Source organism: Carassius auratus, unplaced genomic scaffold (assembly GCF_003368295.1).
Source record: "Carassius auratus strain Wakin unplaced genomic scaffold, ASM336829v1 scaf_tig00036645, whole genome shotgun sequence".
Taxonomy (NCBI): domain Eukaryota; kingdom Metazoa; phylum Chordata; class Actinopteri; order Cypriniformes; family Cyprinidae; genus Carassius; species Carassius auratus.
The window spans coordinates 35,223-179,401 of NW_020526324.1; the positions used below are offsets into that span (position 1 = coordinate 35,223).

Here is a 144,179-nt window from a genome sequence, read left to right on the forward strand (position 1 = left end):
TCCAGCTGTACAGAGATCTGTTTAGTCCCATAGTCTGGAGCTTCGCAACAAGTGTGGCAGGCACTATGGTGTTAAATACTGAGCTGTAGTCCACAAACAGCATTCTCACATAGGTGTTCTCATTATCCAGGTGGGAGAGAGCAGTGTGTAGGGTGAAAGCAATAGCATCATCTGTAGAACGGTTGCTGTGATATGTAAATTGTAGCAGGTCCAATGAGGCAGGCAGCACAGAGCAGATGTAGTCTCTGACAAGTTTCTCAAAACACCTACTGAAGATGGGTGTGAGAGCAATGGGCCACCAGTCATTTAAGCATGTGTTTTTGTTCTTCTTTGGCATGGGCACAATGGTAGATTTTTTGAAGCATGAGGGAACCACAGACAGGCATACTCGGAATTGGTGCTTTGCATTTAACCCATCCAGGGAGCAACTGGGGGTTCAGTGCCTTGCTCAAGGGCACTTCAGCCATGAAGAGAGTGCTGTTCTCCCTCCCACCTACAACTCCTGCAAGCACCAAGGCTCGAACCGGCAACCTTCTGGTAACTAGTCTGGCTCTCTAACCATTAGGCCACAGCTGCCCCTAATGCATTAGAGAATGCGCATGTTCGGAGCACACGGCCTGGGATACCATCAGGACACACAGCCTTAGGGATATTTGCCCATCGGAAGGATTGGGTTACATCCCGACAGAGACGGCGAGTGCACTCACATCTTCTGCAGCAGCCACAGGAACGCTCTCTGTGTGCCGTGTTGTGAGCCTCGAAATGAGCATAATAGTTATTTAGCTCATCTGGTAGAGAGGCGGCTATGTTCACAGAAGCTGGTTTATTCCCTTTAAAGTCTGTGATGTTGTTGATGCCCAGCGACATGCTTCTTGCATCGTTGGTGTTGAATTGTTCTTCAACTTTGTTTTTGTATTGTCTTTTTGTGGCTTTGATGGATTTTCTGGGAACGTAACTGGCTTGTTTGTGATCATCAGCGTTCCTGAAATTAAAAGCAGACGTCCGTACTGACAAGGCTGCTCGGACTTCGCTATTAACCCACGGCTTTTGGTTGGGGTAGATGCGGATTGTTTTTGTCGGCACTACATCTTCTACACACTTCCTGATGAAACACGTTACAGTTTCTGTATACTCCTCTATGTCGTAATTAGACGCTGCCCGGAATATGTCCCAGTCCACCTGATCAAAACAGTCCTGTAGTATAGCGTCTGATTGGTCCGACTAGCATTGAATTGTCCTGAGGGCGAGTGCTTCTCGTTTCAGTTTCTGCCTATAAGCAGGCAGCAGCAGAATGGAAGAGTGATATGATTTGCCGAAAGGTGGGCGGGGGAGGGATTTGTAGGCGTAATTTCATAATTTTGTAATTTCATAATTGATTGTCGTTTAAATTAACGATTTACATTCACATTCACTCTTTTACTTTTAATACATACTCTTTGTACTTAAGTACAAAAAATATTGCATACTTTAAGACTTTTACTCATCAAATATACTAAACGGTGACTTTAGCTTACACCAAAGTCATTTTCTGGTGAGATATCTGTACTTTTACTTGAGTATGACTTTCAGGTACTTTATACACCACTGAGAGAGATCGATACCAACGCTTTGGGTGCAAACGTCCAGACTCCAGACAAGGTAAGCATTGTGCGTCATATTTTGTTTTCCATAAGAGCTTCTTGGCTCTCTGTAAGGTTACTGTTGTTACAGCTACCATTGTCTCTGCCTGTTTTCACTAATGCTGCCTTCACGTGCTACCAGAATGATCAACACAGAATGAATACAGTCTGGAGCCCTGCAGTGTCACTCTTGTCTTCTCAAAAATCTTTGTTTGTTAATTATACTCTGCTAATTTTACTCACAATCCAGCAGCAGATGCATCTGCCTTTTCATCTAAAGCTGACAATGCAACACTGACTATTATGAAATGACCTGATCATTTTGTCAGTTTGGGAGCTTCAAGAGGAAATGAAACCTCTAAATGTAATCACAGAATGGTAATTATTTCCCTGTAGGTCAGTGATACTCATCTGCATTGACACGTCACTAAATGCCTCACTTCAGCTTCTCAGGAAGTGCTGTGCTGGTGATGAAACACTTCTGCTCTTGTCCCAGTGTGGGGAGTTTTATCTCTCCTCTGTTTCGCTGTCACAGACGCCTCAGTCTGTCATCTAAAATGAAGTTGTTAAAATAGCCCATGTGACATCAGTGGTTCAAACCTAATTAAATATATAAGCTATGATTAAACTTTCTGTGTGTGCAAAGAAAACAAAAATAATGGCATTACCCAACAATTCTTCTCTTCCGTGTCAGTTCTTGACTTGCAACTTGAAATCTTGTAACTTTATAAAATGGCGATAAAGTCACTTTTAATGATGTCCTCACTACATTTCTGAGCCTTGAACATTTCAGATAGCTTGATGTCTTTGGAGGGTCAGAAAGCTCTCGGTTTTCATCAAAAATATCTTAATTTTTGTGTTCTGAAGATGAACGAAGGTCTTATGGGTTTAGGTATGATGAGGATGTAATTAATGACAGAGTTTTCAAATGTGGGAGAAATTTCAGTTTCAGTGAGGTCTTTAAGAAACTTAATAAAAGTGTAAAGTTAGTGTGGTGTTGAGCTGATAGTTGTTGGTTTTACTTCTGCTTTTTTCTCTGCTGTTCTTTTCCACTCGTCTTGAATGTAGCTGTCTGTCGTCAGTGTTGAAGACAAGACTTTTGGACGATATACTGAGTCCAGAGAGCTCCTCACAACAGAATGAACTGCACTTCAGCTGCCAAGTACAGCTGAAAACAGAACTCAAATGCCATTGAAAGGCCTACAATCTTAATGTGTGAATCAACAAAATATGTGGTTAAAAAAAATTACATCGCTGTATGTTGACATTGCTCACAAGATTATCAGTGTCGTCTGCAAACTGTATTCTTTATTGTTCAGATTCAGTGTGATGATATGTTAAAGTGAGTGTTAAAGTGTTTGGAGAGATAAGTCACACATAAAGGGATAAGTCAGCCAAATATGAAAATTCTGTCATTAATTTCTCAACCTCATGTCGTTCCAAACCCAAAAGACCTTAGAAAAAGAAGAGAACAGACTAATATTAAGATATTTTGTATTAAATTTGAGAATTTTCAGATCCTCAATAGACAGCAAGGGAACTGAAACATTCGATGCCTAGAAATGTAGTAAGTAATTAAAAGTGTCAACTGTTATTTCATGAAGCTATGAGGATAATTTTTTGTGCAGAGAAAATTAAATTAACTTTATTTAATAATTTCTTTTCTTCTGTGTGGGTCATATTCACTTTAATTCATATTCATGAGAGTAGCACGACGGCTTTCTGATGGAGAACCTGCATGAGCTCCATAAATACTGCATAAATCAGTATTCATAAACATGTCTGAAGATGTCGACAGACAGGATAACTTACCTGGATATATATATATTTTTCCACAGCCTTATTTATTTCAACCATAATAAAGAGACGATGAAATAAGGGTGCTTTCACGCTAGCACTTTTGGTGCGCACCCGGGTTCGATTGACGTCAGTTCGGTTTGTTTGGATGATGTGAACGCTGTCCTCTGAACTGGGCACCCACGACCCTTACCCGAGTCCACTTAAAAATGGTGGTCTGGTGTACGGTTCATGTGAACTCCTGTACGGTTCGCTGCTTATGTGAATGCAATCGTACTTAATCTCGGAAGTGAACCAATGTTAATTATATATTATTTGATAATTACGAGCACGACTGATGCACTGCTAATTTCTAATTTCAGATTACCTTCTGTGTTCTTCAGATCATTTGCAGTACATTCGTAATACAGACGTACAGTAGGTGGCCATCCAAAACGGTAGTTCTACACCGCCGCCGCGTCTGCAAAGTGCATTTGCAGCTTTTGACTGATGAGTGGCTGCTTTAACCACAAGTTTACAAACAAGTGCATCAAAGCACATTTTCGCAAATAGACATCAGCTTTGCCTCACTGATGTGTTATATTTGACTGCAGTCGGGGGAAATGAAAGAAAAACACTGTAGGCTAGTTAAAATATTTAATATTCACAGATTAAAGTTTAGTCCTTATACAGTATGTGCTTTTCTTAGAACGAATTCAAGCAGGATAAATGTCAAGCCTATGAGCCTGTGCTTATATTTTCTCTACACCATATTTTAGATTTGGCATATTTAAATAGTGTGCAGTATTATTTATATACTATGAATTATGTGTTATATTATTAATGTCAGGGTTTTCCCCTTTACCACCCATGTAAAAATCCTTTGCTGAATTACCAAATCTTTTTGACAAACACCAGGGTCGTGTTGTGGTTTAAATGCTGTCTGAATCCACATCTCTGAGGTTACCAGATGAAAAAAGACTTAAAATTAAGTGTTTAAATCCTTTCTGAATACTGAAAGTCACTAAATCATTAAAAATGGGTCTTTATAAAGGCAGTACCAGGTATGTAATAGTTTTAAAATGTGTATTATATACAGTTATATACATTGCGTATTATACATTTAAAAATCAAATAATAAGATTATATACTGTATATATATATAAATAGTCTAAAATATGCTTTTGGTAAATGCATTAATTTTATTTACAGAAGACAATCATGTGACTATCATTACGAGCAGCATGTTCCACTTCTCATCTGTGAATAAATCACCATCTGAATTCATGAGTTTTACCACAAGGTGTTGTGTAAATTAATTTTTATAGACGTCATCATGAGAAACGTTTATTGTCCTAATCTGTCTATAGTTACTGGGATGAAAATTGCATGATTCTACATTTGATATATTTCAACAGCATCTTTCATGTTTTACAAAAAGTGAGCATATAAACAGGTAAATCAAACAGAGGAAACAATACAAAATTAATTTGGACATGTATAGTTAATCTAAAAAATATTAAAATAAGACAACAGCAAAAACAATTATAAAAACACAACACACAATGAAAAGCTAAACAGACAGCGTTACAGAAACAGACGTCACACTGGTGGATGAGAATATACTCATGTGTTGTATGTTGTGAATCTCAGAGGTTGAAAGTGCTTCTCTGGGCAGCAGTGAATCATCAGTGAATCGACTCTCGTATCGGTTCATGAGTCCTGTGACGTCATTGTGTGTGTTGATGTTAAATGATGGAGAATCTCCAGCATCAGTTCTCATGATGAGCTTCAAAACACAGAAAAACACTTTCAGTTCAAACTCTAGACATGTTTCAGTGATCTGCATTGTGTTGAATGAATGGAAATGCTTCATATCTGTGTTTCTTCTGTTTATAGTGCTGATGTCCTTCATCCACGCTGGACTCACTCAAGGTTCTAGAGTTGTCCATGACTAGTCTGTGATTGCTGTTAATGCTGTTATCACATGTTCTAGTCTCTGTTCTGTTCAAATGCAGAAGTGCAGAAGATGTTTATAGCATGTAAAGCCTTATCAGTGATTTTGATAGTCACACTTACATGGAGTTCAGTTGTTCATGAGAATAAAAACTGTATTCTATAACTAAAGTCTCTTAAAACTCTAGGACTCAGATCCACATTTTTAAATTCACAAGGAACCAGAAATAGCTCCAGATCATATCTTCTGTATTCTTAATGATTATGAAAATAAAAGGAAGGGTGGGAGTAATATGTTATAATAACTGATGGCTGTGTAAATCAGGTTCTTCTGCTGTACGCTCTAAAACGAAACAGAATTATCTGTGTTATTACAGCATATCAATGCAAATATAACAGTGGGATTTGGTTCTGTCCATCACTTGTCAGTGTTTGAGTGTATTCTGAGATGTGATCACTGAACTCAACAACACAGACAGATATGAATGTGAGCTTGCAGTCGATTGTAAGAAAGACACAGTTTAAGTCAGGGACACAAATTAAACAAGAGTAAAGAACTTGATTAGTGTCACTCCTGCCTGTGAGGGTCTGTCTGCAGACTTCAAGACAAGGGCATAACTTGAAGTTGTCCAAATCACACAGAACCACACGAGATGTCAAAAGAGATTTTGTTGAGCTGCGTTCGAAACCGCAAACCCTTTAAATAGACACTTAATTTCAATACGTTCTAACTTAACGAGCGCTTAAAGAGAACAAACCCCAAAGCCTGAATGTGTATGTATGTATGAAGCATGAATGCAATTTGGATATCATCATCCGCTATGTTTATCATGTGACCTACGAAGTTAAAACAAGCACAAAAACGTAAAGATATGAGTGAAAGGTTTAATTAATGTATTTGTAAGTATCTTGATAATGATAAAACTTGCCCATGTGTGTTCTTGTTGAAGAAATGGCTACCTTTTTATTTTGTGATTGTAGTATAGCCAATACTGTTGATTTAGGTTTATATATTTTTTAACTTTACTAATGTGATCAAAGTTTTATCCTTCAGTCATCTTAATTATTATTATTTTTAATTAAGAAAACCCAAAATCGTTATCTCTTGAATATTTTTTTCAATAACTTTGTGCAAAAATACTATTTGTATTGTATATCATACTATGATAAACACATGCCATTTTTATTTAACATTGGTGAGACATGAGAGCACGGAGCGGATCACATGAGCGAGTCACCGCATAACACAAAACGTATAGAACCCACTGATCTATATAAGACTGGATCAATCATCGCGTTCTAAACTGCCAACAATCAGTGAAGCCACCGGAAGTGTTCACTGTACAACACACAGAGACTGACATGCGAGGATCCTTCTGACTTTTTATTAGCATTATTAGTAGTACTTTACTTTTACTGTATACACTCTGTATGTTATATACTTCTATTTTTATGTATACTGATGTTAAATGTTCATTTAAATGTTTATATGCCTTTGCAATATATATATATATATATATATATATATATATATATATATATATATATATATATATATATTTATTTCTTTATTTATTTATTTATTTATATCAGTGGCGGCTACTGGTCTGTCAGAGAGGGGAAGCTCATTTTCGGCCTACATCATAAAATTGTCTATTTATTTAAAAGTAAATTCTGCCCTGGTTCCTTTTCAAGAAAATGGTCTGTGACCCTGTCGTACCAAATAGGAGTCTTTTCAAGTGACTTGACCAGTGTCCTCTCAATGGCCAGCAGAGCTAGGCTGCTTAAACGGCCTTGGCCCATTGTGTTTCGGGTGTAGGACTTGAGTCGCTTTAAACAGGAGAAGCTCCTTTCTACACCTGCAGATGTAGCTCCAATTGTTGCCACTAATGAGAACAGTTTGTAAAGCTGAGGCATTGCACTGTCCAACTCCATGTCTTTAAGGAACACCAAGTAATCACACAGCTTTCCCCTGTTACCCTGCAAGTCCTGATCTGAATACAGGACTTGAAGTTCTGACCTCAGTCTTCCTGAATCAAAGTGATGGCCATAACTTTTCAGGACACTTTGGAAGGCCTCCTCTGGAAATACCTGTCTCATGTCATCAAATTTCCCTGGATTGACTAATTCTAAGAAGAGCATGCTTTCCAAATTTGAAAAACGTCGAGGAATCTGCTCCAAGATATTATCAAGGATGGCCATGTACAGATTTCTGTATCGCACTTGGGGATCCTGCAATTGGGTCAGACGGCGCTTTCTCATGGGCTCATCTCGTGGGTCTGATGTGAGATTTGCTGTTTTGGCATAAATGGCTTGGAAAGCCCCCTCTGATCTCTTCTCTTTGTCAAATGCAAGAAGGGATTCAATTCTGTTCTTGCAGTAAAGAACATCCATCGCCCTCTGCTGGACAATATCAAAGACCACATCAGTCTCAGAGAAGATTTGTTAATATGTGTACAACATGAACACAAACTCAAAATCCTCCAGTTTCCTCACAAAGCCTTTGGCACAATCCAGTGTATCATCATCCATTGTTGTATCTGCAATGATGTTCTCAAATGTCTGCAGGAGGCCATCATAATTGTTTGCCACAGTGCTCACTATCCGTGATGTGAAATTCCATTGAGTAGGAGCGTTTCTGGGCAACCTTGAACAGCCTGCAGACTCCAGAAAAGATGACTTTGGCCTGCAGACCATTGAGATCTGAAGCCATGACAGCAGCCCCATCATAGGTCTGTGCCACAAGCTTGTCCTTAAAATTGTAGCCCTGCATGTTCTCATTTAATATTTCAAAAACGGACTGGGCATCTCGTCCCCCGAAACATAAAAAAATCCAATAAAGCACTCCTGAATTTTACCTGCACTATCCACATAGCGAACAATGACAGAGAGTTGGGCATGGCAGGATATATCAGTTGTTTCATCCACCTGCCATCCAAAAAAGGGAGCATCCTGAATTTCATCTCTGATCTGATCAGAGACGGTGGCTGCAAGAGCAGAGATCAAATCATTTTGAATAGTATGGGACATACCAGAAAACACAGTTGAGGACTCGAATTGTGTGGACAGGACAGAGTCATATTTAGCTAATGTTTCTGTGAACTCCCTGTAATTCCCCTTGTTGGATGATTCACTACTCTCATCATGTCCCCTAAATGACAGCTCCAGCCGGCCAAGCAAGGATGTCACATCAATAAGGCGGTTTAGGAAGGCCCTGTTTTGTTTGACTATATCATTATGTTTAGCCACTTGAATGCGAGCACCTTCATTTATTGCATGCTCAACCCTGATCCTGCCCATGCAACTTAATCTTGCACATGAACTCACATGTTCATTGCTCTTTTCATGTCTTTTATATGCCCTGTCAAAGTTAGACAGATCTCCAAACCCCACCTTTGACCAAACAACACATCCGTGAGATGGTTTCATCAAGAGGCATGGCCAGCAGTACATTTTATTTGTCACAGCACTTCCAGTCAGCCAGCTAACTTTGTCATACCAGGAGATCTGAAAAGACCTGTTATTTTTCCCTATCTTTTGCACTAAATCAATCTTAGGTGTTGATCTGCCCTGCTGTTTAATTCTAAGTTTTTCCTCGTAAGGAACACTTTCAAATGGCTTCGCCAAAATCAGGTCGACAATATTAGCACCGTCTGCCATCGTGCGCAGTTTCACCCACGACGCTAGACTAGCCTACTAACGTTATATGAATGAATGAATGAATGAACGATCTAAAAAAAAATATATTAAACTCTGTAAAACTGAAACAAGGAATGTGGTGTATAATTGTGTGAAATGCATGATGAAAATCAAGCAATTTCACCAAGCAAATATCAAAGAAATAGGTTGCAGCAGATTTTATTTCGACTGAACTTGAGAAATCCACGATGGGACTGAGCGCAAATAGCTTCAGTGATTCCTTATAGTACAGAATCGCTGTCAGAATCCCATCCTCGTCGTTCATCTGCACTTTCCTTAGGGAAGTCGTGGCCTAATGGTTAGAGGGTTGGATTCCCAATCGAAGGGTTGTGAGTTCTAGTCTCGGGCCGGACGGAATTGTGGGTGGGGGTAGTGCATGAACCGCTCTCTCTCCACCTTCAATACCATGACTTAGGTGCCCTTGATCGAACCCCCATCAAGAGCGCGCGCGCATATTTCGGGTTAAATGCAGAGCACAAATTCTGAGTATGGGTCACCTTACTTGGCTGAATGTCACTTCACTTTCAAAAGGAGATGCAGTCTTTCGACAGACCCTCCAATCATCACGCAGAACCTCGGAGTCCGGGCCAGCCCACTCCCCATTCACCCCCAGAGACGCTGAGCGTCCGTGGGTGGGACATAATCGCAGCGTTTATCCAATGACCGTCTAGTTTCGAAGCGCTGAAAAAAACCGTTCAAAGCAGCCCCATTGAAGTCAAAGGACGCTGGGCTTCAATAGGGAAATGCACTGTGACGCTATATGTAACTGATTCTGAACGAACTCGTCTTTGAGATGAACGTTTTCTAACGCATGTTTAGTCAATAAAATGTTAATACAATAGTACATATTTGACCATTAATTTTGTGACATTATAAGGGAAGCCTTGCAGTCTTAAAGAAATCGCCATTGATATATATATATATTCAATTCAATTCAGTTTATTTGCCAGACTCATGTCCAAAAGCCACACAAGACAGGACAGGTAAAAACAAACAAAACAGACAAACAACAATCAGTAAAAAAAAAAAAAAAAAAAAAAAAAGCTAATACAATAATTAAAATACATACAGACATTTCAGCCAATGCACTCTCAGTCTGGATGTGTACCTGTAGCAACTCACTAAGGGATTTGAGAGTGCCACCATGATACTGTTAGTAGACTCATCCAGACGTTGCATAAATTTAAACATCAAATGTCTTAAAAGTGCTTTCAGTGTGGTTACTCCTACAGATACAAACATCTGACTAGCACTCCCTCCTCTGGGAACCTTGAGTAAAATTCTCATTGCATCATTGTAGGCAACTTGTAACTTCTGCATGGTAGATTTTTTGTAGGAAGACCACAGATGGGCTGTATAGAGAGGTGTACAGTAAGCTTTGAACAGAGCCACTTTAACTCGAGTAGAACAGTAACTAAACTTACGTGCTATGGTGTTTGCCTGTGCATATAACTTATAACACTGTCTGTATATGTCATCATCATCATTCATATCATCTGCAATACAATGACCAAGGTATTTAATCTTTTTGCAGACCTCAAGACAATTATTGGCTAGCATGAACACAGGAAAATTAAGCAATTTATCCTGTTTCGTTCTGCATATTAAAACAGCACTTTTGCTGGAATTGTATTTTATATCAAACTCCACCCCATAATCAGAGCATATATTAAGAAGCTCCTGCTGCCCAGCACTACTCGGACTAAAAGTAACAAGGTCATCTGCATACATAAGATGATTCACCAGCATGCTGCCAATCATACAGCCAGTGTTGCAACTATTAAGTCTCCTTGACAGTTCATCCATATATAAATTAAATAAGACAGGGGACAAGATTCCTCCCTGCCTAACACCATTGGACACTCTAAAGGGGGTGGATATGTTACCCCCCCATTTGATATCCATCTGCTTGATATGCATATATATATATATATATATATATATATATATATATATATATATATATATATATATATATATATTTTTTTTTTTTTACCATGTCAGAAAATCTTCTTGAATATTGGCTCCATCACTCGTGTGTTTATTCACTGCTCGATGATAATTTTGAAAAAGAAAACTGTGGTCTGTGATTGGTGTCTCCATTGACCAACCCACAGAATGATTTCATTGGCCACATTAAAGCCAATCAGAGGCTTTAAAAATTTAATCCCACATGACCATCTCATGTGTTACAATAATCCTCCATTCGCTACGTGTTTTTATTTAAATTATTATTTAAAAAAAAATGTATATTAACATTATTATTCGTAAACTTGTTCTTGGTTTGTAAGTGTGTATCTTAAAAAGAGTCATCGGGGCTGCTTTGTTCAGGAGTCTCTTACAGAGCGCGTCCCTGTTGTTTCACACAGCCACAGGGACGCGCTCAGTAAGAAACACTACCCCGTCACCGCCATGATGTTGTGTATACTCTTTAACAACCATAAATACCTAGGTTAATATCTAGATGTATACCTATGTATCAGAGCACACACAATATCGCGGTGACGGGGTTTCTTTTAACGAACTCAGTGTAGCTCATAGTATCACGAATAACGTTCTCCAGAAACACCTTCAACACACCGCGTCTCCTCGTAAATCAGCCCAGAAAGTCGCTTGACGCGCCACAGCGAATAAGACGACGAATAACGGGTTGTGATTCCCCGGATATTATCAACAAAAACCTTTCGGTGACGCTTAACGCCTTTTCCTATTCCAGAAATGTCCACACTCTCCATTCAGCTCACACACACGAAAATAATGTAAGAAAATTCAAAGGAGAGGCGGATCTTATTCCTCGCTAAAGGACCTAGGTGAAACCACGATCATGGGGCGGGACTACTAAACGTCACTAGTAACGAATCAAGTTCAGTCTTGCAATGCTCATAAACGGGTTTTAAATAACTACATGTATTATTATAAATAATATTATTAAATATTTCATATTATTAGAATACAGATATTTCTGACTACAGTCATTATTTCCGTTAACAACAACGTAAATGATTTAAACAGAACGCCGCCTATCTATCACGTTATTTTAGCATGCTTTAGTTATATTTTGATAATATATCCTAACTGATAATAAACTACAGTTCAGATCTGTTACAGTAGTGTGAAGCAGCTGTGGATTGAAGCGCGCTCTCAGTAGACGCTGAAGGACAGTTAAATCAGCAGTTCACTGCACTTCTGATAACGACGAATCTCTCTCAAAGCCACGGTACCGAGCCTGAGGCTTACACCTCCGGTCTGTTTGGCATACTTGTAATTATTAAAAAAAACAAACAAAACCCTTTCGATATATATATATATATATATATATATATATATATATATATATATATATATATATATATATATATATATATATATATTAAAAAAAAAAAAAAAAAAAAAACACACACTGGCGTTTCAAAAACGATCTCCGTTTACACAACCTAAAACGCATGTCACGTGACCATTTTACAGTTTTCGGATACAGCCGTAGCCAGCCACGCCATCATTTTCAAAAGTATGTTTTTGGTCAGGTTAGAATGAAACGCAATGGAAGTTTTTAAAAAAAAAACATTAATACAAATTCTCAGTTATGGCAATATGCCTCAGGTGTTGCACCGGCTTCTTTCAGCTCATCAATGAAGACACATTGTTATTTGTGCTTTGCTAACTTTAGGAGCTGCGTGTAGACAGAAAATGACAGAAGTGTTAAGAGGCCTAATAAAGGTTGAGCTGATGGTTGTGCTTAGACGTCTGCTCTATTTCTACTCTGTAGTTTTAACCAGAGCGGGGAAGATAGTTATTCTTATTCTGCATCTATAGTTTCATAAACCTCAAAATACTATCACAAGCGCAAAAGATTCCCAGCAACGTGTGCATGTCATTGTCATTTACTTACCCTTCTTAGAAACCCTGTCTAATATCAGATTTAACCCTTTAGGCGCCAGAGGTTTTTTCCCAAAACGTTCGATTTTGACATCTTAATTTCAAAAGGCTATATCTTAAAAGTGTTAAAATATAGAGACTTTCTGTAAATTATATAAATATTAAGGATGACCCAAAGTTAATGTAGGGATTACATTTTCCCATATATTCTTGGATTATAGTCTTTTCATGAAAAGTCACTTGTTTAAATGATAAAATGCGGCACTTATTTCCCCCCAAAATGTCCCTCACTTTCTGTATGCTATATTGCACAATGCTGAATGCTCAGGTAAATAGTAAGTAGTAAACAAACTGAAATCATTACTAATAGATAGAAGAAACAAACCGAATGCATGTAGCAGTTGGCCTTTTGCTGTAGAGATTTTCCATTTACTACATACAGTAGGCACTCTGATTCCATGTATGGGGGCACATATATATTATTCATATGACACACAAACACGAGTAGACAAGACCTGTTTAGTTCAAAAGCTCACTTGCCACGGCAAGGCACAGATCATGAGTGAGATGACGAGACAAGACGAGAGACAGATGTCTTTTTTTGGTTGTTATTTTTTTTTGTAGCTGACAGACACACACATCACAAGGACACGAACACACAAAAAATAACACATTGTACACTACTAAATGGTCAGGGAAATATAAAAAAGAAAGAAATAAAGAATTTATGTAGCAGGCCTTTTGCTGTAGGCCTTTTGCTGTAGAGATAATGACTCCCAATCCATCCAGGTGACATTTCTTCTTTCATTGCAAGGCACAACACAAAGAGCAACCCCCCACTGTCTGCACGTGTATTTTGTCTGACTGCGGCCTTTAGGGCGGGTCTTATCAGAACAAACTACACAATTTGTGTAAGCATCAGTCTGGCAGATAAAATGGCGCTCAGTGAGTCTTTGTGGCACGTCTCCCAGTGAGGACGACTTTCGGCCTTTGTTGCTCTTTTCCTTGAGAAGCCTTCCAGTAAAGCAGTGATGACATCCTGCACGAAGACTTTCAGGGGCTTGTGAGGAGCAGCAGTGCAGTGGCAGTAAATGATGTGGGCATTCACCATGCTTACACTGAGAATGGCATTAAAAATCCCGTTGTACCATTTCCTTGACCTATGGGGAAAGAGTTAGGTCTTCATTCTCTGGTCTGCTGTGTCGACACCCCCCATGGACGAATTGTTAACACTTATCAGTGTGTTTGGTCCTGATGCACTTTCTGAAACGTGTTGGAATGCAGTGTAGAGAGCATTGTGAGGCGCTTTGTATCATGCCACGCACAAGCTAGAATTTTTCCCTTCCTCATGAAGACTGGGTCATCTCCTTTGCTCAACGGTAACTGTTCATTGCTGAGGCCCTTTGGCATCCCCTTCCTCTTACTGTTGAAAGTCCCACACAAACCTGAATCCTTGCTTGCCAGCTTATCTGCTATGGCTGGCAAGGTGTAATAGTTGTCCATATACACCTCATGCCCTTTCCCTATGTATGGGACATCAGCTCACGGACAATAAGGTGTGTTGCACTGAAATCACTGAATTAGGCCTAGTTTGTCCAGTGTACATGGACCACTGTAGCACATAGGCTGACTTGGCTTCACTCAGAACAAATACTTTATAGCCATATTTGTCTGGGTTGTAAATTTTTTTAGGGTTGATTTCCATTTGAACGCAATGGTAATTTCATCCATTGACAGCTGCTTAGATTGACCATACATTGCTGAAAACTGGGGATGACCAAATTGATGATTAGGCAGATTTTTAATAGCCTGTCATACCCTGGCTGGCCCCTGTCAACAAACTCCTCATTATTGGTGAAGGAAAGGCAAAATCATCTCAAATCTATTCCTGGACATCACCTTGCCAAATGCAGGTGTTTCTGTTTGCCAATATTTGGCCCAATAATCCTCCAACTCTGACTCGCGATGAATACTCCGACCCGGCAAACATTATTCCCACCACTAAAATTGGCCAAAGGAGCATCTAAATTGGGCAAAGGATTCACCGTTTGTGCTTTGTGTAGGGCTAGACTTTCATTTTCAGAATCACCTTCATTTTCAGTTCAGGATCAGGGTTCGTGAATAGAAGTCCCAACACTTCATTGTGGGTTAGCTTTATTGATGACATTAGATAATAATAATAATAATAATCTAATGCAAATACTCGCTGACGTTGACAATATTGCTAAAATTGCTCACTCTCACACTAGCTCCGCTTTTGTTCGCACTGATTCAATGCGCTCTAGCTCGAAGATTTTCTATAAAAACAGGATTTTGTTTTTGAGTCTGAGATGAAGTTTGACATCTGCCATCTGGTGGAGGGGAGGTCGATAGAAATTTGACACCCTATTTGACTAAATTTTGATATCGGTAAAACTTCAGTTTTGCAAAGCTACGAATATACTCTTTGAGTGCAAAGAAAACAAATTATTTACTCAACAAGTCTTCTGCCATTTTATAGAGTACCCAAGAGTGTAATCTGTGTTGTTTATGCTTCGGGGAAAGTGTGTGTATACATTGTGCTTCTCTCTAAAATGGTGAAAATAATTTACATTTTGGGGTGAACTAAACCTTTAAGCACAAATCTCCAGTCACCACATTCGTGCGTTTGTTTGAGAGCACACCAGTTCACGTCGGTGCGCCCAGGAAAAACACACAAAACACAAAACTTCTTCTCTGAGATTAATATATACGTTCTGAGACAGTCAGGATTATACAGCCTAGAAAATGTGCAAATAGCACTCCATCTATAATTACTTTCGGTTGGAACTTAAAAAAGTAGCTTAATATGGCTTTAGAACAGCATCAAGTTTAGTAATTATTTACTAATAAGTTTTGAATGGGTCAATAAACTCTAAACTATGAGAGAGAGAGAGAGAGAGAGAGAGAGAGAGAGAGCAAGCAAAATAAGTCTTAAAAGAGCACAAAGTAATTGTGCTCGGGCCCCATTACTGAACTTACTGTAGCTTAGGGCCCACAGATCAGTAAGTCTGCTGCTGGCTGTAGTTGTTGATGAGAGAATAACTCAGATAAGAGTGGGCCTTTCATGAGCAGGCCTACATTAGAAGTCTGCTCTGCACTTGGTATTCTCTGATCTGTCCAGAATCTGTGAGGCTTCGGCAGTGAACGAACAAAACAATGCAGTGTGAGAACAATTACTGAAGACGTTCTCTGTGAAACAGACTTTTCAAGTAGAAAAACAACTTTAACAACTTGTGTGCTGTAAAAGAGTAAATATATTAGAATGGATGCTGTTTTCTTACTATTTCTTCATCTGTTTCTTCCTAGAGTTGTGTCTCCTCCCTCATCTCTTCTTGAACTATGTAATGCAGGAAGTGTCTGATTTAGAGACGCATCTCTGTTAAAACAGTCTGTTAATATGTCAATATGGGCTCCAGTGCACTGCCTCTCATGCTCTGTGAGTATTTCACTATATTCTACTCTATCTTCAGTTTAGTTTTTCTGTTATTAATACAGTGTTCAGCGGAAGATAAAAGAATGGTTGTGCTGTGTGTAGGTGGATCTATGAATATTGCTGTTTATCATATTCTTTATTGTTCAGATTAATGTGATGATGTGTTACGTGTGGATCAGACACAGAGCTTCAGAGAACTTTTATCTGTGCTGCTTGTGAAAGATGGAGAACATGTGGATTTGCTTGGTTTTATTTAAATACTTGTTGTTCTTGTAGTTCAGTTAAATCAAATGCATTTGTGTTAATATGAGTTTGGTGTTTGGTATTATATATTTTAATAGACTCTGAAAATGATTTGTCCATATTAACTAACTTCTGTTTTCTGAGATACTTTTTTCTCTTATTTTTAACCAGTTTGTCTCTGTTTAATTTTTAGTGTGTTTGGTTTTCATTTTGAACAACATAGTTATTGTTTCTTAATATACATACTCGCTGCTGGTTCATTTTCTAGTTCATTATGCTGTAACTGAACTGGGTCTGGTTCATTTAAAATACTTCATTTGAAAACACTCTAAGTGTTCAAATTTTGTTCATGGCCACCACTAATGGAGCCAGAAAAGGGACACAGGGTGTGCATTAGAAAAATTGGGTGTGTCACATTTATTGTCAAATTAATGTGCCCAAAACCCTGACTCTGCGTATCACTAACATTACATTAGGTTCAGGCTCGCCACATAACCTTAAAACTATATACAATATAACTACATTACACTCAGGATCGCCAAGAACATAGTCACCTTTAATATGACCTGTAACAGCCTATTAATATTTTGTGCTTCAATGAATGCTAGAAGTTACAATAATAAAAAAAAATCTCTATTTAACATCAACTTACAATAGTGAAAGACTTCTTCCCTCGGGTAGATTGAATATGTTCTTGCCTAGGATGTTGTGCTTGTGCTCTTGATCAATAATCATGTGGTTTGCTGTCGCTCAAACTGATTTGCCGAAATCAAAATGTGGATGGTGAAGGGAACTGCTATTGTTAAACCCTGTCTGAGCAAAATCAGTAAGATTTAGTTCAATTGCATAACATTCAATTTTTTGGGGAAAAGAAAATGATATCCGGTTCAAAATGACCTGAACACAACATGAGGGTTAAGTCAATGAATGAATGAATGGATGAATAAATGAGGCATTTATATACGGCGTTTATTGTGTATTGCTGTACACAATCATGTGGGGGTCTCTCCTGAACCACCACCAGTGTGCAGCATCCACCAGGATCACACGACGGCAGCCACAGCGCTCACCACACACCAGCTACAGGTGGAGAGGAGAGAGGGAGAGTTAGAGTCAATTCAGTGAATAGGGATAATACGGAAGCCATGATTGACAAGGACCAGTTGAGGGAATTCTGGCCAAGACACTGGGGTTACACCCCTGCTCTTTACAAGAAGTGCCATGGGATTTTTAATGTCCAAAGATAGTTGGGACCTTGGTTTAACGTCTCATCTGAAGAATGGTGCTTTATACAGTATAGTGTCCCCATCACTACACTGGGACGCTAGGAGCCACACAGACCACAGAGGGAATACCCCTGCTGGCCTCACTAGCACCTCTTCCAGCACCAACCTAGGGTTTTATTTATTTATTTATTTATTTATTTATTTAAGTTATCACCGGTCACATCACCCTGCAACGCAAGACTGGGTTGTGTATCTTTTTTACTCCTCTGGAAAGGTATGTTTTTGTTATTAAAAATGAATAAATAAATAAATTTGCTGTGGCTCTTATACTGATCAACCGGTTCTTGACTCGAGAAAGATTCAATCTTTCGTTCGTTATCTGGCTCGACTTGGTGTTCATCTTCAGTTCTCTCTTCACAGCAGTTCAGTCAGTGTACTGTTTGAGTACATACATTACTCCGGGATATTGGTTTGTTTGAACTCAGAGGGAGTGTCAACCACATTAAAAAAGTTAACAGCTTAAGTCATTTGTGGATTAATGCTTATTGGAGATGTGAACCGTTTAAAATGATTCAGTTCGATTTGGTGAACTGGTTCAAAAAGATCTGGTTACATCGAGTGATTCGTTCGGGAACCAGCGTATCACTACACTGCAGTGAACTCTCTCTCACACAGACACGGAAGAGTAGACAATGCTGAATAAAGTCGTCGTTTTTGCTATTTTTGGACCAAAATGTATTTTCAATGCTTCAATAAATTCTAACTGACCCTCTGATGTCACATGGACTACACTGATGATGTTTTTCTTACCTTTCTGGACATGGACAGTACACCGTACACACAGTTTCAATGAAGGGACTGAGAGCTCTCGGACTAAATCTAAAATATCTTAAACTGTGTTCCGAAGATAAACGGAGGTCTCACGGGTTTGGAACAACATGAGAGAAAGTTATTAATTACATAATTTTCATTTTTGGGTGAACTAATCCTTTAATCACTGCTCTTGTCACGATCATCAGCTGGAGTGCCCATGAACTCCTATAACACTACACTCATTACTCTGGCTTTTTTGCAGGAAGGGCTGAAACAGAGAACATGGACAGAACGTGAGTTCGTGGATGACCATAAAAGATGCCAGAGTCCTGAGAGGAGTGCCCTCTATAGGAATTCATGGGCACTCCTGCTGATGATTGTGACAACTCTTCACTTAATATTGTTCATCACCTAATATTGTTCATGACTTTATGAATTAATTTATATTAAATTTATATGGTGAACTCTATGCAGTGACCTATTTGTACATTGTATTAATTTAATAAATTTCTGTATAATATGCTATTATAAATTAATGGTTTATTTTATTTTATTATTATTATTATTTTTCTGTTGTATTTGCCATATTGTTTGTAATTTTCTTCCTTTTTATATTACTGATGTTGTTTTGACTCACTGTTGTTTTGTCAGTGAATCTGCTCTGAAAGAATATGTTAAGGAGTTGAGGAGCTCGGGCCCAGAAGTCTAGGATCGGCTCTAACACAGCACTGATATTTTACCAGAATAAGTATTTAACTGAATATCATTGATTATCTTCATGTCTCTGTGCTGTGATGCGGTCAGAAACCAGACTGAAAATTGCTCAGGTTTCATTTATAAACTCAAAACAAGCAGAAACACTTAAAGAGAGAGAGCTTGACTGTCTGACGTCACACTGGTTGATGAGAATACGCTCATGTGTTGTGTGTTGTGAATCTCAGAGGTTGAAAGTGCTTCTCTGGGCAGCAGTGAATCATCAGTGAATCGACTCTCGTATCGGTTCATGAGTCCTGTGACATCATTGTGTGTGTTGATGTTAAATGATGGAGAATCTCCAGCATCAGTTCTCATGATGAGCTTCAAAACACAGAAAAACACTTTCAGTTCAAACTCTAGACATGTTTCAGTGATCTGCATTGTGTTGAATGAATGGAAATGCTTCATATCTGTGTTTCTTCTGTTTTCAGTGCTGATGTCCTTCATCCACGCTGGACTCACTCAAGGTACTGTGCTGTACTGCACTACATCTGATTTATTAAATGAATGTGAATTGTGTTGTTGTACTCTTTTTGTCTACGTGGATCATATGATGGCCCACATTTGTCTCTTTGCTGATGATTTATGTCTATATTTTGCCATCATTTACTTTCATCCAGAATCATTTGTCTGTGCAGCTCCTCATCCTGATAGAACACTTATAAAAAATAGGTTAAAATTTTAGTTTGTTGTAAAAAAAAAAAAAAAAAAAAAAAAAAAATATATATATATATATATATATATATATATATATATATATATATATATACTGTAATTAATGACTGTGTGTAATGAAGGCTAATGTGCAGTTCAGGGTCATTTAAGATGCCAAATGATGGGTGGGTGGATAAATAAATAAATAAATAAATAAATTAATAAATAAATAAATAAATTAATAAATAAATAAATAAATAAAGCTCTCCTCAGTCTCAGGGTTCCAACACAAGGTTTTTCATTTATGTTTTAATTATTTTAAGGAACTTAAGTTTACACAGATACCACAGTAAAAGGTGAACAGATGTGATTATCAAATTAATTGTCATTGTAACTTCGTAAAGAGAGCAGGAGACCAGAACAAAGACAACCGGAAATGAAACAAAACCAGCCAAAAGTCTATAAAGAAAACTCCACTAAATGACTTGAGATTCATGACTTTGCCGAACTCGCTAGCTCTATGTTTAAAAACCCCAGAAACATCCACAATGTAGAGCAAAAGTGATCTGAAAAAAAAAGGAGTGACATCATAACACATCCACAATAGAGTAATATTGTAACCTAATTGTAAAAATGGTACTTTAGTTCATTAAAAAAAAAAAAAAAAAAAAAAAAACTTTGACGAAGATGCTTTTTTTTTAATCATATTTTTTTCAGTCTCAACATAAAGCTAAATGAGTCATTGAGTGATCATTGCAGTCATCTTGTGGCTATAGTTGAAATTTCATGTTATTTTATTTAATGGCAGCAATCTACCCCTAAAATCTACCCCTAAAACATTGAGTCATTCATCTCCATAAATAAAATAATGTACGTCAAAAGAAAAAAAGGAAAAATAAATACATAAATGAATAAATATTCAAAACATATATCTATTTATCTATCTATATATCTATTTATGCAAAATAAAATACCAAAAAGCATTAAAAAACAGCAAAGCTGTAATGTGTGTGTATGTGTGTATTATGGTGATGTTTGATGTTTTTATCTATATTTACTCATATGTGTATTAATACAGCGAGCCCAAAAGCTGTATTGAAGGTGACTCCAGATGAGCGTGTGTTCAGCGGAGAGACAGTCACTCTCACATGTGACATACAGGGAGCAGGACGCATTCAGTGGACATACAGCTGGTTTAAAAATGGACACCCTTTCTATGCACATACAACAGAAACAGCAGAGATCAGTTTCACAGCTTATGTTTCTCACAGTGGTGTATACAACTGTAGAGGAGACACAGACTCACAGAGATCACACATCAGTGCTGCTGTTACACTGACTGTATCAGGTGAGTGTTCAGATTCTAAATCATCATTTAACATCAATATTTGTGGCTCAACACTTTTCATATACTCTTCTGTAGCAGCAGAATCTGTTCTTATAACAGGACTGAAGCGATTCATAAATCATTATTCTGTCATTATTCTCTTTAGATACAGTCCTACAGTTCCCTTTCAGTCGTTCACGTTCGACGTTACGAATGGGATCTCGCCCGAGAGCCCAATCACCTTCGAGTGGTACAAAACGAGCCAATTGTACACAAAGTACCTTGGTCTGTGGAATTTGCATCGCGAGCTCCACCCCGCAGAGCGGGTATATAAGGAGCAACGCGAGCAACTTGCATTCAAGCTTTCGCTTCGGAGCCGAGCACATCGCTTGCTGCAATCACCGGAGTGTTTACAAGCAAGAGCTGGTGTTGGTGTGACGGCGCGATTCAGCGAGTTTGCTGGACCCTCTCAGGCTCCTGACATCTCATTCGGGGCTCGCGAAGAGGACCGTATGCCGATCGCCGCATCACAAGGCGGGCTTGAGTCCTCGGGAGATGAGGGTTCGGCTGCGTTGCCTCCCTCGGGAGTGCCAGCGTTGTCCGAGTCCGATCCCGAGCTGACGGCCGTGCTTTCCCGGGCAGCGGAGAGCATCGGGCTTGAGTGGAATCCTCCACCCTGTCCCGAGCGCTCGAGGCTGGATGATTGGCTTCTGGGGGCTGCTCATGCGGATCGCCAGCACCCCCCTCTGGTTCCTTTCTTCCCGGAAGTGCACCAGGAAGTAACTAGTTCATGGAAGGCACCTTTAACTGCCCGAAACCGTTCTGGTTCTTCCTCCGCCTTCACTGCCCTCGATGGCGGGGCGGCCAAGGGGTATGCTGGGATTCCCCCGGTGGAGCGTTCTGTTGCGATGCAACTGTGTCCACAGATCGCCTCCGCTTGGCGTGGTGGTCCCAAGCTGCCCTCCAAGGCCTGTAAGTTCTCATCCATGCTTGTGGCCAAGGCTTACAGAGCTGCGGGCCAGGCCGCTTCTGCCCTGCATGCCATGGCCTCACTTCAGGTCTATCAGGCCAAGCTGCTCCAGCAGCTGCACGAGGGCGGTGCTGACCCAGGGGTTTTTCAGGAGGCGCGCACTGCTACCGACCTCGCTCTCCGGGCGACGAAGGTCACTGCGCGCTCCTTGGGTCAGGTGATGATGACACGGTAGAGAGCTTTGCCCAGCAGTTCTCTGCCGCCCAGAAGCAGTCTGAGGCTATCAGACACATCTTGCCCCGGCGGCCCACTGCTGCTTCCACCCCGCCGCAACCTCAGCCTGCTCGTCGCCGAGGGCGCCCCCCTGCGGCCTCCTCCACTCCTGCTCGGCCACAGCAGCAGGCCCGGCCGCGGCGAGGGGATGGCCCTAAACCTGCCAAACGCCAGGCCAAGCGGCGTTCCTGAGACGGGCGACCCGGAGTTGGAGACGTCAGCTCATCAGGAGATGGTAGCAGGACCACTCCTTCCCCCGGAGGAGGGCCGGGGGAGAATCCTTTGTTCTCGTTTTCTTTTTGTTCCGCCACTGGCCCCGCGGCCGGTGGTACCCAAACCTTCACTAAAAGAGCTGTTTCCTCTACCTCCGGGTCCCAAGAGGCCACGAACGACAGCTGGCGACGTGCTTCCTCGCCGCTCTCGTTCTCCTCTCCCCTTGCCTGTTTCCATGCAAAGACGGCTCAAGAACGCTTCGCCTTTTCATGCCCTCTTTGCCACTTGGAGTCAGACGAGTGCCCACACTCCGCCCCCGCTAAGGGACGCTATGCCTCCCATGCCGGGGCTGTCTGCTCCATTACGCTGCCCCACTGTGGGTACGCCTGTAGTCCCCTTGACCCCGTTGGTTTGGTTCTTGGGAGCCTGGCTAGAGCTCCCCAGGCCTTCCCGCTGGCTCATCCGGATGCTCAGGCTCGGCTACGCGATTCAGTTCGCCCAGCGTCCCCCCAGGATTCGGGGTGTCTACGCAACGATGTTGGGCAAAGATGCCCCTGTCATGCGCGCGGAGGTCGCGACCCTGCTGGCAAAGGGCGCGATAGAGCCGGTCCCTCCAGCCGACATGAAGTCCGGCTTTTACAGCCCTTACTTCATAGTACCCAAGAAGACAGGTGGGTTACGGCCAATCCTGGACCTGCGTGCCTTGAACCGAGCTCTGCACAGACACCAGTTCAGGATGCTAACGCCCAAGCGCATTTTCGAATGCATTCGTCCGATGGATTGGTTTGCAGCGATCGACCTGAAGGACGCGTACTTTCATGTCTCCATTCTTCCTCGACACAGACCGTTTCTTCGGTTTGTTTTCGAGGGGCAGGCATATCAGTACAAGGTTCTCCCATTCGGGTTGGCCCTGTCTCCCCGCGTCTTTACGAAGGTCGCGGAGGGAGCCCTGGCTCCCCTCAGGGAACAAGGTGTCCGTATCCTCAACTACCTCAACGACTGGCTGATCCTAGCTCACCCGAGAGCGGTTGTGCGAGCACAGGGATCTGGTGCTCAGACACCTCGCCCGACTGGGTCTTCAGGTCAACTGGGAAAAGAGCAAACTCTCCCCTGTGCAGAGGATCTCTTTTCTCGGTATGGAAATAGACTCGGTCGCCATGTTCGCGCAGCTTACGAACGAGCGCGCGCAGTCACTGCTGAATTGCCAGAGACAATTCGAGGGCAAGAAAGCGGTTCCACTGAAACTGTTTCAGAGGCTCCTGGGGCATATGGCGTCCGCAGCGGCTTCTCCATATGAGACCGCTTCAGCACTGGCTTCACGACCGAGTCCAGAGATGGGCATGGCAACAGGGCACGCTCCGAGTGACCATCACTCCGGCCTGCCGCCGATACTTCACCCCGTGGTTGGACCCCTCATTTGTACGGGCCGGCGTGCCCCTAGAACCGGTGTCCAGACATGTTGTTGTGTCAACAGATGCCTCTGCCACGGGCTGGGGTGCCATGTGCAACGGGCATGCTGCGTCAGGCTCCTGGACAGGACCCCGACTTCAGTGGCATGTCAATTGCCTCGAGTTGCTAGCAGTACGTCTTGCTCTGCACCGCTTCAGGGCCCTGCTGAAGGACAAGCACGTTCTGGTCCGTACGGACAACACTGCGACCTTAGTGTACATCAACCGTCAAGGTGGTCTACGCTCCCGCCGCATGTCGCAACTCGCTCGCCATCTCCTCCTGTGGAGTCACAAGCATCTGAGGTCGTTTCGTGCCATTCACATTTCGGGCAGGCTCAATCGTGCAGCCGACGAGCTCTCACGACAGCAGTCTCGCCCCGGGGAATGGAGACTCCACCCCCAGTCGGTTCAGCTGATTTGGGAACACTTCGGAGACGCTCAGGTAGACCTGTTTGCCTCTCCAGAAAATTCCCACTGCCAGTTGTTTTACTCCCTGACCGAGGGCACCCTCGGCATGGATGCTCTGGCACACAGCTCGCCGCTGGGCCTGTGCAAGTATGCGTTTCCCCCAGTGAACCTTTTTGCACAGACGTTGTGCAAGATCAGGGAGGACGAGGAGCAGGTCCTCATGGTTGCGCCTTTTTGGCACGGCCGGACCTGGTTCCCCGAACTTGTACTCCTCGCGACAGCCCCTCCCTGGCCAATTCCTCTGAGGAAGGACCTTCTTTCTCAGAGACGGGGCACCCTCTGGCACCCACGTCCCGATCTGTGGAACCTACATGTGTGGGTTCTGGACGGGTCACGGAAGGTTTAGGTACCTTGCCACCACAGGTGGTAGCTACCATCACTTCAGCTAGAGCCATGTCCACCAGACATGCCTATGCTTTGAAGTGGAACCTCTTCGTCACTTGGTGTTCTTCACGGTGTGAGGACCCCTGGAAATGCCCAGTTGGGTCAGTGCTTTCCTTTCTTCAGGAGGGGTTGGAACGAAGGCTGTCTCCTTCCACCCTCAAGGTCTATGTGGCTGCCATTTCGGCTCACCATGACCCCGTTGAAGGTAAGTCTCTTGGAAGGCACGATCTGATCATCAGGTTCCTGAGAGGAGCAAGGAGGCTCAATCCGCCTCGCCCCCAGCAAGTCCCCTCTTGGGACCTCGCAGTGGTTCCATTAGCACTGCAGAGAGCTCCCTTCGAACCCTTGCTCTCAGTAGAGCTAAAGTTTTTATCTTTGAAACCTGACGGCTTTGGCTTAGGTGAAGAGGGTCGGGGACCTGCAGGCATTTTCAGTTGACGAAGCGTGCCTGGAATTCGGGCCGGCTAACTCTCACGTTATCTTGAGACCCCGGCCTGGGTACGTGCCCAAAGTTCCCACCACTCCTTTTAGGGATCAGGTGGTGAACTTGCAAGCGCTGCCCCTGGAGGAGGCAGACCCAGCCCTGGCACTGCTCTGTCCAGTACGTGCGCTCCGCACCTACGTGGACAGAACTCGGTGCCTTAGGACCTCAGACCAGCTCTTTGTCTGTTACGGAGGCCAGCAGAATGGAAAGGCTGTCTCCAAGCAGAGGTTATCCCACTGAATAGTGGATGCTATTGTCCTGGCTTATCAGGCTCGAGACTTGCCATGCCCCCTAGGGGTGAGAGCTCACTCAACTAGGAGCGTAGCTTCCTCCTGGGCGCTGGCGCATGGCGCCTCGCTAGCAGACATCTGTAGAGCTGCGGGCTGGGCGACACCTAACACATTCGCAAGTAGAGCCGTGTCCTCCCGGGTACTTGCCCCTTCGGGCCAGTAAAGACCTGCTCGGTTTCAATCCGCTTGCTGCGCCATTCCACTCCGCGGACTGGATGCGTGCGCTATTTCCCTCAGGTGAGTTCCTCAGTCAGAACCCTGGGTTCCTCCAGCACTGTTGATGTCCAACACTTGCGTACATGCCCTTTGGTCAGCCATGTGTGGGACTAGGTGCCTCCATGTGTCGTGATTCCCCTTCTGGGTAATCTCACGTGTGTATGTCCACAGTAAGTCTCTCCGCAGCATATGTCTTTCCCTTGGCAAGCCCTTGCCAGCTCTGTCGTTGAAACTTCCACCCTGCGGGCTGGGTACCTCAGAGTTCTTACGTATCACCACCTTGGTAGATACCTGCTTTCTGTAAGTCCTCCCACGGGCAGGCAGCCTGCTAGCATATGTCCAGCTGGAATATGCTACCCAGTGTATTCTGTGTGAGCTATAGGCCCTCACTCGTGCTGGCCTCACGACAGGGTGCTATCACTCACACGGGTCGCTGGAGGACAGCCATGTGGCGTTTTGTAAGGGACCCCATTCGTAACGTCGAACGTGACCGACTGAAAGGGATCGTCTTGGTTATGTATGTAACCCTCGTTCCCTGAAGGAGGGAACGGAGACGTTACGTCCCCTTGCTACATCGCTGTTCCGCTGAACGGCCGGGTCACTGGCTCGGCTCCTCAGCGAAGACTTGAATGCAAGTTGCTCGCGTTGCTCCTTATATACCCGCTCTGCGGGGCGGAGCTCGCGATGCAAATTCCGCAGACCAAGGAAATTTGTGTACCATTGGCTCGTTTTGTACCACTCGAAGGTGATTGGGCTCTCGGGCGAGATCCCATTCGTAACGTCTCCGTTCCCTCCTTCAGGGAACGAGGGTTACATACGTAACCAAGACGATCTTGAGAGTGTTTTTCTGGAGGTTTTGGTTTATTATAATGTCATGTTAATTGTGACATGGCTTTCCATTGACATCTTTGATAATTACTTCAGCCACTGCCAAGTTTCCATCCAGTTTGGTGGATGGAAAGAGAACATTTGAAAAAAAAAAAAAAAAAAAAAAAAAAACCTGTGTCCAGTCAGTTTCCATCCAACTGCCCTCTTACCGATAAAAGGGTATGCGCAATAACGTCATCCCTAAAAAACGAATTGTCGCATAAGTTTTGATGTAGCCCCCCCCCCAAAAAAAATGTCCATGAGCTGTTTCCATACATAATTTCACCTTTTGCGCAAATTATATAAGCTAGCAGCCTATTCTTCATCCATTTGAAACAGTCTAGCCTGAATGCACTGTAAGTCACTTTGTATAAAAAGCGTCTGCTATACGCATTAATTAATTAAATCTGAATGTTAACATCTATATTATAGTTTTTATTATATATATATATATATATATATATATATATATATATATATATATATATATATATATATATATATTTTTTTTTTTTTTTTTTACTTTGTTCTAGTCTATTAGATACTTGACCTTCAAGCAATATTAATAAGCAGGTGCAGTTGTATTATTATTATTGTTCTGATTAAATTTTATTAGACTGTATTGGAAATTTATTTTGGTTATTTAATTTGTCCTATAACCGACACCGGATGGTCGTTAAGCCATTATTAAGCGTTAACCGACAATATTATGTTAAATTACAAATAAATTAACTCTGAGTGATACATGGCTGTGGTCCATTCAAAATACCTGAATTAATTTTAAATTAATTGTACACATGGCAAAAACAGGATGAACAACAGAATGTGATTTTGGCCTCTATGCTTATTTGCGAAATACCTATAAATTTTTTAAAATAATTAATAAATAAAATAAATAAGAACTGCATCAAGTAGCAGAATTTCGGTTCATTTTTGTTACGCGCTCTTGAAAAAGCAACATCCTTCTTGTTTCCTTTATTTAAGCACAATGTTTGTTTTTATTGTTGATGAACACAAGTAAAAAAAAAAATATTTAGAATGGTTTGAAATTATGTCTTATTCTTATAAGACCACGAATGAATGACTATTGTAAGTTGTTTGCATTTTTATAAGGAAAAAAATAATATAAATCAAGTGATCTTGCAGGGACCTCACGCGTTTAAGCATTAACTGAACAACGTTCATCTTTAGAACAAAATTAATAAATTTTAGATATAATAATAGCCTATGCGTTATTTAATGCGCTTTTGAAATACAGAGAAAGAGTGTTTTAAGGGTACAGGTTATAGGACCTGCCTCTAGAGGGCGCACTACTAAAACAATAACAATCGTCTGGTTTGATGACGCTAAGAAGGAGTGTGGAATGATGGGATTTGTTGTATTCTAGCCAATGGCTGAAAGCCATCAATCAGACGTAATTATATTTCATGGATTTAATTGATTACTGTTTACTCAGATGATATGAAAACGATTACCACTTGTTCAACAGATATATACACTCATGTACATTCAAACACAATAACTGGGCATACATAGCAAATGTGAGTTCAACTATTTGCGCGAGTAGATTACTTACACAGTCAATGCAAAGGCGCGATCAGACTATGGATCAGACGCGTCCTCGCTTGGGTCTAGAGACGCGATGCCCCGCGTTTCTAGGCGTGTATGCCCCATAATACTAATCTTTTTGATCATAATAATAGTGTACGTTTTCTGTAAAGATACGAATCAAAAGTCAAACCAAATCACCTTTATTTATATAGCGCTTTGAACAAAATACATTGCGTCAAAGCAACTAAACAACATTCATTTGGAAAACAGTGTGTCAATAATGCAAAATGATAGTTAAAGGCAGTTCATTAGTGAATTCAGTGATGTCATCTCTGTTCAGTTAAATAGTGTCTGTGCAATCATTTGTAAACAAGTCAACGATATCGCTGTAGATGAAGTGACCCCAACTAAGCAAGCCAGAGGAAATAGCGGCAAGGAACCAAAACTCCATCGGTGACAGAATGGAGAAAAAACCTTGGGAGAAACCAGGCTCAGTTGGCGGGCCAGTTCTCCTCTGACCAGACGAAACCAGTAGTTCAATTCCAGGCTGCAGCAAAGTCAGATTGTGCAGAAGAATCATCTGTTTCCTGTGGTCTTGTCCTGGTGGTCCTCTGAGACAAGGTCTTTACAGGGGATCTGTATCTGGAGCTCTAGTTGTCCTGGTTTCCGCTGTCTTTCAGGGATGTAGAAGTCCTTTCTAGGTGCTGATCCACCATCTGGTCTGGATACGTACTGGATCCGGGCGACTGCAGTGACCCTCTGATCTGGATACAGACTTGATCTGGTGGCTACGGTGACCTCGGAACAAGAGAGAAACAAACTAATATTAGCGTAGATGCCATTCTTCAGATGTAGCCAGTACATAGGGTGTTATGGGAAGGGTTTCCGGTTCCGGTTTACCTAAAAATCCTTTAACGGATTTGGAAATTAAAAGCATATTAGTATGTTATGTGTAAGCCAGGTTAAAGAGATGGGTCTTTAATCTAGATTTAAACTGCAAGAGTGTGTCTGCCTCCCGAACAATGTTAGGTAGGTTATTCCAGAGTTTAGGCGCCAAATAGGAAAAGGATCTGCCGCCCGCAGTTGATTTTGATATTTTAGGTATTATCAAATTGCCTTTTTTTGAGAATGTAGCAAATTGAGTTTTGAGAATGTAGCGGATGTAGAGGATTATAATGTTAATGGAGCTCATTCAAATACTGAGGTGCTAAACCATTCAGGGCTTTATAAGTAATAAACAATATTTTAAAATCTATACGATGTTTGATAGGGAGCCAGTGCAGTGTTGACAGGACCGGGCTAATATGGTCATACTTCCTGGTTCTAGTAAGAGCTCTTGCTGCTGCATTTTGGACTAGCTGTAGTTTGTTTACTAAGCGTGCAGAACAAGCACCCAATAAAACATTACAGTTAGTCAAGCATACACTCTAAGACTATTTGCCATATTTCTAGAGAGAAGAGTGGTGCCACCCCAGGAGGGATGAAGACCATCTCTTTTCAACAGGTCAGGTCTGCCCCAAAAGCTCTTCCAATTGTATATGAAACCTATATTATTCTGCGGCACCTATATTAACCTATATTATTCTGACATCCAGCCACTGAGTGATGACAATCTGCTATGCATCTCATCAACCACAGTAAGCAGGGAGGGGACCAGAGTATTTTACAGTGTCTGACATCGTGCTTGCAAGTTCACACACCTCTTTAATGTTATTTTTAGTGATCTCCGACTGGTGAAGTCGAACATCATTAGCGCCGGTATGAATAACAATCTTACTGTATTTACGTTTAGCATTAGCCAGCACTTTTCATTTTGCCAAGATGTCAGGCGCTCTGGCTCCCGGTAAACATTTGACTATGGTGGCTGGTGTCTCTATATTCACGTTCAGTACAATAGAATCACCAATAATTAGAGCATTTTCATCAGGTTTCTCAGTGGGTGCATCTCTGAGTGGGGAGAACCTGTTACTGGAACCGAACAATGTACAGGAATCCCTGAGCTAGACGCATCCAAAGCCGTGTCTAGGGCCCTAACATTCTTACTGTCCTCAAATAAAGTTTGGATGCGTGTCTCTAATTCTGAAATCTTCTCTGACAGCCTAACTATTTCCCTCATCAGCGACAGAGATAGATAAACTGTACATGTGGCAAGAGGTGCATATAACAATAGCAGGAGAAGCCATTACTCACCGTGCTTAATGAAATATTCTTACCACAGTTGTTTGATGAACTTGTGAAAAACTGTTAATCATAGGCTGATAGTGCTGTCCTCCAAACGCACTTTATTCCGAGCAAGAATCGCATCTCTTTCTAGTTGAAGTTTGTCGCGAAGCTCTCTTTCCATCTAGAAAATAACACTGATATTGATCCTTGCTCTTTCTCTCCTCTTGTCTCAAACTCTTCTTGGATCGTTTGGTTGGCCCGTATGCTTACGTTTACGGGAGCTGTCCTTGTCGACAGAACCAGCGGCAGATGGTAAACAGTAATTATGTTCCATAAATAAGTAACACAATCCACCATAAAACGTGCAAAAAGAAGTAAATAAGGAACTGCTTGAAGCAAGCTAGTGGTTTGCTGGACACTAGACACTACTTCAGCATTTGTCCACGACACTGTTGTCATGTGGCTTCTACGTCAGTAAAGGCGGTCACAAAGGGTAACTAACATCATTGACAGGTGACTGCACTGCCCCATGTCACTGTTTAGAATTTTCTAATGATTTACAAGTAGTTGAAAACATTAGAGATACTGTTAATCAGCTGGACAAAATATATAACACTAGCCTAGTGGTTTTTCGATATTTTACTGCAAATATCTTACAAATTGTACCTTTAACGTGAGCAACAACATGAACAAGGATGCTGCCTATAGGCTAATTTTGTCATGTGACAACACAATATTTGCCTTAAAGCCCCTTTTCTCTACAAAAAAGTGTTTTTGCGATATTTGAAGTATCGATATGGAATTTATGCGTTAAAATTAAATGGAAAAAGATATTGTGGACACATGATAATTTTTTCTTGATTAATGGCATTTCCATCAGCTATATATAGCTAGCTATCGGTAAAAATTTTGAAATGCTAAATATATAAAGTTTCACACAAAAATCCTTGGATGGAAACCTGACTGTGTTTTACAGATGATATTCACTATAATCAGAATAAGAAAAGACTTGATCAACACACTTTCAATACACTTGAGAAAATGTAAAAGTTTGACTCATATTTTTGTCTTTCTTCACAGATTTCCCCAGATCTTCACTGACTGTGACTCCAGAAAGTCCTGTATTCACTGGAGAGACAGTCACTCTGAAGTGTGTGACTGAGTCTTACAGTTACTGGACAAAGAGAAATGCCCTGACATATGACTGGACATATGACTGGACATATGACTGGATATATAAGTGGTATAAAGACAGTGTAATTTTACAGACGTCCGTAGTAAACGGAGACACTCTCACTATCAGAGGAGTAACTACATCTGATCAGGGTCAGTACTGGTGTAGAGGACAGAGAGATCAGAGACCAAACTCATCACATTCAAACACTGTTTCTCTCTCTGTTATGGGTGAGTTGAATATCACTGTCCTCATAAACTCACTCTATTATCACATATCTAGTTGAGAGACTAGTTTTGTTCTTTTTTATTTTACATAACTTAGTACATACTTTTTTCTGCCTAATACCTTTTAATAGTATATGTAACAAGTCAGTTATTTAATAATTATTAAACAATAAATATTCCAAACTTTAGTACTAGTCACATGAGCTCATTGCATTACAAATTAAATTCAGCACTCTTTTTTCATATAAGGAAAAGTGCTCATAATATTCTTATGTTTCATCAATATCAATACTAATATGTTTATTAATACAGAGAGACCAAAAGCTGTAGTGAAGGTGAGTCCAGATGAGCGTGTGTTCAGAGGAGAGACAGTCACTCTGACATGTGACATACAGGGAGCAGGACACTTTCAGTGGACATACAGATGGTTTAAAGATGGTTCAGTCTTCAGAGACGTCACTGAGAGACTCTACAGCATCACATCTGTGTCTGATAGAGCTGAATACAGCTGTAGAGGAGAGAGATCAGACTCACAGATATCATCAGACATCAGTGCTGCTGTTACACTGACAGTATCAGGTGAGTGTTCAGATTCACATCTGTTTAATCATCATTTAACATCAATATTTGTGGTTCAACACCTTTCACATTCTCTTCTGCATCAGCCACATCTGCTCACTTTAGTCATTATTCAGTTTGGATGCAGAACTGCATAAGAGACTCAGTAGCAAGTTCACTGGTTCAGTATTTCAAGTATATTTTGCACAACCTGCATTCAAACAATTTGACCAAACAGTTTATAATGTGATATAGTGCTTTGTCATGTGCATCTTCCTTTTCTGGACAAACACTCCTCATTTTTTTTTACACACATGAGTGTAAATTCAACCACTTGCCCCAATGAAGGTATAGAGTGGTGGCTGAAGGTCTACTGTGTATTCGGTCTTTTCAGTGTGCAAAGAAATGTTTAATATTTACGATCAGAAATCCTGATGAGTGGGGGGAACCCCAAGGACAAACACGCACATGTTCTGGAGATTATCACGTGAAACAAAACAATTTCCAATCAGAAAGCGAGATGATCTTTCTTAAAGAGTGATGGAAGCTTATTTAGGCAATTACTTATTATGTAGAATAAGATCTCTGTACCAAGAGAAAACTGAGAATAACAATTATTTATACAGTACAGACCAAAAGTTTGGACACACCTTCTCATTCAAAGAGTTTTCTTTATTTTCATGAATATGGAAATTGTAGATTCACACTGAAGGCATCACAACTATGAATTAACACATGTGGAATTATATATGGAATTATATTCATAACAAAAATGTGTGAAACAACTGAAAATATGTCGTATTCTAGGTTCTTCAAAGTAGCCACCTTTTGCTTTAATGACTGCTTTGCACAATCTTGGCTTTCTCTTGATGAGCTTCAAGAGGTAGTCACCTGAAATGGTCTTCCAACAATCAACAATCAATCAATCAACATTTATTTGTATAGCGCTTTACAACAACTGTCAGGTATCCAAAGTGCTTCACATCATAGAATACAATAAACATCATATCATACAATAAATACATATAACAAAAAAGAAAACAGCAAGAGGGAAATTGTGTCACCACTACTATGTATTAAAAGCCATCCTAAACAGGTGGGTTTTAAGTTTAGACCTAAAAAGAGTTTCATCTGCAGTTGTACGGATATCAGGGGGTAACTTGTTCCAAAGTCTTGGGGCAGCAACTGCAAACGCCTGATCACCCCAACGCTTGTACTTTGACCTTGGGACTTCTAAAACCAGTTGATTTGAAGACCGTAACGACCGGCTGTGCTCACGCAGGGTTAAAATCTCACTTATGTACTCCGGTGCTCGGCCATTTAGGGCCTTAAAAACGAACAACAAAATCTTAAAATCTATTCTAAACTGTACTGGAAGCCAGTGTAAGGAATAGAGGACAGGAGTAATGTGTACACGCTTAGGTGTATTTGTTAAAAACCGAGCGGCAGCATTTTGCACAAGTTGAAGTCGTGCAATAGAGCCTTGACTTAAACCTACATAGAGAGCATTACAATAATCCAACCTCGAACTGATAAAAGCATGAATCACCTTTTCTAAATCATGCCTATTAAGAAAAGGCTTAACTTTAGCTAGAAGACGAAGCTGAAAAAAACTCATTTTGACAATATTGCTGATTTGCTTGTCAAATTTCATGTCGCAATCAAAAGTAACCCCTAAATTTCTGACAGCAGGCTTAAGGTATGGAGCCAAAGCCCCCAAAGTCACCGCTGAACCGTTTGGGTTGCCGAAGATGATACACTCCGTTTTTTCATTATTTAAACTAAGAAAATTTTGTGACAACCACATCCTAATATCATCGATACAACTAAGTAGGGAGTCTAGTGAGACATTATCATTCGGTTTTAAAGGCAAATAAATCTGCAAGTCATCAGCATAACAGTGAAAGGATAGATTGTGCTTTCCTATAATACTCCCTAACGGCAATATATATAAAGAAAACAAGATTGGGCCAAGAATTGAACCCTGGGGTACCCCACAAGAAAGAGGAGCAGCCGACGAGGAGCATTCACCAATCATAACAGAGAAGCTCCTATCTGCTAAATAGGAGCTAAACCATTGAAGTGCCAAACCTCGAATGCCCACACAATGCTCAAGACGAGAGAGGAGGACTGCATGGTCCACCGTATCGAACGCTGCTGTGAGGTCCAAAAGCACTAACACAGCAGGACTCCCGGCATCCACAGACAAGGCAATATCATTATGTACTCTTAGCAGTGCAGACTCGGTACTGTGACGTGATCTAAAACCAGACTGAAATTTTTCGAGGACAGAATTTTTCTGCATAAAGGCTTGTAACTGTATAAAAACAACTTTTTCCAAAACCTTTGACAGAAAAGGCAGATGAGAAACTGGTCTAAAGTTAGATAACACTGAAGGGTCAAGATTTGGTTTCTTAAGTAGGGGCCTGACCACAGCATGTTTAAATGCAGCTGGGACACAACCTAGACTAAGACACAAATCAATTAAAGTGAGTAAACTTGACCCAATGGCGGTATTAAAAACTTCTTTCACTATCCTGGCTGGGACAATGTCTAACGGACAGTTGGTGGGTTTCATGTGCTGCACTACCTCAGAAAGCAGTGTAAGTGAAACTGGCTTAAAATCCTCAAAAACAGCAGAAAGCACCGGAGCAGCAGGTACAAACACGTTAAAATTAGCACTGCAGTTTTGCCTGACAGCTGCTACTTTGTCCGTAAAATAACCAAGAAATTTCTCACATGTACTAACTGAAACCTCTGTCGGATCAGAGGTGCATGGATTCAACACAGAGTTAATGGTATTAAATAAAACTCTAGGTTCATGACAACTGCTATTTATGACTGAAGAAAGATAGTGCATCTTCGCCGCCTTCACAGCCTTCTGGTATGTGGCTAGGCTGTCTCTTAATAAACCTAGTGAAGAAAATAATTTGTCCTTTTTCCACTTTCGTTCGGCTTGCCTACAGTGTTGCCTAAGGGCCCTTGTGGTGTCATTTAGCCAAGGATCCACCTTAGGTTTAATAGATTTAGTCCGAAAAGGGGCAATAGAGTCTAGAATTTCAGTGCTTGTGGAGAGAAACACAGAAAGAATATTATCTGGGGATGAAGGAGAGACCAGACCATTCATAGCATAAAACTGTGAGCCCATAAACACAGAAGCAAACTCTACACCTACAGAGGGTGTGATGCAGCGGCGCCTAGAGGCTGAGGAGACAGGTTTACTAGTGGGTGGTGGAATACTGATCTCAAATCTAATGGGGAAGTGATCTGAGATACCAGATTCTGTTATTTCTTCAAGTGAAACTGAGAGCCCGTGTGAAATAATGAGATCCAACGTGTGGCCAAGTTGATGTGTCGGACCTTCCACACATTGATTTAAGCCAAAAGAACTTAAAAGAGTTTTAAAATCATGAGCAAGTGGGTTTGAGGGACAACACACATGGATATTGAAATCCCCACAAACCAAAAGCTTATCATATTTAGGAACAACATCAGCTAAAAACTCAGAGAACTCGTGCATAAAATCTTTGTTTGGCTTTGGTGGGCGATAAATAACTGCAAACAATACAGGATAATCTAGATCAGCCACAAACAGCTGAAGTTCAAAACTATTATAGACAAGTGCAGGTAGTAACCGGCATCTGTACTCATTTTTGAAGAGCGTGGCCAGCCCACCGCCTCGACCTGACACTCGTGGGGAATTGTAGAAAGAGCAGCCAGGGGGGAGGAGCTCCGAGAAGGCGCTGTCATCACCTGGTTTCAACCATGTTTCCGTCAACAACAAAAAGTCCAGAGCGTTTGTCATAAAATAGTCATTCAATATAAAAGTCTTATTTGTAAGTGACCTAGTGTTGATCAGCGCCATGTGAATTGAGCGCCTTTCAGTCCGTTGGGAAGCACGACTGAGCGGGCGGAGATTCCCAAGCACGCAGCCTCGCTTGGAGGAGCGCTTCCTGTTCCAGTAGCGGGGAGATGGGCACTCGGAGCCCGGTACAATCGACCGGAGCCACCGGTAATTGCATGCCAAAGAACGCACATTGCAGCCGATGAACCCAGCTGACGACCCAAAACACGGATGACCCCGATCGCAGGTGGAGGATGATGTCAGGTACGCTCTGAGCCTGACACGTATTCCGCCTCTCTTCCCGCGTTTCCTGCGGCGATTTCTGCGGAGTGGCAGGCAGGGTTCACGCCATAGATAGGCAGGTATGGACGCGATGAAAGGCGGCAGCGTGGCTGACTGACCAACAGAGCCATAGATCGGCACTTTCTCCACAGAGTTACATATAATTAACAAAGTCAGGCGGTCATACACCAGCAACGGTGACACATTTCGAGTGACAAGCAGTAGAAACAGGCAAATTAGCAATAATCCCAGCAAAGGTAAACGGCGAGCCACACACTGCGGCGCCATTTTTCCTTCAAATTTGAAGGAGTTCCCCGAGAGATGCTTAGCACTTGTTGGCCCTTTTGCCTTCTGTCTGCGGTCCAGCTCACCCCTAAACCATCTGGATTGGGTTCAGGTCCGGTGACTGTGGAGGCCAGGTCATCTGGCGCAGCACCCCATCACTCTCCTTCTTGCTCAAATAGCCCTTGATGCCTTCAGTGTGACTCTACAATTTTCATAGTCATGAAAATAAAGAAAACTCTTTGAATGAGAAGGTGTGTCCAAACTTTTGGTCTGCACTGTGTACACACACACACACACACACACACACACACACACACACACACACACACACACACACACACATATATATATATATATATATATATATATATATATATATATATAAACAAAATTTGACCATGTAGCATATCAGAACCTAACCAGACAAATTAAAAAGTCGATCAGGACTGTGGTTGAAAAACAAGCTGAATTCCTCAGGAAGGCAACAGGATGTTGTAATTCATTCCGAGTGCCACAAGTCAGAAACAAGTTAACCAAACAACCAACTATTTCACACAACAGCTTTGAGCATTAACAACATTAGAACAATTATTGACAATTTAAATTCGGAGAAGAGATCGTCAAATATTGTGCAAGTAATTTAGATGCAACGCCGGACATCACATGTAAACCCATGAGAGTAATACACAAGATCCTTGGATTGATGTCCCCCACCTGGCAGAACCAGACTGAAATTCCTAAGGGGGCATTTTAACCTCTGGTCTCCACAGAAATCTTTATGTCAGAGAATGGCCTAAGAACTGTCTTTTAATGAACTCAAAAGGACTTATAAATGAATATCAGTCCATTGCTTAACACCATATTCATTTATATGTAACCCACACATTTGATTATCATTTTTTAATCACTTATTGTGTATGTCTTTTAACAATCCTGACCATCAGTTATTTGTCAAATGTATTATAATCTTGTTATAGAAATACGATTTATGATACCCCGAGCAAAGACAATATCTAATTGGTCAAGACAACAATTGAGGTGTGGCCAACAGGCCAGTTTAAATACTTAGGACACCATCAAATCTTGCTTTTAGTTTGCCTTTAGTCATCACTGTTAGTGTTCTTTGAGTGTGGTTCCAGCGTGTATCGGCTATTCAGCGACTACTGAACTTCCAGCCAATCAGCAACATCCGGAAACCCCCTTTCAACGACAACAAAGGGAACCCCCTTTACACAGGAGACGCAAGTACTTTCGTGTTCTGAGTTTTGTAACGCCGTGTCTCCGAGTCTGACCTCAAGTGCCCATTCAACTTCAACCAGCCCACACAACTCCGCATCGTCAGCCAACGCCCAACCATGGGCTTCCCAAGACGTCACTTCAGTGACCACTGTACTTCCAGCAAGTCAGCGACATTGGGAAACCCCCATTCAACGACAACAAAGGGAACCCCCTTTACACAGGAGACGCAAGTAACTCCTCCAGACAACTATACTGGTGTATCTAATATAATTTTAACCTCATTGAGGAACTCAATGCGAAGGTTAATTAAGTGATTGATGACTGTTCATGTCTATGCAATTTCACGTATTGCTGTAAACTTGGGATTCCACATTTCCATTCTCTTAAACTCATCTTTCCCTAAATTTCTATCTTCCTGCAACTTCTGAATTTCTGAATGCGTGTGCTTATGTGTTAGATTAGTTTATATGTATTAGATTTATCTAATAAAGCCTTATTCATATTGTAAGAGACCGTGTGCTTCTGTGGCTGATTATAGATTTGCTCATCTTCCTCGGTCAGAAGGAATAAGTGTGTTTGTGTGTGTGTGTGTGTGTGAGTGATTATCTGAAACAAAAAGAACAATAAAATTTATATTAGTTAACATGTAGGCTATGGTTACATACAGATGCATAAGAAATAACCAGCAGTACAACCAAAAGCTCTAACGCTATAAATGAACATGCATAAACACCATAAATCTCCAAATGGTGAATAATGCTCTCATGGCACTGGACCACACGAAAAGAGAAGCATCTTGTGTTTGTGCTTACAAGTTAATGTCTTAAACTGCCAATCTTGTTACTGTGCTAATTAATAGTGTTTTCACTATACTTTGGATATTAAAATCCGGTGCAGATTTGATGTTAAACGGCTCGTTCAGTGAATCGCAGGGCGTCTCAGTGATCAGCCGTGAAACAGTGATTCTGTTCAAATTCCCTTTAAAATCTTGAATGTGTCACGCTATCAGTCTCTGTTTCCTGGGTGTCCCCTAGTGAGCGCACTTCTCCTTAGGCACTTCACCACAGGCACTTTAATTCCGCTTGTCTGGTCATGTCGTCACAGTAATTGCACTCCAATTAAATCGCACAGGTGTTGACTATCCTTAGTCATTAGTCTCCCTATATAGAGCTGTCTTTCTCTGTCGTCTTTATGGAGTCCTTACCCTATGTGTCTCATGCTCTCGTTCCCCCAGACTTCCTCTACCTTCTCGTTCTTCCGAGTTCCCCGTTTCATCCGGTTCCCTTTTTGTTTGGTTTGTCTCTCAAGACAGTTTTATTTTGTATTTAACCTGTTTGTGCAATAAACCTTACCTGCTATTGGATCTTACCCTTTCCTTGTGTTTTTCCCTTAACCCAACCGTGACAGAAGGACTCCATCATGCCTAGATCCAGCGGTGTGAGATTTCGAATCTGTTCCCCAGCCACCATGGAGGAACGGAGGAGGAGATTCCGGAACTTAACCACCCTTCATCAAAAGGGAAGCGAGGTGGGTGGCCTGGCGCAATTGTTTTGGACTTTGGCAGTCGGGTTAGGTTACAATGATGCAGCACTTAAAGATTTGTTTAATAATTGCCTGGATGATCCTTTACCTCAATGGGAGATGAAGGGGTTAGAGATCCTGGACTTTTGGGGGTTTACCAAATACCTGCACCATCGGGCTCAGTGGGATGCAACAACCACACCAGAAGTTCCAGACAAGACTGCCACCTGCCCAGCGCCACCGCACAAGATGGCCGCCAGCCCAGCGCCACAGCACAAGATGGCCGCCAGCCCAGCGCCACAGCACAAGATGGCCGCCAGCCCAGCGCCACAGCACAAGATGGCCGCCAGCCTAACACCACAGCACAGGATTGTCGCCAGCCCAGAGCCACAGCTTAAGATGGACGACTCAACGCCTGAGTCTCCAGACAAGGTGCCGCCGACTCGCCATCGTGGAGGACGGAGGAGGAGGAGACAGGCGTCGACCGTCCCTCAAGGCCTGGAGAAAGTCCCAGAGGCCGAGGCTGTTCCCGAGGCGGAGCCCGATGCAGTTCCCGAGGCGGAGCCCGATGCAGTTCCCGAGGCGGAGCCCGATGCAGTTCCCGAGGCGGAGCCCGATGCAGTTCCCGAGGCGGAGCCCGATGCAGTTCCCGAGGCGGTGCCCGAGGCGGTGCCCAATGCCGAGGTGGTGCCCAATGCCGAGGCGGTGCCCGATGCTGTTCCAGAGGCCGATACCGATGCTGTTCCCGAGGCGGTGCCCGAGGTGGTGCCCAATGCCGAGGCGGTGCCCGATGCAGTTCCCGAGGAGGTGCCCGATGCCGAGGCGGTGCCCGAGGCTGTTCCAGAGGGCGATGCGGTGCCCGATGCCGAGGCGGAGCCCGATGCTGTTCCCGAGGCCGATGCTGTGCCCGAGGCTGTTCCCGATGCCGATGCAGTTCCCGAGGCGGTGCCCGATGCCGAGGCGGTGCCCGATGCCGAGGCGGAACCCGATGCTGTTCCCGATGCCGATGCAGTTCCCGAGGCGGTGCCCGATGCCGAGGCGGTGCCCGATGCCGAGGCGGTGCCCGATGCCGAGGCGGAGCCCGATGCTGTTCCCGATGCTGTTCCTGATGCAGTTCCCGAGGCGGTGCCCGATGCCGAGGCGGTGCCCGATGCCGAGGCGGTGCCCGATGCCGAGGCGGAGCCCGATGCTGTTCCCGATGCCGATGCAGTTCCCGAGGCGGTGCCCGATGCCGAGGCGGTGCCCGATGCCGAGGCGGAGCCCGATGCTGTTCCCGATGCCGATGCAGTTCCCGAGGCGGTGCCCGATGCCGAGGCGGTGCCCGATGCCGAGGCGGTGCCCGATGCCGAGGCCGATGCTGTTCCCGAGGCCGATGCTGTTCCCGAGGCCGATGCTGTTCCCGAGGCGGTGCCCGATGCTGTTCCAGAGGCCGATGCTGTTCCAGAGGCCGATGCGGTGCCCGATGCCGAGGCGGAGCCCGATGCTGTTCCAGAGGCCGATGCTGTTCCCGAGGCGGAGCCCGATGCTGTTCCCGATGCCGATGCAGTTCCCGAGGCGGTGCCCGATGCCGAGGCGGTGCCCGATGCCGATGCGGTGCCCGATGCCGAGGCGGAGCCCGATGCTGTTCCAAAGGCCGATGCCGATGCTGTTCCCGATGCAGTTCCCGAGGCGGTGCCCGAGGCTGTTCCCGATGCCGATGCGGTTCCCGAGGCGGTGCCCGATGCCGAGGCGGTGCCCGATGCCGAGGCGGTGCCCGATGCTGTTCCAGAGGCCGATGCGGTGCCCGATGCCGAGGCGGAGCCCGATGCTGTTCCAGAGGTCGAGGCCGATGCTGTTCCCGAGGCCGATGCTGTTCCCGAGGCCGATGCTGTTCCCGAGGCGGTGCCCGAGGCTGTTCCAGAGGCCGATGCCGAGGCGGTGCCCGATGACGAGGCGGTGCCCGATGCCGAGGCGGTGCCCGATGCTGTTCCAGAGGCCGACGCGGTGCCCGATGCTGTTCCAGAGGCCGATGCGGTGCCCGATGCCGAGGCGGTGCCCGATGCTGTTCCAGAGGCCGATGCGGTGCCCGATGCCGAGGTGGTGCCCGATGCTGTTCCAGAGGCCGATGCGGTGCCCGATGCCGAGGCGGAGCCCGATGCTGTTCCAGAGGCCGATGCTGTTCCCAAGGCGGTGCCCGAGGCGGTGCCCGAGGCTGTTCCAGAGGCCGATGCCGAGGCGGTGCCCGATGCCGAGGCGGTGCCCGATGCCGAGGCGGTGCCCGATGCCGAGGCGGTGCCCGATGCCGTTCCAGAGGCCGATGCGGTGCTCGATGCCGAGGCGGAGCCCGATGCTGTTCCCGAGGCCGATGCTGTTCCCGAGGCCGATGCGGTGCCCGAGGCCGTTCCAGAGGCCGATGCCGAGGCGGTGCCCGAGGCGGTGCCCGATGCTGTTCCGGAGGCCGAGGCGGTGCCCAAGGCCGAGGCGGTGTCCGATGCTTTTCCGGAGGCCGAGGCGGGGCCCGAAGCCGAGGCGGTGTCCGTTGCGGTTCCGGAGACCGAGGCGGGGCCCGAAACCTTTCCCGATGCGGTGCCGGAGGACGTTCCCGATGCAGTGCCCGAGACCACTTCGCCCTGGGGGACTCCGACGGTGACCATGAGGACGTGGTGGTCATCCGCTCCGCCCTGGGGGACTCCGGCGGTGACCAAGAGGACGTGGTGGTCATCCGCTCCGCCCTGGGGGACTCCGGCGGTGACCAAGAGGACGTGGTGGTCATCCGCTCCGCCCTGGGGGACTCCGGCGGTGACCAAGAGGACGTGGTGGTCATCCGCTCCGCCCTGGGGGACTTCGGCCGCGACCACGTGGAGGTGGTGGCCTTCTGCTCCGCCCTGGGGGGGCTTCTGCGTTGACCACATGGGGGTGATGGCCCTCTGTTCCGCCCGGGTGGGCATCACCTAATGTCCTCCATTTACCAATGTTTTTGTTTTCATTTGTTTTTTGTTTTTTCTATTTTCCTCCGTTGGACCTGGCCCTCCGTCCCTCCCCTCTTTCCTTCCGCCGGTCCACCACCCTCCTGGACTCCTTGTTTTGTGTTACACCTTCCTGTCTCTACCTTTCCATCACGTCTGGTTGTTCCGTCTCTTTTCTTCCATTTTACCTGGTTGGCCTGTCTTTGTCTCTCCTTTTCACCTGGTTGTTTGTCTCTGTTTTCTGACCCTCCGTCCCTCCCCCTAGTCCGCCTCCGCTTCACCTCCCTCCTACCTCTTTTTCTGTTGGGTTTTCCGGGGTTTCAGGTGGAGCATCTGGTAGCTGCTCCGTAGGGGAGGGGTAATGTCACGCTATCAGTCTCTGTTTCCTGGGTGTCCCCTAGTGAGCGCACTTCTCCTTAGGCACTTCACCACAGGCACTTTAATTCCGCTTGTCTGGTCATGTCGTCACAGTAATTGCACTCCAATTAAATCGCACAGGTGTTGACTATCCTTAGTCATTAGTCTCCCTATATAGAGCTGTCTTTCTCTGTCGTCTTTATGGAGTCCTTACCCTATGTGTCTCATGCTCTCGTTCCCCCAGACTTCCTCTACCTTCTCGTTCTTCCGAGTTCCCCGTTTCATCCGGTTCCCTTTTTGTTTGGTTTGTCTCTCAAGACAGTTTTATTTTGTATTTAACCTGTTTGTGCAATAAACCTTACCTGCTATTGGATCTTACCCTTTCCTTGTGTTTTTCCCTTAACCCAACCGTGACAGAATGATTCCCTTATAGCTAAATCGACCTGTTTCCCTTAAAACCATTGCTCACCTCTTGTTCACTCTGTAACTTGTACAGACCATGTCCCTGCCGTCTCCACGACTTTACACAAAAACCTTTTTTTTTTTTCAAACGATATTATTACAATTTCTTCCTGCACATTGTCTGCAACACTTATTCTGAAGTCTCGCAAGATTTTCTGTGTTCAGTCGAGACTCTGTTTGAAAATCTGTTTGTGTGTGGTGTGCTGTCTTTGTCACATCATGGAGCAAACAGATAAATCTAGGATTTTGTATCCTCAAGTTTGTGGTCTATCACATTTGGAAAATCGTATAAGATGTAAAAAATATTTTGGTGTGTACACAGCATTATGCCAATTACATTTAATTCAGAGATATCAAATTAAATAAATACAAGACATCAGAAGAGCGCACGCTCCCGTACAGCAGAGCACTGAGAGGCTGAGCACAGACTGATCAGAGCGAGAGCGTCACGAAATGTCACAGAAGTGTGTTTTTGGTTGCCAGGGCAAGACAACCCCCCCCCCCCCCCCCAAAGAAAAATAGCATTAAGGGACCAGTGGATGGAGTTTATTTTTACAGAGCATCAACGGAGTTGTGCAAGTGTTTTTATTTGTTCCCTGCATTTCGAAGATGCTTGTTTTACAAACAAGGCCCAGTTTGACGCCGGATTTGAACATCGTTTATTTCTTAAGGATAATGCAGTCCCAACGAAAAAGGGTCACGATCGTGTGTTGGAACCGCATGCGGTGAGTAAAACTGCTTCAAATATCTCTGTGTTAACTTAGCTATCGGCGCGTAAGCACATCAAGTAAACAACATGCGATGTTGCATCAAACTGCACTTTCCACATGTACAGCTTAAAAAAAAAAAAAAAAAAAAGACGACATAAAGTGGAACTTAGTCATTTTCCAAAACCGCTAAGCAAATATATACAGTTTCAGTACATACCACATAGAGACGTCGTTGCTGATGCTGCTCTTGTTAAATTTCAGCCTCTGGATCTGTGTCACAGCTTCCAAACGCTATCAACACAAAAGCCTACCAGCGCTCGTGATTCTTTAGCTCCGCCCACACATCACGCCTTCAGCCGGTCGTGCTTTTCCGGGAAAAATCGGTACAGACTATCTTTCTCTTATGAATATAATAAAACTGAAGACTTTTTGGAGTTATGAAGGATGCAGTACTACTCTTTAGGTACTCAAAATTAACAGGATATTAAGTGAAAACGAGCATTTCACCCCCCCCCCCCCCTCCCTTTAACATCGCACAGGCCTTTAGATTAGACTGATCACAAAAAAGACATTGATGTCATAAAAATTCTAGGACTAGTTCGTCGCAGTGCAAAACATGTCACTTCCTGTTGCCAATAGGTGGCGCTATAACTATAACTGAATATGGGCATGTCAATCTGTTAAGGTTCGGAGTCTAATCAAACATGTGAAGTTTGGGGCAGATTGGACATTGTATGTCTGAGTTATAGCAACTTCATTTTTCATGGAGAAGAAGAAGCGGAATAATAATAATAATAATAATAATAATAATAATAATAAACAAAGCAGATACAAGAGGGTCCTCGCACCTCGGTGCTCGGGCCCTAATAAAACTAATTTAAAGATTGAAAGCTATAATAACCTTGGTATGGAGAGTAAAGACACACTCCACACTCATCTGTCTACAGAATCACCCTCACTTTTTTCACTTTCACAACATGTCATTAAGAACTTAGACCAAGACAAACATCCTGTTTGTGACAGGAACTAACAACTGGAATGTGCGTTAATCAAGACCTATACATGGAGAGTTTACACCTTTCGGGACAGATGCTAATTTGCATGAAAGAAACTGGGAGTCTACTTCTTGTAAGATTGAGACCATCGTATCAGTCACACTGAGACATTTCAAATTATATCAAACACGACTTTGAATATCATTTGCAGTCATCTCGAATATTATATATTGCTAATGACCATCCTGAGAGAGCTGAGTGAAGGAACAGATGTATAGGTGAGAATGGAGTTTTTCCTCATCTTCTCTCAGTGAGATGTGGAAACAGATGCCTGTATGTTAATAAACTGTGTTTGCATTGTCTGTCTCTCAGGAGATCAAAGTGTCTGAGGTTCTTCAGTTCTTACATGAGATTCATGCTCAATGATTAGTCTCACACAGCTGAACTCTGACTCTTCAGGATCTGAGTGTGTTCTTTTGTTCTCCTGCAGATCTGAAGCCAAAGCCTGAAACTCACATCAGATACTGCAGGAGCTGCAATGAAAGGAACACAGTGACTTTGATCTGTCACATGATCCAGCCACTGGATGGGACTTTTACTGGTACAAACACACACTGAACTCAGAGACAAAGACACAAACAAACTCCTACAGAGTGAAGATTGATTCAGTGTCTGCTGGAGGCCAGTACTGGTGTAGAGCTGGAAGAGGAAAACCAGTCTACTACACACAATACAGTGATGCACTGTGGGTAAATGTTACAGGTGAGAGAGCACATAGTATGTGACACAACACAAAGATCACAGACAATATCTACAGAACGCCTTAAACTTTGAGTCTAAAACTAATGCAATAATTTGTGTTTGTGAAGTGAGTCCTAAAGCTGTGGTGACGGTTCGACCTGATGAACAAGTGTTCAGAGGAGAAACAGTCGCTCTCAGATGTGATATAAAGTGGGGAGGAGAGACTGAGTGGACGTACAGATGGGAAACAGAGGGAACAAACTACCAAAATAACTCAATCTCAACACAAGAGCTGAACATCAGCAGTGTTAAAGACTCTCACAGCGGTAAATACAGCTGTAGAGGAGAGATGGGAACACAACGCTCTCAGCGCAGTGATGCTGTTACACTGACTGTATCAGGTGAGTTTGTGTGTGTGTGTTCATTATCATCAGTGTGAACAGCTTCTCTCTATATAACTCATCTCATGTGTTGTTCAGCTGAAGCTCAGGCAGCAGTGCGAGTGTCTCCACAGCCGTGGCTGACTGAAGGAGACTCAGTGACTCTGATCTGTGAGGTTACAGGCTCCTCTACAGGCTGGACGTTCAGCTGGTTCAGAGATGATGATCGTCTGTCAGACAGCAGCAGAGGAGCTGGAGGCTCTTACACTCTCAGTCCTGCTGCTCGACAGCACACAGGAGTTTATACGTGCAGAGCAGAGAGAGGACGACCGGCCTATTACACAAACTACAGTAACACACAGACACTGTGGATCACTGGTGAGTCTGTGTCAGCATTTATGATTGTGTTCATCTGTATTTGTGCTTCACCAAACACTTCCCTCTATTTCTCAGTCTAGATCAGATCTAAAGCACTATCAAATACACAATATGCTGTTGATTCTGAGTGGTTTTCTTCTTCTCAGGTCAGGGGTCGCCGGTCTCTCTGGTGGTCCGTCCCAGCAGAAGTCAACACTTCTCGTCTGACTCTCTCTCTCTGAGCTGTGAGGATCAGATGAACTCTGCTGGATGGACAGTGAGAAGATACACAGACAGAAACACAGAAGATTGTTCAAAACAAACAGGATCTACATGTCGACTCGTCTCTCTCAGCACATCTGACTCTGGAGTTTACTGGTGTCAGTCTGAATCTGGAGAGAAACGTCATCCTCTCAACATCACTGTACACGGTGAGTCCTGTTTCTAATCGCAGCAGTTAAAAACGTTCTCATCTCATAATTCTACATATATTTTCCTCTAAATGTTTTCTGTAGAGCCAATCACAGACTGACACTGCTATACAACTATGTGATGAGTTTCATCTATTATAGTGGGTTTAAACCTGTCCACATTCATCTGACAGTCTCTTGGCAGTTAAATGGACAGTTTTTGGCTGGATGAATTTGTACAATCTGATTTGTATATTTTAATACAGTGTTTTTACACCAGTGGTTAGGGTTTGGGATGGATCTTTGTGCTTGGGTTGGACTAGTGCATAAAGCACAGGAAGCATTAAGTACAATTCAGTTCATAACATGTGTAGCTCTGTATTTTGATACATTCTTACTATTTGCAGTAAGCTCACATTATTGTGTGTGTTGTGTAGACGGTGATGTGATTCTGGAGAGTTCTGTTGATCCTGTGATTGAGGGAGATACTCTGACTCTACACTGTTTACATCGATCTACAAACTCCTCGATCCTCAGAGCTGATTTCTATAAAGATGGATCCCTCGTCCAGAGTCAGACGACAGGAGAGATGAGCATCACGAATGTCTCAGAGTCAGATGAGGGTTTCTACTACTGTAAAACAGAGAGAGGAGAGTCACTCCACAGCTGGATCTCAGTCAGAGGTCTGGGAATAATCAGTGATTTATGTACCTCTATAATAATATCATACAGTATGGCACTCACGAACAGTTCTGCATGTTTGTCATGTTCTCCAGTCTCAGACTCTTCATCTTCTCTTCGGTCGTTGCTGTGGTTGTGGGATCGAGTGTTTTCTTGTTGATCTTCTTCTCTCTGCTGCTGCTGTGGAGATACAAGAAGAACAAAGGTGTTCATGACATGATTAATACAACTGAACAGAAACACATGAAAGATAGCGTTTATGAATAAAGGCTCATGAGAAGATCTAAATATCAGCAGAAAGAGTCAGTGTAATCACTGCAGATACTCTTGAGTGACCATAATGCTCTTTGTTTCTATTCTAGATCAGCAGCGTAACATTAACCAGAGATCAGTCCCAAATCAATCTGCAGAATCTCAACTTACCCATAATTACTTATGTCGTTTCAAATGTATATGACTTTGACATCTATGGAACTAAACAAAAAAAAATTGGGGGCAAAAAAATATATATATATTATATTACATCGTATAACAAATAATGAAATTCAGTTGGGTTCAGTTTGGACTCCAATATTTTTCAAAATATATTTTTGAACCATCCCTTTAAGCTTCATGTATTTTATTTTTTTTTTTACCTTCAGGACTGTTTTACTTTTCGTCTTTCATCTTCAAATGTATTTTTGTTGTCCAGCAGATGCTGATCATGATTATGACTACATGACTGAAGTAAAAAAGAGGCACAAAGGTTGAGTTTTAAACCTTCTTAACACATACCATTCACTATCAGTAAATATCATTCATTAATGTTGACATGTTTGTTTTAGATGATCCAGAGTCATATTCGGAGGTCACATATACAGAGGTCTCATGGTCATATGTGGATAAAGGTAAAAAAAAAAAATATTGAAAAAAAACAACTCTTCCCTACACCTGGACAATAGAGTCTTCAGTCAAAATCAATGTTTTTATTTTGTGTTTTTTGCAGATGATTCCATGGCAGAGTCAAATGATGGGACATACTCAGAAGTCATAACAAAAATAGAAATGCAAATACAAAGGTGTGCAAAATTATGAACATTTTAATTTTGGAGGGTGTACTGTCTCTTTTAGTATTAAACATCATGCACCATTTTTGCTACAGATCAGAATGTCTCCTAAAGTCAAGTGGCTCATTGAGGAAATACATAAATCTTACATTTTATCATTATTTTATTACTGATGATTTGTATTCTTCAGATGCTAATGCTGGAGTTGGTGATGCAATTTATGCTCAACCTATGAGGAAGAAGGGTAACCAAAAAATTAAATGAAACAATGATTATGTTACAATGGTACAATAGTTTTATAATAACTGCCAGCAAACTCACAATTTGCACTTGTTGTCGCTTTAACGAACCGGGTTTGTAGTCTTCTGTTCGATCACCACCAGAATTTGCCTGTGCTTTACATTGACTCTTGCACCACACAGACTGTCACAGATCACCCTGGACTACAGCTCCCACAATGCATCTCACTGATGCACATCTGAGGCCAATTCACATGCTCTACAAAAGGCTCACTCTCTTGCTCATCTGGGCCGAGTGTTGTTAGCGTTTAGCGCTTGAGAGCATTAGCTACTCTGCAGGGCCGTTTACCTTTCTGAGTTTCATTCTGTTTCTTAGCTTTAGTTCTATCATTCTAGATCCTGACTTAGTTCTTAGTTCCTAGTCTTAGTTCTACTATTCTAGTTATCTCTTGTCTGAGCTTTAGTTTAATCATTCTAGTTTCGTCCCGTGCCTCGACCTTCTGTCTGTCTTAGTTTTACCTCTCTAGTCTTGCCCCTATTAGAGATTGTCTTCCCCTTGATTGATCATCGCCTGTATACGGATGACCCCAATGGACCACCCAATTGGATATTGTTCGCAGATCGCAGATCCACGCTTGCCTATGCATCACTCTTCGTCTTGTATCCTCTGTTCCTGTTTTCCAGTGTCTGATCTTAGCTTGTATTACCATGTGGTCTAATAAAGCGTTGCATTTGGATCCGCACGTTTCCTGTTCTGTTGGCCCTGTAACAGTCGGAGATTGTGGAATATATTGGTTATTTTAAATTATAAATCTGCTTTAAGTGATTCAGTTAATTTTGAAGTCCATTATGATCTCAAAACTGTAGATCATTGTCAGAAAGAGCTCAAATCAGAGATCTGCAGTATTCAGATCATAATGCATCATCTTGTATCTGTTTTATCTGTTAAAGGTCTCTGAGTGCAGTGAAGACAACAGACGGCTAAAAGAGATTCACAGCAGCAGACACAGTGACACTTGCATTGCTTCAGAAATGAATCTGAGTGAACTGCTTACACACGTGCTTGATTCAGCTACTTTAGAGATACATATACACTGTATTATCTGTACGCATGAGAGCAAACAAATCTATCTATAATATATAGTAAAACACTTTTACCAGTGAGCACTGTTGTTTAACACAATTAATAACTTAAAGTTATCACAGCAATTAAATTGTTCAAAATAAAGAAAAAATAGTATAAAATGATAAAGTGTAACTAGCACTTTGTTGATAGTTACAAATTAATGCTTGTGTTTTGCCATTAAGACGGAAGAATTTTATATATATATATATATATATATATATATATATTCTTCTATATATATCCACATACTGCTTTCTACATTCATGAATTTTTGTTTATTTTTTTTTTGCAGTTATGAAGTGTGAGTAAAAAAAATGTAATAAATAAAAATAAAATGAAAAACATCAGTATTTTTTCTTTGCATGAGTTTAGCAACAAGTCAGCTCATTTGATTTGACTTTGCATTTTTAATTATTTATTTTATTTATTTATTTTATTTTATTATTCATATTTATTTTTGAGGATTCGGGTTGATTAAGCAGTTATTGTTATGAACAAAATGAAACACCATATGGTGGGCAGTTCATCATTATTAGTTAGAGTAATGTCTGTTTCCTGAGCTGGAGGACATGATTATGTTTTTAGCATCCTTCAGCAGATATGAGCCACGCAGATCAGATCCTGATGAGGAAACCATGAAGTAACACTTATGTGAGGTTACCTCGTGGAGTCAGTCACAGTCCAGCATTATGATTCCTGAAGAGACACCTGACTTATATCTTCATGACAAAATGGTAAATGGACTGCATTTATATAGCGCTTTCAACAGACCACATGGCCATCCAAAGTGCTTTACAAGTTGCCTCACATTCACCCATACACACCGACTGCGGTGTCAGCCATGCAAGGCTCCATCCAGCTCGTCGGGAGCAGCTGGGGTTAGGTGTCTTGCTCAGGGACACCTCAACACTTGGTCAGGTGGAGCAGGGGATTGAACCACCAACCTTCCAGTTTGTAGACAGCCTACATGAACCACTGAGCCACTGCCGCCCCGAAGTAGAGATGATCAGCATCTTCCTACAAAAAAGAGCTAGAAGCTACAAAATTATTTTTAAAACAGACTTTGAGATTCAAATTCTTAAATTAAGATGCATGATAAACAAACCAAATCACACCAGAAGAATACGATCAGCTCTGGTTTAAAGTGATGATATTCACCACATAGAAAAATCACACAAGCTACAGAAATTAATTATTGATATTATTCAAGCATATACAAGCATAAAAAAGTGTAAAAGTTTAGAGGAGTTCAAACTTAAACACAAGAAAACAAATATAGAAATATAATTGAAAAAGTATTTTTAAATGAAAGGACAGAAGAGAAATGAGATGATTCCTTTATAGTGTATGCAAGCAATATATAAACATACTGTATATAATAATAATTATTAGGAATATATAATAATTCATTCTAGGAATAATAAGTGTAATTATGTCTCCATCCTTCCACAATACAGGAAGTTTCTGAGGTTCGCTTTCGGGCCGAAACCTACCGATATCGAATTCTTCCATTCGGCCTTGCACTCTCACCCCGCAATCGAAATGATATCAACGATTGGTTGATTCTAGCTCAATCAGAGCACATGGCGGTTCAACATTGGGTTGTCGTTCTCGCTGACATGGGGGAGTGGGGTTTGAGACTGAACGGCAGAAAAGTGTACTTTCTCCAGTTCAGAGAACCACCTATCTAGGCGTAGTGTGGGATATGACCACGATGCAGGCACGTCTTTCCCCTGCTCGTATCGAGTCGATCCTCATGTCAGTCAAGAGAGTCAAAGAAGGCCAGTCACTCACTGTTTAAATAATTTCAGAGATTGTTGGGTCTGATGGCAGCTGAGTCCAACATGATACCTCTTGGCCTGCTGTACATGAGACCCCTACAGTGGTGGCTCAAGACCAAGGGATTTTCCCCAAGGGGCAATCCACTACAAACTATCAAGGTCACGCTGCGATACCTACGTGCCTTAGACATGTGGAAGAAACTTTGGTTCTTGAATCAGGGTCCGGTGCTGGGAGCTCCTTGTCGCGGTGTAATACTAGCGAAAGATACGTCCCACACTGGTTGGGGTGCGGTCATGACCATGGCCACCCTGCCCATGGTCTGTGTAGCGGTCACCATCTGACATGGCATATCAATTGTCTAAAGATGCTAGCCATCTATCAAACACTAAAATACTTCCTCCCAGACCTGAGGGGTCACCATGTGTTGGTGCACACAGACAACACATCGGTGGTCTCTTATATCAACCACCACAGAGGTCTGCATTTGGGCCCCTTGTACAAGCTGGCACATCAGATCCTTGTGGTAAACTTCTCTCATTCAGAGCAGTGTATATTCATGAGAAGTTAAATGTGGGAGCAGACAAACTGTCGAGGCAGTGGCCAAGGCCCGGGGAATGGAAGCTTTAGCCCGAGGTGGTGACGCAGATATGGAGAATTTTTGGCAAAGCTCAGGTGGACCTCTTTGCGACTCGAGAAACATCGCCACATTAAAAAGTTAACAGCTTAAGTCATTTGTGGATTAATGCTTATTGGAGACATGAATTATTTCAAATGATTCAGTTCGATTGGGTGAACTGGTTAAGAAAAACCGGTTAAATCGAATGATTCATGCTCGAACCAGACATCACTAAACTGCAGTTTTGTGAACATGCTCACAACAGAATGAAGTAATTTTTGTTATTTTTGCACCCAAATGTATTTTTGATGTTTCTTCAAATTCTAACTGACCCTCTGATGTCACATGGACTACTTTGAAGATGTTTTTATTACCGACGTCAAACCACAACCAATTCTTTTGGACTCTTAACACTTCTGTCATTTTCTTAAAAAAAAAAAAAAAAAAAAATAATGCTTCTAAAGTGAGCAATGCACAAATGTGTCCTCAGTGATGAGCTAAAGAAGCCAGTGCAAAAATGTGAGACGTATTGCAGTTTTTTTTTTCTACCCATGGCATGAGAAAAATGAGGCCCATTACACAAAAACAACTCACAAAATGCTGTGGCTTTCACTACAACTTATGTCTATTAACCACTCCACTGACAGAAACATCTGCAAAACTCACTTTAACTGTGATCACTAATCACGGGATTGAGACAGAAAAAAATTAATTTTGAACTCAATTCCACTTGCCCTGTCTCTTTATGCTCTCCTCCTGTTAGCTTTGGTGTGGCTGGTTAAGTCGACGGATTTCTCATCTGGGTTCTGTCCACCACTGCCGCATATGCATCTTTCTTCCTACACTGGCTAGGTTCACATTGACTATACTTGATTAGAAAGAATCTTATTAATAAATAAGCGGTGCTCTTAATACACACTAAATCCACACTCCAGAGCGATATTCAAGGCTTAGTGTGTCCCATCATGCATCATCTTGTGGAAATAAATCACAAGACTTTTTTTCCAAGATGGCGAGAGGTCATGAAAATCTTTCCAATGTAAGTTAAAGGGTTAGTTCACCCAAAAATGTAAATTATGTCATTAATAACTCATGTTGTTCCAAACCCATAAGACATCCGTTCATCTTCGGAACACAGTTGAAGATATTTTAGATTTAGTCCGAGAGCTTTCTGTTCCTCCATTGAAAATTTATGTACGGCTGCTCTATATTTTTAACCAGAACGTCTCGGTTACGTACGTAACCCTCGTTCCCTGATGGAGGGAACGGAGACGTTATGTCGACCGACAAATGGGGGTCTCACTTGGGAGGCCAATCATCTCTGATTTTAAGAGAAAACGCCAATGAAATTGGCAAGTGGATTAACACACCTGAGCCACTCCCCGTGCCAGCGGGTATAAAGAGGGCGACAGGTGCATCCACTCATTAGGTTTTACGCTGAGGAGCCGAGAACGTGTCCCGGCAACAGCAAATGGTTCAAGGTTGTGGCATGGGGACATAACGTCTCCGTTCCCTCCATCAGGGAACGAGGGTTACGTACGTAACCGAGACGTTCCCTATCTGTCGGTCACTACGAGTTATGTCGACCGACAAATGGGGTCCTATGGAAAACGCCATAACCTGAACCTCGTCACAACCCTGAGGCGCTGCAATTGTTGACAAGTCTTGGCGTGCCACAAAAGCTACGCTTAAGTTCGTAACCTTCCCAAAGCCCCAGCGCAAATTCACTGACCTTGGTACCGAAGGGGCCAAAGGGTGAGTACATCGCTGCTGGAAAAGGCCATGCTGCTGTTCCGCCCACATAAGTAAATGGTAGGGATTTCAACCTTCGGTGAAAGATTGCTTCAAATCTTCCCTATTTGTTCTTTCAGCTGGCAAGACAATGGGGAAGCGAGCCTTAGGAAAGGCCGCTATGGAGACCACATCCTACCCGTAGGGAGGTGACATGTGGCTATACCGATATGGACTGACCCAGGGGGCAGTACTACATCTGGAAGGGGTCTCTGAGGCAGGTCCTACCTTGGAGTAGGGATGGAACGGCTGCCAGAAGACAGAACTGACAGAACGATCTGTCAAGGGAAGACACGGGTTTGCCAAGAGGGAAACCTTACCGTGGAAGAATACACATATGGGATTACCCGTAGGGAACCCAGCCATATGGACACCTAGCCCAGTACAGGGGCTGACCGGCTCCGGGCATGCTAACGCCAGTACTGGGCCTGGTGACAGACTGCTCCGCCAAGTCTGACGCCGAGGGTTGACCTGAAGCCCCAACTGACTGAGGTGCCGAAGCACGAAGTCCCTGTGATCGCACAACTCTTCTCGGGACCGGGCCATAATGAGCCAGTCGTCGAGATAGTTGAGGATCCTGATGCCCACTTCTCAGAGTGGGGCAAGGGCGCCCTCCGCGACCTTCGTGAAGACACGGGGGGACAGGGAGAGCCCGAAGGGGAGGACCTTGTACTGCCATGCCTGACCCCCGAAAGCAAAGCGCAGGAACGGTCTGTAACGAGGGAGGATAGAGACATGAAAGTACGCGTCTTTCAGGTCGATCGCTGCAAACCAGTCCTGGGGCTGGACGCATTTGATAATGCGTTTCTGCGTCAACATCCTGAACGGGAGCTTGTGTAGAGCCCGATTCAAGACTCGCAGATCCAGGATAGGTCGAAGGCCACCGCTTTTCTTGGGCACGATGAAGTAAGGGCTGTAAAACCCCGTCCTCATCTCGGCTGGAGGGACCGGCTCGATTGCATCCTTCGCCAGCGGGACAGCAATCTCCTCACGCAAAACAGGGGCGTCCTGGACTGCCACCGAAGTCTCGAGCACGCCATTGAACTTGGGGGGTCGCCGGGCGAACTGAATCACATAGCCGAGTCGGACCGTCCGGATGAGCCAGCGTGACGGGTTGGGCAGCGCAAGCCACGCTCCCAGATTCCGTACAAGTGGCACCAAAGGGACAGTCGACATACCCGCAGTGGTGCAGCGATGTGGAGTCGTGCTGGAAGGCCCAGAAGGCATTGCGTCCTGGGTCATCGCAACCACACTCCCTGTGTTCCCGGAGGAACTGGCCAGAGACGTGTGGAGAGGCATTGCGTACCGAACCGTGACCTCTTGGCCGCTGGCGAAAGGGGGCGTCGTGGGTGAGAGTGAGGGGCGCTGCTCTCCTGCGCGGGGCTCGACGCGCCGGCCTCGAAGAACTCTCAGCATGGGGCGGAGCTGGTGTGGAGGGCGCAGGGGGGCGCCCACGGCGACGAACAGGCTGAGGCGCTACCCGCGACGGAACGGTGGCAGCCGGAGAGACACGTCGGGGCAGGATGTGCTGGATGGCCTCAGTCTGCTTCTGTACCGCTGAGAACTGCTGGGCAAAGTCCTCGACAGTGTCGCCGAACAGGCCTGCCTGGGAGATGGGAGCGTCGAGAAAGCGAGCTTTGTCGATGTTCCTAATCTCAGCCAGGTTCAGCCAGAGATGCCTTTCCTGGACCACCAGCGTGGACATCGCCTTCCCGAGGGACCGCGCCGTGACCTTCGTCGCCCGTAAGGCGAAGTCAGTCGCCGTGCGCAGCTCCTGCATCAACCCCGGGTCAGTACCACCCTCGTGCATTGCTTTGAGTGCCTTGGCTTGGTGTACCTGCAGGATGGCCATGGCATGCAGGGCAGAGGCAGCTTGGCCCGCAGCACTGTAAGCCTTGGCAGCGAGTGCGGCCGACAGCTTACAGGCCTTGGACGGGAGACGCGGACGATTCCTCCAAGTGGCGGCGTTTTGCGGGCACAGGTGCACCGCAACCGCCCTTTCCACCTGGGGAACTTCTACGTACCCCCTGGCTGCCCCGCCGTCGAGGGTGGTGAGGATGGAAGAGGGAGAGGAGCGGCTTCTGGCCGTGAAAGGGGCCGTCCACGACTTCGTCACCTCTTCATGCACCTCCGGGAAGAAAGGCACCGGAGCAGAACGAGGTTGTGAGCCGCGTCCCGCGCCGAGAAACCAATCATCCAGCCGCGAGGGCTCGGGACTGGGCGGTGTAGTCACCTCCAGCCCGATACTCACGGCTGCCCGGGCAAGCATGGCCGACAACTCCAAGTCCGATTCGGCAGCAGCGACAACACCCGAGGGGGGCAGCCCCGCCGAACCTTCATCCTCAGAGGTCGATAACCCATCCCCCGATGCAGCAATCGACATCTGGTCTTCGGGCGGCGCACCGAAAGACACGCTGGGACCGCTGTGAGACGACCCAGCAGAATCAATCGGCAGCTGCACGGGACAGTCGCTGCGTGAGGAGTGAGAGGTCCGTGGGGCGTGGCCCGGCGGAGAAGCTCTCACTGTGATCCTCAGATCTCCCAGAGCGCCAGCCGGCGGCCCTCTGCTCGAGCCAGAGAGACCGGGACGGGTGGCGACAGAGGGGTCTGCTGCACTCCCCTTGAGGAGTGAGAGACGCGATCGCAGCGCTGCCATGTTCATACGCCCAAAGTAGACGCATGAATCATCCACGAGCGCAGCCTCAGCGTGTTCGACGCCCAGACACTGCAGACAACGCTCGTGACCGTCAACCGAAGACAGGAAACGAAGCAAAAATCTAATGAGTGGATGCACCTGTCGCCCTATTTATACCCGCTGGCACGGGGAGTGGCTCAGGTGTGTTAATCCACTTGTCAATTTCATTGGCGTTTTCTCTTAAAATCAGAGATGATTGGCCTCCCAAGTGAGACCCCATTTGTCGGTCGACATAACTCATAGTGACCGACAGATAGGGAATGGGGAAGATAGTTATTCTAATTCTGCATCTATAGTTTATAAACCTCAAAATACTATCACAAGAGCAAAAGATCCCCAGCAACATATGCATGTCATTTTCATTTAAACATTTAAGAGTCTCTGTTTTCTTATAATTGATCTGACAGTAAAGTAAAACTGAAGGCAAACTTCTAGTGAGAGGCTTCTGATAGTTCCTGTTCTCTATATTGATAGATAAACAAGCACATTACCTGAGGCGATCACCTTTTAATGGCTTTTAGTGTCCCTGCTCCAGTCTGTGAAGTTGTGGCAAGTGTTTATCACTAAACTTGTATGATGTGAATTACTTTTTAACTGTATCTGCATGGTACAGTTATGCTGTTTGGATCGGGGAACATAAAACTGGTCAGGCTCCTAATAACAACAGTTTAAATCAATTACCGTACCAAAAGAGAAGTGAAATATCTAAAAACTTAATCTATTGGTTTAGTTTCTTCATATATCTCTATAGCATCAATCACACTGGGTTTTGATTCTGGATTATTGTTGCTGCAAAGTCTTTATAGGCTATATATGAAATAGGGTGATGTATGCAAAAATAATTTCATGAACACAAAGTGGTTGCAGATTTTTGTCTGATCGTATTACAGAAACTGTGTTTTCATAAACTAAAAATAGAACGGAAATATGTAGATATTGCCAGAATTTAATACCAGATACATTGGATTATTGTTGATTATCTCAATCTTTGTGTAAAAGTAGATTAGTTGTCATTAACTGGGCCGCTGCTATTGTTGACGTGAGGATAACTCAAATAAGAGCAGGACTTACATGAACAGGCCTACATTATTCACCTCATGGTTTTACTTTATTCTGTAATGTGTGCAGCTCTGACTGTGAACAACAAAATAATGCAGTGTGAGAACAATTACTGGAGACATTCTCTGTGAAACAGTCTTTTCAAGGACAAAAACAGCTTTAACAACTTGCTTGCACTGAAAGAGCAGCTAAATATCTTAGAATGCATCTCTTTTTCTTCCTGTTTTGTGTCTCTGTGTAGAGTTGTGTCTCCTCCCTCATCTCTTCTTGAACTGTGAAATGCAGGAAGTGTCTGATTTAGAGACGCATCTCTGTTAAAACAGTCTGTTAATGTGTCAGTATGGGCTCCAGTGCACTGCCTCTCATGATCTGTGAGTATTTCACTCTATTCTACTCTCTCTTTAGTTTTTCTGTTATTAACAGCGTTCAGTTGAAGATAAATTAATGATTGTGTGTAGGAGGCTCTATGAATTCTTTATCGTTCAGATTAATGTGATGATATGTTACGTGTGGATCAGATACAGAGTTTCAGAGAACATGTATTTATCTGAGCTGCTTGTGAAAGATGGAGGCTCTGTGGACATGTGCTCTTGCCGTTTATGAAGTTCACACTTATTATTTTCAGCAGTTCAGTTCAATCAGACGTGTTTGTGTTAATATGAGTTTGGTGTTGTATGGTATTGTATCTTTAAATAGTTTCTCTGTTAGAGATTCAGAGAGTTTGAGAAGAGCGGTGAAACACACAAGTTTCTCGATCACTTTTCATTATTTTCTGTCCCTCTTATTGAAAATGAATTATCCATATAGTGGTCCAAAAATGATTTAATTGAATTGCATTTAACACAATATATCAAACAAGTGACAGCTGCCAAAAATGAAGAAACAAATGTTTGCGTATGTTTTTGTTGTTGTTGTTTTTTTGTTTTGACTCTCAAAGCCATGATTCACTGCAGTCATCTAGCCTCCTCTAAATGTAATTAAAAGCCAAATTATTAATTGAAAAACTTTCAAGCTTGAACTAATGCTTGACACTCTTGGCATTCATTATGAACAACATATTTATTGTTTCAGAACTTTATTTTTATTTTATTTTATAAAAAAAAATTGAGTGTGAAAACAGTGCTAAAACATTTCTGACCTGCTAAACATAGAAATTAAACTTACTCAGACCACATCATTATATATATATATATATATATATATATATATATATATATATATATATATATATATATATATATATATATTAGTTTATATATAAGTCCACTTTCCATCTTTATTCCAGTTGCCTCTGGTTCCCTTTCTGATTCACTTAAACTGAACAGGTTTGGTTCATTTAAAATATACTTAGTGTGAAAACACCTAAGTGTTTAGATTTCCTTGGCTGCTATGTCAAAGTTAAGTTTGATGGCAACGTCGAACAGGAAGTGCGTCTGTGTTTCTCAAACACTTTGACCTGATGTGGTTTGTAGTCAGTGAAGCATGAGTAGTGTGAAACAATGTTCACATTAACTGAATAATTAATTTTATTGCATTAAACACAAAATATCAAACAAGAGACATCTGCCCCCCCCCCCCCCCCCCCCAAAAAAAAGATGTCCATGCTACTTTTTTTTTTTTTTTTTTTTTACCAGTTTGTCTCTGTGTCATTTTTAGCGGATATGTGAAGTAATTTCTCACATTCTCAGCAGAAAACCACATCTGTAGTTCATCATTAACATAAAAACATGTTCCACACTTTAAACATGTTTTTATTCATCCAATTAAATAAATCTAGGTTAATGATTCACATCTATATTTCATAACTTGAAAAATAAATAACTTGGCCTAAATAAAAAATAAATGAATAAACATAGATAGATAGATAGATAGATATAGAGATAGATAGATAGATGTCATCTCATGTGTGTTTGTTAACACCAGAGCACACACTCTTTCAAGCAGCATACAGCAGTTGTGCATTTTCACCAGTTGATGGGAAACGTATCCTTAAAATGCATTCCAAACTCTTAATAATTTGTAATATATAATTATTCACTGTATTTAGAAGTGCCCTCGATAACAATACTGTGCATATTCATTACAGCGAAATATCGCTTTACCGAACACCGGCACGTGTGTAGTGTGAAGGTGGCATAAGTGTACGTTTTTAGTCCATAAAGTGATTTAAATGAATGTACATGCCTGACGTGAACAAGAAAACTGTTCTGTTCTTATATAACTTCCATGTTTGAACAAAGAGACAGGGTTTCACAGACAGGGCTCAGCTTAAGCCAGGACCAGGCCTTAGTTAAATCAGGATACTTTAAAAAACTTTCATAAAAATGCCTTAAGAACTTTACTGGTGTGCATCTAGACAAGACAATGGCACTGACATATTTTAAGATGTTTCAGTACAAGATAGTTTCATCTAAGACAGCTTGAACATGCATTTGAGTCTGGGACTAGCCTTAAGCCTTGTCTGTGAAACAGAGGGATAATGTTTATATAGCTGTGCTGTCTTTTCACTGTTATGAGAGCCATACTTACACTTCCAAAGCATCTCTTCCATTTCTTCTTCCTTCCGCAAAAAGACACTCATTAAGAGGACTCTGAACCTATAGAAGAGAAGTAAATTCATCTGTTTAAGTATTTGAACTTTCCTGAGCACATTCTCAACAGCTGGCGCATGACGTGTCTTCTTCTTTTTGCTTTATGGCAGATTGCAGACTTATAAGTGCATTACCGCCACCTATCTCTCAAGTGGACTATTGATACTCCTAATTGAGATTGTAGATGGAGTGTCAATGGTTCATTGGAGAGATAGGTGGCAGTGATGCACTTATAAGTCTACGAATATTAACCAGAGGTAAATATTATATAAATACTGTTCAGTTTCTTGCACAGAGTTAAAAATCTTTGTTTGTGTTCTACTGAAGAAACAAAGTCACCTACATCTTGGATGCCCTGTAGTAAGCAGATAGACATCACATTATCATTTTTGGGTTAACTATCGCTTTAATTAATTTAAACTTACTCTTTCAAAAAGCCGCCATATCTATTAATCATGGTCATTAAATTATTGCACTCATCATATTAGTGCCACCATCGTCTCTCCTCCGCTGGAATCACTAAAACTTACACTCTTCACAAACAATATCGAGAGAAAAAGAAATAGGAAGAGATGAATGAAATGTCAGTAGAGCTCGCTCGTTCAAGTGTGGTCTGTCCGCTGCAGGCGCGTGAGAAAACTAGCTAAGTTGGCTAACGGATGAGAAATGTCCCGACGTTTAGACAAACAACAATTTTCATCGATCACAAACAGTCTCTCGAGCAAAAGAAAGAGAGACAAAAGGTAAATAACAGAAAAGAACGCCCATACACTCTCAGAAAGAAAGGTACAAAACTGTGTGTACCAAACGCTATCTCATGACCAATTCGTACGTATTTTACGAGGTGGCTTATTCGTACGAATTTGTACGACCTCACTCGTACGATTTTATACGCCCCCACTGACGGTTAGGTTTAGGGGTGGGGTTAGGTGTAGGTCATTCAAACAAATTCATACGAATTGTGCAACTCGTAAAATACGTACGATTTGGCAACAATCGTATGAATTTGTACGAGTGTGGTTGTACGAATTCGTACGAATAAGCCACCTTGTGAAAAATTTACGAATTGCCGTGAGATCGGGTTGGTGTACCTTATTAAAAGCATCCTCGAGATACTGTCTAAGCACTTAGATTATTCTGGGGTCTGTGTGCATGCATAAATAAATACCTTGGCTAACAAATACACAATTTTATTCAGAAATGTTCTTTTAAAAAGATTTAATTACATTAAAATTTTGCTTCTTAAAAGCGCACTGTAAAACAATCATGGGTCTTTGGTTGAATTGGGGAACTAATTAAACTAAAATAATTAAGGAAAGAAGGCTGCATATTTATTTTAAGAGAATTAGCTCAATTTTGCAGTTTTATTTTAGAGGTGATTGTTAGTTCCCAGCATGCTTTGCATATGACTGGATATGGAGAGTACATTTTGAAATTAAATGCTATGTTATGTTTTTGAGTGAAGGGAAGCATCTATTAATGTTTAATGTTCAGTTATGTTTGACATTTGTAAGAGTTTCTTTTACATTTAATCATTTTTTCCTGTAAAAAAAAACAAAACCAACAGCAATATGCTGCACCGGCTTCTCTCAGCTCATCGCTGAAGACACATTGTTATTTATGCATTTCTAACTTTAGAAACTGTGTGTAGAGAGAAAATGACAGAAGCGTTAAGAGGCGTAATAAAGGTTGAGCTGATGATTGTGGTTTGACGTCTGCTCTATTTCTGCTTTATAGTTTTAATCAGAGTGGGGGAGATAGTTATTCTTATTCTGCATTTTTAGTTTCATAAACCTTAAAATACTATCACAAGAGCAAAAGATCCCCAGCAAAATGGATGAATTAAAGCAATGTCAAAGTATTCACCTTTTCAAACATCTTTACAAACAAAAGGTCTGGTCCCATTACAATGATAATGATGTTTGATTGTATTAATGTGTGGAGTGTTGGATTAGTTGTTATTTACCATGTGTATTTAACTTGTGCTATTCCATCTACCATTGTTGGTATTTGATAATCATTGTTACCTGAGGTAATATCTGTGTATTATGAATATGTATAGTATATGTATGTGTGGTTTTGCACATATGCAACTATAATAATGGGGTTTCTTAATGAGGTATTATTTTTACTATTATTTATTATATATATATTTTTTTTTCTTTGAGATAATTGTGGAGTGATTTCAGTCTAGATTTGCAGGTAAACCGCTCTCCCCAAGAGACGCACTAGCGACTGATGCTAGGAGCTGCAGTCATCTAGCCTCATTGTTAGTGTGTCTGACTTGTTTTGTGTTTAATATGCTTCCTAAGTTCTGTGATTCTAAGTTCATTCCTTTCCTGTTCACACCTAGGACAGAGTAACAACACACGATCAACTGTTTTCTTTACCTGACATGTTTCACATAATCCAGTGTTTTCCTATTATATGAAGTGTAGAATTAGGTTTTAGGAGATAAACTTAATTTAACTTAACCTTGATATTTTACATTAATAAAAACAAATATGTCTTAGTTGAGCTCTTCATGAAAAATCTTTATATTTATCATGTTTTGAACGAAAATAAATATTACTTGAAAAATAAAACAAATAATGGTAAATTGAATCAAAAAACAAATTATTACTGCTTGATTTTTTTTTTTTTTTTCAGTGCACTCATGTGTGACACTCTTGGCATTCATTATCAAAACATATTTATTATTTGATAACTTTATTTTGTGTAATGTTTTGAATTTTGAAAGTTTATATAAGTAACACTTCCTAGAAATGAAACTTACTTGTATACACACACACACACACACACACACACACACACACACAGAGAGAGAGACAGACAGACACACACACACACACACACACATACACTTTCCTTGTGTTTATATATGCCCACATTACGGTAGAAGTGAGTATAAGTGTTTCTTAATGAATCTTTGCAAATCACCTTTCCTAATATATGCTAGTTAGCAAGTTTCAAGGCTGAAGTTTACAATCTGCTTGTCACCCCATGGAAGAGAGGGGCGGGGTCAGCAGAGCTCATTAGCATTTAAAGCAACACGGACTTAAACAGAGTGCTGAAAACTGCTGATATTGACAGGGTAGAAAGGGTGTTTTTAAAAAATGTAAACCTTCCTTCAATATATTCTTATGTGAGTTTGTTAAAATGTTTCAGAGCTTAAAATGCCTCAAAAAACTTAATCGAAAATCGGAAAAGTTATGCTTCTCTTTGTCAAAATATATATTATTTTAAAAACATTTTTAACTTCATTGACTACAATTTTGGTTTCATCCTTGCTCCTTGTTATTGTGTTTGTTTTATTTTATTTATTTATTTTTTATTTATTTATTTTTCTCCCTCTCTTCAATGTAAACTATGTGCTGGTCTATATGAAAGTGTCTTACATTGTTGGTTCCCTGTCTTGTTATGTACATTAAGCAATAAAAAAAAAAAAAAAAAAGAAAGGGTGTTTTTTTTTACACTACCATTGAGATTTTTTTTTTTTTTTTTTTTTTTTTTACTCACTGTTGTTTTTGCTGTGGATCTGTTCTCAAAGAATATGTTAAGGAGTTGAGGAGCTCGGGCCCAGAAGTCTAGGATCGGCTCTAACACAGCACTGAGATTGAGTTTACCAGCACTGACATTTTAGCAGAATCAGTATTTAACTGAATATCATTGGTTATCTTCATGAGCGTTGTCTAATTTGGACATGTTTAGTTATACAAATAGTAAAACAAAAATACAAAGACAGCAAAAACAATTATAAAAACACAACACACAATGAAAAGCTAAACAGACAGCGTTACAGAAACAGACGTCACACTGGTTGATGAGAATATACTCATGTGTTGTGTGTTGTGAATCTCAGAGGTTGAAAGTGCTTCTCTGGGCAGCAGTGAATCATCAGTGAATCGACTCTCGTATCGGTTCATGAGTCCTGTGACGTCATTGTGTGTGTTGATGTTAAATGATGGAGAATCTCCAGCATCAGTTCTCATGATGAGCTTCAAAACACAGAAAAACACTTTCAGTTCAAACTCTAGACATGTTTCAGTGATCTGCATTGTGTTGAATGAATGGAAATGCTTCATATCTGTGTTTCTTCTGTTTTTAGTGCTGATGTCCTTCATCCACGCTGGACTCACTCAAGGTACTGTGCTGTACTGCACTACATCTGATTTATTAAACTAATGTGAATTGTGTTCTAGTACTTTATTTGACTACATGGATCAAATGAGGATCCCACATTTGTCTCTTTGCTGATGATTTATGTCTATATTTTGCTGTCATTCATCTTCTCCAAGAAGCATTTGTCTGTGTAGTTCCTCATGCTAATAAAAAAAAAAAAATAGTAGGTTAAAATGTTAGTTTGATGTAAGAATGTAGACTGTAATTAATGACTGTGTGTAATTAAGGCTAATGTTCAGTTCAGGGTCATTTTAGATGCCAATGATGGGTGGATAAATAAAAAAACTAAAATAAAAAACTAAAGTTCCTCTCTGTCACAGTCTCAAGGTTTCAACACAAGGTTTTGTTGTGTTGTTTTAAGGCTATGTAACAGTGTACACTTTAACACAAACAACAGCAAACAAAACAAAACCAAATATAAATCCATGAGGAAAACTTGCTCCAATCCAGTTAAAACTAGAAAACATTCTCAATGTAGAGCACAAGTGATCTGAAACAAAAAAATAAAAAACCTACAATGGCAAACAAAGAAATGCAGTGACGTAATAACATATTGTGACGGCTGGTGAAAGACAGTCCGGAAACAAATGCGAGTAAACAGGATTTAATGAAATGAAGACAAGTAGAACAATGATACACAAAGACGATGGGACGATAACACTCCAGGGAGACGGTGGTTGGTGAGAAATCCGGCCTGAGGTGGAGTGTAGGTGGGAAGTCCGGGTCTTGGTGGCGTGAGGCAGCAGGAGAGAGTGGCACAGGAACTGCGGGGAATAGAGCCGAAGGTAAGTGTCCGTGGCTGAGTGATCGTGCGGAGAGTGGATGAGGTTCTAGGAAAAAACACAGACATCCAAACGCAAACTAACACTTTAACCAGACGGGGGTAACACAACGACATGAAACAACGATCTCACAAACACAAGACGTGAGACAAGCCATATATATAGGAGATGAGTAATGAGTGGCAGCTGTTGCTGATACAATTAACGGAGACGCCCACAACTAATCAGTGCAAACGCAGAACACACAGAATTCACCACAAAGTGTAAACAACCCGAGATCACGGTTTACCAACCGTGACAGTACCCCCCCCTCTAAGAACTCCTCCTGGAGTTCCCAGAAGGGCCTACCTGCTGATTGAATTCATCAATAAGGGAGTGATCCAATATGTCCCTAGCAGGTACCCAACTCCTCTCCTCCGGACCGTAACCTTCCCAGTCCACCAGATACTGGAATCCTCGTCCCCTCCGTCTCGAGTCCAGAATACGATTAACCGAATATGCTGGTTCCCCTTCTACGAGACGCGGTGGCGGGGGAACCGGAGTAGGCGGATTAATACGTGCATAAAACACGGGTTTAATTTTGGACACATGAAAGGCGGGGTGTATCCTCTTGTACGCAGGAGGTAGTTTGAGGCGGACTGTCACCGGACTAATGATCTTGGTGATAGTGAACGGGCCGATAAATTTGGGAGCTAATTTGTTAGAAACGGATCGCAATGGAATGTTACTGGTAGAAAGCCACACTTTTTGACCCACGACGTAGACGGGAGGCTTTGACCGGTGGCGATCGGCCTTGGCCTTAGTGCGCTCCCTCACCCGGAGCAGAGTCTCACGGGCTCTGGTCCAGATGCGGTGGCACCTCTGGACAAACGCGTGAGCGGAGGGGACCGTGACTTCAGATTCCAGACTGGGAAATGCTGGTGGCTGGTACCCTACACTACACTGGAACGGAGAGAGGCCCGTAGCAGACACTGGCAACGAATTGTGGGCGTACTCCACCATAGAGAGTTGTTGACTCCAGGAAGAAGGATTCTTGGAGACCAAACATCTCAACGTCCTCTCTAAATCTTGGTTGGCTCGCTCAGACTGTCCGTTGCTTTGGGGATGATAACCCGACGACAAGCTAACTGACGCTCCTAATAACTTGCAAAATTCTCTCCAAAATTTGGATATAAACTGGGATCCCCTGTCTGAGACCACGTCTACCGGGAGGCCATGAAGCCGAAAGACGTGATCTAACACAGTAACCGCTGTCTCCTTGGCTGTAAGTAATTTGGGCAAGGGAATGAAATGTGCCGCCTTCGAGAACCGGTCCACTACAGTCAAAACGACTGTCATGCCATTAGAGGGCGGGAGGGCGGTAACAAAATCTAGAGCGATATGTGACCAGGGTCTCGAAGGGACAGACAGCGGTTGAAGGAGCCCATCAGGAGGTCGGTTAGATGACTTACCACTGGCACACACTGAGCAAGCCAAAACAAAATCGCGGACGTCGCGAGCCATACGTGGCCACCAGAATCGTTGTCTAACCAACCCATTAGTTCTACTTATCTCTGGATGACAAGCCATGTTGGAACAATGACCCCACCAGACAACTTCGGACCTTAACTCCTCCGGCACAAATAAGCGGTTCGGTGGGCAACCGGACGGAGGCGTTACCCCTTCTAAGGCCGTCTTGACCTTCGACTCGACCTCCCATACGAGTGCTGAGACAACTAATCTCTCAGGCAAAATACACTCAGGAGTAACGGGACGGGCGGAGGGATCAAAAAGACGTGACAAAGAATCGGGTTTAACATTCTTGGAACCCGGGCGGTACGATAGGGGGTGAGATCGTTCTGTGACGGCTGGTGAAAGACAGTCCGGAAACAAATGCGAGTAAACAGGATTTAATGAAATGAAGACAAGTAGAACAATGATACACAAAGACGATGGGACGATAACACTCCAGGGAGACGGTGGTTGGTGAGAAATCCGGCCTGAGGTGGAGTGTAGGTGGGAAGTCCGGGTCTTGGTGGCGTGAGGCAGCAGGAGAGAGTGGCACAGGAACTGCGGGGAATAGAGCCGAAGGTAAGTGTCCGTGGCTGAGTGATCGTGCGGAGAGTGGATGAGGTTCTAGGAAAAAACACAGACATCCAAACGCAAACTAACACTTTAACCAGACGGGGGTAACACAACGACATGAAACAACGATCTCACAAACACAAGACGTGAGACAAGCCATATATATAGGAGATGAGTAATGAGTGGCAGCTGTTGCTGATACAATTAACGGAGACGCCCACAACTAATCAGTGCAAACGCAGAACACACAGAATTCACCACAAAGTGTAAACAACCCGAGATCACGGTTTACCAACCGTGACACATATCCACAATAGCGTAATACTGTAACAAAACTGCAAAAGCATACTTTAGTACAATTAAAATAAATACATAAAAACTTTGACAGATTTGTTTTGTTTTTCTTATTATAAAAAATGATTTGTAATACTGTCTCAACATAAAGCTAAATGATTCATCGAGTGAAAATTGCAGTCATCTAGTGGCTATAGTTGAAATCTCATGTTAATTTATTTAATGGCAGCAATCCACCACTAAACATACACAGACTCATTGTCTCATGTTATCTCCATGAATGAAAGTATTTTTGAATGTACATCAAAAGATAAATAGAAATATTCTGTCTCATTTTCTAGTTGTACTTGTCTTGTTAGACGAACCAGGGCTGAGTTTCCCATAAGCTTTGTAAGCCTAAGAAGTTCATAACATCGATCGTATGACTGATCTTAATATTACGGTCTGTTTCCCAAAAGCATCGTAACTTAAGTAGCACTTGAAAATCATCTTAGGTGCTCTGGAGTAATCGTAAAGCCCTAAGTGCATCGTAAGAAGACAGATTCATGCAGACACCTGCAGATTACACCTTTAACTTGATTCAAGTGCAATGTGATTATTATATAAGTATATATATGTCAATGACTTGCTGAAGTACACGAAAACCAGCTGTGTATTGGACCCAGAAATAACGTTTCTCTCTCTCTATACTGTATATAAATAAATACATTTCAATAAATGTATGCATTTAGCAGACACTTTTATCCAAAAAAGCGACTTACAGTATTGTTCAAAATAATAGCAGTACAATGTGACTAACCAGAATAATCAAGGTTTTTAGTATATTTTTTATTGCTACGTGGCAAACAAGTTACCAGTAGGTTCAGTAGATTCTCAGAAAACAAATGAGACCCAGCATTCATGATATGCACACTCTTAAGGCTGTGCAATTGGGCAATTAGTTGAATTAGTTGAAAGGGGTGTGTTCAAAAAAATAGCAGTGTCTACCTTTGACTGTACAAACTCAAAACTATTTTGTACAAACATTTTTTTTTTTCTGGGATTTAGCAATCCTGTGAATCACTAAACTAATATTTAGTTGTATGACCACAGTTTTTTAAAACTGCTTGACATCTGTGTGGCATGGAGTCAACCAACTTGTGGCACCTCTCAGCTGTTATTCCACTCCATGATTCTTTAACAACATTCCACAATTCATTCACATTTCTTGGTTTTGCTTCAGAAACAGCATTTTTGATATCACCCCACAAGTTCTCAATTGGATTAAGGTCTGGAGAATGGGCTGGCCACTCCATAACATTAATTTTGTTGGTTTGGAACCAAGACTTTGCCCGTTTACTAGTGTGTTTTGGGTCATTGTCTTGTTGAAACAACCATTTCAAGGGCATGTCCTCTTCAGCATAGGGCAACATGACCTCTTCAAGTATTTTAACATATGCAAACTGATCCATGATCCCTGGTATGCGATAAATAGGCCCAACACCATAGTAGGAGAAACATGCCCATATCATGATGCTTGCACCTCCATGCTTCACTGTCTTCACTGTGTACTGTGGCTTGAATTCAGAGTTTGGGGGTCGTCTCACAAACTGCCTGTGGCCCTTGGACCCAAAAAGAACAATTTTACTCTCATCAGTCCACAAAATGTTCCTCCATTTCTCTTTAGGCCAGTTGATGTGTTCTTTGGCAAATTGTAACCTCTTCTGCACATGCCTTTTTTTTAACAGAGGGACTTTGCGGGGGATTCTTGAAAATAGATTAGCTTCACACAGACGTCTTCTAACTGTCACAGTACTTACAGGTAACTCCAGACTGTCTTTGATCATCCTGGAGGTGATCATTGGCTGAGCCTTTGCCATTCTGGTTATTCTTCTATCCATTTTGATGGTTGTCTTCCGTTTTCTTCCACGTCTCTCTGGTTTTGCTCTCCATTTTAAGGCATTGGAGATCATTTTAGCTGAACAGCCTATCATTTTTTTGCACCTCTTTATAGGTTTTCCCCTCTCTAATCAACTTTTTAATCAAAGTACGCTGTTCTTCTGAACAATGTCTTGAACGACCCATTTTCCTCAGCTTTCAAATGCATGTTCAACAAGTGTTGGCTTCATCCTTAAACAGGGGCCACCTGATTCACACCTGTTTCTTCACAAAATTGATGACCTCAGTGATTGAATGCCACACTGCTATTTTTTTGAACACACCCCTTTCAACTAATTCAACTAATTGCCCAATTGCACAGCCTTAAGAGCGTGCATATCATGAATGCTGGGTCTCATTTGTTTTCTGAGAATCTACTGAACCTACTGGTAACTTGTTTGCCACGTAGCAATAAAAAAATATACGAAAAACCTTGATTATTCTGGTTAGTCACATTGTACTGCTATTATTTTGAACAATACTGTACAGTGCATTCAGGCTAAGATTTTTGTACCTAACATAATATATAAATATATAAATATATAAATATATAAATATATGAAGTATATAAAGTATATTACACATTATTATGTACAGGGCCGCTGCTGTCCAAATGGGTGCCCTACACTGAAAAAAAAAAAAAAAAACTGTTGGATTAACATAAAAAAAATATGTACATCGGTTGCACATAATAAAGTTAGGTGTACACAACATCATTTACACATGTTAAAGCTACATAATTTTTGCTTGTTAAACGAACATGATTTTTAGATGTTAAAAATACATAATTTGTTTGTTAAATAATCATGATTTATATATGTTCAAAATACATATTTTTTGCTGGTTAAATGGAAATTATTTTTATATGTTAAAGATACATAATTTGTGCTTGTTTAACTAACATGATTTTTATATGTTAAAAGTACATCATTTGTTTGTTAAATAAACTTGATTTATCTACAGTGGGGATCGAAAGTTTGGGCACCCCTTGCAGAATCTGTGAAAATATGAGTAATTTTCAAAAAATAAGAGAGATCATACTAAATGCATGTTATATTTTATTTAGTACTGTCCTGAGTAAGATATTGTACATAAAATATTTTTACATTTATTCCACAAGACAAAAAAAAAAAAAAAAAATGCTGAAATTATTAAAATAACCCCCTCAAAAGTTTGGGAACCCTTGGTTCTTAGTACTGTGTTCTGTTACCTGATGATCCTCGACTGTCTTTCTGTTTTGTGATGGTTGTGCATGAGTCCCTTGTTTGTTCTGAACAGTTAAACTGAGCAGCGTTCTTCAGAAAAATCTTTAAGGTCCTGCAGATTCTTCAGTTCTCCAGCATCTTTGCATATTTGAACCCTTTCCAGCAGTGAATTTATGATTTTGAGATACATCTTTTCAGACTGAGGACATTTGAGGGACTCAAACACAACTATTAAAAAGATTCAGACATTCACTGATGCTCCAGAAGGAAACAAGATGCATTAAGAGCTGGGGGGGGGGGGGGAGATCAAGGTAAATTGTACTTAATTTGTGTACCAGGAAACATACAAGTATCTTCTGTTGCTTACGAAGGGCAGAACTAAATGGAAAAAAATATATATATTTCAACAAAATAAGACAAATTTGGCCATCTTCATTGTGTTCAAAAGTTTTCACCCCCAGCTCTTAATGCATCTTGTTTCCTTCTGGAGCATCAGTGAATGTTTGAATCTTTTTAATAGTTGTGTTTGAGTCCCTCAAATGTCCTCAGTCTGAAAAGATGTATCTCAAAATCATAAATTCACTGCTGGAAAGGGTTCAAATATGCAAAGATGCTGGAAAACTGAAGAATCTGCAGGACCTTAAAGATGTTTCTGAAGAACGCTGCTCAGTTTAACTGTTCAGAACAAACAAGGGACTCGTGCACAACCAACACAAAACAGAAAGACAGTCGAGGATCATCAGGTGACCACACACAGTATTAAAAACCAAGGGTTCCCAAACTTTTGAGTGGGGTTATTTTAATAATTTCAGCATTTTTTTTGTCTTGTGGACTAAATGTTAATATCTTTTATGCACAATATCCTACTCAGGACAGTACTAAATAAAATATAACATGCATTTAGTATGATCTCTCTTATTTTTTGAAAATTACTAATATTTTCACAGATTCTGCAAGGGGTGCCCAAACTTTCGATCCCCACTGTATGTTCAAGATAGTTAATTTGTGCTTGTTAAACTAACATGACATTTTTAAATTTTGCATTCATATATGCTGAGGTTTCATTAAATAAAACTAACCTGATTAAGTTTTAGAATACTATAAGCTGACTTTAATTTAAAAAAATATATATATATTCCATGAACAAATGTCAATGAACAATGACAGCACATCAGTACTCATATCACTTTACTCATTTCATTTATTCATCACTTCAAGTAAAAGACAATGCATAGTCAAACATGTCGTGGAAAAGGCGAACAGTAATAACCATTCATACAGTAACTGCAACAAAACAAACATTTAGACAAATACACCGTCAAACAGGTGTAGATGAAAAGGTGAAAAATATCAAGTTGTCAAAAGCATACCTTGACATTTTTGTTTTCAATTTTAAAATCATAAGAAGTCAAATTCATGCATTTCTTTTAAGAGTACAACTCATTTTTATGTATGTGCTACAGAAGTAAACGAACAGTATCAAGTTATTAAAAAACTATCTTCTGCAGTACCTCAAATGTATTTTTCATTTCAGGTGCGGGTAGTTGAAATTTAAGGCATACATAAGACCAAAAAGCATTGCCATAGCTAACGCAAAGTTGTCCAAGCCTTGCAAGATGTTCTGGCTTTCCAGAACAATCCCGATGTCATCTGATCTGTCACAGAATTTGAGAATGTAGATTCCCACGGTGGTCTCCTCTGTGGATTTTTGGATTAAGGCTTCGTCATCATCCTGCGGAATGCACAGACAAAATGAGATTCGACAGAACTGCTCTGGGAATATTCAAACAAATGCAATTTCAATCATTTAATAATGTAGATATCATGAAAAATGTGAACTTGTATATAATGAGAACCAGACAAGACCAAGAAAGACAGATGACTGATTACAGATTACTGTTAGACCTCAGTTCTAGGATAGTGGATGGTAGTCCTACAAGTTTAGATAAAAGATACCCAATTGTGCAGTGGCCAGCAACCTTACGGCAGGCAGATGGATAATTACAGAATACCAATAATAATGTACTGATGTGCTTTGTCGTGGTAGCATACAATAGCAGAGGGAGTCGAGACAAGAGTAATTAAAGCTACACTGTGTAATAGTTAAAGTTGATTTTTTTTTTGTTGCCAAAAACACTTTGTTCTTTCAAAATTATATGTTCTCAATGTTTATACAATTCAAACAACTAATTAAGTATTCTCGTAAGTGTATAAGTAAGTTGCCATTTAAAATACATACGAGTGAATTGTTCTAATGGCAGAAGCCATGTTGAGCCTCCATCTTGAAAATAAATCAGCCAAAGAGGGACATACCTGGAAATGCAAGGTTTGTGTGCATCTCTAATGGTAACATAATACACTGATGAATGAGCACTGCTTTTAAATGAACATTTATTTTAAAAACATTTATTTTACCAAATTTAATTTCCTAATGGCATAAACAGGCTTTACTCCCTTGAAACCTTAACTGGAATGTCACTGCGACTTCCCGAATAGGTGAACACACTCACACGCGCGCACACATCACTTGTGAAGTAAAATTGAAAATTGAGGATGCAGTGCATCGGGATTAGAGGTCGACCAATTTATCGGTTTTGCCGATTAAACGGCACCGATAGTTGATTGGTGGAACAGTCAGTTATCGGCAAAAATCCCTGCTGATAGTTTTCCGTGTTTCGTCCTCTGCTGGAGCGGCTCAAAGTTTCCCGGGTTGGGTCTGTTGCAGCAGCGGCTGAGAAGGCTCTGTTTTCATTATACAGTGTGAGAGCGGCCTCTAGTGGCTAAAATCACCGACAGCACATGCTGCTTTTTTAGACCGGAAATAAATATTTTCCAGCATAAAACACAAGAGGCATATAAGATTTTAGTGCGGATATGAAATATGATAGTAAATATGACAGTAAATTTGAGTGTGGCATGCATTTTGTGATTTTTTGGTATTTCCCAATTTAAGTCGATTACGTTCTGTAAAATCCCCTCCCCCACCCCGTTTGATAAGCATTTTTCCATTTGTTGCAATTAAGGGGCCAAGTGAAATGACTTTCTTTAAAAGAGAATTCGAAATAAACAGAGAATAACAAGTAACAAGTTTAAAAGATACATAGTTCAGCCAGAAGGCCTAAACGTTCCGTAAGTAACGCCATATCCCCTAACGTTATTTGGTGCCATCCCTCCCTTAAGATAATTAGTTGTCATACACTGTATAAAATACGAATACATATGCCTTAAGGAATGTACACAATTAGAAAATTGTTAATAAAAGTCATAATGTTAAACAGTTAATTGTTATTGTTAAACGTTCGCACTAACTTTTGCCTTTCCATGAAATCAGAAATGTCAAGGTAACTTACATAAAAATGTTTACCTCAGTGAAAATACGTTAAAAACTGACTACTAACTGATTCTCAATAGCATTTCAGTTCAAAATGTTAATTACCTTCAGGCTTTAGCGTTCCACGATAACTTGCAGCTTACACCATCCAAAAGATTCAAAGCAAGAGAGAAAATGGTGAACTGTTTTTGCTTTGCGTATTCGCAGGGGGCGGAGTTTCCAGAGAAAACACAACAAATTTATATAATTTAAACATGATTATTTCTAACAGGTTGAACATTCGTCAGCATTAAATAAATGGCACAAGACTAAAATATGTTTAGATGAGAAACAAAATAATCATGTAGGAAATATGAAATTCATTTGTGCAAATAGAACAATCTGCCCATTGCCATTTTTCAGTGTAAGAAGGATTGTATTGTTGTGCCCCCCTTCCACAAATATTAGGATTAAAAATGTATTTTAATATATATTTAAAAATGTATGTGTGCATTGTAGTTGACACCTAAATGAGCACATTCCAGTTGGAAATACCCACCTGAGATCCTTCAAGACCGAATTCAGTTGAGAGACTGTGTTTGTTCAGAATGAATTCAGCACAATGTTGTATTCTGTCTATTTCTTAATAGTATGTGAAACAGATCACATCCTGCAACACTAAACAGTTCAAACGGTCACATGACCACATCACATTGTTATTTTATATCAGCACTCTGTTTTACACTCTTACATTTTACACTACAGATATTATAAATGTTGTACGAGCTGTAATAAAAATACTTTTAATATCAATGTCTTATTTTGTTAACAAATATCAACAATAATCTCATCGACACAAAGCAAACTAATTTTAATTTAATACACAATTTAAAAAAAAATTCTCAGGGGGATAATGAGTTCATAACAGTGATAATACTGTAATGTTTTAATTAATAATGTATATTTATTTATGTGTTTATCAGTGAAAGCTGTATTGAAGGTGACTCCATATGATCATGTGTTCAGCGGAGAGACAGTCACTCTCACATGTGACATACAGGGAGCAGGACACTTTCAGTGGAGATACAGCTGGTTTAAAGATGGAAATCCTTTCTATCCATATCCAACAACAACAGCAGCAGAGATCAGTTTCACAGCTGAGTGGACTTTCAGTGGTGAATACAGCTGTAGAGGAGACACACACTCACAGAGATTATCAGACATCAGTTCTGCTGTTACACTGACTGTATCAGGTGAGTGTTCAGATTCACATCTGTTTAATCATCATTTAACATCCATACCACTAGTTTATTTTTCCTGCTATTGACATTTTTAATAAATTTAAAAACCAAACTGAAAAACTAAACCAAATGCATAAAACATTCTTTTTTGATAAACAACAACAACAGCCATAGTTTCAAATAAATAATCAGCTGAAAAAGTCAATACATCACATCACAATCCCATTCACAGAAACATCAGTGTTATACAGAGCCCTGCACATGACATGCAAGAAAAAAAAAAGAAAAAATTGAACACAGTTTCCTAATTCGATCTCTTGATTAATAAATTATGTACACGATTTAGTCTATTTTTTGTTCCTGGATGTCATGTGCGAGGCTCCGTAGTGTTAATATTATTATAAACAAAAAATAAAACATTTACATCTTGACAAAAATATAAATAAATAAATGTGACTCAGATATCTTCAAACTTTAAAACACATTTCATGTACCTCAAAAATAGTACAATTTAAATGAATAAACTCAATTACAAATTGAATTAAAATTGTGTGTACAGTGCAGTCAATAGTGACACTTTGTTTCCTGATCTAAATGTTGGTCACTGATCGGGAAAATTCACACAAGACATTTTAAGAAATTGCTAATCCTCAAGATGTATGTAGCTTAATAAATCTTTTTCACATTTCTGTGTTTCTCAGCAGGAAGTCGTCATAGTTGGGTAAACTTTGAAAGCAGTAAATGGGAGAGTACCACAAATATATATTTTGCTCTCTCATTGGCTCAAATAACAAAAGAAAAACTTGGTTTACTCCTAGTAAGATGAACTCATGTCAGCAGGTTCATCAGAAAGCTCCTCGTCATCAGGAAAGTCTCACCAGATGTGTCTCCTGTTATTAACACAGCTGCTCTGAGACTCAGTGTACTCTGTTCATTGAAAAAAGAGGCATCTACATCAAATTAAATATTTATTCATTTAGCTCAGGCTTTTTTCAAAGTATCTTAAAAATGAGGAACACCACAACCCATGTTTTTGTCATATTAGTGAACTGATTAATGTTTGTGGACTTATTAAATGCACAATGTCTATTACAATAACACACACAGTGTATGTAATGTGTGTGTGTGTGTGTGTGTGTGTGTACACTATATATGTATACACACATGCACAGAGTCAGACTTACCTTATTTTTTTACATACAGTCCAGCACAGCAGGATCATCACGTAACAGGCAGGCAATGCAGGATTTCTCAGAAGATAATAAAAGAAAAACAAAACTGTTAATGAACTATAAATAATTGAATGTTTTAGAAGTGTTTCTGATGAGTCTCTGCAATTGTTCACTTATCTACACACCTTCAAAAGATGGGGCGGTCCAGAGAGGTCTTATGTATTTATTTATTTATTTTGTATTTATTTTTTTGTCAGACATCAGCATCTGTCCACTGCCTCACATCTGAGTGTCCACTACAGAGACATATTCATGAAACACACACAGAACACATTTCTTTATTAATCACTGAATATAAAAGAATACATGGATAATAGCCTATTTCAATAAAACTATTTTTAGTAATTGCAGTATTTAAGTTATACAACACATTGTTATTTTATATCAGCACTCTTGTTTTACACTCTTACATTTTACACTACAGATATTATAAATGTTGTACGAGCTGTAATAAAAATAGACTTTTAATATCAATGTTTTATTTTGTTAACAAATATCAACAATAATCTCATCGACACAAAGCAAACTCATTTTAATTTAATGCAGAATTTTTTATTTATTTATTTTTTTCTCAGGGGGATAATGAGTTCATAACAGTGATAATACTGTAATGTTTCAATTAATAATGTTTATTTATTTATGTGTTTATCAGTGAAAGCTGTAGTGAAGGTGACTCCAGATGAGCGTGTGTTCAGCGGAGAGAGAGTCACTCTCACATGTGACATACAGGGAGCAGAACACTTTCAGTGGACATACAGATGGTTTAAAGATGGATACACTTACAATCCATTTACAACAGAAACAGCAGAGTACAGTTTCACAGCTGATGTGTATGACAGTGCTGAATACAGCTGTAGAGGAGAGAGATACTCACAGAGATCATCAGACATCAGTGCTGCTGTTACACTGACTGTATCAGGTGAGTGTTCAGATTCACATCTGTTTAATCATCATGTTTTACTGCTATAAATATGTCAATGTTGTAAGTTTGTATGTGCATGAAAACGTAAGTAAATGTACGTGTGGTAGAACCACATTTAACGTAATAATACACACGTATTCTCATGAGATCACGTTGCAGCATCATGTTATTTTTATTTTATGGCAGCAATCTACCACTGAACCCAGCACATCATCCGTTATATCTCCATGATTCAAAGTTAAAATTAACATTAAAAGAGTAATAATTAATTCATTAAACCTAAATGCTATAAAAAAAAATAATAATAAAATAAAAAACTGCACAGCTGTAAAGTAGAAATTTTGATAAAGTGATTGATATTATTTGAAGAAAGGTTTCTGGTGTGTCTGTGTGTGCTTCATATGACCATATATTTGTAATAAATTGTAAATATGTAATTTTTAGTATTTCAGTAATTAAACATACTTTTGATTACTACAGATAAATCAGTAAAACAGAAGGAAATCATCATAATCCAGAAAAATGTATCAGAAGTTCCAACATCTGAGAGCATCATGAATAACAACAGTGTGTATTGTTTATAGATTAACAAATGTTTAAGATAGATTTAATTTAGCACCAAATATGATGTATAAACTATAATGACAGAAGGTCACACATCTGAGCTTCTATGTTTATTCATTTATTATTAATCTCTTAAATATAATATAACATTTAATACAATACAATATTAAAAACATTTAACATGTAGTCAGAGTGAAAGAATGTTTCTAATATAATATTGTTTTTATAGGAATATTTTTGTCAAAAAACTATTGAATATTTATGAAATATGAGTTAAAACAATAAACTACAGTTTGGTAAAACATTTAAATAATTATTAGTAATATTTGAGGGCCTTTTATTTATTCATTTAAAATCCAATCTTGATTTCAGGAACAAAATGTAATCTGTTGAACCTTGTTTCTGATGCAGTGATGTTCATGTGTGTGTGTTATTGCTAACGATTGATTATTTCATTTCATTCAGATCCAGATACACAAAGTATTTCAGCAGTGTTTAGTTTAATTTTATATTATTAAATGTCCTTTGTTCAGTCAGCTAAAATGTAAAATGTTCGCTGCATTACTGTCCACTCACAGATAAACCGAAGCTGACTCTGACTGTAAAACCCCAGAGTTCAGTGTTCACTGGAGACACAGTTACTCTGAGCTGTGATGTGGGACAGTTAACTGGATGGACAATTCACTGGACAAAAGACTCAAACCCTGAATCCACGACTGATGCAACTAAAACAATCAAGTCTGTGAGAGACTCTGATGAAGGAGAATACAGGTGCAGAGCACGACGAGGAAACTACTACAGCGAGTTCAGTAATACAGTTAAGATTACAGTAACAGGTCAGTTCTATTTTACTTTCTATATGTTTATAATGGAAGACAACATGATGTGATTGTTATAAAACATGATAAATACTGTCATACACTGTAAAAACTGAACCACTGGTTTATTTTTCCTGCTATTGACATTTTTAATAAATTTAAAAACCAAACTGAAAACCTAAACCAAATGCATATAACATTCTTTATTGATAAACAACAACAACAGCCATAGTTTCAAATAAATAATCAGCTTAAATAGTCAATACATCACATCACAATCCCATTCACAGAAACATCAGTGTTATACAGAGCCCTGCACATGACATGCAACTAAATAAAAGAAAAAATTGAACACAGTTTCCTAATTCCATCTCTCCATTTATAAATCATGTACACAATTTGGTCTATTTTTTTTTCCTGGATGTCATGTGTGAGGCTCTGTAGTGTTAATATTGTTATAACAAAAAATAAAACATTTATGTCTTGACAAAAATATAAATAAATAAATGTGACTCACATATCTTCGAACTTTAAAACTAGTGGTGGGCCGTTATCGGTGTTAACGTGCTGCGTTAACGCGAGACTCTTATTGGGCGATAAAAAAAATATTGCCGTTAATCTATTCTCAAAGTTGGGTTGGGAGCTGGGTCTATACTAAGCAAGCTATGATGACTTTCACCTTGATATTTTATGTAACCGACTTGCTGAGGCCAGCCTAACGGACAGCGACACTGAACCGAGCTCTCTTCTGCGAAGTTCTCCTCAAAGTCCCTCCTGCACCTGAACGAACAAATACAAATCGCAGTTTGAAACAAACAACAAGATGTGAAAGAGCCCAATTCAGTACTCGCAGTGTTCTGGTGTTCAGGGCTCACGCAGAGAAAGGCGTCTCGAGACGCTAAAAATAAGCGTTTTCAAGGGTTTTGATCAAAACACTTGAACATCAAATTTGCTTATTTACATACGAAATTTGTCAAAATATCCACCTTGGAAATTATGCTCAAAAAAACTGTCAGTTATTTCTTAAGTGAAAGTAAACAGTTGAGGAAAAGTGGGATGTGTATTATATTGGATGTGTTCCTTGTCTCTTAAAGTGACCGCGCCTAATTTAGCTACTGGCTGCTGTAATGTTAATCCAAGAAAATGAAAATGAAAATCACTCACTGCTCTTGACTACTTTGTAGTTTTAACAGTCAAACCAAATTTATAAAGACACCAGATATATATTTTTGATGTATATAGCAAAACTGTAATAATGTGAGAAATGTTGAAGGTGTCTGAATAAATGTAGGTTTCTTTGTATATAAGTATTTAGATTAAAAAAAAAAATAATCTATGCCCACCTCTATTTAAAGCACATGTCATGTACCTCAAAAATAGTACAATTTAAATTAATAAATTAAATTACAAATTGTTAGAGAATGATAACAGCAGTCAGAAGAGAGACTGATCAAATTTAGCATCCCTCCCAAAGACACTGCATTAGAAACATCCTCACATTAGTGATAATTAGTTTTTTTGTAATTTGATACAAATTGCTTTTCTGTATAATGTTGAACATTCCCGGTTGCTTAACTGTTACCTTGTTCCCAGAGAAAGCGGAACGAGATGCTGCGCTGCTCAGCGCATTGGGAAACATCTTATTTGTGACCAGCTGTGAATAATGTGTGTAACACGTCGATAGAATTGACCGGCAGGGTCGGTAGACCAGTCTCCTGAGGGCACTGAGGAGAGACGGGCACCGTATAATATGGTGTCAATGGCCCCTCCCCTTGAGACAAATCCATGTCTCGACGAATCTCATGGACCGCTTCCTCGTATGCCCAGAGCTACTAGCTCAGTGCCCTGAAGTGACGGGCAGGCAGGGAACAACTGTACTAGCTACTCTACAGACCTCCGTAGAGGTAGTGAGCCTCTTAGCACCGCTAGTTTCCAGGCGGTAACTGAGGAAATTGTTTGCCGGAGATTGCTGCAGCCTGAAACACCGTCAGGGTTGGCAGAACGATTTTCTGAAGGCACTGAGAAGAGACGGGCACCGTGTAATATGGTGCCGATGGCCCCTCCCTTTTACTGCGGCGAGGGAGGAAATGATGAATGCCCCTTCAATGCCCATCAAATTAAGCCACAGATGCCTCGCCAAACACGCTGAAAGGGCACTTGATCACTATGTGTTTTCAGATCTCTACCATCACAACTAACACTCAGAGCACGAAATGTACGTTGAAGGAAGACCTATTCGACAAATCTACGGCCTATCCCTCTGACCTCTACTACTACGCTCTCTATTTCAGTTGGTCTCTGGAACTGCCAGTGTGCTTTGCAAGACTTCATTTCTTCTAGTACAGTGATCCTCAAATCTGGCTCGCGAGATCCAGTTTCCTGCAGAGTTTAGCTCCGACTCTAATTAAACACACCTGCATGTGATTTTCTAATGATCCTGAAGACACTGATTAGCAAACTCGTGCATGTTTGATTAGGGTTAGAGCTAAACTTCGCAGGAAAGTGGATCTCGCGATCCAGATTTGAGGATCACTGTTCTAGTGAGAGTGAGGAGGTGTCGTCATAGCACAGAGCCCCTCCCCTCGATATCACAGTCACTGCCATGTTGGCAGGACACCGGATGCGAAACAGGATTTCTTACATGTGTTGTTAGCTCGGTAGTAGAAGAGGTTTTTGCAATTCTGCACTGTTTTTTACCATGCCTGGAAGTTACTACTGCGTTAAAAACTGCTCCAGTACCTCACACGATGCATATGGAAAACAGAGGGAACAATGGAATACAGGTTTTTTTTTTTGGTTACATCAAGCGCAAAACAGCGGTATTTGGAGAAGCTCTCGGTCATCCAAAATATCGACCCATACGAGCTCCCTGCAGCGGAATGGCACAGAGACCTGCACCATTTACCTCCATGCACATATATGGACATTGTGAATTATCTTGTTTTTGGTGTAAGTTACTACACAATTCAGGAATTTAAAAGCCACAAGTCTTTGGAAAGTTATGAGGCTTTCTGCTGTGGCTGGGTCCATCTACAAGCCTCCAGGTGGTGAAAACAGCATTGTACTGGACAAAGTAAGTTTATTCACATGCGGGTTCTGTGTGTTGTAATTACACTGCATTTAGAAGACACTTCTTGACAAAGGAACTTAAATAACTGCCACTGTTTCGTAAAGACTAGATTGTAATGAGATGTTCAATGTACACAAAGGTTTCCAACATGTTTTGATGTAGGCTATAGCTGTGTATGTTTAGTTATAATTTGATTTTAGCCCAATGACGCATATTGTACCAGGTTTTTGTGTTGGGTATTGGGGGATGCAAAGTGGACAAACCAGTTCTGGATTAGCTAGCATAGTTAAATGTGTGATTGCAAGATGTAAATGTCCTGGATTGATTAAAGCTATTAACCCTTAGGGGACTAAGCCCTTTTTGGTCCGTTTTCTCTATTTTTACATTTCGGCTTATAAACCATATGTAATGAGGATGGACCACCATGTATTTGGTATCAATGGATTCAGAAGACCCTAAGCTACCATAAGCATGCATGCAATATGTCTATAAAGGAAGTATGAGTGAAAAATTGTACAATAAACTAGAGAATTTCAAAGACGAAAATGAGATTTTTGTCATTTATTACTGAAAATCCTACCTCACACAACAATAGTTAAAAGTTTTTGACCCAAAAATATATTTTTCAAACTCTTTGCTTGACAGAAATGGGTTAATGTTCAATCAAATGTGTAAAGATCAATTAAATAATTAACTTTATTTACAAACAGTCCTAGGCGTTTTTTTTTTATTTTTGGGACTAAGCCCTTTTTGGTCTGTTTTCTCTATTTTTATATTTGGGCTTATAAATCATATGTAAAGGAGATGAAACACCCTGTGTTTGGTATCTATGGATTCAGAAGACCCTAAGCTACCATAAGCATGCATTATGGAAGTATGAGTGAAAAATTTTACAATAAACTAGAGAATTTCAAAAACGAAAATTAGATTTTTGTCATTTATTACTGAAAAACACACAATATAGAACAGTTTTTGAACAAAGAAAATACATTTTTTCAAACTCTTTGCTTGACAGAAATGTGTTATTGTTTAATCAAATGTGTAAAGAACAATTAAATAATTAACTTTTTTTAAAAACAGTCCTAGGCATGCCAGTGAGCAAAGCAAGGCCTCTCCAGGCCTTTCCAGTAATTGTTCCAGAGCTTGTTCTGCCGTAAATCTTTTACTGCTTGCCATTTTGATAAAACAATTCTGTAATAATGCTGTATCTCTCTCGAATTTATCTCTTTGTGCTCGCCAACACTCCGATCACTTTCTGCTTTCTCCACGTGATGCTGATTCTCTGATCGCTCGAATTTAGCTCTTTGTGCTCGCTAATACTCCGATCGCGTTCTGCTTTCTCCACCCTGATGCTGATTCTCTGAACGCTTATTGATTACATGTCTTTTACTTTAGTCCAGCCAGCTTTTACAAGGCTACAGCAGAGCTACAGAGTCCTCTGAATCGCTAGAAGACATAACCTTCCTCTGATTGGGTTAGAAAAAGACTCCTCCCAGCGGCAGTTTTTCCATTGGCTGTTGCGTGTTGAATCTGCCTAGCACAATCGTTTTCATTGGCCTGTTTACGCAGTGGTATTGCACAATAAGGGAAGTGTTTAATATACAAACTGGACACCGCTGTTTTCAGCTGAATCCGAGGAAGACGGCAAAAAAAACCCGCATCTCTCTAGCATTAATAGTTTTTGAGATAACTACACATTTGTAAAAGTATGCCATTTTGGGCGGTACCGCCTAATCCGTCCCCAGAGGGTTAATAGCCTGAATGCAAGGTGACTTACATCGTAAACAATATAATTCACAATGTCCATATGTGTGCATGGAGGTAAATGGTCCGTGTTTACTGTGCCGCTGCAGGGAGCTTGTATGGGTCGATATTTTGGATGCCTGAGAGCTTCTCCAAATACCGCTGTTTTGTGCTTGGTGTGAGCTTGTTCCTGTAAGGTCCCCTTTCTTTCGCCTTATCTTTCGCATTGCTTTACTTTCTTCATTTCTTTCTCTTATTCGTAGATCCGTTTCTGTTACGCCGACATAATAAATGCACAAAAAATGAAGAGGTCGGGACTGTTTAGTCGCGCTTATGTGAAGTTCTGAAGGCGTTGCCCCTGGCAACTGATAGCGTGTCCTACCATCATGGCCGACCGGCTCAGAACCCTCCCAAATCAACCCAAATCGGCACGTGACTCCTCACTCTCAATTGCTACTCAACCTCATGGCGCTAACTGAGACCTGGATCAAACCTGAAGACACTGCCACTCCCGCAGCCCTCTCCACTATAAAATTATAAATTGGAAAATCAGCAGTTTTAATCGTGTGCTAATCAAACGTTAAATGTGTGTAATTCTGCATTTGAATGTAACTTCGTGTTTCTATCAGTTATATATGTACTGTTTGGTGTTTTTGGAATTGTCATGTTGTGACCCAACTATTCCCCTGTGTAAAATGTGTGTAAAATGTATCAATCTTGAATTACGAACTTGCTAGAATATCACTGCTGAAATCTGATAAGCCCTAAATCATTAGGGTGGATGTTTCCACAGAGACAAAGGAACTTTTTCCCGCTTCAGATCGCGGACGTTCATTGGTTGTTCACGCGAACAGAGGCGTGAACCATCTCAAGCCATGAGAGCTGACCGAACAAGGTCCGCCCTCTCTTCCTTCTCTGACACGATGCTAACCTGCTGCGACCCTCGTCGCTCCCGCTCGTGCCTCTGCGCGGCCTTGGGCCGTGCTCATATCGCCGTCCCCCTCAGCACAGGGGCGGAGAGGACAGCCATTCTCATGGCTCCTTCGGAAGCTTTCTTTTTCGTTGTTTTCTTTTCTTTTCTTTTGGAGATTTAAATGCTGCTTTAAAGTTGGTCTGTGATTTGATTCGTGTTGGCTGCTAAGGGTTACTGTCTGTGATTTTCATACCTGAGCTCATTCTGTAATCTCTTTCTCTTTATCTCTATCTCTCTCTCTCTCTCTCTCTCTCTCTCTCTCTCTCCCTTATTTGGATTCCGTTATGTCTTGTACAAACTTTACTGTCTGTATTGTCGTACGCGTATTTACTCTGTGTGCTTTGTAATTTGATGTATTATTAGTTCAATTATTAAAAACCAATATATTCATGATTGCCTCCGAACCGCTCACATTACGAGTCACTGAAGTGTCTGATCTTTAGCTACAAGCTATATTTTGAGAAACTAAATTTATCATAATGGTAGGATAATGTTTTCATGACCAGAGAATATTTTTCCTTGAATTATAAGAAGTGATAACTTTATTGAAAATTGATAAGTTAATCTTACGGCCGTTTGCTGGACAAACCACTGTTTGATTTGCAGTAATTTACAGTAAGAGATATCACAATAATTGATATGAACAATGGAATATTGACATATTAATGAGTAAATTGCAGTGCCCTGTAATGAGTTATTGATAAATGCAATTGAGCTATTTTTCATAATCAATAAAATTTAGTGTAACTGTCATATGAGATGTATATTAATCATATTCCTGATTAATTATTCAAATTCCCTATATATCATTTGAGTTAATTATTATGTACAACCCAGTGCGGTTACAAATCTTACTACTTGTCCACTTGATCCGATCCCCACTCACCTCCTTCAAGTGATTTCTTCTTCAGTCATACCTTCACTTACTCACATTATCAACTCCTCTCTTCACTCTGGAACATTTCTCTCAGCATTTAAGCAGGCTCGGGTAAGCCCAATACTTAAGAAACCCTCTCTAAATCCAGCACTTCTAGAAAACTGGAACTGCACTCCTGTGGTTTAAGTCCTACCTCTCTGATAGATCCTTCAGGGTGTCTTGGAGGGGTGATGTTCCTAAGTCACAACAACTTGTTAGTGGGGTTCCTCAAGGCTCAGTACTTGGACCACTTCTCTTTTCCGTTTACATGACGTCATTAGGATCTGTCATTCAGACGCATGGCTTTTCTTATCACTGCTACGCCGATGACACTCAACTCTACTTCTCATTCCAACCAGATGAACCGATGGTAGTTGCTCACATTTCATCCTGTCTGAGTGACATTTCTAGCTGGATGAATGATCATCACCTTCAGCTCAGCCTTACTAAGACAGAACTCCTGGTGGTTCCAGCTAACCCATCATTTCATCACAACTTCTCTATACAGCTGGATTCGTCAAACCATAACTCCTTCCAGGACAGCCAGAAACCTAGGAGTTGTGATGGATCATCAGTTAAGCTTCACAGACCATATTGATACAAAGACCCGGTCCTGCAGATTTGCCTTATACAACATTCAACTAAAGATTAGACCATTCCTGTCAGAGCAAGCCACCCAACTTTTTTGTCCAAGCTCTTGCTCTTGTTCTTGAAGAAGTCTTTGCCTAATGGTTAGAGAGTCAGACTCCCAATCGAAAGGTTGTGAGTTCGAGTCCCGGGCCAGCAGGAATTGTGGGTGGGGGGAGTCACTCTCACTGACCTTTTCCTGGATTGTGCCCAGCTAGTGGAATGACCTCCCAATCTCAATTCGAATCTTTACTCATTTTCAAAAAAAAAACATCTAAAAACTCATCTTTTTCGCCAGCACTTAACCAGCTACTACTAGCATTTACCTTTTCTTTTTTGTCTATCATATTCATACACCTGGCATGTGTGTGTTCTGTGCTTCTAACTGAGATTTGTCATGGCACTTGTATACTGTTGTTGATCTCTTGTTGGTCTGAACATACCTGCTTTTAGGAAAACAATGTTTATTGTAGAATGTGCCAGATACATTAACATAAATTAAATTAGTGTTATATCCAGCGCGGGCATGAGCGCAATTCCAGAAGTCTGGAAATAATGAGTGATTTTATGCACATTTGTAAGAATATCACACAGTATGTGACCTACGATCAGATCTGAATGTGTATGTTCTTCTGTCTCACAGCTTCATCTTCTCTTCCGGTCACTGCTGTGGTTGTGGGATCAAGCGTTTTCTTGTTAATCTTCATCTCTCTGCTGCTGCTGTGGAGATACAAGAAGAACAAAGGTGTTCATGACATGATTAATACAAGTGAACAGAAACACATGAAAGATACAGTTTATGAATAAAGGCTCATTAAAAGATCTAAATATCAGCAGAAAGAGTCAGTGTAATCACTGCAGATACTCTTGAGTGACCATAATGCTCTTTGTTTCTATTCTAGATCAGCAGCGTAACATTAACCAGAGATCAGTCCCAAATCAATCTGCAGAATCTCAACCAGAAAACTTTCCTCTACAGTCTGGTCAGCCTCATGAACTAATCATTTAAAGTCATAGTCTTCTGGGGATATTTTTAGCATTGTCTCAGTTGCTTTATTTTTCCATACAATTAATGTCAGTGGGGCCATAATGTGTTTGTCCACCAGCATTCTTCACATTTTTTAAACTATTTTTAACTATATATATATATATATATATATATATATATATATATATATATATATATATATATATATAATTTGGATTTGATTTGATTTTTTCTCTCAAGACTATTTTACTTTTCATCTTTTATTCTCAAATGTTTGTTTGCTGTCCAGCAGATTCTGATCAGGTTTGTGACGTTGTGACTGAAGTTAAGAAGAGAGGTAAAAGTTGATTCATAAACCTTATTTAAACACATATCATTCCAAATCAACAAATATCATTCATTAAATCATATAAACTTTTTTTAAGATGATGTGGAGCCATCGGCAGATGTCACATATTCAGAGATTACTGTCAAGAAAAACAAGGAAAAGATGGACAAAGGTTAAAATAAAGTCTCTTACCTTCACCTGAACAATATGATCATCATCAGAAACATTAATACTTTTCTAATTAATTAAATAAAAGTGCATATTTCTTTCTAATATTGTTTTTCTAGATGATACCAGGCTAGACTTAAATGAAGTGACTTACTCAGAAGTCAGAAACAAAGAAAATAAATCCAAAAGTAAAGGTGAGATGCTGTTTTTCCTAAAGTACACTGTAAAAACTAAAGGTTCCTGGAGGTACCTTTTGGGGTTCTTCACTTGGCCACACCGGCGGAACCCTCTGAAGAGCCTCTAGGTACCGCTTTAAATGGGAGTGGTTCTCTGAGGAACTTTCAGTGGTTCCTGGAGGAACCCTTTTATTAGGATGGCCAGGAACCACCTAGTGTGCTTCAAGGCACCATTTCCCTAATTTCAGTTCTTTAATATTCACCCCCCGCCCCACTGGTTTATTTTTCCTGCTATTGACATTTTTAATGATTTTAAAAAACGACCTGAAAAAATTAAACAAATGCGTATAAAACATAGTTTATTGATAAAAAACAACAATATCCATAATAACCTTAAATAGTCAATACTGCACATCACAATCCCATTCATGGAGACATTGAGCACGTTGGCACATTGGCGATATGAGCACGGCCCAAGGCCGCGCAGAGGCACGAGCGGGAGCGACGAGGGTCGCAGCAGGTTAGCATCGTGTCAGAGAAGGAAGAGAGGGCGGACCTTGTTCGGTCAGCTCTCATGGCTTGAGATGGTTCACGCCTCTATTCGCGTGAACAACCAATGAACGTCCGCGATCTGAAGCGGGAAAAAGTTCCTTTGTCTCTGTGGAAACATCCACCCAGGAGGTTCCCCGATGACAATTGCTTCCCGGGTTAAAACATACGTTTATTGGAAGGGTTGCCTTGGTAAAATTCAAATTTTAGGTGCTAAATATCAAGTGAAATTGAAGTGACATTCAGCCAAGTATGGTGACCCATACTCAGAATTTGTGCTCTGCATTTAACCCATCCGAAACCTTCCTTAAGCATAAAGGAGCAACTGTATTTAAAGTGCTAGAAAAGAGAGAGTCCATAGTTTCTGTTACATCATCAAGTTGTTCTGAGGATATGCTAAGGAATTTGGATAGGGAAGATAACTTAAAAAGCAGTCTTTTGTGGTAGAAGTGATGGTTCTTCCATACTTGTAACAAGAAGTAGAATTTACAAGTTCGGCTATATGAAGTTTGCTATGATAATGTTAAATGAAGAATGCTGATCCCAATGCATCTTTTTTCATTATCAACATGGATATTAAAATAACTAAATATTAAAACTTTATCTGCAGCCAGAACTAACTCAGATGTAAAATCACCAAACTCTTTAATAAAGTCTGTATGGTGCCCTGGTGGCCTGTATACAGAAGCCAGTACAAACATAACAGGGGATTTATCATTAACATTGGTTTCTCTGGATAATGTTATATGAAGCACCATTACTTCAAACGAGTTATACTTGAAGCCTGCCCTCTGAGAAATCCTGAAAACGACGCGGCTCATGTTTATAACAGTACTATTTGGGGGTGGACTCATTTAAAATAATGTAATCATCAGGTTTTAGCCAGGTTTCTGTCAAACAGAGCACATCTATATTATGATCATTGATCATATTATTTACAAAAAGTGTTTTCGTAGAAAGGGATCTGATATTCAATAAGCCAAGCTTTATCATTTGTTTATCCATATCGCATCTGTTTTTTATTTGTCAAAGTCATTGTTCCATCACATTCCTAATAGTAATTATTATTATTATTATTATTATTATTATTATTATTATTATTATTATTATTATTAATGGAGTACTTAAAAGGATACCTGAGGCACCTTTAGTTTTTTACAGTGTACAATATTTCCAGCATGTTCTGAACACTTTGACTGATCCTCTGTTCTGCATTAATATTAATACTGATTAATACATTATTATTAATATTAATACAGATATTAATACTGCAGGACCCAGTGATCTGGTTTATGCTCAGATTGATTTACAGGACAAAATGAAGACCAAGGGCAAAGGTAGACACACAAAAAACTGCATCTGAACACAATGATTCATCACATTTAAATCTTATAGAATCATTTTATCAGAAAAAATAAACGCTTTACAATCATAAAGACTGAGAGAAACAATTCACTTGTTTAGAAACACAGAAGCACACAACATTCACATCTGTCTCTTTTTACTGGTTCTGCTTTTCCTTTTTTTCTTTTTTTACTGTTTTCTGCTTTTGAATTTAGAACAGCGTGCTCATCTGATCAGTTATTAGTGTTGTTCAGACGTCTGTTGATGTGTTTCAGGGAAGAGCAGTGAGTCTGGAGACACTTTGTACTCTGAACTGAAGCACAACACAGACAGAGGTGAGAGAAACACAAGACAAGCTTCAGCACTATTACAGTCAAACCACACACCTGAAATATGAACCGTTTCTGTCACACACGACTCTGATTCCTGAAGTCACGTGACTCATGGAGGACAATCATGTGTTTTATCATCATTTTATTGTTATTGATCATTTGTGTTCTTTAGGAGCTGATGCTGGTGATGAAACTTGTGCTCAACCTTTGAGGAAGAAGAATAAAACACGTAAGAATTCTGTTACAATCGTACAATAATTTTTACAATAACTGAAAAATGAGATCAATTCAGGGCATGCATTGATTCTTTTACATTATAAATCTGCTTTAAGTGATTCAGTTATTTGTGATGATCAGAGGTTCATTGTGATCTTAAAACTGTAAATCTTCAACAGAATGAGCTCATGATTCAGATCATAATGCATCATCTTGCATCTGTTTTATCTGTTAAAGGTCTCTGAGTGCAGTGAAGACAACAGACGGCTAAAAGAGATTCACAGCAGCAGACACAGTGACGCTTGCATTGCATTGCATATAAATGAGTAGATGATTAAACTGAATGATTAAATGATAAATGACTATAAATGAATATAAAAGAAAGAAAGTAAAACACAACACAAATGTATGATTGCTTTCTCGAATCTAAACACACACAGTTTGATGATCCTCAGATTCTTCACAGATGAGCTCTTATGTTCAACACAACTCTGGGAGAAACTGATCTAAAGTTATTATTACATTATTATATAATCTCTGTGCTGCCAATAGAACCAACAGAATAATAAAGTGTTTATTAATAATACAGTAGATGTAAATACAGTGTGTTATAAAATTGTGCTGTGATTTTGTCAAGACAATGAGACTTTTCTTGCTTTCATATTTTATATACTGCTTTTTACATTTATTCATTTTTTAAGACATTTCATAATGCCGTTTGTTTTTTTGTTTTTTGCTGCAGTTAATGAAGTGTAAGATTTAGTTTTGATAAATATATATATGAAAACCAGCTTTTCTGTTTAGTTTTTTGGACTTTTTCAATTTTTTTAACTTTAAGAGTCATATTAACCATAGATCAGAGTAGCAGAACTAAACACATCAGGCTTTTTGCTTTGAATGTTAAGAATGTTGAGTCTTAGTTTGTTGTTTTTGTTATGAAAAAAATAATAAATAAACAACCATATTTTGGACAGTTCAGTGCATGTCAAAGTGTTTTTTGGAGTATTTTCTGGTTCTTCTCTGATGCTGTAACTCAAATGACCTACATTCTGAGTATTAAAGGTGCTGTAGGGAACTTTTGTAAATATATATTTTTTACATATTTATTAAACCTGTCATTATGCCCTGACAGTAGAATATGAGACAGATAATCTGTGTAAAAAAACAAGCTCCTCTGGCTCCTCCCAGTGTCCTATTGCCATTTGCATTTACAGACCGCTCCCGGTAAGAAACAACCAATCAGAGCTGCGGTCCGTAACTTTGTTTGTGTTCAAAATGTAGAAAAATGTATATAATAAGCGAGTACACCATGAATCCGTTTTCCAAACCGTGTTTTTGGCTTGTCCTGAATCACTAGGGTGCACTTATAATAAGTGTTTATATTCGAACTATTTTAGATTGCTTTGGGGATACCGCGGCGGAGTAACCCAGTACCTTTGTGATTCTTCATAGACATAAACAGAGAGAAGTAGTTCCGGCTACGATGTTCTTCCGCAAGACGCAAGCAGTTCTGTTTTTCTATAACCGCTAGAGCGTCAAAAGTTACCGACCGCAGCTTTAATGTACAAGTGTTCTGCTCTAGCTAAATCTTTTACAGAAAGATGGTTAGTTTTCACATGCTTTTAGCCACCATTTTGACCTCTTTTCTCTTCAGCTTTGTTTTTAGGACATCTTTAAATTTTAATAGTCATGCCACTACTCTTTTTCCAAGTAATTCCACTGTGAGAATTTTTCAATAAATTTACTTATGGGATTCTCCATCATTGTTAAAACATTTGCCTGTGTAACCCTTTTGACTTCCAGGCAATTCAGATTTTTGGAGAGAAACTCTTTGGTAACGTGTGGCCACTGGCTTTTATCTGTATAAAGGAAATCTGGACCATTAAACCACAATTTTGATCTCAAGAATGCATCTACATGCATGCCTCTCGATGGTTTATCAGCCGGATTGTTCTCTGTACTTACGTACTGCCATTGATCTTTATTTGTTAAATCTCTGTTAACAGAAATCGGTTGGCAATGAATGTACGAAATCTTGTCTGATCACTGTTTATATATGTAAGACATCAATCCAAACCTGGCACCTACAATAATAATTAACATTACTGTCTATGATAATAGTTTGGTATAGTCAGAACATGGTCTCCCATGTACACTTAGCTAGATTATTATTACTACTGCTCCCCAGGCACCGCAGCATAAATGATGCCTACTGCTCCAGCCGTGTGTTCACAGTGTGTGTGTGTATGTGTGTGTGTGTGTGTGTTCACTGCTGTGTTTGTGCACTTTATTTGGGTTAAATGCAGAGCACAAATTTTGAGTATGGGTCACCATACTTGTCTGAATGTCACTTTCACTTTCGCTTTCACTTTCATTGTGACGCATGAAGACTCAAACCTCATCGGTCACGTGATCACAGAGATTTATACAATCCTTGATACTGTCTTTCGAACCTGTCTGTTGTAATAGAGAAATACAGGCTTCAGAGCCAGAGTGTCAAACGTCCCATCTCTAATAAAAATGGAAACATTGCTCAGTGTTGACAGTCAAAGTCAACCATAGTTACCGAGGCCGTAGTTAGTAAAAAAAAAAAAAAAAAAAAATGTTATTTGTGCATTGCTAACTTTGGAAGCTGCTTGTAGTAGTTTATAGAGGCCTAATAAAGGTTGAGCTGATGGTTGTGTGGTAACGTGTGCAGCTCGGACTGTGAACAACAAAATAATGCAGTGTGAGAACAATTACTGGAGACATTCTCTGTGAAACAGTCTTTTCAAGTAAAAAACAGCTTTAACAACTTGCTTGCACTGAAAGAGCAGGTAATTGTCTTAGAATGCATCTCTTTTTCTTCCTGTTTTGTGTCTCTGTGTAGAGTTGTGTCTCCTCCCTCATCTCTTCTTGAACTATGTAATGCAGGAAGTGTCTGATTTAGAGACACATCTCTGTTAAAACAGTCTGTTAATGTGTCAGTATGGGCTCCAGTGCACTGCCTCTCATGATCTGTGAGTATTTCACTATATTCTACTCTATCTTCAGTTTTTCTGTTATTAACAGTGTTCAGCTGAAGATAAATTAATGATTGTGTGTAGGAGGCTCTATGAATTCTTTATCGTTCAGATTAATGTGATGATATGTTACGTGTTGATCAGATACAGAGTTTCAGAGAACATGTATTTATCTGAGCTGCTTGTGAAAGATGGAGGCTCTGTGGACATGTGCTTTTTTTTTTTTTTTTTTTTTTTTTTTTGGTTAAGTTCAATCAGATGTATTTGTGTTATTATGAATTTGATATTGTATGATATAGTATCTTGTAATAGATTTCCCATCAGAGCTTCGGAGTTTGAGAACAGTGACCAAACACAAGTTACAATAACTTTAAATTCTTTCTGGTCCTATTCTTGAAAATTAATTGTCCACAACTTCTGTTTTCTGAGACACTTTTTCTGTTATTTTTAACCAGTTTGTGTCATTTTTAATGGATGTGTGTGAAGTCAGTTCTCCTTCCATCTTTAGCATATGAACATGTTCCACTAACGCTTGACAGTCAGAAAGTGTTTTTGGTTTTCATTTCCAACAACATATTTATTGTTTGATAATATGCTTAATATACATACTCACTGCTGGTTCACTTTCTGGCTCACTTTAACTGAACTGGTGTTGATTCATTTAAAATATATTTCATATAAAAAATACTCTTTGTGTTCAAATTCTGTTCATGGCCTGCACTAACAAAGCCAGAAAAAGGACATATTAATGTGCAAAAACCCCTCACTCTGCGTATCACTAATGTTACAGAATAGGCTCGCCACATAACCATAAAACTGTATAAAACAGAACAACAGTCACCACCTTTAATAGCGCCTGTAACTGTCTATTAATATTTTGAATTAAAGAGAACTTAGAGAGCGTGGGCTGCTTTTAGTGCTTGAATTTGTGCTTCAATAAATGCTAGAAGTTACTATTTAAAATATATATATATATATATATATATATATATATATATATATATATATATATATATATATATATATATATATATATATATATTTTTTTTTTTTTTTTTTTTTTTTTTTTTTCTGTCTCTATTTAACATTAACTTACAATAGTGAAAGACTTCTTCCCTCAATTAGATTGCATATATTTTCTTGCCTAGGATGCGCCTGATCAATAATCATGTGGTTTGCAGTCGCTCAAACTGATCTGTCGAAATCAAAATGTGGATGGTGAAGGGAATTGCTTTTGTTAAACCCTGTCTGAGCAAAATCAGTAAGTTTTAGTTCAATTGCATAACATTAACTTGCATGTTTAGGAAAAAAATACAATTTTTTCCAGTTCAAAATGACCTGAACACAACATGAGGGTTAAGTGGATGTCGTCAGCGTCAGACAGGAAGTGAGGCTGTGTGTTTCTCAAACACTTTGACCTAATGTGGTTTGGACTTCTGTTAAAGTGAAGAATCTGTGGTGTGAAAAAAATAATAATCACAAATGTTAATATTAGAATCAGAAAGAGTTTTATTTCCAAGTATGTTTACACACACAAGGAATCTGTCTTGGTGTCAGGAGCTTCCACTACAGAAAGTAAAGACATAGTGCAGACATACATATAACATTTAAGGTAATAAAAACAAACAGAGAACAGACTATAAATTATGAATAACAATATATGGTTGAGAAACACACAGCCTCACTTCCTGTCTGGCGCTCACAACATCGACTTAACCCTCATGTTGTGACAGGGCTTTAACAGGCGAATAGCAGCTTAAACCACAGATCATCAAGATTCAATCCTCACATCACAAAAAAACACACTTTGCAGCAGCGGCAATCCACCTGTCACTCTAGTGACCACGCCCTTAATTATGCAGAACTTTAAGGCTTAATATAATTTAAATGGATGAGTTAAAAAAAAAATCACCCCCCTCACAGTTGTCATGAAGGGTAAAATTAGCTATAAACATGTAGAACAAAGCCATTCTCGTTGACCACCATATGTAGCCATGCTTCAAGTCGAACGCACCCGATGACGGACTACGTGCTTGTGTTCATGTTGCAGAAGAAGTAGTCTTTACTGTCATCATATCCTGTTGTCCTTCATGTCATCTTTACAATGCACTGAGTTTGTGGTGGTTTGGTTCGTCAGGTAATCACGTAATTATAGACACAATTGAGAGATTAGTTTCCTCATAGCATTACAATGATTTGACCTGTTTGTGTGGGTCATGTATCTGGTAAAGTATTTGTCATTTTTAAAGTTTAAAATTAAATTATAAACTAAGAATGTGGGAGTTTTGGGGAAATTAACTTAATTTGGATGAACTCATATTTGGATGAATGTGATTGTTGTTTTATGAAATTGTAGATTAGTTGGATGCGTCCAGCAATTGTTTATGAGTATGAAAGTGTCTTGTCATTTAAATGAGAAAAGCGAGAAGTGAGAAGAAAAAAATGTTTATTTGTTGTTTTACAGAAGTTGTCAGCTGCTGCTTTGCTGTGGCTCTTATATTGGTTTCGGTATCGGGACGCTGGATTGTTACCTGTGCACTGTTGCTTTGAACGCCCTCTGTTAAGGCTAATCTTCCAAAAGTTTGTTTGATAACCTCACAGCTGTTTCACAATTGGCCAGATTCACCGTATGACAACGATCACGGGTTAGTCAAACCTTTTCAGTTCCAATAATGGCCACAAATCTGTGTTTTTAGAACAGTAAAAGTTCTTTTTACTGTAGTCGCACTTTTGTATCGAGTCCCGTTTATCATACCACACTGAGAAAAGCATGTATGCCCCACTGTATTAGTATTTAAATAGTATATATGATTATGTTGAACTTTATTCTTGAAAAGATGGCGCTGCATTAAGCAGTATGTAAAAACTGTTTCTGTTGCTCATGAAAACATTTCTGAAACGTCTGTGCATATGACAAATATTGCATTTAATTCACTTCATCTGTGATAAAAGTATGCAAACACGGTGTGCAGTGTCACTAACGGGAGCATATATATATATATATATATATATATACACACACACATTATCCTAAAGGATTATTAGAAACACCTGTTCAATTTCTCATTAATGCAATTATCTAGTCAGCCAATCACATGGCAGCTTCAATGCATTTAGGGATGTGGTCCTGGTCAAGACAATCTCCTGAACTCCAAACTGAATGTCAGAATGGGAAAGAAAGATGATTTAAGCAATTTTGAGCGTGGTATGGTTGTTGGTGCCAGATGGGCTGGTCTGAGTATTTCACAATCTGCTCAGTTTCTGGGATTTTCACACACAACCATTTCTAGGGTTTACAAAGAATGGTGTTAAAAGGGAAAAACTTTTCTTATATATATATATATATATATATAGGCCATTCTTTATGTTCTTTCTCAAGAATTTCAGAGCCTGATGAAATCAGAATAAATACGTGTTTAAGACTGCAAAATACACTCAGTGTTACGGTCACTGCCCTTGCCCTCCAGAATAAAAGAGAACAATCAAGTGAAGGTGTAATAATAAAAACTCCATAATCATTGGGAAAAAGGAGGCGGGAACCAGCGGACAATCAAAATTAAACCATAATAATTCAAAATAAACACAAAACAGCGCGTCAGCCCCTCACAGACGACTGATGCGCACAAATAAAAAACAAAACACAACACAACACAACTAAAAGCCCAGGCCTGGTCCTCTCTCGTCCTTCACTGTCGTCGCTCCTGTTTTATATCCCTCCATCTCCTCCGTGGGACTCGAGACTGGTGGTGGGTCGAGCAGGTGTCGCTCATCTCCAAACCCAACATTTCCGGTGAAGGATAATCCACTTATTTCCTTCGAGACTGTGTTAGGATCTATATGACCTTATTATTTTATTGTGAGTATTGGCTTATCATTACTGCTAAACAATGTTGTTGTGCCATGATATTGTAATATTCACCATTATATAATCAGAGGAGTATAGGGACATTTATGAAAGTGTCACTCCACAATACAGCAGCAAAATATATAGATATTTATAGCATTTTTGTTACATTAATCAGTATTTAGAACAAATTCCTAAGGAAAGGATATGGACCAGAAGACACTCCAGTTACTAAATGATATTTAGACCGACAAAAAGAAGTTCCAGATCTATACTTGTGCTCTTACTATTTCAGTTATTTTTTCCTTTAATGTTAATAATCATGTGCAAACAATATACTTGCTCTTTGTGAATTTATTTTGATGTTAATTACACTGTGTGAGCGGTCTCTTTAATACCGTGTTGTTTATATGTTGCTGCTGATTGGACTGACATTTCTAACACACACCCACCAAACAAGAGAAAACTATCTCAAATACCATTGTACACTGTTTCCAGGAAGCATGTTGTTCAACTCTGAAAACCTAGCAGAACGTTGCGCAGTTCAGTGATGTTTATTTGTGAAATGTTAATATTTTGGCCAACGAAACTTTTAGTGATTATTTAAACTGCATCTGAACGATCTACACAATAATCTAGGAACAGTGTGAATGAACACCAACACATCTTTGCAGCAAACTTTGCAAAAAACAGAATGTAAGTCACTGCCAAACCTTTTGAGGATGACTGTATACATAGATAAATATACATACATACATACATATTGTCATAGGTTGGTGGTGAGAGTACACACAGGAAAATGAAGGGTAAATGGTCATTTTATTGCTTCACAAAAGATTATGCAACATGGAGGTGGCCAGGAACACACACACATATACAGTAGATAAGAACCAACAAAACTGAAGGAGAACTGAGGACTTAAAGGGACCCTATTATGCAAAATTCACTTTTGCATGGTGTTTGGACCTAATTGTGTGTTGGGAGTGTGTGTACACAACCCTGTAATGGTACAAATCCACCCACTCATGGGGTGATGTCACATTAGCCACAGGCTCTGGTCACAAATTTTAAAAGACACTGTCGTTTTAACTCAGAGCTGCCCTGAGCAAATTTACAGTGAGATACAGTGAGATGTCTGCCATTGCTGCACTGACGAGAATGTCTCCCAAGAGTTTTAGTTGTTCTGTAGCTGGATGTATGAATCCACATAGCTCTCTCCTTACTTCCGAAAACCAGCCGCTGAGGACAAGGTGCATTAGTTTTGTTTTCAGAGGAAATGCTCCCTCAATTCTATAAAAATAAGTTTATGTCTGCGCCAATCATTTTACACCAGACAGCTTTTGTGAATGAGGGTCAGTATGAAGCAGGTTTTGCACAAAAGTTTCTCCATTGCCTTTTCTGAAAGAGCTTCTTGAGACTCTGTAAAGCTAATGTTGCTAAAGCTACCATTGTTTGTCTGTTTTAACTGATGCTGCCTTCACGTGCTCCTAGAATGATCGTAAATAGGAATGTGGGAGTTAAAACTGCATATGAAAGTGGGTATTATTCGAGCTCATGATCATAAGTGGAGCTTACAGAGTTTGTATGACATCATGAGTTATTTTTATTGTGCCGTGCTCCTGTCTGTGTAATTCATAAGGTGTTTTTTTATGCACAGTGCAATCATATGACTGACTTGCATTTCCTGTAAAAATAACAGGCCTGTACTAATAGCAATGTTGGGGTAGTTACTCAAAATATGTAATTAGATACTAGTTACTTCTGTTAATTGTAATGAGATTACTTTACTAGTTACTGCATTTGAAAAGTAACTTCACTACTTATCACTTTACTTTCCTTCTTCTTGATTTACTGTGTAGATACATGGACAAACATCATAGTCCTATCATCACTTAACCTTTCTGCATAGAGTTTATTGTATAAATATTGAACCATATGAAAGAACGATATCCCCATCTGCACAAAGAAATATGCCTCACTGTAAAATCCAGAAACAACAGGATAAAGAAGGCTATGGTGGGCTCATTTTAAAATGGTGTCCACACACGTCTCAAAACACAGGCTTTGGAAAACATGAGAACAAAACTCTTCTCCTGAGAACCAAACTAGCTTTTTTTTAGATTCATGGCAACAACAAAAAAAGAAGCCCATAAAAAGGAAACAGAAAATTAAATTAATTAAACAGAAAATTCACGTCATCCCAAAAACCCTGACCCCGTTTTCCCCTTAGCTCACTCTCCTCTGCCTCCTGGAGATGTGGCTTCCAGAGGCGGTAACATAGCAAGTCACAAACTCTTCAACCTATTACACAATTATTGTTTGTTGCAATTATCACAATGCACAAAATGAAAGTGCAACAAAAGTGCAACAGTGAAAACAGAAAGTGCAACAAAAAGTATATCTCATAAATTTTATCATTTTTAACTAATTTTTCTCTATATTCTTTGAAATAACGATTGTATCACATAAGCAAAAGTCTTTCAAATATTTTATCTGACAGCTCAGTCCTCCTTGGGGTCAGAACAATACTGTCCAGGCTGAAAAGCCTTTCGACCGGTGCACTTGACGGTGTTGGAGTGTTTTTTTTTTTTTTTTTTTTTTTTTTGCTGCTTTGCAATTTCCTTAATCCTGGGGAACCTGGAGAAAACCTCCCAATCAGATCCAGGCATTTTTAAGTGCTCCATGACTTCAGTCTCTGCAGGATCTGAACTGATGGTCTCATCAGTGGCTCTTCAGGAATCAGGGCATGACACTCAGAAATTAACATTGTTTTAACAGCATCTCTTCTCTTCTCATCTTTGAGTCAGCGGACCTTTAATTTGGGCATTGTGGCAGCAGCCATCAGAGCATCCTTAGTGTCCAAGACGGATGCAAATCTGTCTTTGATTGCCTGTGATATGAAATAGTAGGCTACATTAGACAAACATATATATAGTTCATTTAACAGCTTTTACAGCCTCATAAATTTGGGTTACAGTACATCAGCTATATTAAACTGCAGGCTTATAGCCTACACTGCAAGCTATTATTTAAGTGATAAAAATGATAAAAATGATTCTGTGGTGAAGTAAATACTACAGAAAAAAAACACAAAAAAAACAATGTAATTTACGTGAAAAAGTTCGTCAGGCAAGAATACAAAAAAACTAAGTAAATTCTTCGTTTGAAAAGAAACCTTCAACTACATAGATATTAAGCCTTTTCCTAGCCAAGATAAAATTATTTATTTTCTTTGTTACTTTCATTTAAATTAGTTAATTTAACTTTTTTCCTTCATGTTTTCTTCATGTAGGGCCCATGTTTACCTGTACAATAGCACCAGGCATGTCAGCTGTCATCTGGGAAAGGCAAGCATCCTTCGACACAAGCAACTTTGACATGAGGATCTCTAAGATTGCAGGGGGGTGTCGTAGTAGCAATCATCTTCTCGCTGCAGTATATCTAATGAATCAGCAAGAGGACTTAACTGTCACTCTGTGATGCTCTTTACACTCCATCTAGAAAAATGGTGTTTAAATCTCTGATTGGGATTTCTGTGATGAGAGACAAGGCATCATTAGTTGATATGCAATTTACATAGCCTACTACTATTACTACTTAAATGTTTTAAGAATAAATTAAGTTGTTTTTATGCGTTTTAATAATTAGACATGCTGAAAAAGAACTTGGTAACAATAAAACATGGTGAAGAAAAAAATAATAAAACATGTCATAGGGCCCTAAACATGTAATTTTTGTTAAACTTATTATAGATTGTTGTTAAAATTTATGTTATGATTTTAATTAATTAGACATGCTTTTTGATTAATACAATTAAATGTAACTATTAAAAAGGAGTTGAGAAAAATTGAAACAGGAAAAAAAAAATGGAATCCAGAAAAATTTTAACGAAAAAAAAAAAAATAATTTTGAAAAAAATTAACACATCCCCTACACATCCTCAACCTGGGCCGGGTTTCCCGATAACGATGTATCTTAGCTCTTAAGAGCGTTTTCTACGTGCAAACTTATGAACGCTCGCAGCAATTCCACAAGCTTTCCCAAAAATGCACTTAACATGAACGCGCTCTACGTGCTACTTACGAGTCGCTGTCCATTCGCGAAGTGCTGAAATTTAACCTTATATGGAATCGTATTCTGAACGTTCAACCTAATAATTGTCATCTGTTTTGGATTACCAATCAAGACAATCAAGTCTATATAAAGCACCTACTTACAGGCGGAGACACTGACAAAATGGCTGAAAAAAAAAAAAAAAAAAAAAAGAAAAGATACCTTTCAAAAGGATGAAATTAATGTCCTCTTAAAGGAGATAGAGAAAAACAAAGATGTGATTTTTACCAGATTTAAAGGACACCATACTAATAAAGAAAAACAAAACATCTGGGAGGACATTGCTACCAAACTAACTGCAACCAGGGGTGTTCAAAGGTCAGGGAAGGAGGTCCGCAAGAAGGAAGAGGGCACTGCAGAGGACTGCAATTAAAAAAAGAGGTGGTGGGACCAATGAGTCCCCCCTTCTTACAGCCGAGGAAGAAAAGGCATTGTCAATACTTGACACAAGTGCTTCAGAAGGCATTAGTGGTGGTATTGACATCCATGGAGGAGTAGGGATAACTCATACTGAGCCTGAGCCTCAACCTGAGTCAGGTCCTTCATGCTCAGAGGAACCATCAGTTTCATCTGCCATCTCCGAGCACTTACCATCTCCCAGTCCTCCAAAAAACCCTCCCAGGCCACAGCCACCATCTTCAGTGGTCCAGACTGCAGCCACAACAACTCAGCAGTTTGAGAATGTCTGTAGCTGTAGTCAGGACCTAGTGCAGCTGGAGAGAGAGAAACTAGATGTCTTGAAAGACATTAGGCAATGCCTTCAAAAAGCCATTGAGAGAGACAACAACTTCCAACAGCAGCTCATTGAGCTCAAGAAGGCCAAACTGGCCTTAGAAGAGAGGAGGCTTGCACTAGAGGAGATGAGTTTTGCAAGGTCCTCAATTTCTGTGCCATTTATCTTGCCAGAAGACACAGGTAATGTGATTTATATGTTTCAGTAATTTGTGCAATGTGAAATATTTTCTATATGTAGTTATGACTCATCTCACTGTACAATGTATTTTGCAGGTTGTGGGGAACTGAATAACCCAAATTAATAAAACTATGCAATGTTTTTTTTTTTATTAATAAAGCTATATGCAGTGTTTTTGATGTCCATGTGTTTGTTGAACCATTCACACGAGGCCTAAGACCATATGAAATAATATAATAATTGTTATGAGCTCTTCCAAATGTTTCTGAAGTAAATGGCTAATGGTTGATGATTATTTTCAGACATAAGCATTTAAGTTTCAATATTATTCATATAAAGTCTATATATTTGGCGTGACAGATAACACAAATATAAATATACAGTACTTCACCTAGCCAATACATTTCTACAGGTATAGACAAAAAAACAACAACATTTTTTACCAGTACTGTTCTATGTATACATTTTTATAATAAGCACAACTTTTCATCATTATGAACAGAGGATAGATTAAAGGAATATAATATGTAATCTATACAGTTTCTAAGCATGCCACACCTTCACTTTCTTCAAGGTAGGGCCTAATGTCATTACTGAAATTGATGATAGGCAGTGGGATATGTGAACATTATCACAGCCTGATGACCTTCACATGGTTTCTTCAATTAAGCTAAGATTAGTATAGAGTTACACCTCACTAGACTTGCAGAGGAAATCATGGCTGCACTACAGCGTGTTCTTCGATTGAGGGTCAGAGAAAGACAAAGACAGAGACGACCACGAAGTAGACTGGTGACTTTAAATGCCTTCATCAGACAGCATCAAACCCCCTTGGATATCCTTGATGACATGGGTATAATAAGGCGATACCAAGAGAACAAATAGCCCAATTGCTAAATAGCATTGGACCACAGCTGATGTATGCCACCAGGAGAAATTTTGCCTTGTCCCCTGAAATCCAACTCATATCAGCCTTGAGATTTTATGCAACAGGCAGTTTTCTCCAGGTACTTGTTGATGGGCTTGGACTACGTAAAGCATCCGTTTCAAGAGCTGTTCAAGCGGTCACCAATGCATTACTTCCACTTGCTGTGGAACACATTCAATTTCCAGCATCAAGACAGGACATCAGAAATACAACAGTATTTTTTAACACATCATCACATCCCACAGGTCATTGGAGTGATCGATGGTACCTTGATCCCTATCCTTACACCATCTGTGGATGGCCATGTATGTATATGCCGCAAAGGCTATGCAGCTATCAACTGCCAGGTGATCTGTGACCATAAGGAATTGATTACAGACATTGTGGCAAGGTGGCCCGGAAGCACACACAACTCCTTCATGTTCACCAATTCATCTGTTGGTCAGGAGGCACAAAACTTACAGGGACAGTGGAGGCTGCTTGGGGACAGTGGTTACCCACTGAGGCCATATCTCTTCACGCCTGTGGCTAATCCTATGAATAACAGGGAGACAAATTTCAACGAGGCACACCGTGTTGCACATAGTATTGTGGAACGCACAATAGGGAGGTGGAAGATGCGCTTTCGGGCAAGTCACCAGTCCAGCGGTGGTCTTTTGTGTGCTCCACAAAAGTGCTGTGCAGTAATAACAGTAACGGCTATGCTGCACAACATTGCAGTGCAGATGAGAGTGCCCTTACTTAACAGGGAGGAAGATGAAGAGGTGGAGGAGGAGGACGAAGATGGCATGGGACCACATGGCCAACCAAGAAATGCCCAATACATGGCTGGTTTTCGTGCACGTCAGCAAGTCATTGACAGATTTTTTTGAATTAATTCCTATTTTGCCCAGTCTTTTTTCCCACATTACTTCTTTTATGATTTTTTTTGTTCATTCATTTAATTTAGATGTGTTTTTTTAATCTTGTTTTCCCCTTTTTATTTATTTCATTTATAAATTCATGTAAACAAAAAACGAGTACAATAAAGTGTACAATAAAGTACAATCAAAATATTATTATATTACTCGCGTTGCAGTGTGTTAAATCTAGATAAAAGTGTAATCTGCCGGTTGTCCAGCAGGTGTCCTCATAAAACCTGTCTTTTTACGATGCACTTGGGGATGTACGATTACTCCAGAGCACTCGTAGATCTACGAAGATTTTCAAGTGCTCCTTAAGCTACGATGCTTTTGGGAAACAGACCGTAATATTAAGATCAATCGTACGATCGTTTTTTCGATCAACTTAGGCTTACGATGCTTTTGGGAAACGCAGCCCTGGTCTGAAGCCACTTTAGAGCGACTAGTTTTTGTCCAGAGAGCTGCACACTTGGCAAGAGCACTTCTGTAAACTGCTTTACAGGCATTGTTACTGGTCAGCCGTTTCTCTAGAGCTGTACTGTCTGACGTCACACTGGTTGATGAGAATACGCTCATGTGTTGTATGTTGTGAATCTCAGAGGTTGAAAGTGCTTCTCTGGGCAGCAGTGAATCATCAGTGAATCGACTCTCGTATCGGTTCATGAGTCCTGTGACGTCATTGTGTGTGTTGATGTTAAATGATGGAGAATCTCCAGCATCAGTTCTCATGATGAGCTTCAAAACACAGAAAAACACTTTCAGTTCAAACTCTAGACATGTTTCAGTGATCTGCATTGTGTTGAATGAATGGAAATGCTTCATAACTGTGTTTCTTCTGTTTTTAGTGCTGATGTCCTTCATCCACGCTGGACTCACTCAAGGTACTGTGCTGTACTGCACTACATCTGATTCATTAAACTAATGTGAATTGTGTTGTAGTACTTTATTTGTCTACATGTATCATATGAGGATCCCACATTTGTCTCTTTGCTGATGATTTGTGTCTATATTTTGTCACTCACCTTCTCCAATGTTCCTCATGCTGCTGCTGCTAAAAAAAAAAAAAAAAGGAAGGAAGGAAGGTAATGACTAGGGTTGGTGTTTGGAGACTCAGGAAACTTTAGTCAATAACTCTTCAATAACTTTTTTTTTCTTCGTTTTGAGTTAATTAGCTGATTGGCATGTCATCATATTCTAAATTGTTGAGATAGTGAATTGATGCATTTTTGTTAAATGTGAGTCAAAATCATCACAATTAAAAGAACCAAAGACACTTCCGTCTGTGTGAACTCAATTTATTTAATACATGAGTTTCACAATTACTGAATTAGCTTTTCCACGACTTTCTAATTTATTGAGATGCACCTGTATATAACTTGTACTTGGCTTTGGACTAAAACATCTGTTAGATGCTTTATTGAAACCTCTAACTGAAAACAGTCTCATCTATCGGCCAGAACAGGAACTGATCAATAATGTCTTTAATAACTTTCTCATTTAAAAAAAAAATTAACAAAACAAAGAAATTAATAAAACATTTTACTTTTTTTATTTCAACTTTTATTATAACATATCTATTTTTAATCATAATGGCATCACTATCAGCTACATCAGATTTTCAGTTCAGAGTCTGTTTTCTTCTGTTCCCAGATTCCCCCAGATCTTCACTGACTGTGACTCCAGACGAAACAGTATTTACTGGAGAGACAGTCAATCTGAAGTGTGTGATTGAGTCTGATTACAGTGACTGGAGATATGAGTGGTATAAAAACAGTGTAAAATTAAAAATGTCTGATCATTACACTGTAAACGGAGACATTCTCACTATCAGAGGAGTAATTACATCTGATCAGGATTATTACTCATGTGGAGGACAGAGAGATAGAGGATCAGACTCATCACGATCAAACACTGTTTATCTCTCAGTGAAGGGTGAGTTGAATATCATTGTCCTCCTGAACTCTCTCTAGGTAACACTATAGTAAAGATACATGAATAATAATATACTAACACTTGGATTAATACTTACTTCAACATGAACTCATGATTAGTGAAGACATGAGCAAATTATTAATCAATCAAGAGCATCTTTGACTGAAGTCATATGGATTCATGAAGAACGCAGTCTTAACTACATGTTAGTACATGTTTGATAGTTAATGCATCAACGTTTAGGGGTTAACTAAAAGGAATAGGAATATTTGTTTAAAACAATTTAATATTGTCATCATTTAAATGATTGACATCTGCAGATTCATCATAAACATTACTGGACGACACAGGATTAGTTTGTCATTATTTTCACTGATCCTCCGTATCAAAAGTAGAAAATATTAAATACACTAATGACTGATCTCAAACGATCAGAATCTGTTTTGTGTTATTCTCTTTCTCTGTTGGACTATACATGTGTATTTGAGAGTCAGTTTATAATAAATCATGAGCTGGATTTAGTAAGTAGTTAACAGTGAATTAATGACACAGAGCAGTGAACACACTCACTCACTGTGAGCACACACCCGGAGCAGTGGGCAGCCATTTATGCTGCGGCGCCCGGGGATTCGATGCCTTGCTCAAGGGCACCTAAGTCGTGGTATTGAAGGTGGAGAGAGAGCTGTTCATGCACTACCCCCACCCACAATTCCGTCCGGCCCGAGACTAGAACTCACAACCCTTCGATTGGGAGTCCAACCCTCTAACCATTAGGCCACGACTTCCCCCGTGTGGATTGTATGACAGAAGAAATCAATGAGAGCAAAGTCAGGCAGCTCAGTTAGATCAGAAACGTCCAGCAAGTCTTCGATGGTCCTCGAGTGAATGAGTTTCTTGGTGAAGCTGAATTAATGTGACCGCTGGATCTGTGTCTGTTGTTCTGTTTCAGTGAAACACAGTGTTGGATCCAAGTGCAGTTTAAAGCTTCTTTAAACAAGATAACAAAAGTAAATCCAGCAATGAACAAGACAAACTAATACAGGAACTGAAACAAATGCTCACGATTCATCCGTATAAGAGCAGACAATAAAGAAGAGAAACACTGGAGATCATACAGACAATAAGAGACAGGTGTAGACAATGAGTAGCCATGGTAGCAGAGGAGGGTTACTATGGAAACAGATGAGGTAGGCAAGGCAACAAGAGAAACAGGAAGTGAACACAGAAACAATGAAAAAAACAAAAAAAACAAAACAAAAAAAAAACATAACCAAACGTTTAAATAGATTTAATTTAGCATTAAAAATTGTGCATAAAATATAATGAACTAAGATAGTCACACATTTTTGCTTTCATGTTTATTAACTTTTTTTTTATTAAAAAAAAATATGCATTATAGTTTAGTAAAACATTTACATATTTTCCCTGTAAATTGATTTATTTTTCTAATAATTAATTTTATTAATGTATTATCTTCCTTCTTTCTTCCCAGATTTCCCCAGATCTTCACTGACTGTGACTCCAGACAGTCCTGTATTCACCGGAGAGACAGTCAATCTGACCTGTGTGAGTGAGACTTACAGTGACTGGAGATGGAGAAATGGCTGGACATATGACTGGAGATATGACTGGACCCCTAACTGGAGATATGAGTGGTATAAAGACACAGACAGTGTAATGTTACAGACGTCTGATGGTTACACTGTAGACAGAGACACTCTCACTATCAGAGGAGTAATTACATCTGATCAGGGTCAGTACTGGTGTAGAGGACGGAGAGATCAGAGACCAAACTCATCACGATCAAACTCTGTTTCTCTCTCAGTGAAAGGTGAGTTGAATATCACTGTCCTCATATCAAATCTGTTTTTAAAGCATTTACTTCTTCAAACACAGTCAATTGATTTCTTAAGACCCTCAATGCTCACTGTGTTGCTGGTAATCATTTTGCCGAGGTCGCTTGCACTTCTTTAATCCTGGATGTCAATGCCTCAATGACGTTATCTTGCAATTCCGTCAGATAAATTTCACCTCAAGATTTCTTTAGCTGAGGTTTCACAGGCGTATCTAGGTCAGAGTCGTGACAATCTCGAGACTTGGGCTTTCAGACTGTGTGACAGCGGGACTTTTTTTGCTGTATTGATGGTCTATCTCGATTCGTGCAGCAGACCCAACAACATCAACAGGAACATCTAATTCAATTTCTTCTGTAAGCTACTTGGAAGTAGAATTCTTATTTTTTCCTTTGCATTTCATCGTGCTATCCTTGGTTTCCAGGTGCGTTTGAGATCAGTTAACGATCTCCAACTAAAGGAGAAAATTAAACTTACTTCAATAACAAGTTACTTCGCTTAAACACAACAGAAAAGTGCCTTAATGCATAATCGAACATTATGATGCGTCCGGGTTTAAATAGAGTTAAAATGTAGGGGATGGACAGTAAAATTGAATCAGCTGCATGAAACTTCGACCGCACTGGCTGCCATCTTGGCCTCTTCTCCCCTGCATCAGACGTTTAGCCATCGGTCCGTGTGAGGCAGAAACTACTGTCCTCATGAACTCACTTCACTTAAAAATCCAATATTGGTTATGATCTCGATGAAAATATCAGTTTGTGTTCAAAACTTTTTAGTAAGATGGGATAACACTGATCTAGAAAAAAAAAAAAAAATAATCTGTTGAAACTTTAAGTTAGCTTATATATATATATTATTATTATTATTATTATTATTTATTTTTATTTATTTATTTTTATTTTTTAAAACTGAATACACTGTAAATTAACATTAAGAAAACATGTTCATTGTCTGCTGCATGTTGCTTTAATTAAAAGTCAGTAAGTGTGTATTTGCTGATGCAGTGATGTTCATGTGTGTGTGTGCTTTTGCCAATTGTTGGATCATTACACTTAATTCAGTTCCAGATACAAAAAGTATTTCAGCAGTGTTCAGTTTAATTGTATAATATGAAATATTGTGTTCAGTCAACTAAAATGTAAAATGTTCGCTGCATTACTGTACACTCACAGATAAACTAAAGCCGACTCTGACTGTAAAACCCCAGAGTTCAGTGTTCACTGGAGACACAGTTACTCTGAGCTGTGATGTGGGACAGTTAACTGGATGGACAATTCACTGGAGAAAAGACTCAAAACCTGAATCCACGACTGATGCAACTAAAACAATCAAGTCTGTGAGAGACTCTGATGAAGGAGAATACAGGTGCATAGCAAGACGAGGAAACTACTACAGCGAGTTCAGTAATACAGTTAAGATTACAGTAACAGGTCAGTGCTCTCTTATTTATTCTGTGGAAGACAACTTGATGTGTTTATTATAAAACATGATATATACTGTCATACATTAACAATGTGTTGTCAGTTAAACTACATGTCAAATAAAATAATAGTAATTTTGGTATCACAGATCATCTGAAATGTTTCCAGACGTGTGAAGTGTGTTTTTTACTTGTTTCACAGTGAGACCCAAACCTGTAGTTGGTGTTGATCCTGATAGACGTGTGTTCAGAGGAGAGACGGTCACTCTCACATGTGACATACAGCAGACAGGAGTCTGGCAGTACAGCTGGTATAAAGACTACAAACAAGATTATATCATAGGACAAGACCAGAACTATAAAATCCCATCTGTGGATCCGTCTCATAGTGGTGTGTACAGCTGTAGAGGAACTCAGACACAAGCACCAACACACACACAGATGAGTGACGGAGTTACACTGACAGTATCAGGTGAGGCTGTTCATTTCTCATTACATCATCTCAAAACAATCAGATTGAGTCCATAACCAGGTAAATCTGATCTTTGTTTGACTCTCCCTTTATTCTCACAGTCAGATAATGTTCTTATGATCTAGTTAAGAGTTTGTAACAGATATTGGACCAATCAGCTGTGAGCAAATACATAAATAATAATAATAATAATACAATCTTACTGATCCCAAGCGTTTGAACAGCAGTGTGTGTTTGTAGCTCAGATCTTTCCTCACACTCCTCTGTAAGAGTCACATCTGTCTGTTTTTATAAGAGGACTGAATCAATTCACTTTCAGTGGTGATTCTGTTTAGATGCAGAACTGTGTCAGATGTTTCTTTACAGGACAGATGCTGTGATCAGTGATCAGTGATTGTTTTAGAGCAGAATGCAGTAATTATTACACACAGATCATTTACTCGGCCTCATGTACTTCCAAACCCAGAAGACTCTGGTTAGTCTTTGAAACACAAATTAAGAAACCTAACCTGACCTAACCTGAGAGGTTTCTGTTCCTCCATTAAAAGTTCAGGAAACCAGAACTTAGAAGATCCAAAAACCATGTGAATAAAAGCCTAAATTCATGTCTTCTGTGTCGTGTGTTTTGAGTCACATTTTATTGTCTTCCCAGATTCCCCCAGATCTTCACTGACTGTGACTCCAGACAGTCCTGTATTCACTGGAGAGACAGTCAATCTGAAGTGTGAGATTGAGTCTCACAGTAACTGGAGATATGAGTGGTATAAAGACACAGACAGTGTAATATCACAGACGTCTGACCGTTACACTGTAAACAGAGACACTCTCACTATCAGAGGAGTAATTACATCTGATCAGGGTCAGTACTGGTGTAGAGGACAGAGAGATCAGAGACCAAACTCATCACAGGACAGTAACCAAATACATCTGTCTGTTAATGGTGAGGAAATACTCTGATAAACTAACATTACCAGGTACTACACAATGCACCGATGCAGAAGAAAGTAAGTAATTATCAGTTTTGAGGGTTTAAACACACCTGTTTTTAGAAAAACAAGGTTTATTATAGAATGTGCCGGACACATAAACATAAACGCTATCTTTCCGATGAAGTGTTATATCCAGCAGGAACATGAGAGTAAAGTCAGAAGTCTGGAAATAATGACTGATTGTATGTATCTTTGTAATATTATCACACAGTATGTGACTTACGATCAGATCTGAATGTGTATGTTCTTCTGTCTTCAGCTTCATCTTCTCTTCCGGTCACTGCTGTGGTTGTGGGATCAAGCATTTTCTTGTTGATCTTCTTCTCTCTGCTGCTGCTGTGGAGATACAAGAAGAACAAAGGTGTTCATGACATGATTAATACAAGTGAACAGAAACACATGAAAAATACAGTTTATGAATAAAGGCTCATGAGAAGATCTAAATATCAGCAGAAAGAGTCAGTGTAATCACTGCAGATACTCTTGAGTGACCATAATGCTCTTTGTTTCTATTCTAGATCAGCAGCGTAACATTAACCAGACATCAGTCCCAAATCAATCTGCAGAATCTCAACCAGAAAACTTTCCTCTACAGTCTGGTCAGCCTCATGAACTAATCATTTAAAGTCATAGTCTTCTGTGGATGTTTATATATATAATTTTGATTTGATTAGATATTTTCTCTCAAAAGACTGTTTGTTTTCTGTCCAGCAGATTCTGATCAGGTTTGTGACGTTGTGACTGAAGTGAAGAAGAGAGACAAAGGTTGATTCATAAACCTTATTTAAACACATATCATTCAAAATCAACAAATATCATTCATTAAATCATATAAACTTCTTTAAAGGTGATCCAGAGCCATTGGCAGATGTCACATATTCAGAGATCACTGTCAAGCAAAACAAGAAAAACATGGACAAAGGTTAAAATAAATTATCTTAACTTTTTTTTTCTGAGGACAAACACTCAAAAAAAGCTAAATAAAGAGATGATCTGAAATGTTACAGTTCATATGAAAATGTTTAAACTAATAAAATAGCCTAAATATTTTACAGAACCTGCTAATAAAATAAAATAATTATAATGATTTATTGTAATTCTGTTGACTGGAAATGATATTGACACTTATTATATTACACTTATTATGATTAAACAGGTTTACTCTTCTGTGGTTTCTTTGAGGTCTGGTCCATCGCTGCGTGCTCATCTGATCAGTTTTTAGTGTTGTTCAGACGTCTGTTGATGTGTTTCAGGGAAGAGCAGTGAGTCTGGAGACACCTTGTACTCTGAACTGAAGCACAGCACAGACAGAGGTGAGAGAAACACAAGACAAGCTTCAGCACTATTACAGTCAAACCACACACCTGAAATATGTTTCTGTCACACATCACTCTGATTCCTGAAGTCACGTGACTCATGGAGGACAATCATGTGTTTTATCATCATTTTATTGTTATTGATCATTTGTGTTCTTCAGGTGCTGATGCTGGTGATGAAACTTGTGCTCAACCTTTGAGGAAGAAGAATAAAACATGTAAGAATTCTGTTACAATCGTACAATAATTTTTACAATAACTGAAAAATGAGATCAATTCAGGGCATGCATTGATTATTTAACATTATAAATCTGCTTTAAGTGATTGAGTTATGTGTGATGATCAGAGGTTTATTGTGATCTTAAAACTGTAAATCTTCAACAGAATGAGCTCATGATTCAGATCATAATGCATCATCTTGTATCTGTTTTATCTGTTAAAGGTCTCTGAGTGCAGTGAAGACAACAGACGGCTAAAAGAGATTCACAGCAGCAGACACAGTGACGCTTGCATTGCTTCAGAAATGAATCTGAGTGAACTGCTTACACACGTGCTTGATTCAGTTACTTTCGTTATCTCGTTATCTTTACACATATTACACAAGCAAAGCAAATGTCTCTCTAGTATATTCATTAGTTACATCCCCAGATAATTAAGATCCAGCCCCAGATGCCAGATCTCATCAGAAAATATCAGTTTGTCTCGTAACAGAACAACTCTTCAGTAAAGTTGGTTTTGTAAAGTCTAAAACCCAAAACCTGTTCACAGAAGTCTTGTCTGGTGCCCAAAATGCCCCAAACTGTATTAACAGTCTTCTATCAGAGAAGAAGCTGACTGAGGAAAAACCCAGAGAAGAGCAGAAGCAGCAGATGAAGTGAAGAAGAAGAAAAAGAAGCAGAGTTTATTGAAGAATCTTAGTTGTGTATGTTTTAATTCTCAGACTTCATCTGACCAGAACAAAATCAACAAGTTCTGTTACACCAAACTGATCCACAACAACATCCCATAAACCTTGAGTTTCCTTTCTCTCGGATCTCTGATTCATGAAGACAAACAGCCCTTAAAACCACACAGTCATAAGAATAAACACCAGAAGAACAATATTATAAAAATAACAGTATAATATACATGACTAATCAATTAATATATCAGTGGAATGGGTATTTAATGACTAGAATGATTATTATAAATGAGTAGATGATTAAATTGAATGATTAAATGATAAATCACTATAAATGAATATAAAAGAAAGAAAGTAAAACACAACACAAATGTACGATTGCTTTCTCGAATCAAAACACACACAGTTTGATGATCCTCAGATTCTTCACAGATGAGCTCTTATGTTCAACACAACTCTGGGAGAAACTGATCTAAAGTTATTATTACATTATTATATAATCTCTGTGCTGCCAATAGAACCAACAGAATAATAAAGTGTTTGATTAAAGCTGCAGTCGGTAACTTTTGATGCTCTAGCGGTTAATAAACTGGGAGAAGCAGAGGAGCTTGATTTTTTTTCACAGATTATCTGTCTCATATTCTACTGTCAGGACATAATGACAGGTTTAACAAATATGTAAAAAAATATATTTTTACAAAAGTTACCTACTGCAGCTTTAATAATACAGTAGCTGTAAATACAGTGTGTTATAAAATTGTGCCTGTGTTTTTGTCTAGACAATTAGACTTTTATTGATTTCATGTACTTTCTCATATACTGCTTTTTACATTTATTCATTTTTGAAGATATTTCATAATGCTGTTTTTTTTTTTTTTTTTTGCAGTTAATGAAGTGTGAGATTTAGATTTGATAAATATACACATGAAAACCAACTTTTCTGTTTTGTTTGTTGGGCTTTTTCATTTTTTTTTTTACTTTAAGAGTCATTTTAACCATAGATCAGAGTAACAGAACTAAACACATCAGGCTTTTTGCTTTAAATGTTGAGAAAATTTTCACTTTTTTTTTTTCTTCTCCAGTCTCAGATTGTTGTTCTTATTATGAAAAATAAATAAATAAACAGTCATATTTTAGACAGTTCAGTGCATGTCAAAAGTGTTTTTTGGAGTATTTTCTGATTCTTCTCTGATGCTGTAACTGAAATGATCTACAAAGAGAAAGCACAGTAACTACATTCTGAGTATTAAAGCAGATTCTGAGGATTAAGACAGTTCTGACTCCTCGGGTTCTATTTTTATTGTGAGGATACGATACAGTAATATACAGTAATACAATCTGTTTTGTAAGCGGTTCACACGAAGAGTAAGAACACAAAAATAAGTTCAGGCCAAAATAATACACAAAAAGAGCTAGCTTTAACCCAAGACTAAGTGTCCTAACAAACATAAAATGAACTTACTCTTTAACTAACCCAAAACCAGAAGAAAAACATGAGAAAACAAACACCCAGCCAGGGCAGTTTGAAGGAATTTGGGAGCCCCAAGCAAAATGGACATAGAGGCCCTCCGACCCCCCGCACTCACGCAAAGCCTACAGGAACCACAGCATAGCCATACAGTTTAAGTTCACCCACACTTTACATAAATAAAAAAGGTTTACAGTGCAAATACTGCTTGAAAAATAGTTTGGTGGGAATTCAATATTGATTTGCACTGTTTTATTTTGTTTTCTAATAATATGACAGCACACACTTATCAGTTTAAACTCTGGGCTGTGCAGGATATCAGCTATAATTATAGAGCTTGTGTAACCTTGTGCTATTGAGAATGAGAAGTCACGTGCCGATTTGGGTTGATTTGGGAGGGGTCTGAGCCGGTCGGCCCTGATGGAAGGATACGCTATCTGTTGCCAGGTGCAATGCCTTCAGAACTTCACAGAGGCGCGACTAAACATTTCAGAGCGCTTTCATTTTTGCGCATTTATTTTGTCGGCGGAACAGATCGGGACGGATCTACGAATATGAGAAAGAAAAGGAAGAAAGTAAAGCAATGCAAAAACATAAGGTGAAAGAAAGGGGACCTTACAGGAACAAGCTCACACCAAGCGCAAAACAGTGGTGTTTGGAGAAGCTCTCATGCAGCTCCCTGCAGCGGCACAGAGACCTGAGCAATTTACCTCTGTGCACACATATGGACATTGAGAATTATATTGTTTACAATGTAAGTCACTTTGCATTCACGCTGTTAATGGCTTTAATTTAACCCGGACATTTACATCTCGCAATCACACATTTAACTACCCTAGCTAACCCAGAACTGGTTTGTCCACTTTGCAGCCCCCAACACAAAAACCTGGTACAGTATGTGTCATTGGGTTAAAATCAAATTATAACTAAACATACACAGCAATGTAATTACAATACGCTAAAACGCATGTGAATAAACTTACTTTGGCTAGTACAACACTGTTTTCATCACCTGCTGTAGATGGACCCAGCCACAGCAGAAAGCCTCGTAACTTTCCAAAGACTTGTGGCTTTTAAACTCCTGCATTGTGTAGTAACTTACACCAAAAACAATATTATACCCAATGTCCATATGTGTGCATGGAGGTAAATGGTCCAGGTCTCTGTGCCACTTGAGAGCTTCACCAAATACCGCTGTTTTGCGCTTGGTGTAACCTAAAAAAAATGGTATTTCATTGTTCCTATGTTTTCCATATGTATCGTGTGAGGTACTGCAGCAGTTTTTAACGCAGCAGTAACTTCCAGGCATGGTAAAACAGTGCAGAATTGCGAGAACCTCCTCTTAACAACACATTTAAACAATCCTGTTTCGCCGCCGGTATCATTCGCTGTCGCTTTCATTCTGTTGTACTGCGGAGCTTCGGTCACGAAAACAAATTCCTCGTATGTGTAAACATATCTGTCAATAAAGCTCATTCTGATTAGGATTCCAACATGGCGGAGACCGTGATATCGAGGGAGGGGCTTTGTGCTATGACGACAACTTCTCATTCTCATCTATACAGGAAACATCAGCACTGAGAAGTGATGCATCTGTTGATGTTGAGGATGAAGTTGGGAAAATAATTGAAAAAAAAAAACATTTTAACATTTCACTGTTAGCATATTGAAAGAGGTCACTATTAACAGCTCAGGGGTGTTTAGACATTAGTTAGTGTCTGCTGTCAGTTCGGTGGGGGTATTAAACACGTCCTCTCTACACTGGCTACGTTTATATGCAACCAATCAGATTGATGGCTCAATCGGACTGAAAAGCCTTCATGTAAACACCTTTATCGATCCGACTGAGGTCAATCAGAATTAAATTGATTGAATGGATCGAAGGGGTGGCTTATTTCTCTTCTAATAAGATTAAGAGTTCATGTAAACCAGGGGCGTAGCCATTTTTTCAGAAGTGAGGGGGACAGAAATTACACACACACAGACATATATATATAACATTATGATATAACATTTCTGTAATATCTATATGTAGCCTACTAGTCAACAGTTTTTTAACAGTAAGATTTTTTATGTTTTGAAAGAAGTCTCTTCTGTTCAGCAAGCCTGCATTTATTTGATCCAAAGTACAGCAAAAAAGGAGTAATATTGTGAAATATGTATACTATTTAAAATAACTTTTCTATTTGAATATATTTTAAATGTTATGTATTCCTGTGATCAAAGGTGCATTTTCAGCATCATTCCTCCAGTCTTCAGTGTCAAGTAAATGTACTCCATCACTGTCCGGCTCTGTATTGTTATGTGGAGTGCACCAAGTGCAATGTACCAAACACAGGATTTATTAACACAAAAAGGGGAAAACAAAACCCACGAGGGGGAAAACAATGACTCTAAACACTAGAACACTACTACAACTAAACAATAACAGGTCTCACAACGTCTTCTTCCAAGAGCAACACCAAGTAACACTATATCACAGGAACATGTAGAAACACATATCACAACATGAAAACAATCACAATGAACCGACAAAGGACAGAGCACACTAGGGGATCTAAATAGGAGAACTAATTAAGACACGACAGGTGGCACAGATAAGGCAATCACGACAAGACTAGGATAACAAGGGGGCGGGGCAAGGGGACGAGACAACACAAGCACATGGCCCAAAGACAAGGCCATGTGTTTGTACACAGAACACCGGTCTGTCATGATCCTGCCTCAAGACTAGAGAAAAGTCAGGACATGAAGGCAGAATCATGACATGTATATCATGTTAATATATTGCCATAGTTACATTTCATAACATGCCAATAACATGTGATACCAATTTCACATGTTCGCACATACATAAGTTCATGCATATTTTTTTTCGTTAAAGAATTAACGAAAAAAAAAAAATATGCATGAACTTATGTATGTGCAAACATGTGAAATTGGTATCACATGTTATTGGCATGAGTTTTTGCCTTGATCATAGAAAATATGAGCTAGGCATCATGTATGACAGTCAAAAATGAGATATGAGCTACAAAAAGACCAGATCCTGCCATTAGCTATATAGAAGACATATCTTGTATGTATAGGGCTCATATGTGGATATGAAGAAGCAATACAGGAGACCTATATTTCCTGTATATGCACATGTATGCACCTCAATTTTGCCTAGTTGTGGCATATATGCGCATATCTCCACATATAGGTTCTTTCCATGTGGGTTCACCCCCCGCTTTGTGTCAGATGCGGATCAATTGCTGTACCACACTGAGATGCAGTTTGTGAGTATGCCCTCAATGGTACAGCGGTAGAATTCAACAAGGATCCTGGGACTCAGGGGAGCTTTCTTAAGTCTCCATAAGAAGTAAAGGCTCTGCTGTGTTGTATAATAAAGTGTTGGATAAATGTGTGTCCTGTCATTATAAAATTCTCCTTTCACACAGTAACTGTGAAGTGAAGCAAAACACTCAAGATACACATCCACAAGCAGCTGGATTTGGGTGCGGGGAGGGGCTTTTTTTTTTTTTACAAATATGAGCAGCACGGCACAGTGGTTTGTATATTTATCCAGAAATAGATAAATATGAATTCAGCTGTTAAAAACAAATAAAGAAACCATGTAGGAGAGTGGTTGTTATGTGCAAACAGTGAGAAACTCTATATTTGTGCAGTCAATAAAAATCACTTCTGATTTGAAGCTTGTACCATATATGCACATCAACCCGACAATTTTATTTAGTGTTCATGTAAACACTACAATCAGATTCATTAATCAGAATGAATTCAGTGTGATTGAACAATAATTGTGCATGTAAACGTAGCTGTCGTGGCGTTCATGCAGCTCTGTCCATTGAGCCACACTGATGCATTTCAATGCGGTGCGAAGACTTTATTACTGCACTGTTTCATCCCACTTTGGGGTGTCTGGCTTCCCATAGGTCAGACAGTACATACAATGAACAAAATTATAAATTAAACACTTGTGTTTTTCCCCACATTTTTCATGAGCTGAACTCAAAGATCTAGGACTTTTTGGATGGCCAGCAAACTCACCGGACATGTCACCCATTGAGCATGTTTGGGATGCTCTGGATCAGTGTATACGACAGTCTATTTCAGTTCCTGCAAGTATCCAGCAACTTCACACAGCCATTGAAGAGGAGTGGACCAACATCCCACAGGCCACAATCATCAACCTGATCAACTCTATGTGAAGGAGATGTGTTGCCCTGCGTGAGGCAAATGGTGGTCACACCAGATACTGACTGGTTTTCGGACTCCCGACCCCCAATACAGTAAAACGTAACATTTTAGAGTGTCCTTTTATTGTGGCCAGCATAAGGCACACCTGTGCAATAATCATGCTGTCCAATCAGTATCTTGATATGCCACTCATGTGAGGTGGATGGGTTATCTCGGCAAAGGAGAAGTGCTCACGAAAACAGATTTAGACAGATTTGTGTACAATATTTAGGAGAAATAGGCCTTTGGTGTACATAGAAAAAGTCCTACATCTTTGAAAAGCTCATGAAAAGTGTGAAAAAACAAAAGTGTTGTGGTTATAATTTTGTTCAGTGTATGTGTGTGCTCAGAAATTATCTTCTGTCCTGAATTTAATGTTGCTAGAAGCACAAACTGAAGTGTGGGCATCACAGAAACACAAATTGGTACATATGCCAATGAATGTAAATCAGTATTTAGATAACATAACAGTAATAAATGTATCTCGCACATGTCCACATTGTTCTGTAAAATCACATCTACTGTCCTGAAACAGATCTATAACCAGATGGTCACTCTAGCTGTGATGAAACGGCGGAGTCAGTTAGATCCATCTGCAGCAGTTTATTAATACAGGTGAGTAAGCAGAGAACAGCTGACATAAACTCAGGCTGGCAATGAAAAGGAACTTAAGCAGACGTTCGTAGAGAACTAGATAAACTCCTCAATAGGGTAACAACGATCAGAGATACTAACAATACAGACCAGGGGTAAATCAAAACTTCACAAAATATAAAAGGGAATAGCAGTCAATATAAAGGGGAGAACACAAGGTGCAGGTGAAAATACTAGAAGGTAATCAAGATAATTAAGCAGGGTTAGACGGGGATGATTGGGGAGAGGGACACTGGGAAATGCAGTCCTAATATTCAGGAGAGAGGGATCTGATACCGCCAGAGGAGGGCGTAGCAGAACGTTCCATGACATAGCCCCTCCCCTGCGAGCGGCTCCGGAAGCGAGGACCAGAACGTCGGTGGGGTCTTCCTCGGGGTCTGGGAGCAGGTCGGTCAGGATGGTCACGATGAAAGCTGGTAAGTAGAGAGGGGTCCAGAATGTCCTGTGACCTGACCCAGGACCGTTCCTCTGGACCGTACCCCTCCCAGTCAATAAGGTACTGTAAAGCCCCACCACGTCGTCTGGAGTCCAGTACTGCTCGCACCCGGTAGGCCTCCGCACCGCCAACCTCAATGGGAGGATTCTGCACCTGTGTGTTCCCCTCCTGACCCTCCTCTCTCCTGGGGGTGACTGCGGGTCTGAAAAGAGACACATGAAAGGTAGGTGAGATTTTGTAATGAGAGGGAAGAGCCAACCTAAATGAGACCGGGGTGATCTGGCGCAGAATCTTGAAAGGACCAATGAAGCGAGGGGATAATTTCTTGCTGGGTAGTTTGAGACGGAGATCTCGGGCTGAAAGCCACACCCACTGCCCGGGACGGTACCGGGGACCCCCGCGTCGCCTGCGATCCGCGTAGTGCTGATATTTGCGAATGGCCCGCTGTAAATGCACATGAGCAGCATCCCAAGTGGTCTCGCTGCGCCGAAGCCAGGAATCTACCGCCGGGAGATCGGAGGGCTCGCCCGCCCACGGGAAGAGCGGAGGCTGAAATCCCAGGACACACTGAAACGGTGTCAGTCCAGTGGCGTGCTTAACTAACGAATTCTGCGCGTATTCAGCCCATACAAGGAAACGACTCCACTCCTGCTGATTTTGATGGCAATAGGTCCGTAGGAAACGAGTTAGGTCCTGATTCAACCTCTCAACCTGCCCGTTGGCCTGAGGATGGTAGCCCGAGGTGAGGCTTACGTTAATATTGAGCTTTGAGCAAAGTTCCCTCCATACACGAGAAGTAAACTGAGGGCCTCGGTCAGTTACAATGTCCTCAGGAAGGCCAAAAAGCCGAAACACATAATTGAGGAGGGCCTCGGCAGTCTTTAAGGCTGTGGGAAGACCAGACAAAGGGATGAAACGGCATGATTTTGAAAACCGGTCTATTACCGAGAGGATGGTGTTGAAACCCTGGGACTGAGGAAGGTCCGTGACAAAATCCACGGCGATATGGGACCAAGGGCGTTGCGGTACCGGCAGAGGCTGTAAGAGACCAGCTGGTTTCAGGTGAGAAGACTTGACCATGTTACAGGTGGAACACTGATGAACAAACTTGATCACGTCAGTTCGAAGGGAAAGCCACCAGAAGCGATTGGAGACTAGCTGAGTGGTGGCCGTGATACCTGGATGCCCCGCGCTGGGAGTGCAGTGAACCCATTGGAGGACACGGTCGCGGAGCTCGGGAGGAACAAAGAGGCGGTCCCCCGGACATTCCGGTGGTACGGGCTGTTTCTGCTGAGCTGTAGAAACCTCCGTGATTAGATCCCACTGTACTGGTGCGACAATGAGAGATGAGGGCAGAATGGGAACTGGTTCAGAACACTCGTCCTTACTGTCGAACTGGCGTGAGAGAGCATCCGCCTTGCCGTTCTTAGAACCTGGTCTGAAAGTGACTCTGAAATTAAATCGGGAGAAGAAGAGAGACCAGCGCGCCTGGCGAGCATTCAGACATTTGGCGGATTTGAGATACTCCAGATTTCTGTGGTCCGTAAGCACAGTGAAAGGATGACACGCCCCCTCCAGCCAGTGCCTCCACTCTTCAAAGGCAGCCTTCATCGCCAGAAGTTCTCGATCGCCCACATCATAGTTGCGCTCGGCTGCATTGAGTTTACGGGAATAAAATGCGCAGGGGTACATTTTAGCTGGACTACCATGACGTTGTGACAGAATGGCACCCACGCCCGTGTTAGAAGCATCCACTTCCACAATAAACTCTCTCTCAGGATCTGGATGATGGAGAATGGGTGATGTGGTGAATCTCTTCTTTAAACTCTCAAATGCCGCAGTGCATTCCGATGACCAGCGGAAACGTCCTCCTCCTCCTTGGAGTAAAGAAGTGAGAGGAGCCACAATCATGCTGAAATTTCGAATGAATCGGCGGTAAAAGTTTGCGAAGCCCAAGAAGCGCTGAAGCTCTTTTACTGACGTGGGACGAGGCCAGTTAACCACAGCTTGTACCTTTTTGTCATCCATCACAACTCCGTCTGCGCTGATGATGTAACCCAAGAACGAGATCCGCGTCTGATGAAATTCGCACTTCTGTATCTTGGCATACAACTGGTGCTCGATGAGGCGTTTGAGAACAGCTCGCACATCCTGAACGTGCGTTTCAAGGTTGTCTGAATAAATCAGGATGTCGTCAATATACACAATTACACTCCGATTGAGCAGGTCTCTGAAGATCTCGTTGACAAACGCTTGAAAAACTGAAGGACTGTTGGAAAGGCCGAACGGCATGACCCGATATTGATAATGGCCGGTGGTTGTTGAAAACGCCGTCTTCCACTCATCACCCTCCCGAATACGAATAAGGTTGTAAGCATTTCGTAGGTCGAGCTTTGTGAAATATCGGGCCGTGCGGAGCATTTCAAGAGCAGCTGGGACCAGAGGAAGAGGATACCGGTATTTGACAGTTATCTCGTTGAGACCCCGATAGTCTATGCACGGTCGGAGACCCCCATCCTTCTTCTTGACAAAAAAGAAACCGGCAGAAGCAGGAGATGTTGAGGGGGTAATGAAGCCTTTGGCAAGCTGTTCCTCTATATACAAATTCATGGCCTCGGTCTCTGGCTGAGATAGGGGGTATACACGACCGCGTGGTGGCATGGTACCCGGCAGGAGCTCAATAGCACAGTCAACAGCACGATGGGGAGGTAAGTGTGAGGCTTCCCGCTCGCTGAATGCTTGGGCAAGGTCATGGTAAACAGCGGGGATTTCCTGTAGATTAACGTCCACGGAGGGGCTGGCACTCAATTCAGGACCCTGGACAGCGGGCATGCATTTATTCAGACACGACGAAGACCACTGGGTAATCCTCCTCTCAGACCAGGAAATTTGCGGGTTGTGTCTCTCCAGCCACGGAAACCCCAGAATCATAGGATGAAGTGGTGAATGAATAGTGTAGAATTGGATGGTCTCCCTATGTTGCGAGCCGATGCTGAGGGTGAGAGGTGGTGTGATGTACTGGCGCTCCCCTGTCCCCAGGGGGCGCCCGTCCAAAGCTGTCACTGTCACAGAGGGTTCACAAGAGCGGAGAGAGATTTTATGAGTTCTTGCAAAGGTTGCGTCAATAAAATTTCCAGCAGCTCCCGAGTCTATAAAAGCCCTCGATTTTATAACCTGCCCATTAATAATTAACGAAATTGCCACAATGAGAGCTTGGGAAGAGAGTGAACGTGGACTCACCGCAGCGGGGTTCCGAGAAGTGGGTTTCACCGGGCAGGAAGCCCTGAAATGACCAGCCAGACCGCAGTACATGCATAAACGATTGCGCCTTCTCCTCTCACGTTCCACCTCGGAGAGCTGGGTGTATCCAATCTGCATGGGCTCGGGCTCTGAGGTGCATACCGGGTTGAAATTCAGGCTGGTCCTGACTGGAGTGCGGCGAGCCCGGATGAGATGATCGAGCCGGATGGCAAGTTCCATGATCTGACTGAGAGTCTTTCCATCATCACGACAAGCAAGTTCCCCCTGCAGCTCCGTATTCAACCCCTTCCGATACAGTAGTTTGAGAGGATCCTCCCCCCAGCCGGTCTGAGCGGCGAGCGTACGAAAGGAGAGAGTGTAATCCGCTGCAGTGGAATTCCCTTGCCGCAGGGCGAGTAACAGTTCCCCTGGATCCTTTCCTCCAGCTGGGTGCTCAAACACCTCCCTGAATAGGGTGACAAAAGCATCATAGGAAATAGACGTAAGCTGACCTCCTGACCATAGTGCCGTTGCCCACTCCAGCGCTTTTCCCGTAAGCAGGGTGCAGATGAGAAAGATGCGGCCCTCATCGGTGCGATGTTCTGGAGCCTGCTGGCTTAGATAGAGCTCGCACTGCAACAAAAATCCCTTGCAAGTGGAGGGTGAACCGTCATACTTCTCAGGCAGGGATAATCTTGGATTGTTTGAGATCGTACTCACGACTGGCAGCGGAGGGACAGGTGCGGTGGGAGCTGCGGCCTGATTAGCCGCTGCAATCTGCGGGGTTAGTGCCTGAACAGATCTGACAAGTTCCTCTGTGAGCGAGGTTAGTTTTACAAGCTGCCGCTGATGTGAAGCGAGCACCGCTGCCTGGGATGAAACCTCATTGGCGAGGTGACGAAACTCTGCTGGATCTTGAGTTGGTGAAGTTTTCTGTGATGAAACGGCGGAGTCAGTTAGATCCATCTGCAGCAGTTTATTAATACAGGTGAGTAAGCAGAGAACAGCTGACATAAACTCAGGCTGGCAATGAAAAGGAACTTAAGCAGACGTTCGTAGAGAACTAGATAAACTCCTCAATAGGGTAACAACGATCAGAGATACTAACAATACAGACCAGGGGTAAATCAAAACTTCACAAAATATAAAAGGGAATAGCAGTCAATATAAAGGGGAGAACACAAGGTGCAGGTGAAAATACTAGAAGGTAATCAAGATAATTAAGCAGGGTTAGACGGGGATGATTGGGGAGAGGGACACTGGGAAATGCAGTCCTAATATTCAGGAGAGAGGGATCTGATACCGCCAGAGGAGGGCGTAGCAGAACGTTCCATGACACTAGCACAGAGTAGTTAAATAATTATAATCAGTCCATTTAAATCAGTTTAAATAATTTGAACGAAAACAAACCATTATAAAAAGCAAAAAACATTTTTTTTTTTTTTTTTTTGAGATCAGATAAACTAGTAAACTCCTGAAATGTCACTCACATACAGATGTCAGTTAAAATAAAATAAATAATAAAATAAAATAACTTCAGCAAGATTTGGCTTAAAAGCACAAGTGTTTTATAGTGGATGCTGGCTGAAGGTGTTTTAAATTTAGATTATGTAGTGGCCAGTGGTCTAGTAATTATTTACTATATATAATAATTGTAAATTAAATGTATATTATTTATTATATACATTGCACATTGTGTAACAGAATTTGTTGACATGCTTTAATGTTCAAAAACATTATTTTTCAAACACTGTACATTATTGTAAGTCCTCTATGCCCCTCTTCTCTCAAACATGTAATTTCCTACAAAGTCCCTCCCTTCAGACAACAACAGTCTGCTCTGATTGGCCAACTGACCCAGTGCATTGTTATTGGCCAAACAAAGGAATAGATCACCCAAAAATGAAAATTCTCTCAACTTTTACACATCCCAGATGTTTATGACTTTCTTTTTTCAGATGAAAACAGAAAAAATTCTTGGTCTGAATAATACTAAGAGGTTTATAGTAAACACGACGGTCAATGGTGTTTCGTGTATTCAGAGTTGTTCACAGTGTTAAAGAGATGGATTCTCATGTTAAACAAGGCCAAAGTTTAAAAACTTAATTTAGAAGAATGCCTGAGAATTTCTGTGCCGAAAATCTTATTTCCGGGTTGGTACAAGTTTCGGCTGGGTTTTTTCGTGGATCGTGGATGTAATGACGTAGATGAGAACGGAAGTCCTTATATGAGCATTTCTCTCATAAAAGCATGACCTTACACACGATGACCGGAGGAGAGCGAGACTGCGCACATCAACACACTTTAAAATCGTCGGCAACGCTGCATAGAATTTTTTAGAGAATGCCTCCAAATAAGGGCATTTTTGGATGTGAGGGAAAGTTTACCATGTTACACAGCGTGGATGCAGTTTTTCTGGGGCAGCAGAGTGTATCAAGTGCGTTTGTGTGTTCTCTTCATTTGAGTGATGAATGTTTTATAAACAAGGCCCAAGTCGACGCTGGATTTGCACATCATTTGCTATTAAAACTTGGAGCATCCCTGTAATAAATGACCCCATTCATGTAAGTATAATTGCATCAGATTTCTGTATTTTGTTTGAAATCAGCACATAAGTAAATATGTTAATGGAAACAACACAAAACATCAGTATTATAAACAACAATAAAAAGCTGTATTTTTATTTTATAAATATGATAAAACTAAAGACTTTTTGGATATATGAAGGATACAGAGCTACTCTATAAGTACTTAAGATTAACATGAGATTAGGTAAAACTGTGTATGTTATGTACCTTTTAAAATATTGGTATTTGTATTTTTTTGTATTTATCATTTAACTTAAGAATACACTGATTCATTAACAGGGCTTTTATGAGTTTCTGTGACGTCCCATTCAATTGCATTAATCTAAGAGATTTTTTTTTCTATCTGATAAATAAAAACCACATATATTGGATGGCATGAGGGTGGTAATGATAGATTTTCCTTTGAATCCCTTTCCCTGTACTTGTGTGTGTGTGTGTGTGTATCACTGTGCTCCATTTCAAATCTTGTTAGATGTGATGTGATAGCACTAGATGTGTTTGACCTGTGCATCTTGTTATTTTTTTATTTTTTTTCCTTGCCCCAAACTTCTGTATATCTGGTACTTTTACATTTTTAATACTTGAGTACAATTACAATTTTTTTTTGCTTTTACGTTTTCAAATTTGGGTGAATTTCAGTTTCAGTGAGGTCTTAATAAACTTAATAAAAGTGTAAAGCGAGTGTGGCTATGAGCTTGTAAGAGTGGTTTCCCTACAGTGGTTCAGGCTGTAGGGTTCCTGTAGGACTAAAGAAATGTTATCAGCACAATGTTATAAAACTGTACATTTCTAGTCTATAACCACCCACTGCCACTTATACCAACGACGGAAATAAGCGCAGTTAAGCGCAGTCGAACCCACAACCCTAGGGTTAGGAGTCAAGCTCTCTAACCACAAGGCCACGACTTCCCCTCAAATATTGAATCATACGTCAAGACTAGTTAGCACATAATTAATAATTGAAATGGTTTAATAAACAATATTTTTTATGGTTACACTTCAATTAGTTACAAAATAGATGGAGGATGGTAAAATGTAAAATATTACATGAGAGAGAAAGAGAAAGGGGGAGATAGAGAGAGGGAGAAATAGAGGGAGAAAGGGCAAGGCCCTGAGAATAGAGCTCCAGACATGGAAAGAGTCAGCAAAGAAAAGCCAGAAGAGAGAAAGCCTAGAGCAACATTTACAGTCTTCTTTTATCCCTTCCTTGACCATGTGACTGAAACCCAAATGTGAGGCATTCAAAGGGACCAATCAGCAGACTACAGCTTCACCCAATCTTCAAAAGGTGTGACAACTAGCAGACCCCCGATGTAAACACATGCTGGCATACAGGCCTTGATTGATATCATCACTTCAATGCCTTCAGGAATGCCAAATGGGCCTTTTGTTACTCAAGTTAGTTTGGGACAGGAAAACACAAGTCTTTGATCATTTTTGACCCTACAAGCTGATAGTTGTTGGTTTTACTTCTGCTTTCTTCTCTGCAGCTCTTTTCCGCTCGTCTTGACTGCAGCTGTCTGTCGTCTTGTTGAAGACAAGGTTTTTGGACGACATACTGAGACCAGAGAGTAGAGCTGTAATCGGGCCTTAAAAGTTAGGCCCGACAGGACCCGAACCCGACAGGTTTCGACCCGAGCCCGACAAGTACATTTTGATTCACAACATTTTTAAAAGCCCGAACCCGTTTACAGCACGACATTATTCAAATGTGGGCACACACAGCTCTTTTGCCTTTTGTCAACAATGAGTAATTTATTCATGTTTTAACATAATTTACTCATAACTAACGTAGACTAGACCACTTGGAAGTTGGAATAAAGAAATAAAATAAGTCCTCTGTGACATCGTAACATCTCAGCATTCTAGACATAGGCTCATTGAACCTATAAATAGACCAACGCACCAATAAAAACGAGTCATTTAAAAAAAGTTAAATTAAGATAAATTTAAAATTAAGATGGGTATTTGGCAATAACGAAATTAAGATAAAGGCTCCGCCGGATTTGCTTTATTTAATAAAATAATAATGCCAACATTAGCGTAAATACTCTGTCAAAATTATGCATTTAAGACTCAATGAATATTTAGTTATCATTTGAAAAACCTTTACTCACAGAGATTAGGCTAGGTCTACATGTTTTTGTGGAGGAAAATGATTGAATCCACTGTAGATGTCTTCAGTGCGTTCCTGCGCTCACTGATGGTGCGTCATTATTCACTCATTATTCTCATTATAAACAAGGTCAAAACTTTTCCACACCTCAGAGTTTGCTTTAGTTGCTGGTGCAACCAAAACGTAATCACCAGAGGCAAGCCTCCGTTACACCTGCTCAGCATTCATTTTCTTATCTTTCTCGCGCTAATCGAAACACATCACATGACCGCTCGTTCACCTCGCAAACCGGAGCGCAAGCCCGAGCCCGGCCAGAGCCCGCGTAAGATGATAGAAATTAAGCCCGAACCCGTCGGGTCCGGGCAAAGATCTTCAGCTCTACCAGAGAGCTCCTCACAATCTCACCAGAATGAACCGCACTTCGGCTGCCAAGTACAGCTGAAAACAGAACTCAAATGACATGAAAAGGCCTACAATCTTACTGTGTGAATCAACAAAATAAGTTTCAGAACAATTCTGACAGAACTTCTTTTCAAGTACAGAAACAGATCTACAATAACTTGCATGCACAAAAAAGAAGCTTAATCTCTTAGAATGAATCTCTTTTTCTACCTACTTCTTTGTTTATTTCTGTAAAGCGTTTTGTCTCCTCCCTCATCTCTTCTTGAAGTGTGAAATGACTGTTTAAACAGGAAGTGTCTGTTTTAGATGACACCGGACAGCAGTTATTTTTATTAATGTGTCAGTATGGGCTCTGGTGCACTGCCTCTCATTCTCTGTAAGTATTTTATTATATTCTATACCTGAGATCTTAAACTAAGCTGCAGACCTCCAGGAACTGAGTTTGGCTGTCCTCTTCTACACTTTCTTCTGTTTTCTGTTTCTAATATGTTGTACTCAGTTGAAGATCAATTTCAGCAGGTTGTGCTGTGTGTTGGAGGGTTTGTGACTTTAACCTTACTACTAATTTTATTGTCATTTTTCTGGCATTTTTACCTGTATTTGACAGGACAGATCAGAACTGATAGGAAGGATGTGTTTGTGTGTGTGTGTGTGTGTGTGTGTGTGTGTGTGTGTGTGTGTGTGTGTGTGTGTGTGTGTGTGTGCGAATGTGTCAGATTCAGTGTGATAAAATGTTCAAATGTGTGTTAAAGTGTTTGGACAGATAAGTCACACTTAAAGGGACAGTTCACCCAAATATGAAAATTCTGTCATTGATTTCTCACCCTCACGTCCTTCCAAACCCAATAAGACCTTGGAAAAAGATACGAAAAAGAAGAAAAGTCTCAAATTAAGATCATTTTTATTAAATTTGAGAGTTTCCAGAACCTTAATACACAGCAAGGGAACTGAAACATTTGAGGCCTAGAAACGTAGCAAGGGCATCATTAAAAATGTCAACCGGGAGGGGGGTGAGCCCTGCCCCTTTGAGATCCGACTCTAATGTGCCCTCACGGTCTGGGCTGCCTTCGGACGGTCCGCGATTTCTTCAGAGGGAAGGGGTGTGCGATAAGAAGATTTTTGATCGTGGATGATAAAAATGTCTCCACGATCTGATTTTGAAGAAATATGGTTGTATTGTGCTGCAGCACACATTCTATCAGCTGCAGCTCTGGCGCCGCGGAATACCGCTGCTCTCAGTGCCTACACGCAGAGTACGCAGTTTGCGTAAGGCACCAATAGGCGAAGAACACATGATGCGCCATTTCCGCATCTGCGCCCATGCTTGCATCTGCTGTTAAACTTACTTGCATTTTGATAACATTAAGATAATAACATTTTAATGTCGGGCGCATCTTCCTTAATATTCTCTGAGTTTCAGTGTTCCCTTCAGAAAATTAACCATAATTCAGGCCTTAAAGTACGGTGCCCGTAAGGTGACTTGTTCGGTTTACTTAGTTTTGTCGTAGCCACGACATAACTCGTGGGAATATCATATTATGTCATGGCCACGAGATCATTTTGTCGAGGTAATAACATCTTTATGTCGTGGCCTCGAGATGCTATGTTGAGGGAACGACATATTTTTCTCATGGCCACGAGTTTAACGCGTAAACAAACCTGCATGACCATTGCAACCCAGGATTATCAGAGACGGATCCATTAATAGTTTATCTTGAATTAAGTAATTATTATATTAACCATATGCTTTGGCTACTGGGCTGTATTACATGCGATTGTCAGCATTCAAATTAAGTTTATCATAAATAAATATTACATAAAGTGCATAATAAAATATAAAAACTTTTTTATCCATCCTACAGTCTTGTGAGTCCATAAACAGATAGTCTTTCCCCATAATATGTGTACATTATTATTATTATTAGCCTATTATTATTGGTAATTTTTTTGTATTTTGTATATATTCTCTTTTTTTGTGCTGCAATTTTGATCTCTTTAATTAAAATTCTGAATACTTTTATAAATAATAGCGTACGTTAAATGCTCGACATTAACATAAAATGTCATAATGTAAATGCATACATTTTATATGTATAAATAATATAATAATTTCTTAATTCAAAATAAAATATGAATGAATCCATCTCTGATAATCCTTGGTTGCTATTGTCATGCAGGTTTGTTTACACATTAAACTCGTGGCCACGAGAAAAAACATGTCGTTCCCTCAAAATCAGAAGTCATGGCCACGAGAAATGGATGTTGTTCTCTCAACATAGAATCTCGAGGCCACGACATAAGGATGTCATTACCTCGACAAAATGATCTCATGGCCACAACATTTTATCAAGTTCCCACGAGTTATTATGTCATGGCCACGACAAAACTAAGTAAACCGTATAATCACCATCTTACGGGCACCGTATTAAAGTTCTCCAGCACCCTGACGGATTTTCGGCATGCAGAGTTTAATCCTACATAAAAAAATTCAAATTAAAATCTTGTTGATTGTTATCACTTTTTAGTCAATGCGCTCGCCTACCAATGGTATGAGAGATGCAACTTTCACTCTCAACCAAACTAACATTAGTAGCCAGTCAGAATGTTTTGCTTTTATAAACACAAGATGCACATAATAGTATTCAATTGCAGAGTCGCAGCTCTGATGAATGGAGAAGCGCGACAAAGCAAAATCGTCAAATATATCTAGGATGTGATATATATGTATATCTAGTGTGTATTTACATAGAAAAGCTCATTGTAAAGCAGCGGAGCTTTGTAAACAGCTCAGAGTAATCATGCCATCTCCATAAGAATGATATGACTACCAAAACATATTTACCGGGACTTCTCAAAAGGTCCTGTTCACACATGATCTATTAACTTTACCAGTAATTTACCAGTAAAGACTGTATGTGTGAAAGGGGCTAAACTCTTCCTCTGTATATGCCGTGAATTTTAATTGCTTAACGTAATCTGGAAAAACCGTGTGCATTATCTCACTAGATTTGTAACGTAAATAATTTATAAACCTTTGCCAACAAAGCAGATACATCAACCTATGTCTAAATATGCCATTGTATTGTACATCGTGATTTCAAAATAATTGTTTCTGCACTTGGCCAAATATTAAAATGTAACAGATTTAAAAATTGTTTAATTAAGCTGTAAAGTGAAACGTCACCAGGCCATTGGCGCCCTCTGCAGGTATTTGTTTTAATACATTAATATGCTTAAGGGGGGGGTGAAATGCTATTTCATGCATACTGAGTTTACACTGTTAAAGAGTTGGATTCCCATGATAAACATGGACAAAGTTTCAAAAATTAAGTTGTATGTTTGAAGGAGTATTTTTGTTCCAAAAATACCTCTTCCGGTTTGTCACAAGTTTCGGAAAGTTTTTTTTCGAGTATGGCTCTGTGTGACGTTAGATGGAGTGGAATTTCCTTATATGGGTCCTGAGGCACTTCTGCCGGAAGAGCGCGCGCTCCCGTACAGCACAGCACTGAGAGCACAACAGACTTCACTGATCAGATCAAGAGACCGAAATGTCACAAAAGAAGTATGTTTTTGGTTGCCAGGGCAAGACAACCCTGCACAGATTACCAAAAAAAAAAAAAACAGCATTAAGGGACCAGTGGATGGAGTTTATTTTACAGAGCATCAACAGAGTTGTGCAAGTGTTTTTGTTTGTTCCCTGCATTTCGAAGATGCTTGTTTTACAAACAAGGTCCAGTTTGACGCCGGATTTGCACATCGTTTATTTCTTAAGGATAATGCAGTCCCAATGAAAAAGGGTCACGATCGTGTGTTGGAACCGCAGGCGGTGAGTAAAACTGCTTCAAATATCTCTGTGTTGTTAACTTAGCTATCGGCACGTAAGCACATCAAGTAAACAACATGCGATGTTGTCATCAAACTGCACTTTCAACATGTACACCTAAAAAAAAAAGAAAAAAAAAAAAAGACGACATAAAGTGGAACTTTTAAAGTGGTCATTTTCCAAAACCGCTAAGCAAATATATACAGTTTCAATACATACCACATAGAAACGTCGTTGCTGCTGCTGCTCTTGTTAAATTTCAGCCTCTGAATCTGATTCTGGATCATAAATATACGCTGAATCTGACTGTAAGCCATGGTTTGTTTTGGATGATGGTTTTTCCCTCACGGTAATGTCACAGTTTCCAAACGCTCTCAACACAAAAGCCTACTGGCGCTCGTGATTCTTTGGCTCCGCCCACACGTCATGCCTCCAGCCGGTCGTGTTTTTCCGGGAAAAATCGGTACAGACTATCTTTCTCTTATGAATATAATAAAACTAAAGACTTTTTGGAGTTATGAAGGATGCAGTACTACTCTATAGGTACTCAAGATTAACAGGATATTGAGCGAAAACGAGCATTTCACCCCCCCCCCCCCCCCCCTTTAAGTTATGTTCATGTTATATATAGGCATATTACATTATGTAGGCTATTTTAACAGTGTTGTTTAATAAAATCTTGTAATTTATTGGTTTTGATGTTTTATTTGAGCCAATTATCATTACCTCATTGTTAGTTTATATATAAATAGTAATACTAAAGCCTGGTTTTCACTTAGGTCTGTTTGTGTTACAAAAAAAAAAAAAAAAAAAAAAAAGGATTACTCAGTTGTCAAAATAATCAGTAGATTAATTGATTACCAAAATAGTTAGTTACAACCCTAGATTAGTTAAAATATTTCTAAAACACTTTGTAATACAAAGACAAACATTTTATTGAAAACTTCTTAAAAAAGTATTAATATATTGTCCTGTTCTAGTGAACCAAGTATCTGTACTTTGTCTCATCTCATTAGCTAAGTGTATTGTTACACCCCTAGTGTCGATGAGCGATGATATAGCTCATAATTTTCCAAGTGTATGATACAGCTTTCATTCTGCAGGTCAATCATATATTCATGAAAAAGAAAATCAGTTTGAATAAAGAGAGCAATAGCTTTAGCGTAATATCCGTTCAAATGTTAAAGTTGTCACAGTCATTGCATGCTTTGCATGTACTGCCCCGCCCCGCCCCCCGGAAAAAAGTTCAGGCTCAGGATTTTTTTTTGTTGCTTTAACCCCTGATAATTTTACTACGAAAAAAAAAAGTAAAGAAAAAAGATATGGTTCTTGTAGCAATGGTAACTACAAATTAACCAAAGTTTTTTTTTTTTTTTTTTTTTACGAATTGTTCAGATAATTGTTGTGGTATTAAAAACAGACATATGCAAACAACAACCTTTTAAAATGCAATAAAATGCATTATATAAAAACAATGAGGCAATAATGATTGGATAATTAATAATATTGAATAATACTGTTAAAATTCATAATGTAATACAAAATAAACTATTTAGGTACATTAAATAAGCTACAAACTATACGTTTCTTAATATTGTAGATGAGAGGTCTTCAAAGGTCCAAAAATTTGTGCCCGAACCCGAAAGAGACCTGTAATGTACTACACCGAACTGACCGGACCCGAGAGAGAGAGAGAGGGATCGCTTTTTTTTGGGCTCAATCTTTTCTTTTCCTAATTTTACAAGTTGCAAGTTACAAAAAACACAAGCAGTGTCTGATCACAGCCGGGTGTTCTCAGAGTCCGATGACTCCGATCTCACTGGTATTACACACAATGTTAAACAGACCCGGGGTCGGTCCCAGGTTGACGGGTCTCTGGTGAACTGTGAAGACCTCTAGTGTAGATAAAGTCAATGAAGTAGTCGAACATGGAATAGTCATTTGTGGTGGTGATTATGTCTCTGTTCTGACTCTTTCATTGCCAGCTAAGCAGTGGCACTCCCAGAAAATTTTAACAGCGGTGGCCAGTTGTGGGGTGCCACATCGAAGGAAAGAAAAAATAATAAAGGGTTTGCAATATTTACAAAAAGTTACATCTCTGTGATTTCTGGGATTTTATTGATAATTATAATTAGAATATTTTGCTGAGTGTTATTGTGCTGATGTCTTATTTCTAATTGTGCTGACAGCTGATTCTTATATTTACCTTTATACATTTTTTTCTAAAAGTGTGAGCCATCTTTTTGGTCAAATACTTGCAATCAGCAAGTTGCAAATGCAATCAGTATCAACAAAATGTATCTTTGCAATGCAGAGAAAACAGAAGCTGCATCTGAAGTGCAATTTAGATGCTTTTACAAAGTGTTTATAAACATTATAATGCAGCACTGTGGGACACTGAATACTTTAACCTCCAGTTACAAATGAATCAATTATGTTTTGATATTTTAAACAGAAAAAAATTGAAAAAAATTAAAAGGTACCTTAAATGTGATATTAAGTCACTGTTAATAAGTGAGTAATTGTGAAAGTGACAAAAGTGAAAGTGAAGTGACATTCAGCCAAGTATGGTGACCCATACTCAGAATTTGTGCTCTGCATTTAACCCATCCAAAGTGCACACACACAGAGCAGTGAACACACACACACACACTGTGAACACACACCCGGAGCAGTGGGCAGCCATTTATGCTGCGGCGCCCGGGGAACAGTTGGTGGGATGTTAGTAAGATAAAAATAAGACTATTTACTCAACAGTATACTCACAACGTTAATAAAGAGGTGATTCATTCTTTAGAGTTTTTGGAAAGAGAGATTATTGAATTTCTAAATTTGACTCAATCTACAGGTGAGATTCATTATTTAGAAGAAAGCTCAAAGAAGAAAGCTCAGTTAGCTGATCTACTGGGGAATAAAGTACAGGGGACTCTGGTCTGTTCACGCTTTCAAAGCATTGACCAGATGGATGCACCATCCCAATACTTTTTCAATCTGGAAAAAAAGAATGGGCAGAAACGGTTTATTCATGGACTGTGATCCGAAGATATAGTGTTATTGATATTCGGGGAAGGGCAGTACAGTTTTATCAAAATCTGTATAGGAGTGAGCTCAAGTCAGAGTGTTGGTGGACAACATTTTCCTTGACAGCCTACCAAATGTTTCAGAGGAGGTAAAACACACCAGGTTGATGTATTATGTGTATTTGTAATGTGTATCTTTGTTTTTTTTTTGTTTTTTTTTGCTGTTTTTTTTTTTATATAACAAAGATAAAATAATGACAGAGATTTTTATCTTCTCCCATATTGGCCTAAATATCCATACTTTTTTCATATTCTGTTACCTTAATGTAACGAGTTTTGTCTTTATTATTGGGATACTAGTTTGACTGTGATGCTCAAACAGCTTGCAAAATAGAAAAACCAACATGACAAACATGATCATGAAAAAAAAGCACTTTCCCGGTCCGTGATAGTGCCCTCATAATCAGCATTTCGCCCCTGCCCCTCCAGAGGTCTGTGCACACCACTGTGTCTGCAGATGTGGACAGACAGGGTGACTTGCCCAGCCTTATTTATCTGAACCAGAATAAAGAGACGATGAACAGAGAGATGTTTCTCCATCAGAACGCCGGCTCATGCTTCAGCAGCATCACACACACATGCGTCCTTGTACTGACAAGGAAGAGAAGAGATAGCTGAATGAAGTAATTATTTTTGTTTTCTTGGACACAAAACGTATTCTCGTAGCTTCATAAAATGACAGTTGAATCACTGATGTCACATGGACTGTTTTAACAGTGTTCTTACTGCATTTTTGGCTCTGAACCTGGTAGTTAGCTTGCTGTCTATGAAGGGTCTCGGCTCTTGGATTTCAACAGAAATATCTTAATCTGTGCTCAAAAGATGAACGAAGGTCTTACTGGTTTAGAACAACATGAGGATGAGTAATTAATGACAGAGTTATCATTTTGGGGTGAACAATATCTTTAAAAATGTATGAATTCCCCTGCATTAGACACAACATGTTCAACCAAGAGCCAACAAATGATGCTCAAGCTTTTTTAGATCTAACTTCTGTTTTCTGAGACACTTTTTCACTCATTTTCACTGTTTGTCAGTTCAGCTCAGGTTTAAAGACCTTTAGAAATTAGCACAAAAAGATTTTCCATTAATGCTCAACTATCAGAAAGACTCTGTAATTATTAGACATCACATTTATTATCATGTTTTATTTTGTGAAATGTTTTTGCTATATTTAGTTATATTAAAGGCCACTTGTTGTGATAAACTTCAGATATGAATATGTTGTATTATCATGTTCACATTGTGAACACTGAAAGCACTGAGGTCACCTGCAGCAGTTTTCTTTTCTGCTTCACTTTAACTGAACTGAGTTTGGTTCATTTAAATATACTTCATGTGAAAACACTCTAAGTGTCTAAATAATTTTTTTGGGCCGCTGTAAAGTCAAAATTAAGTTGATGATAGCAGCGTCAAACAGGAAGTGAGTGCATCTCAAACACTTTGACCTCATTTGTTCAGGAGTTTTGTGGCTATAGTTTCAGTGAATAATCAGTGATGAGAAAGATGAACCATTTTACTGCATGCAACCTGTTCACAAGTGTCTTAATACAAAAGTGATTTTATTTTGGACACCATTTACAAGAGGTAGTCTGTGATTTTATTGCTGTTCGTATCCACATCTCTGAGTTTACAAGATGAAAAAGACTTAAAATTAAGTGTTTAAATCCTTTCTGACCACTGGAAATCACAAACATTCAAGATGGGTTATAGACGTCCGCATGAGAAACATTTATCGTCTGAATCTGTCTGTAGTTAGTGGGAAGAAAATTGCATGATTCTACATTTGATATATTTCAACAGCATCTTTCATGAATTACCAAAAGTGAGCAAATAAACAGGTGAAGCAAACAGAGGAAACAATACACAGTTAATTTGGGACATGTGTAGTTATACAAACAGAAAAACTAAAATATAAAGAAAGAAAATCAATTATAAAACACAACACACAATGAAAAGCTAAACAGACAGCGTTTCAGAAACAGACGTCACACTGGTGGATGAGAATATACTCATGTGTTGTATGTTGTGAATCTCAGAGGTTGAAAGTGCTTCTCTGGGCAGCAGTGAATCATCAGTGAATCGACTCTCGTATCGGTTCATGAGTCCTGTGACGTCATTGTGTGTGTTGATGTTAAATGATGGAGAATCTCCAGCATCAGTTCTCATGATGAGCTTCAAAACACAGAAAAACACTTTCAGTTCAAACTCTAGACATGTTTCAGTGATCTGCATTGTGTTGAATGAATGGAAATGCTTCATATCTGTGTTTCTTCTGGTTTTAGTGCTGATGTCCTTCATCCACGCTGGACTCACTCAAGGTACTGTGCTGGAAATTTAACAAATCTGAATAGTTTTCTAGTTCTTTAATGTTTATTTTCCCACAATGCAGTGTTTTTCTCACAAGGAGGTTTTGAGTTCATAACAGAGATTGATTCAATGATATTGCAGACGATCTATATTTACTCATATGTGTATTAATACAGAGAGAGTAAAAGCTGTATTGAAGGTGACTCCAGATGAGCGTGTGTTCAGAGGAGAGATCGTCACTCTCACATGTGACATTCAGGGAACAGGAGACATTCAGTGGACATACAGATGGTTTAGAAATGGAAACACATTCTATCCATACACAACAACAGCAGCAGAGATCAGTTTCACAGCTGATGTGTATTACAGTGGTGAATACAGCTGTAGAGGAGAAACATACTCACAGAGATCATCATACCCCAGTTCTGCTGTTACACTGACTGTATCAGGTGAGTGTTCAGATTCACATCTGTTTAATCATCATTTAACATCAATAGTTTTTGCTCCAGGGAGAATAAGTTTAGCGATATAGCTCTGACTGATTTAAATGAACTGAATGTATGTAGAAAATTATTTGCTGAAATAATTACATTAATAGCAACTCTGAAATAACAGCACACAGTATATCTATAGATTCATGCTTTTACTGTAACCCTGTGCATTTTTCTTTCAGTAAAAAAATAATAATAAAATAATCATGTATATACAGTACAGACCAAAAGTTTGGAAACATTACTATTTTTAATGTTTTTGAAAAACGTTTCTTCTGCTCATAAAGCCTGCATTTATTTGATAAAAAATACAGAAAACAAATTAATATTGTGAAATATTATTACAACTAAAAATAATAGTTTCTATTTGAATATACTTAAAAAAAAAAAAAAAATTATTCCTGTGATGCAAAGCTGAATTTTCAGCATCATTCCTCCAGCCTTCAGTGTCACATGTAACATCAGTCGATCACATGATCATTTATAAATCATTCTAATATTCTGATTTATTATGAGTGTTGGAAACAGTTCTGCTGTCTAATATATTTGATCAATAAAAGGTTATAAAGAACTGCATTTATTCAAAAACAAAAAAACAAAAAAAACAATTCTAATAATGTATATTCTAATAATATATTTTCTTTACTCTCACTTTTTATCAATTTAACACATCATTGCTGAATAAAAGTATTGATTTTATTAAAAAATTATAATAATAATTGCTGACCCCAATTTACTGACCAGTAGTGTATATTGTTATTACAAAATATTTATATTTTAAAAACATAGCTTCTTTTTTCTTTTTATTCATCAAAGTATCCTAAAAAAAGTATCACATGTTCTGAAAAAATATTAAGCAGCAGAACTGTTTCCAACTTTGATAATGAATCATCACATTGGAATGATTTCTAAAGGATGTGATAATGATCGTAAAAATTCAGCTTTGCATCACATAAATAAATGACAATTTAAAGTATAATAAACGTAAAAACAATTATTTTAAATTGTAATAATATATCACAATATTACAGTTTTTTCTGTATTTTTGATCAAATAAATGCAAGTTTGATGAGAAGAAGAAACTTCTTTCAAAAACATTAAAAATAGTAATGTTTCCAAACTTTTGTTCTGTACTGTATATGTCATACATTGCCCGGTATAAATAAATAGATCCACATTTTTAAATCTACAAGGAACCAGAAATAGCACTAGATTATATCTTCTGTATTCTTAATGATTATGAAAATAAAAGGAAGGGTGTGTGTGTGATGTATTTGAGTTGATGTTATAATAACTGATGCTCGTGGTGTGTGTGTTGTTGAGGAAATCAGTAAAAACAGTTCAGTTCTGTCTCAGGTTCTTCTGGTGTACGTTATAAAACGAAAATATCTGTGTTATTACAGCATATTGATGCAAATATAAGAGTGATACTCGGTTCTGTCCATCACTCGTCAGTGTTGAGTGTATTCTGAGATGTGATGACTGAACTCAACAACACAGACAGATATGAATGTGAGCTTGCAGTCGACTGTAAGAAAGACACAGTTTAAGTCAGGGACACAAAACTCTGTTACCTGTAGTTCTCAGATAAGACTGAAGGATTCGTGTCACTCTGAGAAGCACCGGCTTAATATTTGATTATTTCAGATGAGAAATGAAATGAAAACGATGTATCAGTATTGTTTTATTTTATATAGAATGACAAGACAATCATTGTTACATATAATTATCAGTCAAGCAGTTGATAAATGACACAGTAATAGTCTAATGTGTCTGCTGTCTGCCTTTTACATTCTTATGAAACGTACATTTTCTTTACTAAATTAGAAAGCATAGACTTTTTCTTCCCCTTTATTTCAGGAAAATATGCTGCTCCTCGTTATTTTAAAGTGAAGAAATGAGAAACTTTTATTTCTATCGGTCAGTGATGATTCTGAAAGGACACACCTGTGATCTGTTGCTATAGTAACAAACTCAATTTCATGATCATCGTGCTCTTATTTTAGTTGTTCAGCAAACAGTTTCATATAATTTAACAGTGTTAAGATATAACAGCAGTTGTCTCACAGTCACTGCGGTCAAATATTGAGATACACTTTATAAAGTATCATCTGTTTTTATTAAATTAATATATTAAATTGCTGTCTTCTTCGATACCCATTTTGTGACGATACTGAGCCGATTCTTTTCAATCAGCTGGAATGATTCGGGACATTCTACATTTAATGCATTAAAACTGTGTTTTTAACAAACCAAACTCAGTGAACACATTAATAATAAAACATTATATTCACAGACAAACAGATGAGTCCAGAATAAGAACAAAATGTGTTTAATTACCTGTTAAGTGTTTTCCTCCGATAGAAAACCATTAGACTCAAAGGAAAATGCTTAACATGCCGTAATGCATTAAAACATGTTTTATAAAGACCGAACTCAGTAAACATTTTTAATAAAACATTCTATTTACAGACAAAGAGTTTATGGGAGGAAAATACTTAATGTGTAATTAAACGCATTGAGTTGGTATTCTGGGCTCATATCTGCTTGAGGTGAATATGACTTACTTCTTTCAGACGAATTCAGTCGTAGTTATATTCAATTTTGTCCTGGCTCTTGTCAGCTCTATCACTGTAGAGGACAGGTGTTTCTGTTCAACAGTCCAAAACACGTCAAATAAAGCGTGCACATCTGTAATAAAACGTTCCTCACATGGCTCCAGGGGAGAATAAAGGCCTCCTCCATACGTCCTTCGTCATCCGCCGGAAACCTTCCACATACGACAGTCAGCAGAAGTGAGAGAAAGATATATATCCATCACAGAACTAATATATGCTGGCTTTTTCTTGAATATGCTCATGTGTCATGTCCTCTTGTTTGTTCATCTGTGATCGTATTATTATTCCCTTCAGCTTTGATAAAGACACTTATTTCCACACCGTCTAAACCTCCTGCACTCTCTGTTTCAAGCGTCAGCTCCACAAGTGTATCAGGAAAGTAAGAAAATATGTTTAATACAGCAGATAATAATACAGCCATAATCGTTGCCTGAGTTGTGTATGTGAGGGGCGGAGCTAACAAAACATGAGCGAGTAACTTTGGTTTGATTTGGTTTGAGTGATAGAAGTCCTCTTGACTAACCCTAACTTTTTACAGATTTACATCCTGATTTTAGTTTTAAAACACTTTGTGAAATACTCTTAAAGATCAAAATTAGGAGTCTTAAAGGGGGGGTGAAATGCTGGTTTTCACTCAATCTCCTGTTTATTTTGAGTACCTATAGAGTAGTACTGCATCCTAAATCCAAAAAGTCTTTATTTTTATTATATTCATAAGAGAAAGATAGTCTGTACCGATTTTTCCCGGAAAAACACGACCGGCTGGAGGCGTGGCGTGTCGGCGGAGCTAAAGAATCACGAGCGCCAGTAGGCTTTTGAAAAAGTAGCATCATTTATATATGATTTACAGTTTATTTTAATAAATATTAAACATTATATTCAATTGTGCATTATAGCTGACACCTAGATGAACAATTACAGTTGTTTTTATGACTGTAAGTCATTATCCTCAAATGCTACTGACGTTAGAAAAGTGTATACCAATATCTCATGTAACTTTAGAGACGGTTCCTAAATTTGAGAATCTCGAACGTCCAATGTCAAGCCACCTTTATGTCCTCTTCTTCTTTCTCTTTTCGGCACCAGAGGGATACATCCTTTTTGTGACATGGTTTATCATTTATTACAGTGCTTGCGCGCCGGCGCGAATTGTCAATGCACGCGAGGTGTCTATGCGCAATTGCGCATTTCTCAAACGCTACCAGACACAGCAGCAGTTTTTAATTTATAATTTTCTTATCTTGAATTTTCTTGAATTATTAATTTATTCGTTCATTATTCATTCATTTGTATCACTTGTATAAGTTATTTAATTGTAAAAAAAAATAAAAAAAAATAAATGATTGTGGGGCCCCCTCGTGGCTAGGGGGCCCCAAGCAGCTGCTTAGTTCACTTATGCCTCGGGCCGGCCCTGCCAATGTTAAGAGCAGTGATTTGTTACAATTAGCAGAATCAGTTGTGTTTGGATCATTCCACAAAATCAGTGCCTCTTGCGTCCCTAAGAAATAATCAAACATATATTAAATATAACAATAAAGATCAATCCTCACTATGATTTTTCTTTTTCAGCAGGACATTTAATTTGCAAAATGAAGGCAAATTAATATTTTTTTAAATGATTATTTATTGCTTTTAATACAATCACTATCTACAAGTACAATCCTTTTAAACGGTACAAAAAGTGGACTACTGTATCATTACACACAGATTAAGTGTCACCCTGCTTTTAAAGACTGTCTGTGTAAAATGCAAACATGTTTAAAGTTCACCCTGGGTGTAATTTTGAGCTAATGTCTATATCATTCAGTGGTTTATGACCATGAGTTACATAAAACTAATTTTTCCATAACTCATTGTCAATAATGCCTCCATGTAAATTAAATTGCAAGGTGACTGCAGACCTTCACCACAGTCGATTTTTCCATTGTAACTTTAACTATTTTAATTTGGACAAAGCCCCTTTTTTTAATGTCTCGTTTGTAAAACATATTTTTTCTTAATTGGCATGTGGACACCCTCCAAAATTAGGACGATTGATCATCTGAATGGCATATATTAATATATAAAAATCCAAAATTTGAAACAATCCCAGTGAAAATGTAGTGGGTCCCGGCTAGGTCTCTGCTGGCAGATATATAGATAATCTGATAGGAGTGCTCTGGAAATATTAGAAATATTACAGAGAAATCAGTTGCTCATTCTCCATTCACTCAGATTATGAGCTCATCTTGCTCTGACCCAGTGACCCAGCGTGAGAGAAGGGTCTGGCTGCAGACTTGCACTTGAACTCTCAGACTTCCGCTAGTGACGTCACCTGCAGTATTTATTTATTTTTTATTATTATTATTTTGTTCTATTGATAACTTTTTGTTTGAATCTCTCAACATTTTACAACAGTAGCCAGGTGGCGAAGACATGAAAATAGAAACTAAATTACAATGTCACTTGCAATCGCTACTTGCACTCTCCGCTACCTGTGGACATCACTTATAATCAACACAAAACAAGACAATACGCTGTAGTGGCGATTAAATGATTCAAACTAAATTAGTAGGCCTACTAGTCCTGCAAGAAAAAGACAAGATAACATATTTTCATATAAATAATGTAGGAAAAAATGTTAAAACAGAAATAATAAAAATGTAAACTTATCTCTCATTCAAACTCGCTCGCTCCCGCTCTCGCTTCCAGCTCGACGCCACTCTGCATTGGATTGTGGGAAATAGTGCTTCAGCGAGTGTACATCGGTTGTACACTCAAAATCATAATGAATTGTGTGTAAAAAGTAGTGGACATATGTAGGGAATGAAGTAGTTCACTCAGAATTCGGACAGCACTACAAAATAGCTGACACCCCATATAGTGCACTATATAGTGGACAGGGAGCGGTTTCGGACACTGCATGAGAATGCAAGTGCAAGTCTGCATCCAGACCCTCTGGGAGTGTGACGCTGCTCGTGGTGACTGCCACCCTGTGGCCCTTTTATGAAATGCATGTCATTGTGCGTGTCATCTCATTTATATTCAATTATATAAATCAGAATAAAATAAAATCCTATTTAAATAAAATGAAAGAAAACAAAAAGTTATAATCTCAACAAAACTTATTTTGTGAGTGTCACAAAAGAGGGGCTAAAATGTTGCTCATATGAAATAAAACTATCACATAGCTCTAATTAAACTATAGTATCTAATGCTTTTGTCGGTAACAGGGTTGACAAAAATACTAAAACATGAGGTAGAAAAGATAGTCATAAAATAATAAATGACAGACAATTTCTTGTCATTTTAAGGGTGTCTTAATTTCATGGATATTAAAAAAG

The 144,179-nt window shown here is 39.9% G+C and overlaps 3 protein-coding genes and 2 long non-coding RNA genes across 5 annotated transcripts in view; all 5 read left to right on the forward strand.

Moving 5' to 3' along the window:
• The first annotated feature begins 45,237 nt into the window (after nt 1-45,237).
• On the forward strand, nt 45,238-48,298 carry LOC113082671 (basement membrane-specific heparan sulfate proteoglycan core protein-like). Its single transcript, XM_026254212.1, has 8 exons — nt 45,238-45,244; nt 45,905-46,087; nt 46,195-46,467; nt 46,546-46,824; nt 46,971-47,234; nt 47,651-47,896; nt 47,990-48,099; nt 48,257-48,298. The coding sequence occupies exons 1-7, from the start codon at nt 45,238-45,240 to the stop codon at nt 48,052-48,054; spliced, it is 1,317 nt and encodes a 438-aa protein (XP_026109997.1). The 3' UTR covers nt 48,055-48,099; nt 48,257-48,298.
• A 285-nt stretch (nt 48,299-48,583) lies between these two features.
• Nucleotides 48,584-50,485, forward strand: LOC113082667 (uncharacterized). Its single transcript, XR_003282813.1, has 4 exons — nt 48,584-48,639; nt 48,719-48,781; nt 48,880-48,952; nt 50,131-50,485. It is a non-coding gene; the product is annotated as an uncharacterized LOC113082667 (long non-coding RNA).
• A 28,651-nt stretch (nt 50,486-79,136) lies between these two features.
• On the forward strand, nt 79,137-114,462 carry LOC113082669 (leucine-rich repeats and immunoglobulin-like domains protein 1). The gene is made up of 10 exons (XM_026254210.1): nt 79,137-79,388; nt 109,913-110,182; nt 110,835-111,122; nt 111,431-111,532; nt 111,690-111,770; nt 111,883-111,936; nt 112,019-112,093; nt 112,425-112,484; nt 112,649-112,705; nt 112,930-114,462. The coding sequence occupies exons 2-10, from the start codon at nt 110,152-110,154 to the stop codon at nt 112,935-112,937; spliced, it is 756 nt and encodes a 251-aa protein (XP_026109995.1). The 5' UTR covers nt 79,137-79,388; nt 109,913-110,151; the 3' UTR covers nt 112,938-114,462.
• On the forward strand, nt 88,140-91,371 carry LOC113082670 (uncharacterized). Its single transcript, XR_003282814.1, has 4 exons — nt 88,140-88,187; nt 90,528-90,587; nt 90,757-90,813; nt 91,038-91,371. It is a non-coding gene; the product is annotated as an uncharacterized LOC113082670 (long non-coding RNA).
• A 14,361-nt stretch (nt 114,463-128,823) lies between the features above and the next one.
• The window catches only part of LOC113082668 (sialoadhesin-like), a 17,270-nt gene continuing 1,914 nt past the window's right edge, over nt 128,824-144,179 (forward strand). Inside the window, exons 1-3 of the mRNA XM_026254209.1 lie at nt 128,824-128,910; nt 137,723-137,758; nt 137,924-138,196. Of these exons, the coding sequence (XP_026109994.1) occupies nt 128,880-128,910; nt 137,723-137,758; nt 137,924-138,196 (340 nt within the window). The 5' untranslated portion in view covers nt 128,824-128,879. The remainder of the gene's footprint in view (nt 128,911-137,722; nt 137,759-137,923; nt 138,197-144,179) is intronic.

Bases quoted from the DNA above. Each gene is read 5' to 3' on its own strand.
- LOC113082671 (XM_026254212.1), top strand. The intron at 46,088-46,194 runs GTGAGAGAGCAC...GTGTTTGTGAAG, and splicing joins ACTGTGGGTAAATGTTACAG to TGAGTCCTAAAGCTGTGGTG. The intron at 47,897-47,989 runs GTCTGGGAATAA...CATGTTCTCCAG, and splicing joins CAGCTGGATCTCAGTCAGAG to TCTCAGACTCTTCATCTTCT.
- LOC113082669 (XM_026254210.1), top strand. From the start codon at position 110,152: ATGAGTGACGGAGTTACACTGACAGTATCAG. The intron at 111,533-111,689 runs GTGTTCATGACA...TTTCTATTCTAG, and splicing joins GAGATACAAGAAGAACAAAG to ATCAGCAGCGTAACATTAAC. The intron at 112,485-112,648 runs GTGAGAGAAACA...TGTGTTCTTCAG, and splicing joins GAAGCACAGCACAGACAGAG to GTGCTGATGCTGGTGATGAA.